The sequence below is a fragment of the Sorex fumeus genome, unplaced genomic scaffold, assembly GCF_029834395.1.
Source record: "Sorex fumeus unplaced genomic scaffold, SorFum_2.1 ptg000114l, whole genome shotgun sequence".
Classification (NCBI taxonomy): domain Eukaryota; kingdom Metazoa; phylum Chordata; class Mammalia; order Eulipotyphla; family Soricidae; genus Sorex; species Sorex fumeus.
Window position 1 is genome coordinate 3909056 of NW_026606171.1, and position 144179 is coordinate 4053234.

Here is a 144179-nt window from a genome sequence, read left to right on the forward strand (position 1 = left end):
TGTTGTGTGGACAGGAAAATGAAGAGCTGACCAGGCTTGAATCGATAGCCAAGTAAACAGCAGGGCTGCGAATATGAACAGGCCGCTGAAAACCAGCATTGGGTTACTTGGACATTCAACAGTGGTGTAATGAAAACCTGCGTGGAGTTGAGAGTCAGATGAATTCCAGATTCGCAGTGAATGAATGGAACATTCTGTAGTGGAGATAACAAAGATTTCTGAAGGCTGGTAGTGTGGTGGGACAATGAAGAGCTGAACAGGGTGGAGTGAATTGTCAATTAAACAGCACGGCTGCGAGTATGAACAGGCCTCTGAAAACCAGCATTGGCTTACTTGGACATTCACAAGTGGTGTAATGTTAACCAGGCGGGAGTGGAGAATCAGATAAACTCCAGACTCGCAGTGAATGAATGGAACATTCTGTAGTGGAGATTGCAATGATTTCTGAAATCTGGATTGTGGGGACACGAAAATGAAGAGCTGACCAGTGTTGAGTGGATAGCCTGTAAAAAGCCTCGGCTTCGAATGTGAACAGACCACTGAAAACCAGTATTGCATTACTTCGACTTTCAGCAGTGGTGTAACGAAAGCCTGCGTGGAGTGCAGATTCAGATGAATTCCAGATTCCTAGTGAATGAATGGAACATCCTGTAGTGGAGATTACAATGATTTCTGAAGGCTGGGTTGTGTGCACAGGAAAATGAGGAGCAAAACAGGTTGAGTGGATAGCCAATTGAACAGCACGACTGCGAACATGAACAGGCCTCTGAAAACCAGCATTGTTTTACTTGGACATTCACAAGTGGTGTAAGATAAATCTGCAGGTAGTGGAGATTCAGTTGAATTCCAGATTCGCAGTGAATGAATGGAACATTCTGTACTGGAGATTGCAATGATTTCTCAAGTCTGGATTGTTTGGACATGAAAATGAAGAGCTGACCACAGTTGTGTGGATACCCAGTAAAAAGCAGGGCTTAGAGTGTGAACAGACCGCTGAAAACCAGCATTGTGTTACTTGGACATTCATAAGTGGTGTAATGAAAGCCTACCTGGAGTGCAGATTCAGATGAATTCCAGATTGGCAGTGAATGAATGGAACATTCTGTACTGGCGATTCCAATGATTTCTGAAGTCTGATATTGTGGAAAAGAAAATGAAAGGCTGACCAGGTTTGAGTGGATAGACAATTGAACAGCACACTGCGAGTGTGAAAAGGCGGCTGAAAACCAGCATTGGATTACTTGGTCATTCACCAGTGCTGTAATGAAAACCTGCCTGGAGCGGAGAGTCAGATGAATTGCAGAATCGCAGTGAATGAATGGAACAGTCTGTAGTGGAGATCCCAATGATTTCTGAAGGCTGGTTTGTGTGGAGAGGAAAATGAAGAGCTGACCAATATTGAGTGGATAGCCCATTGAACAGCACTTCTGCGAGTTGAACATGCCTCTGAAAACCAGTATTGAGTTACTTGGACATTCACCAGTGGTGTAACGAAAACCTGCCGGGAGTGGAGGTTCAGATGAATTCCAGATTCGCAGTGAATGAATGGAACATTCTCTAGTGGTGATTCCAATGATTTCTGAAGGCTGGGTTTTGTGGACACGAAAATGTAGAGCTGAACAGGGTGGAGTGGATAGCCAAATGAACAGCACGTCTCTTAGTATGAACAGGCCACTGAAAACCAGCATTGGCTTACTTGGACATTCACAAGTGGTGTAACGATAACCCGCCGGGAGTTGAGAGTCAGATGAATTTAAGATTCGCAGTGAATGAACGGAACATTCTGTGGAGGAGATACCAATTATTTCTGAAGGTTGGGTTATGAGGACAGGAAAATGTAGAGCTGAATAGGGTTGGGTGGATAGCAAATTGAACAGCACGGCTGAGAGTATAAGCAGGCGGCTTAAAACCAGCATTGGCTTCCTTGGACATATACCAGTGGTGTCACGAAAACCTGCCGGGAGTGGAGACTCTGATGAATTCCAGATTCGCGTGATTGAATGGAACATTCTGTAGTGGAGATTGCCAAGATTTAGAAATCTGGATAGTCTGGACAGGATATTGAAGAGCTGACCAATGTTGAGTGGATAGCCAGTGAACAGCACGGTTTCGAGTGTGAACAGACCACTAAGAAGCAGCATTGCATTACTTGGACATTCATCAGTGGTGTAACGAAAGCCTTCCTGGAATGCAGATTCAGATTATTTCCAGATTCACAGTGAATGAATGGAAATTTCTGTAGTAGAGATTCCAATGATTTCTGAACGCTGGGTTGTGTGGACAGGAAAATGAAGAGCTGACTAGGTTTGACTGGATTGCCAATTGAACAGCAAGGCTGTGAGTGTGAACAGCCGCTGAAAACCAGCATTGGATTACCTGGTCATTCACCAGTGTTGTTAGGAAAATCTGCCTGGTGTGGAGAGTCAGAGGAATTCCAGATTCGCAGGGAACGAATGGAACATTCTGAAGTGGAGATAAGAATGATTTCTGAAGGCTCGGTGTGTGGAAGGAAAATCAAGAGCTAACCAGCGTTCACTGGATAGCCAATTGAACAGCACGGCTGCGAGTGTTAACACGCAGCTGAAACCAGCCTTGGGTTGCTTGGACATTCACCAGTGGTGAAACGAAAACCTGCTGGGAGTGGAGAACAAGATGAAGTCAAGATTCGCGTGAATGAATGAAACATTCTGTAGTGTAGATTGCAATGGTTTCTGGGGTTTGTATTGTCTGAACTGGAAAAAGAAGAACTCACCAGTGTTGAGTCGCTAGACCGTGAACAGCACGGGTTCGAGTGTGAATAGACCGCTGAAAACCATCATTGCGTTACTTGAACATTCAGCAGTGGTGCAATGAAAACCTGCCGGGAGTGGAGATTCAGATGAATTCCAGATTCGCAGTGAATGAATGGAACATTCTCTAGTGGTGATTCCAATGATTTCTGAAGGCTGGGTTTTGTGGACACGAAAATGTAGAGCTGAACAGGGTGGAATGGATAGCCAAATGAACAGCACGTCTCGTAGTAAGAACAGGCCACTGAAAACCAGCTTTGGCTTAATTGGACATTCACAAGTGGTGTAACGAAAACCTGACGGGAGTTGAGAATTAGATGAATTTCAGATTTGCAGTCAATGAATGGAACATTCTGTGGAGGAGATACCAATTGTTTCTGAAGTTTGGGTTATGTGGACAGGAAAATGGAGCTGAAGAGGGTTGAGTGGATAGCAAATTGAACAGCACGGCTGAGAGTATGAGCAGGCCACTTAAAACCAGCATTGGCTTACTTGGATATTTACCAGTGGTGTCACGAAAACCTGCCGGGAGTGGAGATTCAGATGAATTCCAGATTCGCTGTGAATGAATGGAACATTCTGTAGTGGAGATAACAATGATTTCTCCAGTCTCTGTGGTGTGGACAGGAAAATGTAGAGCTGGCCAGGGTTGAGTGGATAGCCAATTGAACAGCACCACTGCGCTTGTGAAGAAAACACTTAAAACATTGGGTTACTTGGACATTCAACAGTGGTGTAACGAAAACCTGCCGGGAGTGGAGGTTCAGAGGAATTTCAGATTCGCAGTGAATGAATGGAACATTCTCTAGTGGAGATTCCAATGATTTCTGAAGGCTGGGTCGTGTGGAAGGAAAATCAAGAACTAATCAGGATTTAGTGGAAAGCCAATTGTATAGCATGGCTGCGAGTGTGAACATGCAGCTGAAAACCAGCATTGGGTTACTTGGACATTCATCAGAGGTGTAAGGAAAACCTGCATGGAGTGGAGAGTCAGTTGAATTCCACATTCGCAGTGAATGAATGGAACATTCTGTAGAGGAGATTCCAATGATTTCTGAAGCCTGTGTTGTGTGGACAGGAAAATGAAGAGCTGACCAGGCTTGAATCGATAGCCAAGTAAACAGCAGGGCTGCGAATATGAACAGGCCGCTGAAAACCAGCATTGGGTTACTTGGACATTCAACAGTGGTGTAATGAAAACCTGCGTGGAGTTGAGAGTCAGATGAATTCCAGATTCGCAGTGAATGAATGGAACATTCTGTAGTGGAGATAACAAAGATTTCTGAAGGCTGGTAGTGTGGTGGGACAATGAAGAGCTGAACAGGGTGGAGTGAATTGTCAATTAAACAGCACGGCTGCGAGTATGAACAGGCCTCTGAAAACCAGCATTGGCTTACTTGGACATTCACAAGTGGTGTAATGTTAACCAGGCGGGAGTGGAGAATCAGATAAACTCCAGACTCGCAGTGAATGAATGGAACATTCTGTAGTGGAGATTGCAATGATTTCTGAAATCTGGATTGTGGGGACACGAAAATGAAGAGCTGACCAGTGTTGAGTGGATAGCCTGTAAAAAGCCTCGGCTTCGAATGTGAACAGACCACTGAAAACCAGTATTGCATTACTTCGACTTTCAGCAGTGGTGTAACGAAAGCCTGCGTGGAGTGCAGATTCAGATGAATTCCAGATTCCCAGTGAATGAATGGAACATCCTGTAGTGGAGATTACAATGATTTCTGAAGGCTGGGTTGTGTGCACAGGAAAATGAGGAGCAAAACAGGTTGAGTGGATAGCCAATTGAACAGCACGACTGCGAACATGAACAGGCCTCTGAAAACCAGCATTGTTTTACTTGGACATTCACAAGTGGTGTAAGATAAATCTGCAGGTAGTGGAGATTCAGTTGAATTCCAGATTCGCAGTGAATGAATGGAACATTCTGTACTGGAGATTGCAATGATTTCTCAAGTCTGGATTGTTTGGACATGAAAATGAAGAGCTGACCACAGTTGTGTGGATACCCAGTAAAAAGCAGGGCTTAGAGTGTGAACAGACCGCTGAAAACCAGCATTGTGTTACTTGGACATTCATAAGTGGTGTAATGAAAGCCTACCTGGAGTGCAGATTCAGATGAATTCCAGATTGGCAGTGAATGAATGGAAGATTCTGTACTGGCGATTCCAATGATTTCTGAAGTCTGATATTGTGGAAAAGAAAATGAAAGGCTGACCAGGTTTGAGTGGATAGACAATTGAACAGCACACTGCGAGTGTGAAAAGGCGGCTGAAAACCAGCATTGGATTACTTGGTCATTCACCAGTGCTGTAATGAAAACCTGCCTGGAGCGGAGAGTCAGATGAATTGCAGAATCGCAGTGAATGAATGGAACAGTCTGTAGTGGAGATCCCAATGATTTCTGAAGGCTGGTTTGTGTGGAGAGGAAAATGAAGAGCTGACCAATATTGAGTGGATAGCCCATTGAACAGCACTTCTGCGAGTTGAACATGCCTCTGAAAACCAGTATTGAGTTACTTGGACATTCACCAGTGGTGTAACGAAAACCTGCCGGGAGTGGAGGTTCAGATGAATTCCAGATTCGCAGTGAATGAATGGAACATTCTCTAGTGGTGATTCCAATGATTTCTGAAGGCTGGGTTTTGTGGACACGAAAATGTAGAGCTGAACAGGGTGGAGTGGATAGCCAAATGAACAGCACGTCTCTTAGTATGAACAGGCCACTGAAAACCAGCATTGGCTTACTTGGACATTCACAAGTGGTGTAACGATAACCCGCCGGGAGTTGAGAGTCAGATGAATTTAAGATTCGCAGTGAATGAACGGAACATTCTGTGGAGGAGATACCAATTATTTCTGAAGGTTGTGTTATGAGGACAGTAAATTGTAGAGCTGAATAGGGTTGGGTGGATAGCAAATTGAACAGCACGGCTGAGAGTATAAGCAGGCGGCTTAAAACCAGCATTGGCTTCCTTGGACATATACCAGTGGTGTCACGAAAACCTGCCGGGAGTGGAGACTCTGATGAATTCCAGATTCGCGTGATTGAATGGAACATTCTGTAGTGGAGATTGCCAAGATTTAGAAATCTGGATAGTCTGGACAGGATATTGAAGAGCTGACCAATGTTGAGTGGATAGCCAGTGAACAGCACGGTTTCGAGTGTGAACAGACCACTAAGAAGCAGCATTGCATTACTTGGACATTCATCAGTGGTGTAACGAAAGCCTTCCTGGAATGCAGATTCAGATTATTTCCAGATTCACAGTGAATGAATGGAAATTTCTGTAGTAGAGATTCCAATGATTTCTGAACGCTGGGTTGTGTGGACAGGAAAATGAAGAGCTGACTAGGTTTGACTGGATTGCCAATTGAACAGCAAGGCTGTGAGTGTGAACAGCCGCTGAAAACCAGCATTGGATTACCTGGTCATTCACCAGTGTTGTTAGGAAAATCTGCCTGGTGTGGAGAGTCAGAGGAATTCCAGATTCGCAGGGAACGAATGGAACATTCTGAAGTGGAGATAAGAATGATTTCTGAAGGCTCGGTGTGTGGAAGGAAAATCAAGAGCTAACCAGCGTTCACTGGATAGCCAATTGAACAGCACGGCTGCGAGTGTTAACACGCAGCTGAAACCAGCCTTGGGTTGCTTGGACATTCACCAGTGGTGAAACGAAAACCTGCTGGGAGTGGAGAACAAGATGAAGTCAAGATTCGCGTGAATGAATGAAACATTCTGTAGTGTAGATTGCAATGGTTTCTGGGGTTTGTATTGTCTGAACTGGAAAAAGAAGAACTCACCAGTGTTGAGTCGCTAGACCGTGAACAGCACGGGTTCGAGTGTGAATAGACCGCTGAAAACCATCATTGCGTTACTTGAACATTCAGCAGTGGTGCAATGAAAACCTGCCGGGAGTGGAGATTCAGATGAATTCCAGATTCGCAGTGAATGAATGGAACATTCTCTAGTGGTGATTCCAATGATTTCTGAAGGCTGGGTTTTGTGGACACGAAAATGTAGAGCTGAACAGGGTGGAATGGATAGCCAAATGAACAGCACGTCTCGTAGTAAGAACAGGCCACTGAAAACCAGCTTTGGCTTAATTGGACATTCACAAGTGGTGTAACGAAAACCTGACGGGAGTTGAGAATTAGATGAATTTCAGGTTTGCATTCAATGAATGGAACATTCTGTGGAGGAGATACCAATTGTTTCTGAAGTTTGGGTTATGTGGACAGGAAAATGGAGCTGAAGAGGGTTGAGTGGATAGCAAATTGAACAGCACGGCTGAGAGTATGAGCAGGCCACTTAAAACCAGCATTGGCTTACTTGGATATTTACCAGTGGTGTCACGAAAACCTGCCGGGAGTGGAGATTCAGATGAATTCCAGATTCGCTGTGAATGAATGGAACATTCTGTAGTGGAGATAACAATGATTTCTCCAGTCTCTGTGGTGTGGACAGGAATATGTAGAGCTGGCCAGGGTTGAGTGGATAGCCAATTGAACAGCACCACTGCGCTTGTGAAGAAAACACTTAAAACATTGGGTTACTTGGACATTCAACAGTGGTGTAACGAAAACCTGCCGGGAGTGGAGGTTCAGAGGAATTCCAGATTCGCAGTGAATGAATGGAACATTCTCTAGTGGAGATTCCAATGATTTCTGAAGGCTGGGTCGTGTGGAAGGAAAATCAAGAACTAATCAGGATTTAGTGGAAAGCCAATTGTATAGCATGGCTGCGAGTGTGAACATGCAGCTGAAAACCAGCATTGGGTTACTTGGACATTCATCAGTGGTGTAAGGAAAACCTGCATGGAGTGGAGAGTCAGTTGAATTCCACATTCGCAGTGAATGAATGGAACATTCTGTAGAGGAGATTCCAATGATTTCTGAAGCCTGTGTTGTGTGGACAGGAAAATGAAGAGCTGACCAGGCTTGAATCGATAGCCAAGTAAACAGCAGGGCTGCGAATATGAACAGGCCGCTGAAAACCAGCATTGGGTTACTTGGACATTCAACAGTGGTGTAATGAAAACCTGCGTGGAGTTGAGAGTCAGATGAATTCCAGATTCGCAGTGAATGAATGGAACATTCTGTAGTGGAGATAACAAAGATTTCTGAAGGCTGGTAGTGTGGTGGGACAATGAAGAGCTGAACAGGGTGGAGTGAATTGTCAATTAAACAGCACGGCTGCGAGTATGAACAGGCCTCTGAAAACCAGCATTGGCTTACTTGGACATTCACAAGTGGTGTAATGTTAACCAGGCGGGAGTGGAGAATCAGATAAACTCCAGACTCGCAGTGAATGAATGGAACATTCTGTAGTGGAGATTGCAATGATTTCTGAAATCTGGATTGTGGGGACACGAAAATGAAGAGCTGACCAGTGTTGAGTGGATAGCCTGTAAAAAGCCTCGGCTTCGAATGTGAACAGACCACTGAAAACCAGTATTGCATTACTTCGACTTTCAGCAGTGGTGTAACGAAAGCCTGCGTGGAGTGCAGATTCAGATGAATTCCAGATTCCCAGTGAATGAATGGAACATCCTGTAGTGGAGATTACAATGATTTCTGAAGGCTGGGTTGTGTGCACAGGAAAATGAGGAGCAAAACAGGTTGAGTGGATAGCCAATTGAACAGCACGACTGCGAATATGAACAGGCCTCTGAAAAAGAGCATTGTTTAACTTGGACATTCACAAGTGGTGTAAGATAAATCTGAAGGTAGTGGAGATTCAGTTGAATTCCAGATTCGCAGTGAATGAATGGAACATTCTGTACTGGAGATTGCAATGATTTCTCAAGTCTGGATTGTTTGGACATGAAAATGAAGAGCTGACCACAGTTGTGTGGATACCCAGTAAAAAGCAGGGCTTAGAGTGTGAACAGACCGCTGAAAACCAGCATTGTGTTACTTGGACATTCATAAGTGGTGTAATGAAAGCCTACCTGGAGTGCAGATTCAGATGAATTCCAGATTGGCAGTGAATGAATGGAACATTCTGTACTGGCGATTCCAATGATTTCTGAAGTCTGATATTGTGGAAAATAAAATGAAAGTCTGACCAGGTTTGAGTGGATAGAGAATTGAACAGCACACTGCGAGTGTGAAAAGGCGGCTGAAAACCAGCATTGGATTACTTGGTCATTCACCAGTGCTGTAATGAAAACCTGCCTGGAGCGGAGAGTCAGATGAATTGCAGAATCGCAGTGAATGAATGGAACAGTCTGTAGTGGAGATCCCAATGATTTCTGAAGGCTGGTTTGTGTGGAGAGGAAAATGAAGAGCTGACCAATATTGAGTGGATAGCCCATTGAACAGCATATCTGCGAGTTGAACACGCCTCTGAAAACCAGTATTGAGTTACTTGGACATTCACCAGTGGTGTAACGAAAACCTGCCGGGAGTGGAGGTTCAGATGAATTCCAGATTCGCAGTGAATGAATGGAACATTCTCTAGTGGTGATTCCAATGATTTCTGAAGGCTGGGTTTTGTGGACACAAAAATGTAGAGCTGAACAGGGTGGAGTGGATAGCCAAATGAACAGCACGTCTCTTAGTATGAACAGGCCACTGAAAACCAGCATTGGCTTACTTGGACATTCACAAGTGGTGTAACGATAACCCGCCGGGAGTTGAGAGTCAGATGAATTTAAGATTCGCAGTGAATGAACGGAACATTCTGTGGAGGAGATACCAATTATTTCTGAAGGTTGGGTTATGAGGACAGGAAAATGTAGAGCTGAATAGGGTTGGGTGGATAGCAAATTGAACAGCACGGCTGAGAGTATAAGCAGGCGGCTTAAAACCAGCATTGGCTTCCTTGGACATATACCAGTGGTGTCACGAAAACCTGCCGGGAGTGGAGACTCTGATGAATTCCAGATTCGCGTGATTGAATGGAACATTCTGTAGTGGAGATTGCCAAGATTTAGAAATCTGGATAGTCTGGACAGGATATTGAAGAGCTGACCAATGTTGAGTGGATAGCCAGTGAACAGCACGGTTTCGAGTGTGAACAGACCACTAAGAAGCAGCATTGCATTACTTGGACATTCATCAGTGGTGTAACGAAAGCCTTCCTGGAATGCAGATTCAGATTATTTCCAGATTCACAGTGAATGAATGGAAATTTCTGTAGTAGAGATTCCAATGATTTCTGAACGCTGGGTTGTGTGGACAGGAAAATGAAGAGCTGACTAGGTTTGACTGGATTGCCAATTGAACAGCAAGGCTGTGAGTGTGAACAGCCGCTGAAAACCAGCATTGGATTACCTGGTCATTCACCAGTGTTGTTAGGAAAATCTGCCTGGTGTGGAGAGTCAGAGGAATTCCAGATTCGCAGGGAACGAATGGAACATTCTGAAGTGGAGATAAGAATGATTTCTGAAGGCTCGGTGTGTGGAAGGAAAATCAAGAGCTAACCAGCGTTCACTGGATAGCCAATTGAACAGCACGGCTGCGAGTGTTAACACGCAGCTGAAACCAGCCTTGGGTTGCTTGGACATTCACCAGTGGTGAAACGAAAACCTGCTGGGAGTGGAGAACAAGATGAATTCAAGATTCGCGTGAATGAATGAAACATTCTGTAGTGTAGATTGCAATGGTTTCTGAGGTTTGTATTGTCTGAACTGGAAAAAGAAGAACTCACCAGTGTTGAGTCGCTAGACCGTGAACAGCACGGGTTCGAGTGTGAATAGACCGCTGAAAACCATCATTGCGTTACTTGAACATTCAGCAGTGGTGCAATGAAAACCTGCCGGGAGTGGAGATTCAGATGAATTCCAGATTCGCAGTGAATGAATGGAACATTCTCTAGTGGTGATTCCAATGATTTCTGAAGGCTGGGTTTTGTGGACACGAAAATGTAGAGCTGAACAGGGTGGAATGGATAGCCAAATGAACAGCACGTCTCGTAGTAAGAACAGGCCACTGAAAACCAGCTTTGGCTTAATTGGACATTCACAAGTGGTGTAACGAAAACCTGACGGGAGTTGAGAATTAGATGAATTTCAGATTTGCATTCAATGAATGGAACATTCTGTGGAGGAGATACCAATTGTTTCTGAAGTTTGGGTTATGTGGACAGGAAAATGGAGCTGAAGAGGGTTGAGTGGATAGCAAATTGAACAGCACGGCTGAGAGTATGAGCAGGCCACTTAAAACCAGCATTGGCTTACTTGGATATTTACCAGTGGTGTCACGAAAACCTGCCGGGAGTGGAGATTCAGATGAATTCCAGATTCGCTGTGAATGAATGGAACATTCTGTAGTGGAGATAACAATGATTTCTCCAGTCTCTGTGGTGTGGACAGGAAAATGTAGAGCTGGCCAGGGTTGAGTGGACAGCCAATTGAACAGCACCACTGCGCCTGAGAAGAAAACACTTAAAACATTGGGTTACTTGGACATTCAACAGTGGTGTAACGAAAACCTGCCGGGAGTGGAGGTTCAGAGGAATTCCAGATTCGCAGTGAATGAATGGAACATTCTCTAGTGGAGATTCCAATGATTTCTGAAGGCTGGGTCGTGTGGAAGGAAAATCAAGAACTAATCAGGATTTAGTGGAAAGCCAATTGTATAGCATGGCTGCGAGTGTGAACATGCAGCTGAAAACCAGCATTGGGTTACTTGGACATTCATCAGTGGTGTAAGGAAAACCTGCATGGAGTGGAGAGTCAGTTGAATTCCACATTCGCAGTGAATGAATGGAACATTCTGTAGAGGAGATTCCAATGATTTCTGAAGCCTGTGTTGTGTGGACAGGAAAATGAAGAGCTGACCAGGCTTGAATCGATAGCCAAGTAAACAGCAGGGCTGCGAATATGAACAGGCCGCTGAAAACCAGCATTGGGTTACTTGGACATTCAACAGTGGTGTAATGAAAACCTGCGTGGAGTTGAGAGTCAGATGAATTCCAGATTCGCAGTGAATGAATGGAACATTCTGTAGTGGAGATAACAAAGATTTCTGAAGGCTGGTAGTGTGGTGGGACAATGAAGAGCTGAACAGGGTGGAGTGAATTGTCAATTAAACAGCACGGCTGCGAGTATGAACAGGCCTCTGAAAACCAGCATTGGCTTACTTGGACATTCACAAGTGGTGTAATGTTAACCAGGCGGGAGTGGAGAATCAGATAAACTCCAGACTCGCAGTGAATGAATGGAACATTCTGTAGTGGAGATTGCAATGATTTCTGAAATCTGGATTGTGGGGACACGAAAATGAAGAGCTGACCAGTGTTGAGTGGATAGCCTGTAAAAAGCCTCGGCTTCGAATGTGAACAGACCACTGAAAACCAGTATTGCATTACTTCGACTTTCAGCAGTGGTGTAACGAAAGCCTGCGTGGAGTGCAGATTCAGATGAATTCCAGATTCACAGTGAATGAATGGAACATCCTGTAGTGGAGATTACAATGATTTCTGAAGGCTGGGTTGTGTGCACAGGAAAATGAGGAGCAAAACAGGTTGAGTGGATAGCCAATTGAACAGCACGACTGCGAACATGAACAGGCCTCTGAAAACCAGCATTGTTTTACTTGGACATTCACAAGTGGTGTAAGATAAATCTGCAGGTAGTGGAGATTCAGTTGAATTCCAGATTGGCAGTGAATGAATGGAACATTCTGTACTGGAGATTGCAATGATTTCTCAAGTCTGGATTGTTTGGACATGAAAATGAAGAGCTGACCACAGTTGTGTGGATACCCAGTAAAAAGCAGGGCTTAGAGTGTGAACAGACCGCTGAAAACCAGCATTGTGTTACTTGGACATTCATAAGTGGTGTAATGAAAGCCTACCTGGAGTGCAGATTCAGATGAATTCCAGATTGGCAGTGAATGAATGGAACATTCTGTACTGGCGATTCCAATGATTTCTGAAGTCTGATATTGTGGAAAAGAAAATGAAAGGCTGACCAGGTTTGAGTGGATAGACAATTGAACAGCACACTGCGAGTGTGAAAAGGCGGCTGAAAACCAGCATTGGATTACTTGGTCATTCACCAGTGCTGTAATGAAAACCTGCCTGGAGCGGAGAGTCAGATGAATTGCAGAATCGCAGTGAATGAATGGAACAGTCTGTAGTGGAGATCCCAATGATTTCTGAAGGCTGGTTTGTGTGGAGAGGAAAATGAAGAGCTGACCAATATTGAGTGGATAGCCCATTGAACAGCACTTCTGCGAGTTGAACATGCCTCTGAAAACCAGTATTGAGTTACTTGGACATTCACCAGTGGTGTAACGAAAACCTGCCGGGAGTGGAGGTTCAGATGAATTCCAGATTCGCAGAGAATGAATGGAACATTCTCTAGTGGTGATTCCAATGATTTCTGAAGGCTGGGTTTTGTGGACACGAAAATGTAGAGCTGAACAGGGTGGAGTGGATAGCCAAATGAACAGCACGTCTCTTAGTATGAACAGGCCACTGAAAACCAGCATTGGCTTACTTGGACATTCACAAGTGGTGTAACGATAACCCGCCGGGAGTTGAGAGTCAGATGAATTTAAGATTCGCAGTGAATGAACGGAACATTCTGTGGAGGAGATACCAATTATTTCTGAAGGTTGGGTTATGAGGACAGGAAAATGTAGAGCTGAATAGGGTTGGGTGGATAGCAACTTGAACAGCACGGCTGAGAGTATAAGCAGGCGGCTTAAAACCAGCATTGGCTTCCTTGGACATATACCAGTGGTGTCACGAAAACCTACCGGGAGTGGAGACTCTGATGAATTCCAGATTCGCGTGATTGAATGGAACATTCTGTAGTGGAGATTGCCAAGATTTAGAAATCTGGATAGTCTGGACAGGATATTGAAGAGCTGACCAATGTTGAGTGGATAGCCAGTGAACAGCACGGTTTCGAGTGTGAACAGACCACTAAGAAGCAGCATTGCATTACTTGGACATTCATCAGTGGTGTAACGAAAGCCTTCCTGGAATGCAGATTCAGATTATTTCCAGATTCACAGTGAATGAATGGAAATTTCTGTAGTAGAGATTCCAATGATTTCTGAACGCTGGGTTGTGTGGACAGGAAAATGAAGAGCTGACTAGGTTTGACTGGATTGCCAATTGAACAGCAAGGCTGTGAGTGTGAACAGCCGCTGAAAACCAGCATTGGATTACCTGGTCATTCACCAGTGTTGTTAGGAAAATCTGCCTGGTGTGGAGAGTCAGAGGAATTCCAGATTCGCAGGGAACGAATGGAACATTCTGAAGTGGAGATAAGAATGATTTCTGAAGGCTCGGTGTGTGGAAGGAAAATCAAGAGCTAACCAGCGTTCACTGGATAGCCAATTGAACAGCACGGCTGCGAGTGTTAACACGCAGCTGAAACCAGCCTTGGGTTGCTTGGACATTCACCAGTGGTGAAACGAAAACCTGCTGGGAGTGGAGAACAAGATGAATTCAAGATTCGCGTGAATGAATGAAACATTCTGTAGTGTAGATTGCAATGGTTTCTGAGGTTTGTATTGTCTGAACTGGAAAAAGAAGAACTCACCAGTGTTGAGTCGCTAGACCGTGAACAGCACGGGTTCGAGTGTGAATAGACCGCTGAAAACCATCATTGCGTTACTTGAACATTCAGCAGTGGTGCAATGAAAACCTGCCGGGAGTGGAGATTCAGATGAATTCCAGATTCGCAGTGAATGAATGGAACATTCTCTAGTGGTGATTCCAATGATTTCTGAAGGCTGGGTTTTGTGGACACGAAAATGTAGAGCTGAACAGGGTGGAATGGATAGCCAAATGAACAGCACGTCTCGTAGTAAGAACAGGCCACTGAAAACCAGCTTTGGCTTAATTGGACATTCACAAGTGGTGTAACGAAAACCTGACGGGAGTTGAGAATTAGATGAATTTCAGATTTGCAGTCAATGAATGGAACATTCTGTGGAGGAGATACCAATTGTTTCTGAAGTTTGGGTTATGTGGACAGGAAAATGGAGCTGAAGAGGGTTGAGTGGATAGCAAATTGAACAGCACGGCTGAGAGTATGAGCAGGCCACTTAAAACCAGCATTGGCTTACTTGGATATTTACCAGTGGTGTCACGAAAACCTGCCGGGAGTGGAGATTCAGATGAATTCCAGATTCGCTGTGAATGAATGGAACATTCTGTAGTGGAGATAACAATGATTTCTCCAGTCTCTGTGGTGTGGACAGGAAAATGTAGAGCTGGCCAGGGTTGAGTGGATAGCCAATTGAACAGCACCACTGCGCTTGTGAAGAAAACACTTAAAACATTGGGTTACTTGGACATTCAACAGTGGTGTAACGAAAACCTGCCGGGAGTGGAGGTTCAGAGGAATTCCAGATTCGCAGTGAATGAATGGAACATTCTCTAGTGGAGATTCCAATGATTTCTGAAGGCTGGGTCGTGTGGAAGGAAAATCAAGAACTAATCAGGATTTAGTGGAAAGCCAATTGTACAGCATGGCTGCGAGTGTGAACATGCAGCTGAAAACCAGCATTGGGTTACTTGGACATTCATCAGTGGTGTAAGGAAAACCTGCATGGAGTGGAGAGTCAGTTGAATTCCACATTCGCAGTGAATGAATGGAACATTCTGTAGAGGAGATTCCAATGATTTCTGAAGCCTGTGTTGTGTGGACAGGAAAATGAAGAGCTGACCAGGCTTGAATCGATAGCCAAGTAAACAGCAGGGCTGCGAATATGAACAGGCCGCTGAAAACCAGCATTGGGTTACTTGGACATTCAACAGTGGTGTAATGAAAACCTGCGTGGAGTTGAGAGTCAGATGAATTCCAGATTCGCAGTGAATGAATGGAACATTCTGTAGTGGAGATAACAAAGATTTCTGAAGGCTGGTAGTGTGGTGGGACAATGAAGAGCTGAACAGGGTGGAGTGAATTGTCAATTAAACAGCACGGCTGCGAGTATGAACAGGCCTCTGAAAACCAGCATTGGCTTACTTGGACATTCACAAGTGGTGTAATGTTAACCAGGCGGGAGTGGAGAATCAGATAAACTCCAGACTCGCAGTGAATGAATGGAACATTCTGTAGTGGAGATTGCAATGATTTCTGAAATCTGGATTGTGGGGACACGAAAATGAAGAGCTGACCAGTGTTGAGTGGATAGCCTGTAAAAAGCCTCGGCTTCGAATGTGAACAGACCACTGAAAACCAGTATTGCATTACTTCGACTTTCAGCAGTGGTGTAACGAAAGCCTGCGTGGAGTGCAGATTCAGATGAATTCCAGATTCCCAGTGAATGAATGGAACATCCTGTAGTGGAGATTACAATGATTTCTGAAGGCTGGGTTGTGTGCACAGGAAAATGAGGAGCAAAACAGGTTGAGTGGATAGCCAATTGAACAGCACGACTGCGAACATGAACAGGCCTCTGAAAACCAGCATTGTTTTACTTGGACATTCACAAGTGGTGTAAGATAAATCTGCAGGTAGTGGAGATTCAGTTGAATTCCAGATTGGCAGTGAATGAATGGAACATTCTGTACTGGAGATTGCAATGATTTCTCAAGTCTGGATTGTTTGGACATGAAAATGAAGAGCTGACCACAGTTGTGTGGATACCCAGTAAAAAGCAGGGCTTAGAGTGTGAACAGACCGCTGAAAACCAGCATTGTGTTACTTGGACATTCATAAGTGGTGTAATGAAAGCCTACCTGGAGTGCAGATTCAGATGAATTCCAGATTGGCAGTGAATGAATGGAACATTCTGTACTGGCGATTCCAATGATTTCTGAAGTCTGATATTGTGGAAAAGAAAATGAAAGGCTGACCAGGTTTGAGTGGATAGACAATTGAACAGCACACTGCGAGTGTGAAAAGGCGGCTGAAAACCAGCATTGGATTACTTGGTCATTCACCAGTGCTGTAATGAAAACCTGCCTGGAGCGGAGAGTCAGATGAATTGCAGAATCGCAGTGAATGAATGGAACAGTCTGTAGTGGAGATCCCAATGATTTCTGAAGGCTGGTTTGTGTGGAGAGGAAAATGAAGAGCTGACCAATATTGAGTGGATAGCCCATTGAACAGCACTTCTGCGAGTTGAACATGCCTCTGAAAACCAGTATTGAGTTACTTGGACATTCACCAGTGGTGTAACGAAAACCTGCCGGGAGTGGAGGTTCAGATGAATTCCAGATTCGCAGAGAATGAATGGAACATTCTCTAGTGGTGATTCCAATGATTTCTGAAGGCTGGGTTTTGTGGACACGAAAATGTAGAGCTGAACAGGGTGGAGTGGATAGCCAAATGAACAGCACGTCTCTTAGTATGAACAGGCCACTGAAAACCAGCATTGGCTTACTTGGACATTCACAAGTGGTGTAACGATAACCCGCCGGGAGTTGAGAGTCAGATGAATTTAAGATTCGCAGTGAATGAACGGAACATTCTGTGGAGGAGATACCAATTATTTCTGAAGGTTGGGTTATGAGGACAGGAAAATGTAGAGCTGAATAGGGTTGGGTGGATAGCAAATTGAACAGCACGGCTGAGAGTATAAGCAGGCGGCTTAAAACCAGCATTGGCTTCCTTGGACATATACCAGTGGTGTCACGAAAACCTGCCGGGAGTGGAGACTCTGATGAATTCCAGATTCGCGTGATTGAATGGAACATTCTGTAGTGGAGATTGCCAAGATTTAGAAATCTGGATAGTCTGGACAGGATATTGAAGAGCTGACCAATGTTGAGTGGATAGCCAGTGAACAGCACGGTTTCGAGTGTGAACAGACCACTAAGAAGCAGCATTGCATTACTTGGACATTCATCAGTGGTGTAACGAAAGCCTTCCTGGAATGCAGATTCAGATTATTTCCAGATTCACAGTGAATGAATGGAAATTTCTGTAGTAGAGATTCCAATGATTTCTGAACGCTGGGTTGTGTGGACAGGAAAATGAAGAGCTGACTAGGTTTGACTGGATTGCCAATTGAACAGCAAGGCTGTGAGTGTGAACAGCCGCTGAAAACCAGCATTGGATTACCTGGTCATTCACCAGTGTTGTTAGGAAAATCTGCCTGGTGTGGAGAGTCAGAGGAATTCCAGATTCGCAGGGAACGAATGGAACATTCTGAAGTGGAGATAAGAATGATTTCTGAAGGCTCGGTGTGTGGAAGGAAAATCAAGAGCTAACCAGCGTTCACTGGATAGCCAATTGAACAGCACGGCTGCGAGTGTTAACACGCAGCTGAAACCAGCCTTGGGTTGCTTGGACATTCACCAGTGGTGAAACGAAAACCTGCTGGGAGTGGAGAACAAGATGAATTCAAGATTCGCGTGAATGAATGAAACATTCTGTAGTGTAGATTGCAATGGTTTCTGAGGTTTGTATTGTCTGAACTGGAAAAAGAAGAACTCACCAGTGTTGAGTCGCTAGACCGTGAACAGCACGGGTTCGAGTGTGAATAGACCGCTGAAAACCATCATTGCGTTACTTGAACATTCAGCAGTGGTGCAATGAAAACCTGCCGGGAGTGGAGATTCAGATGAATTCCAGATTCGCAGTGAATGAATGGAACATTCTCTAGTGGTGATTCCAATGATTTCTGAAGGCTGGGTTTTGTGGACACGAAAATGTAGAGCTGAACAGGGTGGAATGGATAGCCAAATGAACAGCACGTCTCGTAGTAAGAACAGGCCACTGAAAACCAGCTTTGGCTTAATTGGACATTCACAAGTGGTGTAACGAAAACCTGACGGGAGTTGAGAATTAGATGAATTTCAGATTTGCAGTCAATGAATGGAACATTCTGTGGAGGAGATACCAATTGTTTCTGAAGTTTGGGTTATGTGGACAGGAAAATGGAGCTGAAGAGGGTTGAGTGGATAGCAAATTGAACAGCACGGCTGAGAGTATGAGCAGGCCACTTAAAACCAGCATTGGCTTACTTGGATATTTACCAGTGGTGTCACGAAAACCTGCCGGGAGTGGAGATTCAGATGAATTCCAGATTCGCTGTGAATGAATGGAACATTCTGTAGTGGAGATAACAATGATTTCTCCAGTCTCTGTGGTGTGGACAGGAAAATGTAGAGCTGGCCAGGGTTGAGTGGATAGCCAATTGAACAGCACCACTGCGCTTGTGAAGAAAACACTTAAAACATTGGGTTACTTGGACATTCAACAGTGGTGTAACGAAAACCTGCCGGGAGTGGAGGTTCAGAGGAATTCCAGATTCGCAGTGAATGAATGGAACATTCTCTAGTGGAGATTCCAATGATTTCTGAAGGCTGGGTCGTGTGGAAGGAAAATCAAGAACTAATCAGGATTTAGTGGAAAGCCAATTGTATAGCATGGCTGCGAGTGTGAACATGCAGCTGAAAACCAGCATTGGGTTACTTGGACATTCATCAGTGGTGTAAGGAAAACCTGCATGGAGTGGAGAGTCAGTTGAATTCCACATTCGCAGTGAATGAATGGAACATTCTGTAGAGGAGATTCCAATGATTTCTGAAGCCTGTGTTGTGTGGACAGGAAAATGAAGAGCTGACCAGGCTTGAATCGATAGCCAAGTAAACAGCAGGGCTGCGAATATGAACAGGCCGCTGAAAACCAGCATTGGGTTACTTGGACATTCAACAGTGGTGTAATGAAAACCTGCGTGGAGTTGAGAGTCAGATGAATTCCAGATTCGCAGTGAATGAATGGAACATTCTGTAGTGGAGATAACAAAGATTTCTGAAGGCTGGTAGTGTGGTGGGACAATGAAGAGCTGAACAGGGTGGAGTGAATTGTCAATTAAACAGCACGGCTGCGAGTATGAACAGGCCTCTGAAAACCAGCATTGGCTTACTTGGACATTCACAAGTGGTGTAATGTTAACCAGGCGGGAGTGGAGAATCAGATAAACTCCAGACTCGCAGTGAATGAATGGAACATTCTGTAGTGGAGATTGCAATGATTTCTGAAATCTGGATTGTGGGGACACGAAAATGAAGAGCTGACCAGTGTTGAGTGGATAGCCTGTAAAAAGCCTCGGCTTCGAATGTGAACAGACCACTGAAAACCAGTATTGCATTACTTCGACTTTCAGCAGTGGTGTAACGAAAGCCTGCGTGGAGTGCAGATTCAGATGAATTCCAGATTCCCAGTGAATGAATGGAACATCCTGTAGTGGAGATTACAATGATTTCTGAAGGCTGGGTTGTGTGCACAGGAAAATGAGGAGCAAAACAGGTTGAGTGGATAGCCAATTGAACAGCACGACTGCGAACATGAACAGGCCTCTGAAAACCAGCATTGTTTTACTTGGACATTCACAAGTGGTGTAAGATAAATCTGCAGGTAGTGGAGATTCAGTTGAATTCCAGATTCGCAGTGAATGAATGGAACATTCTGTACTGGAGATTGCAATGATTTCTCAAGTCTGGATTGTTTGGACATGAAAATGAAGAGCTGACCACAGTTGTGTGGATACCCAGTAAAAAGCAGGGCTTAGAGTGTGAACAGACCGCTGAAAACCAGCATTGTGTTACTTGGACATTCATAAGTGGTGTAATGAAAGCCTACCTGGAGTGCAGATTCAGATGAATTCCAGATTGGCAGTGAATGAATGGAAGATTCTGTACTGGCGATTCCAATGATTTCTGAAGTCTGATATTGTGGAAAAGAAAATGAAAGGCTGACCAGGTTTGAGTGGATAGACAATTGAACAGCACACTGCGAGTGTGAAAAGGCGGCTGAAAACCAGCATTGGATTACTTGGTCATTCACCAGTGCTGTAATGAAAACCTGCCTGGAGCGGAGAGTCAGATGAATTGCAGAATCGCAGTGAATGAATGGAACAGTCTGTAGTGGAGATCCCAATGATTTCTGAAGGCTGGTTTGTGTGGAGAGGAAAATGAAGAGCTGACCAATATTGAGTGGATAGCCCATTGAACAGCACTTCTGCGAGTTGAACATGCCTCTGAAAACCAGTATTGAGTTACTTGGACATTCACCAGTGGTGTAACGAAAACCTGCCGGGAGTGGAGGTTCAGATGAATTCCAGATTCGCAGTGAATGAATGGAACATTCTCTAGTGGTGATTCCAATGATTTCTGAAGGCTGGGTTTCGTGGACACGAAAATGTAGAGCTGAACAGGGTGGAGTGGATAGCCAAATGAACAGCACGTCTCTTAGTATGAACAGGCCACTGAAAACCAGCATTGGCTTACTTGGACATTCACAAGTGGTGTAACGATAACCCGCCGGGAGTTGAGAGTCAGATGAATTTAAGATTCGCAGTGAATGAACGGAACATTCTGTGGAGGAGATACCAATTATTTCTGAAGGTTGGGTTATGAGGACAGGAAAATGTAGAGCTGAATAGGGTGGGGTGGATAGCAAATTGAACAGCACGGCTGAGAGTATAAGCAGGCGGCTTAAAACCAGCATTGGCTTCCTTGGACATATACCAGTGGTGTCACGAAAACCTGCCGGGAGTGGAGACTCTGATGAATTCCAGATTCGCGTGATTGAATGGAACATTCTGTAGTGGAGATTGCCAAGATTTAGAAATCTGGATAGTCTGGACAGGATATTGAAGAGCTGACCAATGTTGAGTGGATAGCCAGTGAACAGCACGGTTTCGAGTGTGAACAGACCACTAAGAAGCAGCATTGCATTACTTGGACATTCATCAGTGGTGTAACGAAAGCCTTCCTGGAATGCAGATTCAGATTATTTCCAGATTCACAGTGAATGAATGGAAATTTCTGTAGTAGAGATTCCAATGATTTCTGAACGCTGGGTTGTGTGGACAGGAAAATGAAGAGCTGACTAGGTTTGACTGGATTGCCAATTGAACAGCAAGGCTGTGAGTGTGAACAGCCGCTGAAAACCAGCATTGGATTACCTGGTCATTCACCAGTGTTGTTAGGAAAATCTGCCTGGTGTGGAGAGTCAGAGGAATTCCAGATTCGCAGGGAACGAATGGAACATTCTGAAGTGGAGATAAGAATGATTTCTGAAGGCTCGGTGTGTGGAAGGAAAATCAAGAGCTAACCAGCGTTCACTGGATAGCCAATTGAACAGCACGGCTGCGAGTGTTAACACGCAGCTGAAACCAGCCTTGGGTTGCTTGGACATTCACCAGTGGTGAAACGAAAACCTGCTGGGAGTGGAGAACAAGATGAATTCAAGATTCGCGTGAATGAATGAAACATTCTGTAGTGTAGATTGCAATGGTTTCTGAGGTTTGTATTGTCTGAACTGGAAAAAGAAGAACTCACCAGTGTTGAGTCGCTAGACCGTGAACAGCACGGGTTCGAGTGTGAATAGACCGCTGAAAACCATCATTGCGTTACTTGAACATTCAGCAGTGGTGCAATGAAAACCTGCCGGGAGTGGAGATTCAGATGAATTCCAGATTCGCAGTGAATGAATGGAACATTCTCTAGTGGTGATTCCAATGATTTCTGAAGGCTGGGTTTTGTGGACACGAAAATGTAGAGCTGAACAGGGTGGAATGGATAGCCAAATGAACAGCACGTCTCGTAGTAAGAACAGGCCACTGAAAACCAGCTTTGGCTTAATTGGACATTCACAAGTGGTGTAACGAAAACCTGACGGGAGTTGAGAATTAGATGAATTTCAGATTTGCAGTCAATGAATGGAACATTCTGTGGAGGAGATACCAATTGTTTCTGAAGTTTGGGTTATGTGGACAGGAAAATGGAGCTGAAGAGGGTTGAGTGGATAGCAAATTGAACAGCACGGCTGAGAGTATGAGCAGGCCACTTAAAACCAGCATTGGCTTACTTGGATATTTACCAGTGGTGTCACGAAAACCTGCCGGGAGTGGAGATTCAGATGAATTCCAGATTCGCTGTGAATGAATGGAACATTCTGTAGTGGAGATAACAATGATTTCTCCAGTCTCTGTGGTGTGGACAGGAAAATGTAGAGCTGGCCAGGGTTGAGTGGATAGCCAATTGAACAGCACCACTGCGCTTGTGAAGAAAACACTTAAAACATTGGGTTACTTGGACATTCAACAGTGGTGTAACGAAAACCTGCCGGGAGTGGAGGTTCAGAGGAATTTCAGATTCGCAGTGAATGAATGGAACATTCTCTAGTGGAGATTCCAATGATTTCTGAAGGCTGGGTCGTGTGGAAGGAAAATCAAGAACTAATCAGGATTTAGTGGAAAGCCAATTGTATAGCATGGCTGCGAGTGTGAACATGCAGCTGAAAACCAGCATTGGGTTACTTGGACATTCATCAGTGGTGTAAGGAAAACCTGCATGGAGTGGAGAGTCAGTTGAATTCCACATTCGCAGTGAATGAATGGAACATTCTGTAGAGGAGATTCCAATGATTTCTGAAGCCTGTGTTGTGTGGACAGGAAAATGAAGAGCTGACCAGGCTTGAATCGATAGCCAAGTAAACAGCAGGGCTGCGAATATGAACAGGCCGCTGAAAACCAGCATTGGGTTACTTGGACATTCAACAGTGGTGTAATGAAAACCTGCGTGGAGTTGAGAGTCAGATGAATTCCAGATTCACAGTGAATGAATGGAACATTCTGTAGTGGAGATAACAAAGATTTCTGAAGGCTGGTAGTGTGGTGGGACAATGAAGAGCTGAACAGAGTGGAGTGAATTGTCAATTAAACAGCACGGCTGCGAGTATGAACAGGCCTCTGAAAACCAGCATTGGCTTACTTGGACATTCACAAGTGGTGTAATGTTAACCAGGCGGGAGTGGAGAATCAGATAAACTCCAGACTCGCAGTGAATGAATGGAACATTCTGTAGTGGAGATTGCAATGATTTCTGAAATCTGGATTGTGGGGACACGAAAATGAAGAGCTGACCAGTGTTGAGTGGATAGCCTGTAAAAAGCCTCGGCTTCGAATGTGAACAGACCACTGAAAACCAGTATTGCATTACTTCGACTTTCAGCAGTGGTGTAACGAAAGCCTGCGTGGAGTGCAGATTCAGATGAATTCCAGATTCCCAGTGAATGAATGGAACATCCTGTAGTGGAGATTACAATGATTTCTGAAGGCTGGGTTGTGTGCACAGGAAAATGAGGAGCAAAACAGGTTGAGTGGATAGCCAATTGAACAGCACGACGGCGAATATGAACAGGCCTCTGAAAACCAGCATTGTTTTACTTGGACATTCACAAGTGGTGTAAGATAAATCTGCAGGTAGTGGAGATTCAGTTGAATTCCAGATTCGCAGTGAATGAATGGAACATTCTGTACTGGAGATTGCAATGATTTCTCAAGTCTGGATTGTTTGGACATGAAAATGAAGCACTGACCACAGTTGTGTGGATACCCAGTAAAAAGCAGGGCTTAGAGTGTGAACAGACCGCTGAAAACCAGCATTGTGTTACTTGGACATTCATAAGTGGTGTAATGAAAGCCTACCTGGAGTGCAGATTCAGATGAATTCCAGATTGGCAGTGAATGAATGGAACATTCTGTACTGGCGATTCCAATGATTTCTGAAGTCTGATATTGTGGAAAAGAAAATGAAAGGCTGACCAGGTTTGAGTGGATAGACAATTGAACAGCACACTGCGAGTGTGAAAAGGCGGCTGAAAACCAGCATTGGATTACTTGGTCATTCACCAGTGCTGTAATGAAAACCTGCCTGGAGCGGAGAGTCAGATGAATTGCAGAATCGCAGTGAATGAATGGAACAGTCTGTAGTGGAGATCCCAATGATTTCTGAAGGCTGGTTTGTGTGGAGAGGAAAATGAAGAGCTGACCAATATTGAGTGGATAGCCCATTGAACAGCACTTCTGCGAGTTGAACATGCCTCTGAAAACCAGTATTGAGTTACTTGGACATTCACCAGTGGCGTAACGAAAACCTGCCGGGAGTGGAGGTTCAGATGAATTCCAGATTCGCAGTGAATGAATGGAACATTCTCTAGTGGTGATTCCAATGATTTCTGAAGGCTGGGTTTTGTGGACACGAAAATGTAGAGCTGAACAGGGTGGAGTGGATAGCCAAATGAACAGCACGTCTCTTAGTATGAACAGGCCACTGAAAACCAGCATTGGCTTACTTGGACATTCACAAGTGGTGTAACGATAACCCGCCGGGAGTTGAGAGTCAGATGAATTTAAGATTCGCAGTGAATGAACGGAACATTCTGTGGAGGAGATACCAATTATTTCTGAAGGTTGGGTTATGAGGACAGGAAAATGTAGAGCTGAATAGGGTTGGGTGGATAGCAAATTGAACAGCACGGCTGAGAGTATAAGCAGGCGGCTTAAAACCAGCATTGGCTTCCTTGGACATATACCAGTGGTGTCACGAAAACCTGCCGGGAGTGGAGACTCTGATGAATTCCAGATTCGCGTGATTGAATGGAACATTCTGTAGTGGAGATTGCTAAGATTTAGAAATCTGGATAGTCTGGACAGGATATTGAAGAGCTGACCAATGTTGAGTGGATAGCCAGTGAACAGCACGGTTTCGAGTGTGAACAGACCACTAAGAAGCAGCATTGCATTACTTGGACATTCATCAGTGGTGTAACGAAAGCCTTCCTGGAATGCAGATTCAGATTATTTCCAGATTCACAATGAATGAATGGAAATTTCTGTAGTAGAGATTCCAATGATTTCTGAACGCTGGGTTGTGTGGACAGGAAAATGAAGAGCTGACTAGGTTTGACTGGATTGCCAATTGAACAGCAAGGCTGTGAGTGTGAACAGCCGCTGAAAACCAGCATTGGATTACCTGGTCATTCACCAGTGTTGTTAGGAAAATCTGCCTGGTGTGGAGAGTCAGAGGTATTCCAGATTCGCAGGGAACGAATGGAACATTCTGAAGTGGAGATAAGAATGATTTCTGAAGGCTCGGTGTGTGGAAGGAAAATCAAGAGCTAACCAGCGTTCACTGGATAGCCAATTGAACAGCACGGCTTCGAGTGTTAACACGCAGCTGAAACCAGCCTTGGGTTGCTTGGACATTCACCAGTGGTGAAACGAAAACCTGCTGGGAGTGGAGAACAAGATGAATTCAAGATTCGCGTGAATGAATGAAACATTCTGTAGTGTAGATTGCAATGGTTTCTGGGGTTTGTATTGTCTGAACTGGAAAAAGAAGAACTCACCAGTGTTGAGTCGCTAGACCGTGAACAGCACGGGTTCGAGTGTGAATAGACCGCTGAAAACCATCATTGCGTTATTTGAACATTCAGCAGTGGTGCAATGAAAACCTGCCGGGAGTGGAGATTCAGATGAATTCCAGATTCGCAGTGAATGCATGGAACATTCTCTAGTGGTGATTCCAATGATTTCTGAAGGCTGGGTTTTGTGGACACGAAAATGTAGAGCTGAACAGGGTGGAATGGATAGCCAAATGAACAGCACGTCTCGTAGTAAGAACAGGCCACTGAAAACCAGCTTTGGCTTAATTGGACATTCACAAGTGGTGTAACGAAAACCTGACGGGAGTTGAGAATTAGATGAATTTCAGATTTGCAGTCAATGAATGGAACATTCTGTGGAGGAGATACCAATTGTTTCTGAAGTTTGGGTTATGTGGACAGGAAAATGGAGCTGAAGAGGGTTGAGTGGATAGCAAATTGAACAGCACGGCTGAGAGTATGAGCAGGCCACTTAAAACCAGCATTGGCTTACTTGGATATTTACCAGTGGTGTCACGAAAACCTGCCGGGAGTGGAGATTCAGATGAATTCCAGATTCGCTGTGAATGAATGGAACATTCTGTAGTGGAGATAACAATGATTTCTCCAGTCTCTGTGGTGTGGACAGGAAAATGTAGAGCTGGCCAGGGTTGAGTGGATAGCCAATTGAACAGCACCACTGCGCTTGTGAAGAAAACACTTAAAACATTGGGTTACTTGGACATTCAACAGTGGTGTAATGAAAACCTGCCGGGAGTGGAGGTTCAGAGGAATTCCAGATTCGCAGTGAATGAATGGAACATTCTCTAGTGGAGATTCCAATGATTTCTGAAGGCTGGGTCGTGTGGAAGGAAAATCAAGAACTAATCAGGATTTAGTGGAAAGCCAATTGTATAGCATGGCTGCGAGTGTGAACATGCAGCTGAAAACCAGCATTGGGTTACTTGGACATTCATCAGTGGTGTAAGGAAAACCTGCATGGAGTGGAGAGTCAGTTGAATTCCACATTCGCAGTGAATGAATGGAACATTCTGTAGAGGAGATTCCAATGATTTCTGAAGCCTGTGTTGTGTGGACAGGAAAATGAAGAGCTGACCAGGCTTGAATCGATAGCCAAGTAAACAGCAGGGCTGCGAATATGAACAGGCCGCTGAAAACCAGCATTGGGTTACTTGGACATTCAACAGTGGTGTAATGAAAACCTGCGTGGAGTTGAGAGTCAGATGAATTCCAGATTCGCAGTGAATGAATGGAACATTCTGTAGTGGAGATAACAAAGATTTCTGAAGGCTGGTAGTGTGGTGGGACAATGAAGAGCTGAACAGGGTGGAGTGAATTGTCAATTAAACAGCACGGCTGCGAGTATGAACAGGCCTCTGAAAACCAGCATTGGCTTACTTGGACATTCACAAGTGGTGTAATGTTAACCAGGCGGGAGTGGAGAATCAGATAAACTCCAGACTCGCAGTGAATGAATGGAACATTCTGTAGTGGAGATTGCAATGATTTCTGAAATCTGGATTGTGGGGACACGAAAATGAAGAGCTGACCAGTGTTGAGTGGATAGCCTGTAAAAAGCCTCGGCTTCGAATGTGAACAGACCACTGAAAACCAGTATTGCATTACTTCGACTTTCAGCAGTGGTGTAACGAAAGCCTGCGTGGAGTGCAGATTCAGATGAATTCCAGATTCCCAGTGAATGAATGGAACATCCTGTAGTGGAGATTACAATGATTTCTGAAGGCTGGGTTGTGTGCACAGGAAAATGAGGAGCAAAACAGGTTGAGTGGATAGCCAATTGAACAGCACGACTGCGAACATGAACAGGCCTCTGAAAACCAGCATTGTTTTACTTGGACATTCACAAGTGGTGTAAGATAAATCTGCAGGTAGTGGAGATTCAGTTGAATTCCAGATTCGCAGTGAATGAATGGAACATTCTGTACTGGAGATTGCAATGATTTCTCAAGTCTGGATTGTTTGGACATGAAAATGAAGAGCTGACCACAGTTGTGTGGATACCCAGTAAAAAGCAGGGCTTAGAGTGTGAACAGACCGCTGAAAACCAGCATTGTGTTACTTGGACATTCATAAGTGGTGTAATGAAAGCCTACCTGGAGTGCAGATTCAGATGAATTCCAGATTGGCAGTGAATGAATGGAACATTCTGTACTGGCGATTCCAATGATTTCTGAAGTCTGATATTGTGGAAAAGAAAATGAAAGGCTGACCAGGTTTGAGTGGATAGACAATTGAACAGCACACTGCGAGTGTGAAAAGGCGGCTGAAAACCAGCATTGGATTACTTGGTCATTCACCAGTGCTGTAATGAAAACCTGCCTGGAGCGGAGAGTCAGATGAATTGCAGAATCGCAGTGAATGAATGGAACAGTCTGTAGTGGAGATCCCAATGATTTCTGAAGGCTGGTTTTTGTGGAGAGGAAAATGAAGAGCTGACCAATATTGAGTGGATAGCCCATTGAACAGCACTTCTGCGAGTTGAACAGGCCTCTGAAAACCAGCATTGGCTTACTTGGACATTCACAAGTGGTGTAACGATAACCCGCCGGGAGTTGAGAGTCAGATGAATTTAAGATTCGCAGTGAATGAACGGAACATTCTGTGGAGGAGATACCAATTATTTCTGAAGGTTGGGTTATGAGGACAGGAAAATGTAGAGCTGAATGGGGTTGGGTGGATAGCAAATTGAACAGCACGGCTGAGTGTGTTAGCAGGCGGCTTAAAACCAGCATTGTCTTCCTTGGACATTTACCAGTGGTGTCACAAAAACCTTCCAGTAGTGGAGACTCTGATGAATTCCAGATTCGCGTGATTGAATGGAACATTCTGTAGTGGTGATTGCCAACATTTAGAAATCTGGATAGTCTGGACAGGATATTGACCGATATTGAGTGGATAGCCAATGAACAACACGGTTTCGAGTGTGAACAGACCACTAAGAAGCAGCATTGCATTACTTGGACATTCATCAGTGGTGTAACGAAAGCCTTCCTGGAATGCAGATTCAGATTATTTCCAGATTCACAGTGAATGAATGGAAATTTCTGTAGTAGAGATTCCAATGATTTCTGAACGCTGGGTTGTGTGGACAGGAAAATGAAGAGCTGACTAGGTTTGACTGGATTGCCAATTGAACAGCAAGGCTGTGAGTGTGAACAGCCGCTGAAAACCAGCATTGGATTACCTGGTCATTCACCAGTGTTGTTAGGAAAATCTGCCTGGTGTGGAGAGTCAGAGGAATTCCAGATTCGCAGGGAACGAATGGAACATTCTGAAGTGGAGATAAGAATGATTTCTGAAGGCTCGGTGTGTGGAAGGAAAATCAAGAGCTAACCAGCGTTCACTGGATAGCCAATTGAACAGCACGGCTGCGAGTGTTAACACGCAGCTGAAACCAGCCTTGGGTTGCTTGGACATTCACCAGTGGTGAAACGAAAACCTGCTGGGAGTGGAGAACAAGATGAATTCAAGATTCGCGTGAATGAATGAAACATTCTGTAGTGTAGATTGCAATGGTTTCTGAGGTTTGTATTGTCTGAACTGGAAAAAGAAGAACTCACCAGTGTTGAGTCGCTAGACCGTGAACAGCACGGGTTCGAGTGTGAATAGACCGCTGAAAACCATCATTGCGTTACTTGAACATTCAGCAGTGGTGCAATGAAAACCTGCCGGGAGTGGAGATTCAGATGAATTCCAGATTCGCAGTGAATGAATGGAACATTCTCTAGTGGTGATTCCAATGATTTCTGAAGGCTGGGTTTTGTGGACACGAAAATGTAGAGCTGAACAGGGTGGAATGGATAGCCAAATGAACAGCACGTCTCGTAGTAAGAACAGGCCACTGAAAACCAGCTTTGGCTTAATTGGACATTCACAAGTGGTGTAACGAAAACCTGACGGGAGTTGAGAATTAGATGAATTTCAGATTTGCAGTCAATGAATGGAACATTCTGTGGAGGAGATACCAATTGTTTCTGAAGTTTGGGTTATGTGGACAGGAAAATGGAGCTGAAGAGGGTTGAGTGGATAGCAAATTGAACAGCACGGCTGAGAGTATGAGCAGGCCACTTAAAACCAGCATTGGCTTACTTGGATATTTACCAGTGGTGTCACGAAAACCTGCCGGGAGTGGAGATTCAGATGAATTCCAGATTCGCTGTGAATGAATGGAACATTCTGTAGTGGAGATAACAATGATTTCTCCAGTCTCTGTGGTGTGGACAGGAAAATGTAGAGCTGGCCAGGGTTGAGTGGATAGCCAATTGAACAGCACCACTGCGCTTGTGAAGAAAACACTTAAAACATTGGGTTACTTGGACATTCAACAGTGGTGTAACGAAAACCTGCCGGGAGTGGAGGTTCAGAGGAATTTCAGATTCGCAGTGAATGAATGGAACATTCTCTAGTGGAGATTCCAATGATTTCTGAAGGCTGGGTCGTGTGGAAGGAAAATCAAGAACTAATCAGGATTTAGTGGAAAGCCAATTGTATAGCATGGCTGCGAGTGTGAACATGCAGCTGAAAACCAGCATTGGGTTACTTGGACATTCATCAGTGGTGTAAGGAAAACCTGCATGGAGTGGAGAGTCAGTTGAATTCCACATTCGCAGTGAATGAATGGAACATTCTGTAGAGGAGATTCCAATGATTTCTGAAGCCTGTGTTGTGTGGACAGGAAAATGAAGAGCTGACCAGGCTTGAATCGATAGCCAAGTAAACAGCAGGGCTGCGAATATGAACAGGCCGCTGAAAACCAGCATTGGGTTACTTGGACATTCAACAGTGGTGTAATGAAAACCTGCGTGGAGTTGAGAGTCAGATGAATTCCAGATTCACAGTGAATGAATGGAACATTCTGTAGTGGAGATAACAAAGATTTCTGAAGGCTGGTAGTGTGGTGGGACAATGAAGAGCTGAACAGAGTGGAGTGAATTGTCAATTAAACAGCACGGCTGCGAGTATGAACAGGCCTCTGAAAACCAGCATTGGCTTACTTGGACATTCACAAGTGGTGTAATGTTAACCAGGCGGGAGTGGAGAATCAGATAAACTCCAGACTCGCAGTGAATGAATGGAACATTCTGTAGTGGAGATTGCAATGATTTCTGAAATCTGGATTGTGGGGACACGAAAATGAAGAGCTGACCAGTGTTGAGTGGATAGCCTGTAAAAAGCCTCGGCTTCGAATGTGAACAGACCACTGAAAACCAGTATTGCATTACTTCGACTTTCAGCAGTGGTGTAACGAAAGCCTGCGTGGAGTGCAGATTCAGATGAATTCCAGATTCCCAGTGAATGAATGGAACATCCTGTAGTGGAGATTACAATGATTTCTGAAGGCTGGGTTGTGTGCACAGGAAAATGAGGAGCAAAACAGGTTGAGTGGATAGCCAATTGAACAGCACGACGGCGAATATGAACAGGCCTCTGAAAACCAGCATTGTTTTACTTGGACATTCACAAGTGGTGTAAGATAAATCTGCAGGTAGTGGAGATTCAGTTGAATTCCAGATTCGCAGTGAATGAATGGAACATTCTGTACTGGAGATTGCAATGATTTCTCAAGTCTGGATTGTTTGGACATGAAAATGAAGCACTGACCACAGTTGTGTGGATACCCAGTAAAAAGCAGGGCTTAGAGTGTGAACAGACCGCTGAAAACCAGCATTGTGTTACTTGGACATTCATAAGTGGTGTAATGAAAGCCTACCTGGAGTGCAGATTCAGATGAATTCCAGATTGGCAGTGAATGAATGGAACATTCTGTACTGGCGATTCCAATGATTTCTGAAGTCTGATATTGTGGAAAAGAAAATGAAAGGCTGACCAGGTTTGAGTGGCTAGACAATTGAACAGCACACTGCGAGTGTGAAAAGGCGGCTGAAAACCAGCATTGGATTACTTGGTCATTCACCAGTGCTGTAATGAAAACCTGCCTGGAGCGGAGAGTCAGATGAATTGCAGAATCGCAGTGAATGAATGGAACAGTCTGTAGTGGAGATCCCAATGATTTCTGAAGGCTGGTTTGTGTGGAGAGGAAAATGAAGAGCTGACCAATATTGAGTGGATAGCCCATTGAACAGCACTTCTGCGAGTTGAACATGCCTCTGAAAACCAGTATTGAGTTACTTGGACATTCACCAGTGGCGTAACGAAAACCTGCCGGGAGTGGAGGTTCAGATGAATTCCAGATTCGCAGTGAATGAATGGAACATTCTCTAGTGGTGATTCCAATGATTTCTGAAGGCTGGGTTTTGTGGACACGAAAATGTAGAGCTGAACAGGGTGGAGTGGATAGCCAAATGAACAGCACGTCTCTTAGTATGAACAGGCCACTGAAAACCAGCATTGGCTTACTTGGACATTCACAAGTGGTGTAACGATAACCCGCCGGGAGTTGAGAGTCAGATGAATTTAAGATTCGCAGTGAATGAACGGAACATTCTGTGGAGGAGATACCAATTATTTCTGAAGGTTGGGTTATGAGGACAGGAAAATGTAGAGCTGAATAGGGTTGGGTGGATAGCAAATTGAACAGCACGGCTGAGAGTATAAGCAGGCGGCTTAAAACCAGCATTGGCTTCCTTGGACATATACCAGTGGTGTCACGAAAACCTGCCGGGAGTGGAGACTCTGATGAATTCCAGATTCGCGTGATTGAATGGAACATTCTGTAGTGGAGATTGCTAAGATTTAGAAATCTGGATAGTCTGGACAGGATATTGAAGAGCTGACCAATGTTGAGTGGATAGCCAGTGAACAGCACGGTTTCGAGTGTGAACAGACCACTAAGAAGCAGCATTGCATTACTTGGACATTCATCAGTGGTGTAACGAAAGCCTTCCTGGAATGCAGATTCAGATTATTTCCAGATTCACAATGAATGAATGGAAATTTCTGTAGTAGAGATTCCAATGATTTCTGAACGCTGGGTTGTGTGGACAGGAAAATGAAGAGCTGACTAGGTTTGACTGGATTGCCAATTGAACAGCAAGGCTGTGAGTGTGAACAGCCGCTGAAAACCAGCATTGGATTACCTGGTCATTCACCAGTGTTGTTAGGAAAATCTGCCTGGTGTGGAGAGTCAGAGGAATTCCAGATTCGCAGGGAACGAATGGAACATTCTGAAGTGGAGATAAGAATGATTTCTGAAGGCTCGGTGTGTGGAAGGAAAATCAAGAGCTAACCAGCGTTCACTGGATAGCCAATTGAACAGCACGGCTTCGAGTGTTAACACGCAGCTGAAACCAGCCTTGGGTTGCTTGGACATTCACCAGTGGTGAAACGAAAACCTGCTGGGAGTGGAGAACAAGATGAATTCAAGATTCGCGTGAATGAATGAAACATTCTGTAGTGTAGATTGCAATGGTTTCTGGGGTTTGTATTGTCTGAACTGGAAAAAGAAGAACTCACCAGTGTTGAGTCGCTAGACCGTGAACAGCACGGGTTCGAGTGTGAATAGACCGCTGAAAACCATCATTGCGTTATTTGAACATTCAGCAGTGGTGCAATGAAAACCTGCCGGGAGTGGAGATTCAGATGAATTCCAGATTCGCAGTGAATGCATGGAACATTCTCTAGTGGTGATTCCAATGATTTCTGAAGGCTGGGTTTTGTGGACACGAAAATGTAGAGCTGAACAGGGTGGAATGGATAGCCAAATGAACAGCACGTCTCGTAGTAAGAACAGGCCACTGAAAACCAGCTTTGGCTTAATTGGACATTCACAAGTGGTGTAACGAAAACCTGACGGGAGTTGAGAATTAGATGAATTTCAGATTTGCAGTCAATGAATGGAACATTCTGTGGAGGAGATACCAATTGTTTCTGAAGTTTGGGTTATGTGGACAGGAAAATGGAGCTGAAGAGGGTTGAGTGGATAGCAAATTGAACAGCACGGCTGAGAGTATGAGCAGGCCACTTAAAACCAGCATTGGCTTACTTGGATATTTACCAGTGGTGTCACGAAAACCTGCCGGGAGTGGAGATTCAGATGAATTCCAGATTCGCTGTGAATGAATGGAACATTCTGTAGTGGAGATAACAATGATTTCTCCAGTCTCTGTGGTGTGGACAGGAAAATGTAGAGCTGGCCAGGGTTGAGTGGATAGCCAATTGAACAGCACCACTGCGCTTGTGAAGAAAACACTTAAAACATTGGGTTACTTGGACATTCAACAGTGGTGTAACGAAAACCTGCCGGGAGTGGAGGTTCAGAGGAATTCCAGATTCGCAGTGAATGAATGGAACATTCTCTAGTGGAGATTCCAATGATTTCTGAAGGCTGGGTCGTGTGGAAGGAAAATCAAGAACTAATCAGGATTTAGTGGAAAGCCAATTGTATAGCATGGCTGCGAGTGTGAACATGCAGCTGAAAACCAGCATTGGGTTACTTGGACATTCATCAGTGGTGTAAGGAAAACCTGCATGGAGTGGAGAGTCAGTTGAATTCCACATTCGCAGTGAATGAATGGAACATTCTGTAGAGGAGATTCCAATGATTTCTGAAGCCTGTGTTGTGTGGACAGGAAAATGAAGAGCTGACCAGGCTTGAATCGATAGCCAAGTAAACAGCAGGGCTGCGAATATGAACAGGCCGCTGAAAACCAGCATTGGGTTACTTGGACATTCAACAGTGGTGTAATGAAAACCTGCGTGGAGTTGAGAGTCAGATGAATTCCAGATTCGCAGTGAATGAATGGAACATTCTGTAGTGGAGATAACAAAGATTTCTGAAGGCTGGTAGTGTGGTGGGACAATGAAGAGCTGAACAGGGTGGAGTGAATTGTCAATTAAACAGCACGGCTGCGAGTATGAACAGGCCTCTGAAAACCAGCATTGGCTTACTTGGACATTCACAAGTGGTGTAATGTTAACCAGGCGGGAGTGGAGAATCAGATAAACTCCAGACTCGCAGTGAATGAATGGAACATTCTGTAGTGGAGATTGCAATGATTTCTGAAATCTGGATTGTGGGGACACGAAAATGAAGAGCTGACCAGTGTTGAGTGGATAGCCTGTAAAAAGCCTCGGCTTCGAATGTGAACAGACCACTGAAAACCAGTATTGCATTACTTCGACTTTCAGCAGTGGTGTAACGAAAGCCTGCGTGGAGTGCAGATTCAGATGAATTCCAGATTCCCAGTGAATGAATGGAACATCCTGTAGTGGAGATTACAATGATTTCTGAAGGCTGGGTTGTGTGCACAGGAAAATGAGGAGCAAAACAGGTTGAGTGGATAGCCAATTGAACAGCACGACTGCGAACATGAACAGGCCTCTGAAAACCAGCATTGTTTTACTTGGACATTCACAAGTGGTGTAAGATAAATCTGCAGGTAGTGGAGATTCAGTTGAATTCCAGATTCGCAGTGAATGAATGGAACATTCTGTACTGGAGATTGCAATGATTTCTCAAGTCTGGATTGTTTGGACATGAAAATGAAGAGCTGACCACAGTTGTGTGGATACCCAGTAAAAAGCAGGGCTTAGAGTGTGAACAGACCGCTGAAAACCAGCATTGTGTTACTTGGACATTCATAAGTGGTGTAATGAAAGCCTACCTGGAGTGCAGATTCAGATGAATTCCAGATTGGCAGTGAATGAATGGAAGATTCTGTACTGGCGATTCCAATGATTTCTGAAGTCTGATATTGTGGAAAAGAAAATGAAAGGCTGACCAGGTTTGAGTGGATAGACAATTGAACAGCACACTGCGAGTGTGAAAAGGCGGCTGAAAACCAGCATTGGATTACTTGGTCATTCACCAGTGCTGTAATGAAAACCTGCCTGGAGCGGAGAGTCAGATGAATTGCAGAATCGCAGTGAATGAATGGAACAGTCTGTAGTGGAGATCCCAATGATTTCTGAAGGCTGGTTTTTGTGGAGAGGAAAATGAAGAGCTGACCAATATTGAGTGGATAGCCCATTGAACAGCACTTCTGCGAGTTGAACAGGCCTCTGAAAACCAGCATTGGCTTACTTGGACATTCACAAGTGGTGTAACGATAACCCGCCGGGAGTTGAGAGTCAGATGAATTTAAGATTCGCAGTGAATGAACGGAACATTCTGTGGAGGAGATACCAATTATTTCTGAAGGTTGGGTTATGAGGACAGGAAAATGTAGAGCTGAATGGGGTTGGGTGGATAGCAAATTGAACAGCACGGCTGAGTGTGTTAGCAGGCGGCTTAAAACCAGCATTGTCTTCCTTGGACATTTACCAGTGGTGTCACAAAAACCTTCCAGTAGTGGAGACTCTGATGAATTCCAGATTCGCGTGATTGAATGGAACATTCTGTAGTGGTGATTGCCAACATTTAGAAATCTGGATAGTCTGGACAGGATATTGACCGATATTGAGTGGATAGCCAATGAACAACACGGTTTCGAGTGTGAACAGACCACTAAGAAGCAGCATTGCATTACTTGGACATTCATCAGTGGTGTAACGAAAGCCTTCCTGGAATGCAGATTCAGATTATTTCCAGATTCACAGTGAATGAATGGAAATTTCTGTAGTAGAGATTCCAATGATTTCTGAACGCTGGGTTGTGTGGACAGGAAAATGAAGAGCTGACTAGGTTTGACTGGATTGCCAATTGAACAGCAAGGCTGTGAGTGTGAACAGCCGCTGAAAACCAGCATTGGATTACCTGGTCATTCACCAGTGTTGTTAGGAAAATCTGCCTGGTGTGGAGAGTCAGAGGAATTCCAGATTCGCAGGGAACGAATGGAACATTCTGAAGTGGAGATAAGAATGATTTCTGAAGGCTCGGTGTGTGGAAGGAAAATCAAGAGCTAACCAGCGTTCACTGGATAGCCAATTGAACAGCACGGCTGCGAGTGTTAACACGCAGCTGAAACCAGCCTTGGGTTGCTTGGACATTCACCAGTGGTGAAACGAAAACCTGCTGGGAGTGGAGAACAAGATGAATTCAAGATTCGCGTGAATGAATGAAACATTCTGTAGTGTAGATTGCAATGGTTTCTGAGGTTTGTATTGTCTGAACTGGAAAAAGAAGAACTCACCAGTGTTGAGTCGCTAGACCGTGAACAGCACGGGTTCGAGTGTGAATAGACCGCTGAAAACCATCATTGCGTTACTTGAACATTCAGCAGTGGTGCAATGAAAACCTGCCGGGAGTGGAGATTCAGATGAATTCCAGATTCGCAGTGAATGAATGGAACATTCTCTAGTGGTGATTCCAATGATTTCTGAAGGCTGGGTTTTGTGGACACGAAAATGTAGAGCTGAACAGGGTGGAATGGATAGCCAAATGAACAGCACGTCTCGTAGTAAGAACAGGCCACTGAAAACCAGCTTCGGCTTAATTGGACATTCACAAGTGGTGTAACGAAAACCTGACGGGAGTTGAGAATTAGATGAATTTCAGATTTGCAGTCAATGAATGGAACATTCTGTGGAGGAGATACCAATTGTTTCTGAAGTTTGGGTTATGTGGACAGGAAAATGGAGCTGAAGAGGGTTGAGTGGATAGCAAATTGAACAGCACGGCTGAGAGTATGAGCAGGCCACTTAAAACCAGCATTGGCTTACTTGGATATTTACCAGTGGTGTCACGAAAATCTGCCGGGAGTGGAGATTCAGATGAATTCCAGATTCGCTGTGAATGAATGGAACATTCTGTAGTGGAGATAACAATGATTTCTCCAGTCTCTGTGGTGTGGACAGGAAAATGTAGAGCTGGCCAGGGTTGAGTGGATAGCCAATTGAACAGCACCACTGCGCTTGTGAAGAAAACACTTAAAACATTGGGTTACTTGGACATTCAACAGTGGTGTAACGAAAACCTGCCGGGAGTGGAGGTTCAGAGGAATTCCAGATTCGCAGTGAATGAATGGAACATTCTCTAGTGGAGATTCCAATGATTTCTGAAGGCTGGGTCGTGTGGAAGGAAAATCAAGAACTAATCAGGATTTAGTGGAAAGCCAATTGTATAGCATGGCTGCGAGTGTGAACATGCAGCTGAAAACCAGCATTGGGTTACTTGGACATTCATCAGTGGTGTAAGGAAAACCTGCATGGAGTGGAGAGTCAGTTGAATTCCACATTCGCAGTGAATGAATGGAACATTCTGTAGAGGAGATTCCAATGATTTCTGAAGCCTGTGTTGTGTGGACAGGAAAATGAAGAGCTGACCAGGCTTGAATCGATAGCCAAGTAAACAGCAGGGCTGCGAATATGAACAGGCCGCTGAAAACCAGCATTGGGTTACTTGGACATTCAACAGTGGTGTAATGAAAACCTGCGTGGAGTTGAGAGTCAGATGAATTCCAGATTCGCAGTGAATGAATGGAACATTCTGTAGTGGAGATAACAAAGATTTCTGAAGGCTGGTAGTGTGGTGGGACAATGAAGAGCTGAACAGGGTGGAGTGAATTGTCAATTAAACAGCACGGCTGCGAGTATGAACAGGCCTCTGAAAACCAGCATTGGCTTACTTGGACATTCACAAGTGGTGTAATGTTAACCAGGCGGGAGTGGAGAATCAGATAAACTCCAGACTCGCAGTGAATGAATGGAACATTCTGTAGTGGAGATTGCAATGATTTCTGAAATCTGGATTGTGGGGACACGAAAATGAAGAGCTGACCAGTGTTGAGTGGATAGCCTGTAAAAAGCCTCGGCTTCGAATGTGAACAGACCACTGAAAACCAGTATTGCATTACTTCGACTTTCAGCAGTGGTGTAACGAAAGCCTGCGTGGAGTGCAGAATCAGATGAATTCCAGATTCCCAGTGAATGAATGGAACATCCTGTAGTGGAGATTACAATGATTTCTGAAGGCTGGGTTGTGTGCACAGGAAAATGAGGAGCAAAACAGGTTGAGTGGATAGCCAATTGAACAGCACGACTGCGAACATGAACAGGCCTCTGAAAACCAGCATTGTTTTACTTGGACATTCACAAGTGGTGTAAGATAAATCTGCAGGTAGTGGAGATTCAGTTGAATTCCAGATTCGCAGTGAATGAATGGAACATTCTGTACTGGAGATTGCAATGATTTCTCAAGTCTGGATTGTTTGGACATGAAAATGAAGCACTGACCACAGTTGTGTGGATACCCAGTAAAAAGCAGGGCTTAGAGTGTGAACAGACCGCTGAAAACCAGCATTGTGTTACTTGGACATTCATAAGTGGTGTAATGAAAGCCTACCTGGAGTGCAGATTCAGATGAATTCCAGATTGGCAGTGAATGAATGGAACATTCTGTACTGGCGATTCCAATGATTTCTGAAGTCTGATATTGTGGAAAAGAAAATGAAAGGCTGACCAGGTTTGAGTGGATAGACAATTGAACAGCACACTGCGAGTGTGAAAAGGCGGCTGAAAACCAGCATTGGATTACTTGGTCATTCACCAGTGCTGTAATGAAAACCTGCCTGGAGCGGAGAGTCAGATGAATTGCAGAATCGCAGTGAATGAATGGAACAGTCTGTAGTGGAGATCCCAATGATTTCTGAAGGCTGGTTTGTGTGGAGAGGAAAATGAAGAGCTGACCAATATTGAGTGGATAGCCCATTGAACAGCACTTCTGCGAGTTGAACATGCCTCTGAAAACCAGTATTGAGTTACTTGGACATTCACCAGTGGCGTAACGAAAACCTGCCGGGAGTGGAGGTTCAGATGAATTCCAGATTCGCAGTGAATGAATGGAACATTCTCTAGTGGTGATTCCAATGATTTCTGAAGGCTGGGTTTTGTGGAAACGAAAATGTAGAGCTGAACAGGGTGGAGTGGATAGCCAAATGAACAGCACGTCTCTTAGTATGAACAGGCCACTGAAAACCAGCATTGGCTTACTTGGACATTCACAAGTGGTGTAACGATAACCCGCCGGGAGTTGAGAGTCAGATGAATTTAAGATTCGCAGTGAATGAACGGAACATTCTGTGGAGGAGATACCAATTATTTCTGAAGGTTGGGTTATGAGGACAGGAAAATGTAGAGCTGAATAGGGTTGGGTGGATAGCAAATTGAACAGCACGGCTGAGAGTATAAGCAGGCGGCTTAAAACCAGCATTGGCTTCCTTGGACATATACCAGTGGTGTCACGAAAACCTGCCGGGAGTGGAGACTCTGATGAATTCCAGATTCGCGTGATTGAATGGAACATTCTGTAGTGGAGATTGCTAAGATTTAGAAATCTGGATAGTCTGGACAGGATATTGAAGAGCTGACCAATGTTGAGTGGATAGCCAGTGAACAGCACGGTTTCGAGTGTGAACAGACCACTAAGAAGCAGCATTGCATTACTTGGACATTCATCAGTGGTGTAACGAAAGCCTTCCTGGAATGCAGATTCAGATTATTTCCAGATTCACAATGAATGAATGGAAATTTCTGTAGTAGAGATTCCAATGATTTCTGAACGCTGGGTTGTGTGGACAGGAAAATGAAGAGCTGACTAGGTTTGACTGGATTGCCAATTGAACAGCAAGGCTGTGAGTGTGAACAGCCGCTGAAAACCAGCATTGGATTACCTGGTCATTCACCAGTGTTGTTAGGAAAATCTGCCTGGTGTGGAGAGTCAGAGGAATTCCAGATTCGCAGGGAACGAATGGAACATTCTGAAGTGGAGATAAGAATGATTTCTGAAGGCTCGGTGTGTGGAAGGAAAATCAAGAGCTAACCAGCGTTCACTGGATAGCCAATTGAACAGCACGGCTGCGAGTGTTAACACGCAGCTGAAACCAGCCTTGGGTTGCTTGGACATTCACCAGTGGTGAAACGAAAACCTGCTGGGAGTGGAGAACAAGATGAATTCAAGATTCGCGTGAATGAATGAAACATTCTGTAGTGTAGATTGCAATGGTTTCTGGGGTTTGTATTGTCTGAACTGGAAAAAGAAGAACTCACCAGTGTTGAGTCGCTAGACCGTGAACAGCACGGGTTCGAGTGTGAATAGACCGCTGAAAACCATCATTGCGTTATTTGAACATTCAGCAGTGGTGCAATGAAAACCTGCCGGGAGTGGAGATTCAGATGAATTCCAGATTCGCAGTGAATGCATGGAACATTCTCTAGTGGTGATTCCAATGATTTCTGAAGGCTGGGTTTTGTGGACACGAAAATGTAGAGCTGAACAGGGTGGAATGGATAGCCAAATGAACAGCACGTCTCGTAGTAAGAACAGGCCACTGAAAACCAGCTTTGTCTTAATTGGACATTCACAAGTGGTGTAACGAAAACCTGACGGGAGTTGAGAATTAGATGAATTTCAGATTTGCAGTCAATGAATGGAACATTCTGTGGAGGAGATACCAATTGTTTCTGAAGTTTGGGTTATGTGGACAGGAAAATGGAGCTGAAGAGGGTTGAGTGGATAGCAAATTGAACAGCACGGCTGAGAGTATGAGCAGGCCACTTAAAACCAGCATTGGCTTACTTGGATATTTACCAGTGGTGTCACGAAAACCTGCCGGGAGTGGAGATTCAGATGAATTCCAGATTCGCTGTGAATGAATGGAACATTCTGTAGTGGAGATAACAATGATTTCTCCAGTCTCTGTGGTGTGGACAGGAAAATGTAGAGCTGGCCAGGGTTGAGTGGATAGCCAATTGAACAGCACCACTGCGCTTGTGAAGAAAACACTTAAAACATTGGGTTACTTGGACATTCAACAGTGGTGTAACGAAAACCTGCCGGGAGTGGAGGTTCAGAGGAATTCCAGATTCGCAGTGAATGAATGGAACATTCTCTAGTGGAGATTCCAATGATTTCTGAAGGCTGGGTCGTGTGGAAGGAAAATCAAGAACTAATCAGGATTTAGTGGAAAGCCAATTGTATAGCATGGCTGCGAGTGTGAACATGCAGCTGAAAACCAGCATTGGGTTACTTGGACATTCATCAGTGGTGTAAGGAAAACCTGCATGGAGTGGAGAGTCAGTTGAATTCCACATTCGCAGTGAATGAATGGAACATTCTGTAGAGGAGATTCCAATGATTTCTGAAGCCTGTGTTGTGTGGACAGGAAAATGAAGAGCTGACCAGGCTTGAATCGATAGCCAAGTAAACAGCAGGGCTGCGAATATGAACAGGCCGCTGAAAACCAGCATTGGGTTACTTGGACATTCAACAGTGGTGTAATGAAAACCTGCGTGGAGTTGAGAGTCAGATGAATTCCAGATTCGCAGTGAATGAATGGAACATTCTGTAGTGGAGATAACAAAGATTTCTGAAGGCTGGTAGTGTGGTGGGACAATGAAGAGCTGAACAGGGTGGAGTGAATTGTCAATTAAACAGCACGGCTGCGAGTATGAACAGGCCTCTGAAAACCAGCATTGGCTTACTTGGACATTCACAAGTGGTGTAATGTGAACCAGGCGGGAGTGGAGAATCAGATAAACTCCAGACTCGCAGTGAATGAATGGAACATTCTGTAGTGGAGATTGCAATGATTTCTGAAATCTGGATTGTGGGGACACGAAAATGAAGAGCTGACCAGTGTTGAGTGGATAGCCTGTAAAAAGCCTCGGCTTCGAATGTGAACAGACCACTGAAAACCAGTATTGCATTACTTCGACTTTCAGCAGTGGTGTAACGAAAGCCTGCGTGGAGTGCAGATTCAGATGAATTCCAGATTCCCAGTGAATGAATGGAACATCCTGTAGTGGAGATTACAATGATTTCTGAAGGCTGGGTTGTGTGCACAGGAAAATGAGGAGCAAAACAGGTTGAGTGGATAGCCAATTGAACAGCACGACTGCGAACATGAACAGGCCTCTGAAAACCAGCATTGTTTTACTTGGACATTCACAAGTGGTGTAAGATAAATCTGCAGGTAGTGGAGATTCAGTTGAATTCCAGATTCGCAGTGAATGAATGGAACATTCTGTACTGGAGATTGCAATGATTTCTCAAGTCTGGATTGTTTGGACATGAAAATGAAGAGCTGACCACAGTTGTGTGGATACCCAGTAAAAAGCAGGGCTTAGAGTGTGAACAGACCGCTGAAAACCAGCATTGTGTTACTTGGACATTCATAAGTGGTGTAATGAAAGCCTACCTGGAGTGCAGATTCAGATGAATTCCAGATTGGCAGTGAATGAATGGAAGATTCTGTACTGGCGATTCCAATGATTTCTGAAGTCTGATATTGTGGAAAAGAAAATGAAAGGCTGACCAGGTTTGAGTGGATAGACAATTGAACAGCACACTGCGAGTGTGAAAAGGCGGCTGAAAACCAGCATTGGATTACTTGGTCATTCACCAGTGCTGTAATGAAAACCTGCCTGGAGCGGAGAGTCAGATGAATTGCAGAATCGCAGTGAATGAATGGAACAGTCTGTAGTGGAGATCCCAATGATTTCTGAAGGCTGGTTTTTGTGGAGAGGAAAATGAAGAGCTGACCAATATTGAGTGGATAGCCCATTGAACAGCACTTCTGCGAGTTGAACAGGCCTCTGAAAACCAGCATTGGCTTACTTGGACATTCACAAGTGGTGTAACGATAACCCGCCGGGAGTTGAGAGTCAGATGAATTTAAGATTCGCAGTGAATGAACGGAACATTCTGTGGAGGAGATACCAATTATTTCTGAAGGTTGGGTTATGAGGACAGGAAAATGTAGAGCTGAATGGGGTTGGGTGGATAGCAAATTGAACAGCACGGCTGAGTGTGTTAGCAGGCGGCTTAAAACCAGCATTGTCTTCCTTGGACATTTACCAGTGGTGTCACGAAAACCTTCCAGTAGTGGAGACTCTGATGAATTCCAGATTCGCGTGATTGAATGGAACATTCTGTAGTGGTGATTGCCAACATTTAGAAATCTGGATAGTCTGGACAGGATATTGACCGATATTGAGTGGATAGCCAATGAACAACACGGTTTCGAGTGTGAACAGACCACTAAGAAGCAGCATTGCATTACTTGGACATTCATCAGTGGTGTAACGAAAGCCTTCCTGGAATGCAGATTCAGATTATTTCCAGATTCACAGTGAATGAATGGAAATTTCTGTAGTAGAGATTCCAATGATTTCTGAACGCTGGGTTGTGTGGACAGGAAAATGAAGAGCTGACTAGGTTTGACTGGATTGCCAATTGAACAGCAAGGCTGTGAGTGTGAACAGCCGCTGAAAACCAGCATTGGATTACCTGGTCATTCACCAGTGTTGTTAGGAAAATCTGCCTGGTGTGGAGAGTCAGAGGAATTCCAGATTCGCAGGGAACGAATGGAACATTCTGAAGTGGAGATAAGAATGATTTCTGAAGGCTCGGTGTGTGGAAGGAAAATCAAGAGCTAACCAGCGTTCACTGGATAGCCAATTGAACAGCACGGCTGCGAGTGTTAACACGCAGCTGAAACCAGCCTTGGGTTGCTTGGACATTCACCAGTGGTGAAACGAAAACCTGCTGGGAGTGGAGAACAAGATGAATTCAAGATTCGCGTGAATGAATGAAACATTCTGTAGTGTAGATTGCAATGGTTTCTGGGGTTTGTATTGTCTGAACTGGAAAAAGAAGAACTCACCAGTGTTGAGTCGCTAGACCGTGAACAGCACGGGTTCGAGTGTGAATAGACCGCTGAAAACCATCATTGCGTTATTTGAACATTCAGCAGTGGTGCAATGAAAACCTGCCGGGAGTGGAGATTCAGATGAATTCCAGATTCGCAGTGAATGCATGGAACATTCTCTAGTGGTGATTCCAATGATTTCTGAAGGCTGGGTTTTGTGGACACGAAAATGTAGAGCTGAACAGGGTGGAATGGATAGCCAAATGAACAGCACGTCTCGTAGTAAGAACAGGCCACTGAAAACCAGCTTTGTCTTAATTGGACATTCACAAGTGGTGTAACGAAAACCTGACGGAAGTTGAGAATTAGATGAATTTCAGATTTGCAGTCAATGAATGGAACATTCTGTGGAGGAGATACCAATTGTTTCTGAAGTTTGGGTTATGTGGACAGGAAAATGGAGCTGAAGAGGGTTGAGTGGATAGCAAATTGAACAGCACGGCTGAGAGTATGAGCAGGCCACTTAAAACCAGCATTGGCTTACTTGGATATTTACCAGTGGTGTCACGAAAACCTGCCGGGAGTGGAGATTCAGATGAATTCCAGATTCGCTGTGAATGAATGGAACATTCTGTAGTGGAGATAACAATGATTTCTCCAGTCTCTGTGGTGTGGACAGGAAAATGTAGAGCTGGCCAGGGTTGAGTGGATAGCCAATTGAACAGCACCACTGCGCTTGTGAAGAAAACACTTAAAACATTGGGTTACTTGGACATTCAACAGTGGTGTAACGAAAACCTGCCGGGAGTGGAGGTTCAGAGGAATTCCAGATTCGCAGTGAATGAATGGAACATTCTCTAGTGGAGATTCCAATGATTTCTGAAGGCTGGGTCGTGTGGAAGGAAAATCAAGAACTAATCAGGATTTAGTGGAAAGCCAATTGTATAGCATGGCTGCGAGTGTGAACATGCAGCTGAAAACCAGCATTGGGTTACTTGGACATTCATCAGTGGTGTAAGGAAAACCTGCATGGAGTGGAGAGTCAGTTGAATTCCACATTCGCAGTGAATGAATGGAACATTCTGTAGAGGAGATTCCAATGATTTCTGAAGCCTGTGTTGTGTGGACAGGAAAATGAAGAGCTGACCAGGCTTGAATCGATAGCCAAGTAAACAGCAGGGCTGCGAATATGAACAGGCCGCTGAAAACCAGCATTGGGTTACTTGGACATTCAACAGTGGTGTAATGAAAACCTGCGTGGAGTTGAGAGTCAGATGAATTCCAGATTCGCAGTGAATGAATGGAACATTCTGTAGTGGAGATAACAAAGATTTCTGAAGGCTGGTAGTGTGGTGGGACAATGAAGAGCTGAACAGGGTGGAGTGAATTGTCAATTAAACAGCACGGCTGCGAGTATGAACAGGCCTCTGAAAACCAGCATTGGCTTACTTGGACATTCACAAGTGGTGTAATGTTAACCAGGCGGGAGTGGAGAATCAGATAAACTCCAGACTCGCAGTGAATGAATGGAACATTCTGTAGTGGAGATTGCAATGATTTCTGAAATCTGGATTGTGGGGACACGAAAATGAAGAGCTGACCAGTGTTGAGTGGATAGCCTGTAAAAAGCCTCGGCTTCGAATGTGAACAGACCACTGAAAACCAGTATTGCATTACTTCGACTTTCAGCAGTGGTGTAACGAAAGCCTGCGTGGAGTGCAGATTCAGATGAATTCCAGATTCCCAGTGAATGAATGGAACATCCTGTAGTGGAGATTACAATGATTTCTGAAGGCTGGGTTGTGTGCACAGGAAAATGAGGAGCAAAACAGGTTGAGTGGATAGCCAATTGAACAGCACGACTGCGAACATGAACAGGCCTCTGAAAACCAGCATTGTTTTACTTGGACATTCACAAGTGGTGTAAGATAAATCTGCAGGTAGTGGAGATTCAGTTGAATTCCAGATTCGCAGTGAATGAATGGAACATTCTGTACTGGAGATTGCAATGATTTCTCAAGTCTGGATTGTTTGGACATGAAAATGAAGAGCTGACCACAGTTGTGTGGATACCCAGTAAAAAGCAGGGCTTAGAGTGTGAACAGACCGCTGAAAACCAGCATTGTGTTACTTGGACATTCATAAGTGGTGTAATGAAAGCCTACCTGGAGTGCAGATTCAGATGAATTCCAGATTGGCAGTGAATGAATGGAACATTCTGTACTGGCGATTCCAATGATTTCTGAAGTCTGATATTGTGGAAAAGAAAATGAAAGGCTGACCAGGTTTGAGTGGATAGACAATTGAACAGCACACTGCGAGTGTGAAAAGGCGGCTGAAAACCAGCATTGGATTACTTGGTCATTCACCAGTGCTGTAATGAAAACCTGCCTGGAGCGGAGAGTCAGATGAATTGCAGAATCGCAGTGAATGAATGGAACAGTCTGTAGTGGAGATCCCAATGATTTCTGAAGGCTGGTTTTTGTGGAGAGGAAAATGAAGAGCTGACCAATATTGAGTGGATAGCCCATTGAACAGCACTTCTGCGAGTTGAACAGGCCTCTGAAAACCAGCATTGGCTTACTTGGACATTCACAAGTGGTGTAACGATAACCCGCCGGGAGTTGAGAGTCAGATGAATTTAAGATTCGCAGTGAATGAACGGAACATTCTGTGGAGGAGATACCAATTATTTCTGAAGGTTGGGTTATGAGGACAGGAAAATGTAGAGCTGAATGGGGTTGGGTGGATAGCAAATTGAACAGCACGGCTGAGTGTGTTAGCAGGCGGCTTAAAACCAGCATTGTCTTCCTTGGACATTTACCAGTGGTGTCACGAAAACCTTCCAGTAGTGGAGACTCTGATGAATTCCAGATTCGCGTGATTGAATGGAACATTCTGTAGTGGTGATTGCCAACATTTAGAAATCTGGATAGTCTGGACAGGATATTGACCGATATTGAGTGGATAGCCAATGAACAACACGGTTTCGAGTGTGAACAGACCACTAAGAAGCAGCATTGCATTACTTGGACATTCATCAGTGGTGTAACGAAAGCCTTCCTGGAATGCAGATTCAGATTATTTCCAGATTCACAGTGAATGAATGGAAATTTCTGTAGTAGAGATTCCAATGATTTCTGAACGCTGGGTTGTGTGGACAGGAAAATGAAGAGCTGACTAGGTTTGACTGGATTGCCAATTGAACAGCAAGGCTGTGAGTGTGAACAGCCGCTGAAAACCAGCATTGGATTACCTGGTCATTCACCAGTGTTGTTAGGAAAATCTGCCTGGTGTGGAGAGTCAGAGGAATTCCAGATTCGCAGGGAACGAATGGAACATTCTGAAGTGGAGATAAGAATGATTTCTGAAGGCTCGGTGTGTGGAAGGAAAATCAAGAGCTAACCAGCGTTCACTGGATAGCCAATTGAACAGCACGGCTGCGAGTGTTAACACGCAGCTGAAACCAGCCTTGGGTTGCTTGGACATTCACCAGTGGTGAAACGAAAACCTGCTGGGAGTGGAGAACAAGATGAATTCAAGATTCGCGTGAATGAATGAAACATTCTGTAGTGTAGATTGCAATGGTTTCTGGGGTTTGTATTGTCTGAACTGGAAAAAGAAGAACTCACCAGTGTTGAGTCGCTAGACCGTGAACAGCACGGGTTCGAGTGTGAATAGACCGCTGAAAACCATCATTGCGTTACTTGAACATTCAGCAGTGGTGCAATGAAAACCTGCCGGGAGTGGAGATTCAGATGAATTCCAGATTCGCAGTGAATGAATGGAACATTCTCTAGTGGTGATTCCAATGATTTCTGAAGGCTGGGTTTTGTGGACACGAAAATGTAGAGCTGAACAGGGTGGAATGGATAGCCAAATGAACAGCACGTCTCGTAGTAAGAACAGGCCACTGAAAACCAGCTTCGGCTTAATTGGACATTCACAAGTGGTGTAACGAAAACCTGACGGGAGTTGAGAATTAGATGAATTTCAGATTTGCAGTCAATGAATGGAACATTCTGTGGAGGAGATACCAATTGTTTCTGAAGTTTGGGTTATGTGGACAGGAAAATGGAGCTGAAGAGGGTTGAGTGGATAGCAAATTGAACAGCACGGCTGAGAGTATGAGCAGGCCACTTAAAACCAGCATTGGCTTACTTGGATATTTACCAGTGGTGTCACGAAAACCTGCCGGGAGTGGAGATTCAGATGAATTCCAGATTCGCTGTGAATGAATGGAACATTCTGTAGTGGAGATAACAATGATTTCTCCAGTCTCTGTGGTGTGGACAGGAAAATGTAGAGCTGGCCAGGGTTGAGTGGATAGCCAATTGAACAGCACCACTGCGCTTGTGAAGAAAACACTTAAAACATTGGGTTACTTGGACATTCAACAGTGGTGTAACGAAAACCTGCCGGGAGTGGAGGTTCAGAGGAATTCCAGATTCGCAGTGAATGAATGGAACATTCTCTAGTGGAGATTCCAATGATTTCTGAAGGCTGGGTCGTGTGGAAGGAAAATCAAGAACTAATCAGGATTTAGTGGAAAGCCAATTGTATAGCATGGCTGCGAGTGTGAACATGCAGCTGAAAACCAGCATTGGGTTACTTGGACATTCATCAGTGGTGTAAGGAAAACCTGCATGGAGTGGAGAGTCAGTTGAATTCCACATTCGCAGTGAATGAATGGAACATTCTGTAGAGGAGATTCCAATGATTTCTGAAGCCTGTGTTGTGTGGACAGGAAAATGAAGAGCTGACCAGGCTTGAATCGATAGCCAAGTAAACAGCAGGGCTGCGAATATGAACAGGCCGCTGAAAACCAGCATTGGGTTACTTGGACATTCAACAGTGGTGTAATGAAAACCTGCGTGGAGTTGAGAGTCAGATGAATTCCAGATTCGCAGTGAATGAATGGAACATTCTGTAGTGGAGATAACAAAGATTTCTGAAGGCTGGTAGTGTGGTGGGACAATGAAGAGCTGAACAGGGTGGAGTGAATTGTCAATTAAACAGCACGGCTGCGAGTATGAACAGGCCTCTGAAAACCAGCATTGGCTTACTTGGACATTCACAAGTGGTGTAATGTTAACCAGGCGGGAGTGGAGAATCAGATAAACTCCAGACTCGCAGTGAATGAATGGAACATTCTGTAGTGGAGATTGCAATGATTTCTGAAATCTGGATTGTGGGGACACGAAAATGAAGAGCTGACCAGTGTTGAGTGGATAGCCTGTAAAAAGCCTCGGCTTCGAATGTGAACAGACCACTGAAAACCAGTATTGCATTACTTCGACTTTCAGCAGTGGTGTAACGAAAGCCTGCGTGGAGTGCAGATTCAGATGAATTCCAGATTCCCAGTGAATGAATGGAACATCCTGTAGTGGAGATTACAATGATTTCTGAAGGCTGGGTTGTGTGCACAGGAAAATGAGGAGCAAAACAGGTTGAGTGGATAGCCAATTGAACAGCACGACTGCGAATATGAACAGGCCTCTGAAAACCAGCATTGTTTTACTTGGACATTCACAAGTGGTGTAAGATAAATCTGCAGGTAGTGGAGATTCAGTTGAATTCCAGATTCGCAGTGAATGAATGGAACATTCTGTACTGGAGATTGCAATGATTTCTCAAGTCTGGATTGTTTGGACATGAAAATGAAGAGCTGACCACAGTTGTGTGGATACCCAGTAAAAAGCAGGGCTTAGAGTGTGAACAGACCGCTGAAAACCAGCATTGTGTTACTTGGACATTCATAAGTGGTGTAATGAAAGCCTACCTGGAGTGCAGATTCAGATGAATTCCAGATTGGCAGTGAATGAATGGAACATTCTGTACTGGCGATTCCAATGATTTCTGAAGTCTGATATTGTGGAAAAGAAAATGAAAGGCTGACCAGGTTTGAGTGGATAGACAATTGAACAGCACACTGCGAGTGTGAAAAGGCAGCTGAAAACCAGCATTGGATTACTTGGTCATTCACCAGTGCTGTAATGAAAACCTGCCTGGAGCGGAGAGTCAGATGAATTGCAGAATCGCAGTGAATGAATGGAACAGTCTGTAGTGGAGATCCCAATGATTTCTGAAGGCTGGTTTGTGTGGAGAGGAAAATGAAGAGCTGACCAATATTGAGTGGATAGCCCATTGAACAGCACTTCTGCGAGTTGAACATGCCTCTGAAAACCAGTATTGAGTTACTTGGACATTCACTAGTGGCGTAACGAAAACCTGCCAGGAGTGGAGGTTCAGATGAATTCCAGATTCGCAGTGAATGAATGGAACATTCTCTAGTGGTGATTCCAATGATTTCTGAAGGCTGGGTTTTGTGGACACGAAAATGTAGAGCTGAACAGGGTGGAGTGGATAGCCAAATGAACAGCACGTCTCTTAGTATGAACAGGCCACTGAAAACCAGCATTGGCTTACTTGGACATTCACAAGTGGTGTAACGATAACCCGCCGGGAGTTGAGAGTCAGATGAATTTAAGATTCGCAGTGAATGAACGGAACATTCTGTGGAGGAGATACCAATTATTTCTGAAGGTTGGGTTATGAGGACAGGAAAATGTAGAGCTGAATAGGGTTGGGTGGATAGCAAATTGAACAGCACGGCTGAGTGTGTTAGCAGGCGGCTTAAAACCAGCATTGTCTTCCTTGTACATTTACCAGTGGTGTCACGAAAACCTTCCAGGAGTGGAGACTCTGATGAATTCCAGATTCGCGTGACTGAATGGAACATTCTGTAGTGGTGATTGCCAACATTTAGAAATCTGGATAGTCTGGACAGGATATTGAAGAGCTGACCGATATTGAGTGGATAGCCAATGAACAGCACGGTTTCGAGTGTGAACAGACCACTAAGAAGCAGCATTGCATTACTTGGACATTCATCAGTGGTGTAACGAAAGCCTTCCTGGAATGCAGATTCAGATTATTTCCAGATTCACAGTGAATGAATGGAAATTTCTGTAGTAGAGATTCCAATGATTTCTGAACGCTGGGTTGTGTGGACAGGAAAATGAAGAGCTGACTAGGTTTGACTGGATTGCCAATTGAACAGCAAGGCTGTGAGTGTGAACAGCCGCTGAAAACCAGCATTGGATTACCTGGTCATTCACCAGTGTTGTTAGGAAAATCTGCCTGGTGTGGAGAGTCAGAGGAATTCCAGATTCGCAGGGAACGAATGGAACATTCTGAAGTGGAGATAAGAATGATTTCTGAAGGCTCGGTGTGTGGAAGGAAAATCAAGAGCTAACCAGCGTTCACTGGATAGCCAATTGAACAGCACGGCTGCGAGTGTTAACACGCAGCTGAAACCAGCCTTGGGTTGCTTGGACATTCACCAGTGGTGAAACGAAAACCTGCTGGGAGTGGAGAACAAGATGAATTCAAGATTCGCGTGAATGAATGAAACATTCTGTAGTGTAGATTGCAATGGTTTCTGAGGTTTGTATTGTCTGAACTGGAAAAAGAAGAACTCACCAGTGTTGAGTCGCTAGACCGTGAACAGCACGGGTTCGAGTGTGAATAGACCGCTGAAAACCATCATTGCGTTACTTGAACATTCAGCAGTGGTGCAATGAAAACCTGCCGGGAGTGGAGATTCAGATGAATTCCAGATTCGCAGTGAATGCATGGAACATTCTCTAGTGGTGATTCCAATGATTTCTGAAGGCTGGGTTTTGTGGACACGAAAATGTAGAGCTGAACAGGGTGGAATGGATAGCCAAATGAACAGCACGTCTCGTAGTAAGAACAGGCCACTGAAAACCAGCTTTGGCTTAATTGGACATTCACAAGTGGTGTAACGAAAACCTGACGGGAGTTGAGAATTAGATGAATTTCAGATTTGCAGTCAATGAATGGAACATTCTGTGGAGGAGATACCAATTGTTTCTGAAGTTTGGGTTATGTGGACAGGAAAATGGAGCTGAAGAGGGTTGAGTGGATAGCAAATTGAACAGCACGGCTGAGAGTATGAGCAGGCCACTTAAAACCAGCATTGGCTTACTTGGATATTTACCAGTGGTGTCACGAAAACCTGCCGGGAGTGGAGATTCAGATGAATTCCAGATTCGCTGTGAATGAATGGAACATTCTGTAGTGGAGATAACAATGATTTCTCCAGTCTCTGTGGTGTGGACAGGAAAATGTAGAGCTGGCCAGGGTTGAGTGGATAGCCAATTGAACAGCACCACTGCGCTTGTGAAGAAAACACTTAAAACATTGGGTTACTTGGACATTCAACAGTGGTGTAACGAAAACCTGCCGGGAGTGGAGGTTCAGAGGAATTCCAGATTCGCAGTGAATGAATGGAACATTCTCTAGTGGAGATTCCAATGATTTCTGAAGGCTGGGTCGTGTGGAAGGAAAATCAAGAACTAATCAGGATTTAGTGGAAAGCCAATTGTATAGCATGGCTGCGAGTGTGAACATGCAGCTGAAAACCAGCATTGGGTTACTTGGACATTCATCAGTGGTGTAAGGAAAACCTGCATGGAGTGGAGAGTCAGTTGAATTCCACATTCGCAGTGAATGAATGGAACATTCTGTAGAGGAGATTCCAATGATTTCTGAAGCCTGTGTTGTGTGGACAGGAAAATGAAGAGCTGACCAGGCTTGAATCGATAGCCAAGTAAACAGCAGGGCTGCGAATATGAACAGGCCGCTGAAAACCAGCATTGGGTTACTTGGACATTCAACAGTGGTGTAATGAAAACCTGCGTGGAGTTGAGAGTCAGATGAATTCCAGATTCGCAGTGAATGAATGGAACATTCTGTAGTGGAGATAACAAAGATTTCTGAAGGCTGGTAGTGTGGTGGGACAATGAAGAGCTGAACAGGGTGGAGTGAATTGTCAATTAAACAGCACGGCTGCGAGTATGAACAGGCCTCTGAAAACCAGCATTGGCTTACTTGGACATTCACAAGTGGTGTAATGTTAACCAGGCGGGAGTGGAGAATCAGATAAACTCCAGACTCGCAGTGAATGAATGGAACATTCTGTAGTGGAGATTGCAATGATTTCTGAAATCTGGATTGTGGGGACACGAAAATGAAGAGCTGACCAGTGTTGAGTGGATAGCCTGTAAAAAGCCTCGGCTTCGAATGTGAACAGACCACTGAAAACCAGTATTGCATTACTTCGACTTTCAGCAGTGGTGTAACGAAAGCCTGCGTGGAGTGCAGATTCAGATGAATTCCAGATTCCCAGTGAATGAATGGAACATCCTGTAGTGGAGATTACAATGATTTCTGAAGGCTGGGTTGTGTGCACAGGAAAATGAGGAGCAAAACAGGTTGAGTGGATAGCCAATTGAACAGCACGACTGCGAACATGAACAGGCCTCTGAAAACCAGCATTGTTTTACTTGGACATTCACAAGTGGTGTAAGATAAATCTGAAGGTAGTGGAGATTCAGTTGAATTCCAGATTCGCAGTGAATGAATGGAACATTCTGTACTGGAGATTGCAATGATTTCTCAAGTCTGGATTGTTTGGACATGAAAATGAAGAGCTGACCACAGTTGTGTGGATACCCAGTAAAAAGCAGGGCTTAGAGTGTGAACAGACCGCTGAAAACCAGCATTGTGTTACTTGGACATTCATAAGTGGTGTAATGAAAGCCTACCTGGAGTGCAGATTCAGATGAATTCCAGATTGGCAGTGAATGAATGGAAGATTCTGTACTGGCGATTCCAATGATTTCTGAAGTCTGATATTGTGGAAAAGAAAATGAAAGGCTGACCAGGTTTGAGTGGATAGACAATTGAACAGCACACTGCGAGTGTGAAAAGGCGGCTGAAAACCAGCATTGGATTACTTGGTCATTCACCAGTGCTGTAATGAAAACCTGCCTGGAGCGGAGAGTCAGATGAATTGCAGAATCGCAGTGAATGAATGGAACAGTCTGTAGTGGAGATCCCAATGATTTCTGAAGGCTGGTTTTTGTGGAGAGGAAAATGAAGAGCTGACCAATATTGAGTGGATAGCCCATTGAACAGCACTTCTGCGAGTTGAACAGGCCTCTGAAAACCAGCATTGGCTTACTTGGACATTCACAAGTGGTGTAACGATAACCCGCCGGGAGTTGAGAGTCAGATGAATTTAAGATTCGCAGTGAATGAACGGAACATTCTGTGGAGGAGATACCAATTATTTCTGAAGGTTGGGTTATGAGGACAGGAAAATGTAGAGCTGAATGGGGTTGGGTGGATAGCAAATTGAACAGCACGGCTGAGTGTGTTAGCAGGCGGCTTAAAACCAGCATTGTCTTCCTTGGACATTTACCAGTGGTGTCACGAAAACCTTCCAGTAGTGGAGACTCTGATGAATTCCAGATTCGCGTGATTGAATGGAACATTCTGTAGTGGTGATTGCCAACATTTAGAAATCTGGATAGTCTGGACAGGATATTGACCGATATTGAGTGGATAGCCAATGAACAACACGGTTTCGAGTGTGAACAGACCACTAAGAAGCAGCATTGCATTACTTGGACATTCATCAGTGGTGTAACGAAAGCCTTCCTGGAATGCAGATTCAGATTATTTCCAGATTCACAGTGAATGAATGGAAATTTCTGTAGTAGAGATTCCAATGATTTCTGAACGCTGGGTTGTGTGGACAGGAAAATGAAGAGCTGACTAGGTTTGACTGGATTGCCAATTGAACAGCAAGGCTGTGAGTGTGAACAGCCGCTGAAAACCAGCATTGGATTACCTGGTCATTCACCAGTGTTGTTAGGAAAATCTGCCTGGTGTGGAGAGTCAGAGGAATTCCAGATTCGCAGGGAACGAATGGAACATTCTGAAGTGGAGATAAGAATGATTTCTGAAGGCTCGGTGTGTGGAAGGAAAATCAAGAGCTAACCAGCGTTCACTGGATAGCCAATTGAACAGCACGGCTGCGAGTGTTAACACGCAGCTGAAACCAGCCTTGGGTTGCTTGGACATTCACCAGTGGTGAAACGAAAACCTGCTGGGAGTGGAGAACAAGATGAATTCAAGATTCGCGTGAATGAATGAAACATTCTGTAGTGTAGATTGCAATGATTTCTGGGGTTTGTATTGTCTGAACTGGAAAAAGAAGAACTCACCAGTGTTGAGTCGCTAGACCGTGAACAGCACGGGTTCGAGTGTGAATAGACCGCTGAAAACCATCATTGCGTTACTTGAACATTCAGCAGTGGTGCAATGAAAACCTGCCGGGAGTGGAGATTCAGATGAATTCCAGATTCGCAGTGAATGAATGGAACATTCTCTAGTGGTGATTCCAATGATTTCTGAAGGCTGGGTTTTGTGGACACGAAAATGTAGAGCTGAACAGGGTGGAATGGATAGCCAAATGAACAGCACGTCTCGTAGTAAGAACAGGCCACTGAAAACCAGCTTCGGCTTAATTGGACATTCACAAGTGGTGTAACGAAAACCTGACGGGAGTTGAGAATTAGATGAATTTCAGATTTGCAGTCAATGAATGGAACATTCTGTGGAGGAGATACCAATTGTTTCTGAAGTTTGGGTTATGTGGACAGGAAAATGGAGCTGAAGAGGGTTGAGTGGATAGCAAATTGAACAGCACGGCTGAGAGTATGAGCAGGCCACTTAAAACCAGCATTGGCTTACTTGGATATTTACCAGTGGTGTCACGAAAACCTGCCGGGAGTGGAGATTCAGATGAATTCCAGATTCGCTGTGAATGAATGGAACATTCTGTAGTGGAGATAACAATGATTTCTCCAGTCTCTGTGGTGTGGACAGGAAAATGTAGAGCTGGCCAGGGTTGAGTGGATAGCCAATTGAACAGCACCACTGCGCTTGTGAAGAAAACACTTAAAACATTGGGTTACTTGGACATTCAACAGTGGTGTAACGAAAACCTGCCGGGAGTGGAGGTTCAGAGGAATTCCAGATTCGCAGTGAATGAATGGAACATTCTCTAGTGGAGATTCCAATGATTTCTGAAGGCTGGGTCGTGTGGAAGGAAAATCAAGAACTAATCAGGATTTAGTGGAAAGCCAATTGTATAGCATGGCTGCGAGTGTGAACATGCAGCTGAAAACCAGCATTGGGTTACTTGGACATTCATCAGTGGTGTAAGGAAAACCTGCATGGAGTGGAGAGTCAGTTGAATTCCACATTCGCAGTGAATGAATGGAACATTCTGTAGAGGAGATTCCAATGATTTCTGAAGCCTGTGTTGTGTGGACAGGAAAATGAAGAGCTGACCAGGCTTGAATCGATAGCCAAGTAAACAGCAGGGCTGCGAATATGAACAGGCCGCTGAAAACCAGCATTGGGTTACTTGGACATTCAACAGTGGTGTAATGAAAACCTGCGTGGAGTTGAGAGTCAGATGAATTCCAGATTCGCAGTGAATGAATGGAACATTCTGTAGTGGAGATAACAAAGATTTCTGAAGGCTGGTAGTGTGGTGGGACAATGAAGAGCTGAACAGGGTGGAGTGAATTGTCAATTAAACAGCACGGCTGCGAGTATGAACAGGCCTCTGAAAACCAGCATTGGCTTACTTGGACATTCACAAGTGGTGTAATGTTAACCAGGCGGGAGTGGAGAATCAGATAAACTCCAGACTCGCAGTGAATGAATGGAACATTCTGTAGTGGAGATTGCAATGATTTCTGAAATCTGGATTGTGGGGACACGAAAATGAAGAGCTGACCAGTGTTGAGTGGATAGCCTGTAAAAAGCCTCGGCTTCGAATGTGAACAGACCACTGAAAACCAGTATTGCATGACTTCGACTTTCAGCAGTGGTGTAACGAAAGCCTGCGTGGAGTGCAGAATCAGATGAATTCCAGATTCCCAGTGAATGAATGGAACATCCTGTAGTGGAGATTACAATGATTTCTGAAGGCTGGGTTGTGTGCACAGGAAAATGAGGAGCAAAACAGGTTGAGTGGATAGCCAATTGAACAGCACGACTGCGAACATGAACAGGCCTCTGAAAACCAGCATTGTTTTACTTGGACATTCACAAGTGGTGTAAGATAAATCTGCAGGTAGTGGAGATTCAGTTGAATTCCAGATTCGCAGTGAATGAATGGAACATTCTGTACTGGAGATTGCAATGATTTCTCAAGTCTGGATTGTTTGGACATGAAAATGAAGAGCTGACCACAGTTGTGTGGATACCCAGTAAAAAGCAGGGCTTAGAGTGTGAACAGACCGCTGAAAACCAGCATTGTGTTACTTGGACATTCATAAGTGGTGTAATGAAAGCCTACCTGGAGTGCAGATTCAGATGAATTCCAGATTGGCAGTGAATGAATGGAACATTCTGTACTGGCGATTCCAATGATTTCTGAAGTCTGATATTGTGGAAAAGAAAATGAAAGGCTGACCAGGTTTGAGTGGATAGACAATTGAACAGCACACTGCGAGTGTGAAAAGGCAGCTGAAAACCAGCATTGGATTACTTGGTCATTCACCAGTGCTGTAATGAAAACCTGCCTGGAGCGGAGAGTCAGATGAATTGCAGAATCGCAGTGAATGAATGGAATAGTCTGTAGTGGAGATCCCAATGATTTCTGAAGGCTGGTTTGTGTGGAGAGGAAAATGAAGAGCTGACCAATATTGAGTGGATAGCCCATTGAACAGCACTTCTGCGAGTTGAACATGCCTCTGAAAACCAGTATTGAGTTACTTGGACATTCACCAGTGGCGTAACGAAAACCTGCCAGGAGTGGAGGTTCAGATGAATTCCAGATTCGCAGTGAATGAATGGAAAATTCTCTAGTGGTGATTCCAATGATTTCTGAAGGCTGGGTTTTGTGGACACGAAAATGTAGAGCTGAACAGGGTGGAGTGGATAGCCAAATGAACAGCACGTCTCTTAGTATGAACAGGCCACTGAAAACCAGCATTGGCTTACTTGGACATTCACAAGTGGTGTAACGATAACCCGCCGGGAGTTGAGAGTCAGATGAATTTAAGATTCGCAGTGAATGAACGGAACATTCTGTGGAGGAGATACCAATTATTTCTGAAGGTTGGGTTATGAGGACAGGAAAATGTAGAGCTGAATGGGGTTGGGTGGATAGCAAATTGAACAGCACGGCTGAGTGTGTTAGCAGGCGGCTTAAAACCAGCATTGTCTTCCTTGGACATTTACCAGTGGTGTCACGAAAACCTTCCAGGAGTGGAGACTCTGATGAATTCCAGATTCGCGTGATTGAATGGAACATTCTGTAGTGGTGATTGCCAACATTTAGAAATCTGGATAGTCTGGACAGGATATTGAAGAGCTGACCGATATTGAGTGGATAGCCAATGAACAGCACGGTTTCGAGTGTGAACAGACCACTAAGAAGCAGCATTGCATTACTTGGACATTCATCAGTGGTGTAACGAAAGCCTTCCTGGAATGCAGATTCAGATTATTTCCAGATTCACAGTGAATGAATGGAAATTTCTGTAGTAGAGATTCCAATGATTTCTGAACGCTGGGTTGTGTGGACAGGAAAATGAAAAGCTGACTAGGTTTGACTGGATTGCCAATTGAACAGCAAGGCTGTGAGTGTGAACAGCCGCTGAAAACCAGCATTGGATTACCTGGTCATTCACCAGTGTTGTTAGGAAAATCTGCCTGGTGTGGAGAGTCAGAGGAATTCCAGATTCGCAGGGAACGAATGGAACATTCTGAAGTGGAGATAAGAATGATTTCTGAAGGCTCGGTGTGTGGAAGGAAAATCAAGAGCTAACCAGCGTTCACTGGATAGCCAATTGAACAGCACGGCTGCGAGTGTTAACACGCAGCTGAAACCAGCCTTGGGTTGCTTGGACATTCACCAGTGGTGAAACGAAAACCTGCTGGGAGTGGAGAACAAGATGAATTCAAGATTCGCGTGAATGAATGAAACATTCTGTAGTGTAGATTGCAATGGTTTCTGAGGTTTGTATTGTCTGAACTGGAAAAAGAAGAACTCACCAGTGTTGAGTCGCTAGACCGTGAACAGCACGGGTTCGAGTGTGAATAGACCGCTGAAAACCATCATTGCGTTACTTGAACATTCAGCAGTGGTGCAATGAAAACCTGCCGGGAGTGGAGATTCAGATGAATTCCAGATTCGCAGTGAATGCATGGAACATTCTCTAGTGGTGATTCCAATGATTTCTGAAGGCTGGGTTTTGTGGACACGAAAATGTAGAGCTGAACAGGGTGGAATGGATAGCCAAATGAACAGCACGTCTCGTAGTAAGAACAGGCCACTGAAAACCAGCTTCGGCTTAATTGGACATTCACAAGTGGTGTAACGAAAACCTGACGGGAGTTGAGAATTAGATGAATTTCAGATTTGCAGTCAATGAATGGAACATTCTGTGGAGGAGATACCAATTGTTTCTGAAGTTTGGGTTATGTGGACAGGAAAATGGAGCTGAAGAGGGTTGAGTGGATAGCAAATTGAACAGCACGGCTGAGAGTATGAGCAGGCCACTTAAAACCAGCATTGGCTTACTTGGATATTTACCAGTGGTGTCACGAAAACCTGCCGGGAGTGGAGATTCAGATGAATTCCAGATTCGCTGTGAATGAATGGAACATTCTGTAGTGGAGATAACAATGATTTCTCCAGTCTCTGTGGTGTGGACAGGAAAATGTAGAGCTGGCCAGGGTTGAGTGGATAGCCAATTGAACAGCACCACTGCGCTTGTGAAGAAAACACTTAAAACATTGGGTTACTTGGACATTCAACAGTGGTGTAACGAAAACCTGCCGGGAGTGGAGGTTCAGAGGAATTCCAGATTCGCAGTGAATGAATGGAACATTCTCTAGTGGAGATTCCAATGATTTCTGAAGGCTGGGTCGTGTGGAAGGAAAATCAAGAACTAATCAGGATTTAGTGGAAAGCCAATTGTATAGCATGGCTGCGAGTGTGAACATGCAGCTGAAAACCAGCATTGGGTTACTTGGACATTCATCAGTGGTGTAAGGAAAACCTGCATGGAGTGGAGAGTCAGTTGAATTCCACATTCGCAGTGAATGAATGGAACATTCTGTAGAGGAGATTCCAATGATTTCTGAAGCCTGTGTTGTGTGGACAGGAAAATGAAGAGCTGACCAGGCTTGAATCGATAGCCAAGTAAACAGCAGGGCTGCGAATATGAACAGGCCGCTGAAAACCAGCATTGGGTTACTTGGACATTCAACAGTGGTGTAATGAAAACCTGCGTGGAGTTGAGAGTCAGATGAATTCCAGATTCGCAGTGAATGAATGGAACATTCTGTAGTGGAGATAACAAAGATTTCTGAAGGCTGGTAGTGTGGTGGGACAATGAAGAGCTGAACAGGGTGGAGTGAATTGTCAATTAAACAGCACGGCTGCGAGTATGAACAGGCCTCTGAAAACCAGCATTGGCTTACTTGGACATTCACAAGTGGTGTAATGTTAACCAGGCGGGAGTGGAGAATCAGATAAACTCCAGACTCGCAGTGAATGAATGGAACATTCTGTAGTGGAGATTGCAATGATTTCTGAAATCTGGATTGTGGGGACACGAAAATGAAGAGCTGACCAGTGTTGAGTGGATAGCCTGTAAAAAGCCTCGGCTTCGAATGTGAACAGACCACTGAAAACCAGTATTGCATTACTTCGACTTTCAGCAGTGGTGTAACGAAAGCCTGCGTGGAGTGCAGATTCAGATGAATTCCAGATTCCCAGTGAATGAATGGAACATCCTGTAGTGGAGATTGCAATGATTTCTGAAGGCTGGGTTGTGTGCACAGGAAAATGAGGAGCAAAACAGGTTGAGTGGATAGCCAATTGAACAGCACGACTGCGAACATGAACAGGCCTCTGAAAACCAGCATTGTTTTACTTGGACATTCACAAGTGGTGTAAGATAAATCTGCAGGTAGTGGAGATTCAGTTGAATTCCAGATTCGCAGTGAATGAATGGAACATTCTGTACTGGAGATTGCAATGATTTCTCAAGTCTGGATTGTTTGGACATGAAAATGAAGAGCTGACCACAGTTGTGTGGATACCCAGTAAAAAGCAGGGCTTAGAGTGTGAACAGACCGCTGAAAACCAGCATTGTGTTACTTGGACATTCATAAGTGGTGTAATGAAAGCCTACCTGGAGTGCAGATTCAGATGAATTCCAGATTGGCAGTGAATGAATGGAAGATTCTGTACTGGCGATTCCAATGATTTCTGAAGTCTGATATTGTGGAAAAGAAAATGAAAGGCTGACCAGGTTTGAGTGGATAGACAATTGAACAGCACACTGCGAGTGTGAAAAGGCGGCTGAAAACCAGCATTGGATTACTTGGTCATTCACCAGTGCTGTAATGAAAACCTGCCTGGAGCGGAGAGTCAGATGAATTGCAGAATCGCAGTGAATGAATGGAACAGTCTGTAGTGGAGATCCCAATGATTTCTGAAGGCTGGTTTGTGTGGAGAGGAAAATGAAGAGCTGACCAATATTGAGTGGATAGCCCATTGAACAGCACTTCTGCGAGTTGAACATGCCTCTGAAAACCAGTATTGAGTTACTTGGACATTCACCAGTGGTGTAACGAAAACCTGCCGGGAGTGGAGGTTCAGATGAATTCCAGATTCGCAGTGAATGAATGGAACATTCTCTAGTGGTGATTCCAATGATTTCTGAAGGCTGGGTTTTGTGGACACGAAAATGTAGAGCTGAACAGGGTGGAGTGGATAGCCAAATGAACAGCACGTCTCTTAGTATGAACAGGCCACTGAAAACCAGCATTGGCTTACTTGGACATTCACAAGTGGTGTAACGATAACCCGCCGGGAGTTGAGAGTCAGATGAATTTAAGATTCGCAGTAAATGAACGGAACATTCTGTGGAGGAGATACCAATTATTTCTGAAGGTTGGGTTATGAGGACAGGAAAATGTAGAGCTGAATAGGGTTGGGTGGATAGCAAATTGAACAGCACGGCTGAGAGTATAAGCAGGCGGCTTAAAACCAGCATTGGCTTCCTTGGACATATACCAGTGGTGTCACGAAAACCTGCCGGGAGTGGAGACTCTGATGAATTCCAGATTCGCGTGATTGAATGGAACATTCTGTAGTGGAGATTGCCAAGATTTAGAAATCTGGATAGTCTGGACAGGATATTGAAGAGCTGACCAATGTTGAGTGGATAGCCAGTGAACAGCACGGTTTCGAGTGTGAACAGACCACTAAGAAGCAGCATTGCATTACTTGGACATTCATCAGTGGTGTAACGAAAGCCTTCCTGGAATGCAGATTCAGATTATTTCCAGATTCACAGTGAATGAATGGAAATTTCTGTAGTAGAGATTCCAATGATTTCTGAACGCTGGGTTGTGTGGACAGGAAAATGAAGAGCTGACTAGGTTTGACTGGATTGCCAATTGAACAGCAAGGCTGTGAGTGTGAACAGCCGCTGAAAACCAGCATTGGATTACCTGGTCATTCACCAGTGTTGTTAGGAAAATCTGCCTGGTGTGGAGAGTCAGAGGAATTCCAGATTCGCAGGGAACGAATGGAACATTCTGAAGTGGAGATAAGAATGATTTCTGAAGGCTCGGTGTGTGGAAGGAAAATCAAGAGCTAACCAGCGTTCACTGGATAGCCAATTGAACAGCACGGCTGCGAGTGTTAACACGCAGCTGAAACCAGCCTTGGGTTGCTTGGACATTCACCAGTGGTGAAACGAAAACCTGCTGGGAGTGGAGAACAAGATGAATTCAAGATTCGCGTGAATGAATGAAACATTCTGTAGTGTAGATTGCAATGGTTTCTGGGGTTTGTATTGTCTGAACTGGAAAAAGAAGAACTCACCAGTGTTGAGTCGCTAGACCGTGAACAGCACGGGTTCGAGTGTGAATAGACCGCTGAAAACCATCATTGCGTTACTTGAACATTCAGCAGTGGTGCAATGAAAACCTGCCGGGAGTGGAGATTCAGATGAATTCCAGATTCGCAGTGAATGAATGGAACATTCTCTAGTGGTGATTCCAATGATTTCTGAAGGCTGGGTTTTGTGGACACGAAAATGTAGAGCTGAACAGGGTGGAATGGATAGCCAAATGAACAGCACGTCTCGTAGTAAGAACAGGCCACTGAAAACCAGCTTTGGCTTAATTGGACATTCACAAGTGGTGTAACGAAAACCTGACGGGAGTTGAGAATTAGATGAATTTCAGATTTGCAGTCAATGAATGGAACATTCTGTGGAGGAGATACCAATTGTTTCTGAAGTTTGGGTTATGTGGACAGGAAAATGGAGCTGAAGAGGGTTGAGTGGATAGCAAATTGAACAGCACGGCTGAGAGTATGAGCAGGCCACTTAAAACCAGCATTGGCTTACTTGGATATTTACCAGTGGTGTCACGAAAACCTGCCGGGAGTGGAGATTCAGATGAATTCCAGATTCGCTGTGAATGAATGGAACATTCTGTAGTGGAGATAACAATGATTTCTCCAGTCTCTGTGGTGTGGACAGGAAAATGTAGAGCTGGCCAGGGTTGAGTGGATAGCCAATTGAACAGCACCACTGCGCTTGTGAAGAAAACACTTAAAACATTGGGTTACTTGGACATTCAACAGTGGTGTAACGAAAACCTGCCGGGAGTGGAGGTTCAGAGGAATTCCAGATTCGCAGTGAATGAATGGAACATTCTCTAGTGGAGATTCCAATGATTTCTGAAGGCTGGGTCGTGTGGAAGGAAAATCAAGAACTAATCAGGATTTAGTGGAAAGCCAATTGTATAGCATGGCTGCGAGTGTGAACATGCAGCTGAAAACCAGCATTGGGTTACTTGGACATTCATCAGTGGTGTAAGGAAAACCTGCATGGAGTGGAGAGTCAGTTGAATTCCACATTCGCAGTGAATGAATGGAACATTCTGTAGAGGAGATTCCAATGATTTCTGAAGCCTGTGTTGTGTGGACAGGAAAATGAAGAGCTGACCAGGCTTGAATCGATAGCCAAGTAAACAGCAGGGCTGCGAATATGAACAGGCCGCTGAAAACCAGCATTGGGTTACTTGGACATTCAACAGTGGTGTAATGAAAACCTGCGTGGAGTTGAGAGTCAGATGAATTCCAGATTCGCAGTGAATGAATGGAACATTCTGTAGTGGAGATAACAAAGATTTCTGAAGGCTGGTAGTGTGGTGGGACAATGAAGAGCTGAACAGGGTGGAGTGAATTGTCAATTAAACAGCACGGCTGCGAGTATGAACAGGCCTCTGAAAACCAGCATTGGCTTACTTGGACATTCACAAGTGGTGTAATGTTAACCAGGCGGGAGTGGAGAATCAGATAAACTCCAGACTCGCAGTGAATGAATGGAACATTCTGTAGTGGAGATTGCAATGATTTCTGAAATCTGGATTGTGGGGACACGAAAATGAAGAGCTGACCAGTGTTGAGTGGATAGCCTGTAAAAAGCCTCGGCTTCGAATGTGAACAGACCACTGAAAACCAGTATTGCATTACTTCGACTTTCAGCAGTGGTGTAACGAAAGCCTGCGTGGAGTGCAGATTCAGATGAATTCCAGATTCCCAGTGAATGAATGGAACATCCTGTAGTGGAGATTGCAATGATTTCTGAAGGCTGGGTTGTGTGCACAGGAAAATGAGGAGCAAAACAGGTTGAGTGGATAGCCAATTGAACAGCACGACTGCGAACATGAACAGGCCTCTGAAAACCAGCATTGTTTTACTTGGACATTCACAAGTGGTGTAAGATAAATCTGCAGGTAGTGGAGATTCAGTTGAATTCCAGATTCGCAGTGAATGAATGGAACATTCTGTACTGGAGATTGCAATGATTTCTCAAGTCTGGATTGTTTGGACATGAAAATGAAGAGCTGACCACAGTTGTGTGGATACCCAGTAAAAAGCAGGGCTTAGAGTGTGAACAGACCGCTGAAAACCAGCATTGTGTTACTTGGACATTCATAAGTGGTGTAATGAAAGCCTACCTGGAGTGCAGATTCAGATGAATTCCAGATTGGCAGTGAATGAATGGAACATTCTGTACTGGCGATTCCAATGATTTCTGAAGTCTGATATTGTGGAAAAGAAAATGAAAGGCTGACCAGGTTTGAGTGGATAGACAATTGAACAGCACACTGCGAGTGTGAAAAGGCGGCTGAAAACCAGCATTGGATTACTTGGTCATTCACCAGTGCTGTAATGAAAACCTGCCTGGAGCGGAGAGTCAGATGAATTGCAGAATCGCAGTGAATGAATGGAACAGTCTGTAGTGGAGATCCCAATGATTTCTGAAGGCTGGTTTGTGTGGAGAGGAAAATGAAGAGCTGACCAATATTGAGTGGATAGCCCATTGAACAGCACTTCTGCGAGTTGAACATGCCTCTGAAAACCAGTATTGAGTTACTTGGACATTCACCAGTGGCGTAACGAAAACCTGCCGGGAGTGGAGGTTCAGATGAATTCCAGATTCGCAGTGAATGAATGGAACATTCTCTAGTGGTGATTCCAATGATTTCTGAAGGCTGGGTTTTGTGGACACGAAAATGTAGAGCTGAACAGGGTGGAGTGGATAGCCAAATGAACAGCACGTCTCTTAGTATGAACAGGCCACTGAAAACCAGCATTGGCTTACTTGGACATTCACAAGTGGTGTAACGATAACCCGCCGGGAGTTGAGAGTCAGATGAATTTAAGATTCGCAGTGAATGAACGGAACATTCTGTGGAGGAGATACCAATTATTTCTGAAGGTTGGGTTATGAGGACAGGAAAATGTAGAGCTGAATAGGGTTGGGTGGATAGCAAATTGAACAGCACGGCTGAGAGTATAAGCAGGCGGCTTAAAACCAGCATTGGCTTCCTTGGACATATACCAGTGGTGTCACGAAAACCTGCCGGGAGTGGAGACTCTGATGAATTCCAGATTCGCGTGATTGAATGGAACATTCTGTAGTGGAGATTGCCAAGATTTAGAAATCTGGATAGTCTGGACAGGATATTGAAGAGCTGACCAATGTTGAGTGGATAGCCAGTGAACAGCACGGTTTCGAGTGTGAACAGACCACTAAGAAGCAGCATTGCATTACTTGGACATTCATCAGTGGTGTAACGAAAGCCTTCCTGGAATGCAGATTCAGATTATTTCCAGATTCACAGTGAATGAATGGAAATTTCTGTAGTAGAGATTCCAATGATTTCTGAACGCTGGGTTGTGTGGACAGGAAAATGAAGAAGAGCTGACTAGGTTTGACTGGATTGCCAATTGAACAGCAAGGCTGTGAGTGTGAACAGCCGCTGAAAACCAGCATTGGATTACCTGGTCATTCACCAGTGTTGTTAGGAAAATCTGCCTGGTGTGGAGAGTCAGAGGAATTCCAGATTCGCAGGGAACGAATGGAACATTCTGAAGTGGAGATAAGAATGATTTCTGAAGGCTCGGTGTGTGGAAGGAAAATCAAGAGCTAACCAGCGTTCACTGGATAGCCAATTGAACAGCACGGCTGCGAGTGTTAACACGCAGCTGAAACCAGCCTTGGGTTGCTTGGACATTCACCAGTGGTGAAACGAAAACCTGCTGGGAGTGGAGAACAAGATGAATTCAAGATTCGCGTGAATGAATGAAACATTCTGTAGTGTAGATTGCAATGGTTTCTGAGGTTTGTATTGTCTGAACTGGAAAAAGAAGAACTCACCAGTGTTGAGTCGCTAGACCGTGAACAGCACGGGTTCGAGTGTGAATAGACCGCTGAAAACCATCATTGCGTTACTTGAACATTCAGCAGTGGTGCAATGAAAACCTGCAGGGAGTGGAGATTCAGATGAATTCCAGATTCGCAGTGAATGCATGGAACATTCTCTAGTGGTGATTCCAATGATTTCTGAAGGCTGGGTTTTGTGGACACGAAAATGTAGAGCTGAACAGGGTGGAATGGATAGCCAAATGAACAGCACGTCTCGTAGTAAGAACAGGCCACTGAAAACCAGCTTTGGCTTAATTGGACATTCACAAGTGTTGTAACGAAAACCTGACGGGAGTTGAGAATTAGATGAATTTCAGATTTGCAGTCAATGAATGGAACATTCTGTGGAGGAGATACCAATTGTTTCTGAAGTTTGGGTTATGTGGACAGGAAAATGGAGCTGAAGAGGGTTGAGTGGATAGCAAATTGAACAGCACGGCTGAGAGTATGAGCAGGCCACTTAAAACCAGCATTGGCTTACTTGGATATTTACCAGTGGTGTCACGAAAACCTGCCGGGAGTGGAGATTCAGATGAATTCCAGATTCGCTGTGAATGAATGGAACATTCTGTAGTGGAGATAACAATGATTTCTCCAGTCTCTGTGGTGTGGACAGGAAAATGTAGAGCTGGCCAGGGTTGAGTGGATAGCCAATTGAACAGCACCACTGCGCTTGTGAAGAAAACACTTAAAACATTGGGTTACTTGGACATTCAACAGTGGTGTAACGAAAACCTGCCGGGAGTGGAGGTTCAGAGGAATTCCAGATTCGCAGTGAATGAATGGAACATTCTCTAGTGGAGATTCCAATGATTTCTGAAGGCTGGGTCGTGTGGAAGGAAAATCAAGAACTAATCAGGATTTAGTGGAAAGCCAATTGTATAGCATGGCTGCGAGTGTGAACATGCAGCTGAAAACCAGCATTGGGTTACTTGGACATTCATCAGTGGTGTAAGGAAAACCTGCATGGAGTGGAGAGTCAGTTGAATTCCACATTCGCAGTGAATGAATGGAACATTCTGTAGAGGAGATTCCAATGATTTCTGAAGCCTGTGTTGTGTGGACAGGAAAATGAAGAGCTGACCAGGCTTGAATCGATAGCCAAGTAAACAGCAGGGCTGCGAATATGAACAGGCCGCTGAAAACCAGCATTGGGTTACTTGGACATTCAACAGTGGTGTAATGAAAACCTGCGTGGAGTTGAGAGTCAGATGAATTCCAGATTCGCAGTGAATGAATGGAACATTCTGTAGTGGAGATAACAAAGATTTCTGAAGGCTGGTAGTGTGGTGGGACAATGAAGAGCTGAACAGGGTGGAGTGAATTGTCAATTAAACAGCACGGCTGCGAGTATGAACAGGCCTCTGAAAACCAGCATTGGCTTACTTGGACATTCACAAGTGGTGTAATGTTAACCAGGCGGGAGTGGAGAATCAGATAAACTCCAGACTCGCAGTGAATGAATGGAACATACTGTAGTGGAGATTGCAATGATTTCTGAAATCTGGATTGTGGGGACACGAAAATGAAGAGCTGACCAGTGTTGAGTGGATAGCCTGTAAAAAGCCTCGGCTTCGAATGTGAACAGACCACTGAAAACCAGTATTGCATTACTTCGACTTTCAGCAGTGGTGTAACGAAAGCCTGCGTGGAGTGCAGATTCAGATGAATTCCAGATTCCCAGTGAATGAATGGAACATCCTGTAGTGGAGATTACAATGATTTCTGAAGGCTGGGTTGTGTGCACAGGAAAATGAGGAGCAAAACAGGTTGAGTGGATAGCCAATTGAACAGCACGACTGCGAACATGAACAGGCCTCTGAAAACCAGCATTGTTTTACTTGGACATTCACAAGTGGTGTAAGATAAATCTGCAGGTAGTGGAGATTCAGTTGAATTCCAGATTCGCAGTGAATGAATGGAACATTCTGTACTGGAGATTGCAATGATTTCTCAAGTCTGGATTGTTTGGACATGAAAATGAAGAGCTGACCACAGTTGTGTGGATACCCAGTAAAAAGCAGGGCTTAGAGTGTGAACAGACCGCTGAAAACCAGCATTGTGTTACTTGGACATTCATAAGTGGTGTAATGAAAGCCTACCTGGAGTGCAGATTCAGATGAATTCCAGATTGGCAGTGAATGAATGGAACATTCTGTACTGGCGATTCCAATGATTTCTGAAGTCTGATATTGTGGAAAAGAAAATGAAAGGCTGACCAGGTTTGAGTGGATAGATAATTGAACAGCACACTGCGAGTGTGAAAAGGCGGCTGAAAACCAGCATTGGATTACTTGGTCATTCACCAGTGCTGTAATGAAAACCTGCCTGGAGCGGAGAGTCAGATGAATTGCAGAATCGCAGTGAATGAATGGAACAGTCTGTAGTGGAGATCCCAATGATTTCTGAAGGCTGGTTTGTGTGGAGAGGAAAATGAAGAGCTGACCAATATTGAGTGGATAGCCCATTGAACAGCACTTCTGCGAGTTGAACATGCCTCTGAAAACCAGTATTGAGTTACTTGGACATTCACCAGTGGCGTAACGAAAACCTGCCGGGAGTGGAGGTTCAGATGAATTCCAGATTCGCAGTGAATGAATGGAACATTCTCTAGTGGTGATTCCAATGATTTCTGAAGGCTGGGTTTTGTGGACACGAAAATGTAGAGCTGAACAGGGTGGAGTGGATAGCCAAATGAACAGCACGTCTCTTAGTATGAACAGGCCACTGAAAACCAGCATTGGCTTACTTGGACATTCACAAGTGGTGTAACGATAACCCGCCGGGAGTTGAGAGTCAGATGAATTTAAGATTCGCAGTGAATGAACGGAACATTCTGTGGAGGAGATACCAATTATTTCTGAAGGTTGGGTTATGAGGACAGGAAAATGTAGAGCTGAATAGGGTTGGGTGGATAGCAAATTGAACAGCACGGCTGAGAGTATAAGCAGGCGGCTTAAAACCAGCATTGGCTTCCTTGGACATATACCAGTGGTGTCACGAAAACCTGCCGGGAGTGGAGACTCTGATGAATTCCAGATTCGCGTGATTGAATGGAACATTCTGTAGTGGAGATTGCCAAGATTTAGAAATCTGGATAGTCTGGACAGGATATTGAAGAGCTGACCAATGTTGAGTGGATAGCCAGTGAACAGCACGGTTTCGAGTGTGAACAGACCACTAAGAAGCAGCATTGCATTACTTGGACATTCATCAGTGGTGTAACGAAAGCCTTCCTGGAATGCAGATTCAGATTATTTCCAGATTCACAGTGAATGAATGGAAATTTCTGTAGTAGAGATTCCAATGATTTCTGAACGCTGGGTTGTGTGGACAGGAAAATGAAGAAGAGCTGACTAGGTTTGACTGGATTGCCAATTGAACAGCAAGGCTGTGAGTGTGAACAGCCGCTGAAAACCAGCATTGGATTACCTGGTCATTCACCAGTGTTGTTAGGAAAATCTGCCTGGTGTGGAGAGTCAGAGGAATTCCAGATTCGCAGGGAACGAATGGAACATTCTGAAGTGGAGATAAGAATGATTTCTGAAGGCTCGGTGTGTGGAAGGAAAATCAAGAGCTAACCAGCGTTCACTGGATAGCCAATTGAACAGCACGGCTGCGAGTGTTAACACGCAGCTGAAACCAGCCTTGGGTTGCTTGGACATTCACCAGTGGTGAAACGAAAACCTGCTGGGAGTGGAGAACAAGATGAATTCAAGATTCGCGTGAATGAATGAAACATTCTGTAGTGTAGATTGCAATGGTTTCTGAGGTTTGTATTGTCTGAACTGGAAAAAGAAGAACTCACCAGTGTTGAGTCGCTAGACCGTGAACAGCACGGGTTCGAGTGTGAATAGACCGCTGAAAACCATCATTGCGTTACTTGAACATTCAGCAGTGGTGCAATGAAAACCTGCCGGGAGTGGAGATTCAGATGAATTCCAGATTCGCAGTGAATGAATGGAACATTCTCTAGTGGTGATTCCAATGATTTCTGAAGGCTGGGTTTTGTGGACACGAAAATGTAGAGCTGAACAGGGTGGAATGGATAGCCAAATGAACAGCACGTCTCGTAGTAAGAACAGGCCACTGAAAACCAGCTTTGGCTTAATTGGACATTCACAAGTGGTGTAACGAAAACCTGACGGGAGTTGAGAATTAGATGAATTTCAGATTTGCAGTCAATGAATGGAACATTCTGTGGAGGAGATACCAATTGTTTCTGAAGTTTGGGTTATGTGGACAGGAAAATGGAGCTGAAGAGGGTTGAGTGGATAGCAAATTGAACAGCACGGCTGAGAGTATGAGCAGGCCACTTAAAACCAGCATTGGCTTACTTGGATATTTACCAGTGGTGTCACGAAAACCTGCCGGGAGTGGAGATTCAGATGAATTCCAGATTCGCTGTGAATGAATGGAACATTCTGTAGTGGAGATAACAATGATTTCTCCAGTCTCTGTGGTGTGGACAGGAAAATGTAGAGCTGGCCAGGGTTGAGTGGATAGCCAATTGAACAGCACCACTGCGCTTGTGAAGAAAACACTTAAAACATTGGGTTACTTGGACATTCAACAGTGGTGTAACGAAAACCTGCCGGGAGTGGAGGTTCAGAGGAATTCCAGATTCGCAGTGAATGAATGGAACATTCTCTAGTGGAGATTCCAATGATTTCTGAAGGCTGGGTCGTGTGGAAGGAAAATCAAGAACTAATCAGGATTTAGTGGAAAGCCAATTGTATAGCATGGCTGCGAGTGTGAACATGCAGCTGAAAACCAGCATTGGGTTACTTGGACATTCATCAGTGGTGTAAGGAAAACCTGCATGGAGTGGAGAGTCAGTTGAATTCCACATTCGCAGTGAATGAATGGAACATTCTGTAGAGGAGATTCCAATGATTTCTGAAGCCTGTGTTGTGTGGACAGGAAAATGAAGAGCTGACCAGGCTTGAATCGATAGCCAAGTAAACAGCAGGGCTGCGAATATGAACAGGCCGCTGAAAACCAGCATTGGGTTACTTGGACATTCAACAGTGGTGTAATGAAAACCTGCGTGGAGTTGAGAGTCAGATGAATTCCAGATTCGCAGTGAATGAATGGAACATTCTGTAGTGGAGATAACAAAGATTTCTGAAGGCTGGTAGTGTGGTGGGACAATGAAGAGCTGAACAGGGTGGAGTGAATTGTCAATTAAACAGCACGGCTGCGAGTATGAACAGGCCTCTGAAAACCAGCATTGGCTTACTTGGACATTCACAAGTGGTGTAATGTTAACCAGGCGGGAGTGGAGAATCAGATAAACTCCAGACTCGCAGTGAATGAATGGAACATTCTGTAGTGGAGATTGCAATGATTTCTGAAATCTGGATTGTGGGGACACGAAAATGAAGAGCTGACCAGTGTTGAGTGGATAGCCTGTAAAAAGCCTCGGCTTCGAATGTGAACAGACCACTGAAAACCAGTATTGCATTACTTCGACTTTCAGCAGTGGTGTAACGAAAGCCTGCGTGGAGTGCAGATTCAGATGAATTCCAGATTCCCAGTGAATGAATGGAACATCCTGTAGTGGAGATTGCAATGATTTCTGAAGGCTGGGTTGTGTGCACAGGAAAATGAGGAGCAAAACAGGTTGAGTGGATAGCCAATTGAACAGCACGACTGCGAACATGAACAGGCCTCTGAAAACCAGCATTGTTTTACTTGGACATTCACAAGTGGTGTAAGATAAATCTGCAGGTAGTGGAGATTCAGTTGAATTCCAGATTCGCAGTGAATGAATGGAACATTCTGTACTGGAGATTGCAATGATTTCTCAAGTCTGGATTGTTTGGACATGAAAATGAAGAGCTGACCACAGTTGTGTGGATACCCAGTAAAAAGCAGGGCTTAGAGTGTGAACAGACCGCTGAAAACCAGCATTGTGTTACTTGGACATTCATAAGTGGTGTAATGAAAGCCTACCTGGAGTGCAGATTCAGATGAATTCCAGATTGGCAGTGAATGAATGGAACATTCTGTACTGGCGATTCCAATGATTTCTGAAGTCTGATATTGTGGAAAAGAAAATGAAAGGCTGACCAGGTTTGAGTGGATAGACAATTGAACAGCACACTGCGAGTGTGAAAAGGCGGCTGAAAACCAGCATTGGATTACTTGGTCATTCACCAGTGCTGTAATGAAAACCTGCCTGGAGCGGAGAGTCAGATGAATTGCAGAATCGCAGTGAATGAATGGAACAGTCTGTAGTGGAGATCCCAATGATTTCTGAAGGCTGGTTTGTGTGGAGAGGAAAATGAAGAGCTGACCAATATTGAGTGGATAGCCCATTGAACAGCACTTCTGCGAGTTGAACATGCCTCTGAAAACCAGTATTGAGTTACTTGGACATTCACCAGTGGCGTAACGAAAACCTGCCAGGAGTGGAGGTTCAGATGAATTCCAGATTCGCAGTGAATGAATGGAACATTCTCTAGTGGTGATTCCAATGATTTCTGAAGGCTGGGTTTTGTGGACACGAAAATGTAGAGCTGAACAGGGTGGAGTGGATAGCCAAATGAACAGCACGTCTCTTAGTATGAACAGGCCACTGAAAACCAGCATTGTCTTACTTGGACATTCACAAGTGGTGTAACGATAACCCGCCGGGAGTTGAGAGTCAGATGAATTTAAGATTCGCAGTGAATGAACGGAACATTCTGTGGAGGAGATACCAATTATTTCTGAAGGTTGGGTTATGAGGACAGGAAAATGTAGAGCTGAATAGGGTTGGGTGGATAGCAAATTGAACAGCACGGCTGAGAGTATAAGCAGGCGGCTTAAAACCAGCATTGGCTTCCTTGGACATATACCAGTGGTGTCACGAAAACCTGCCGGGAGTGGAGACTCTGATGAATTCCAGATTCGCGTGATTGAATGGAACATTCTGTAGTGGAGATTGCCAAGATTTAGAAATCTGGATAGTCTGGACAGGATATTGAAGAGCTGACCAATGTTGAGTGGATAGCCAGTGAACAGCACGGTTTCGAGTGTGAACAGACCACTAAGAAGCAGCATTGCATTACTTGGACATTCATCAGTGGTGTAACGAAAGCCTTCCTGGAATGCAGATTCAGATTATTTCCAGATTCACAGTGAATGAATGGAAATTTCTGTAGTAGAGATTCCAATGATTTCTGAACGCTGGGTTGTGTGGACAGGAAAATGAAGAGCTGACTAGGTTTGACTGGATTGCCAATTGAACAGCAAGGCTGTGAGTGTGAACAGCCGCTGAAAACCAGCATTGGATTACCTGGTCATTCACCAGTGTTGTTAGGAAAATCTGCCTGGTGTGGAGAGTCAGAGGAATTCCAGATTCGCAGGGAACGAATGGAACATTCTGAAGTGGAGATAAGAATGATTTCTGAAGGCTCGGTGTGTGGAAGGAAAATCAAGAGCTAACCAGCGTTCACTGGATAGCCAATTGAACAGCACGGCTGCGAGTGTTAACACGCAGCTGAAACCAGCCTTGGGTTGCTTGGACATTCACCAGTGGTGAAACGAAAACCTGCTGGGAGTGGAGAACAAGATGAATTCAAGATTCGCGTGAATGAATGAAACATTCTGTAGTGTAGATTGCAATGGTTTCTGAGGTTTGTATTGTCTGAACTGGAAAAAGAAGAACTCACCAGTGTTGAGTCGCTAGACCGTGAACAGCACGGGTTCGAGTGTGAATAGACCGCTGAAAACCATCATTGCGTTACTTGAACATTCAGCAGTGGTGCAATGAAAACCTGCCGGGAGTGGAGATTCAGATGAATTCCAGATTCGCAGTGAATGAATGGAACATTCTCTAGTGGTGACTCCAATGATTTCTGAAGGCTGGGTTTTGTGGACACGAAAATGTAGAGCTGAACAGGGTGGAATGGATAGCCAAATGAACAGCACGTCTCGTAGTAAGAACAGGCCACTGAAAACCAGCTTTGGCTTAATTGGACATTCACAAGTGGTGTAACGAAAACCTGACGGGAGTTGAGAATTAGATGAATTTCAGATTTGCAGTCAATGAATGGAACATTCTGTGGAGGAGATACCAATTGTTTCTGAAGTTTGGGTTATGTGGACAGGAAAATGGAGCTGAAGAGGGTTGAGTGGATAGCAAATTGAACAGCACGGCTGAGAGTATGAGCAGGCCACTTAAAACCAGCATTGGCTTACTTGGATATTTACCAGTGGTGTCACGAAAACCTGCCGGGAGTGGAGATTCAGATGAATTCCAGATTCGCTGTGAATGAATGGAACATTCTGTAGTGGAGATAACAATGATTTCTCCAGTCTCTGTGGTGTGGACAGGAAAATGTAGAGCTGGCCAGGGTTGAGTGGATAGCCAATTGAACAGCACCACTGCGCTTGTGAAGAAAACACTTAAAACATTGGGTTACTTGGACATTCAACAGTGGTGTAACGAAAACCTGCCGGGAGTGGAGGTTCAGAGGAATTCCAGATTCGCAGTGAATGAATGGAACATTCTCTAGTGGAGATTCCAATGATTTCTGAAGGCTGGGTCGTGTGGAAGGAAAATCAAGAACTAATCAGGATTTAGTGGAAAGCCAATTGTATAGCATGGCTGCGAGTGTGAACATGCAGCTGAAAACCAGCATTGGGTTACTTGGACATTCATCAGTGGTGTAAGGAAAACCTGCATGGAGTGGAGAGTCAGTTGAATTCCACATTCGCAGTGAATGAATGGAACATTCTGTAGAGGAGATTCCAATGATTTCTGAAGCCTGTGTTGTGTGGACAGGAAAATGAAGAGCTGACCAGGCTTGAATCGATAGCCAAGTAAACAGCAGGGCTGCGAATATGAACAGGCCGCTGAAAACCAGCATTGGGTTACTTGGACATTCAACAGTGGTGTAATGAAAACCTGCGTGGAGTTGAGAGTCAGATGAATTCCAGATTCGCAGTGAATGAATGGAACATTCTGTAGTGGAGATAACAAAGATTTCTGAAGGCTGGTAGTGTGGTGGGACAATGAAGAGCTGAACAGGGTGGAGTGAATTGTCAATTAAACAGCACGGCTGCGAGTATGAACAGGCCTCTGAAAACCAGCATTGGCTTACTTGGACATTCACAAGTGGTGTAATGTTAACCAGGCGGGAGTGGAGAATCAGATAAACTCCAGACTCGCAGTGAATGAATGGAACATTCTGTAGTGGAGATTGCAATGATTTCTGAAATCTGGATTGTGGGGACACGAAAATGAAGAGCTGACCAGTGTTGAGTGGATAGCCTGTAAAAAGCCTCGGCTTCGAATGTGAACAGACCACTGAAAACCAGTATTGCATTACTTCGACTTTCAGCAGTGGTGTAACGAAAGCCTGCGTGGAGTGCAGATTCAGATGAATTCCAGATTCCCAGTGAATGAATGGAACATCCTGTAGTGGAGATTACAATGATTTCTGAAGGCTGGGTTGTGTGCACAGGAAAATGAGGAGCAAAACAGGTTGAGTGGATAGCCAATTGAACAGCACGACTGCGAACATGAACAGGCCTCTGAAAACCAGCATTGTTTTACTTGGACATTCACAAGTGGTGTAAGATAAATCTGCAGGTAGTGGAGATTCAGTTGAATTCCAGATTCGCAGTGAATGAATGGAACATTCTGTACTGGAGATTGCAATGATTTCTCAAGTCTGGATTGTTTGGACATGAAAATGAAGAGCTGACCACAGTTGTGTGGATACCCAGTAAAAAGCAGGGCTTAGAGTGTGAACAGACCGCTGAAAACCAGCATTGTGTTACTTGGACATTCATAAGTGGTGTAATGAAAGCCTACCTGGAGTGCAGATTCAGATGAATTCCAGATTGGCAGTGAATGAATGGAACATTCTGTACTGGCGATTCCAATGATTTCTGAAGTCTGATATTGTGGAAAAGAAAATGAAAGGCTGACCAGGTTTGAGTGGATAGACAATTGAACAGCACACTGCGAGTGTGAAAAGGCGGCTGAAAACCAGCATTGGATTACTTGGTCATTCACCAGTGCTGTAATGAAAACCTGCCTGGAGCGGAGAGTCAGATGAATTGCAGAATCGCAGTGAATGAATGGAACAGTCTGTAGTGGAGATCCCAATGATTTCTGAAGGCTGGTTTGTGTGGAGAGGAAAATGAAGAGCTGACCAATATTGAGTGGATAGCCCATTGAACAGCACTTCTGCGAGTTGAACATGCCTCTGAAAACCAGTATTGAGTTACTTGGACATTCACCAGTGGCGTAACGAAAACCTGCCGGGAGTGGAGGTTCAGATGAATTCCAGATTCGCAGTGAATGAATGGAACATTCTCTAGTGGTGATTCCAATGATTTCTGAAGGCTGGGTTTTGTGGACACGAAAATGTAGAGCTGAACAGGGTGGAGTGGATAGCCAAATGAACAGCACGTCTCTTAGTATGAACAGGCCACTGAAAACCAGCATTGGCTTACTTGGACATTCATCAGTGGTGTAACGAAAGCCTTCCTGGAATGCAGATTCAGATTATTTCTAGATTCACAGTGAATGAATGGAAATTTCTGTAGTAGAGATTCCAATGATTTCTGAACGCTGGGTTGTGTGGACAGGAAAATGAAGAGCTGATTAGGTTTGACTGGATTGCCAATTGAACAGCAAGGCTGTGAGTGTGAACAGCCGCTGAAAACCAGCATTGGATTACCTGGTCATTCACCATTGTTGTTAGGAAAATCTGCCTGGTGTGGAGAGTCAGAGGAATTCCAGATTCGCAGGGAACGAATGGAACATTCTGAAGTGGAGATAAGAATGATTTCTGAAGGCTCGGTGTGTGGAAGGAAAATCAAGAGCTAACCAGCGTTCACTGGATAGCCAATTGAACAGCACGGCTGCGAGTGTTAACACGCAGCTGAAACCAGCCTTGGGTTGCTTGGACATTCACCAGTGGTGAAACGAAAACCTGCTGGGAGTGGAGAACAAGATGAATTCAAGATTCGCGTGAATGAATGAAACATTCTGTAGTGTAGATTGCAATGGTTTCTGAGGTTTGTATTGTCTGAACTGGAAAAAGAAGAACTCACCAGTGTTGAGTCGCTAGACCGTGAACAGCACGGGTTCGAGTGTGAATAGATCGCTGAAAACCATCATTGCGTTACTTGAACATTCAGCAGTGGTGCAATGAAAACCTGCCGGGAGTGGAGATTCAGATGAATTCCAGATTCGCAGTGAATGCATGGAACATTCTCTAGTGGTGATTCCAATGATTTCTGAAGGCTGGGTTTTGTGGACACGAAAATGTAGAGCTGAACAGGGTGGAATGGATAGCCAAATGAACAGCACGTCTCGTAGTAAGAACAGGCCACTGAAAACCAGCTTTGGCTTAATTGGACATTCACAAGTGGTGTAACGAAAACCTGACGGGAGTTGAGAATTAGATGAATTTCAGATTTGCAGTCAATGAATGGAACATTCTGTGGAGGAGATACCAATTGTTTCTGAAGTTTGGGTTATGTGGACAGGAAAATGGAGCTGAAGAGGGTTGAGTGGATAGCAAATTGAACAGCACGGCTGAGAGTATGAGCAGGCCACTTAAAACCAGCATTGGCTTACTTGGATATTTACCAGTGGTGTCACGAAAACCTGCCGGGAGTGGAGATTCAGATGAATTCCAGATTCGCTGTGAATGAATGGAACATTCTGTAGTGGAGATAACAATGATTTCTCCAGTCTCTGTGGTGTGGACAGGAAAATGTAGAGCTGGCCAGGGTTGAGTGGATAGCCAATTGAACAGCACCACTGCGCTTGTGAAGAAAACACTTAAAACATTGGGTTACTTGGACATTCAACAGTGGTGTAACGAAAACCTGCCGGGAGTGGAGGTTCAGAGGAATTCCAGATTCGCAGTGAATGAATGGAACATTCTCTAGTGGAGATTCCAATGATTTCTGAAGGCTGGGTCGTGTGGAAGGAAAATCAAGAACTAATCAGGATTTAGTGGAAAGCCAATTGTATAGCATGGCTGCGAGTGTGAACATGCAGCTGAAAACCAGCATTGGGTTACTTGGACATTCATCAGTGGTGTAAGGAAAACCTGCATGGAGTGGAGAGTCAGTTGAATTCCACATTCGCAGTGAATGAATGGAACATTCTGTAGAGGAGATTCCAATGATTTCTGAAGCCTGTGTTGTGTGGACAGGAAAATGAAGAGCTGACCAGGCTTGAATCGATAGCCAAGTAAACAGCAGGGCTGCGAATATGAACAGGCCGCTGAAAACCAGCATTGGGTTACTTGGACATTCAACAGTGGTGTAATGAAAACCTGCGTGGAGTTGAGAGTCAGATGAATTCCAGATTCGCAGTGAGTGAATGAATGGAACATTCTGTAGTGGAGATAACAAAGATTTCTGAAGGCTGGTAGTGTGGTGGGACAATGAAGAGCTGAACAGGGTGGAGTGAATTGTCAATTAAACAGCACGGCTGCGAGTATGAACAGGCCTCTGAAAACCAGCATTGGCTTACTTGGACATTCACAAGTGGTGTAATGTTAACCAGGCGGGAGTGGAGAATCAGATAAACTCCAGACTCGCAGTGAATGAATGGAACATTCTGTAGTGGAGATTGCAATGATTTCTGAAATCTGGATTGTGGGGACACGAAAATGAAGAGCTGACCAGTGTTGAGTGGATAGCCTGTAAAAAGCCTCGGCTTCGAATGTGAACAGACCACTGAAAACCAGTATTGCATTACTTCGACTTTCAGCAGTGGTGTAACGAAAGCCTGCGTGGAGTGCAGATTCAGATGAATTCCAGATTCCCAGTGAATGAATGGAACATCCTGTAGTGGAGATTACAATGATTTCTGAAGGCTGGGTTGTGTGCACAGGAAAATGAGGAGCAAAACAGGTTGAGTGGATAGCCAATTGAACAGCACGACTGCGAACATGAACAGGCCTCTGAAAACCAGCATTGTTTTACTTGGACATTCACAAGTGGTGTAAGATAAATCTGCAGGTAGTGGAGATTCAGTTGAATTCCAGATTCGCAGTGAATGAATGGAACATTCTGTACTGGAGATTGCAATGATTTCTCAAGTCTGGATTGTTTGGACATGAAAATGAAGAGCTGACCACAGTTGTGTGGATACCCAGTAAAAAGCAGGGCTTAGAGTGTGAACAGACCGCTGAAAACCAGCATTGTGTTACTTGGACATTCATAAGTGGTGTAATGAAAGCCTACCTGGAGTGCAGATTCAGATGAATTCCAGATTGGCAGTGAATGAATGGAACATTCTGTACTGGCGATTCCAATGATTTCTGAAGTCTGATATTGTGGAAAAGAAAATGAAAGGCTGACCAGGTTTGAGTGGATAGACAATTGAACAGCACACTGCGAGTGTGAAAAGGCGGCTGAAAACCAGCATTGGATTACTTGGTCATTCACCAGTGCTGTAATGAAAACCTGCCTGGAGCGGAGAGTCAGATGAATTGCAGAATCGCAGTGAATGAATGGAACAGTCTGTAGTGGAGATCCCAATGATTTCTGAAGGCTGGTTTGTGTGGAGAGGAAAATGAAGAGCTGACCAATATTGAGTGGATAGCCCATTGAACAGCACTTCTGCGAGTTGAACATGCCTCTGAAAACCAGTATTGAGTTACTTGGACATTCACCAGTGGTGTAACGAAAACCTGCCGGGAGTGGAGGTTCAGATGAATTCCAGATTCGCAGTGAATGAATGGAACATTCTCTAGTGGTGATTCCAATGATTTCTGAAGGCTGGGTTTTGTGGACACGAAAATGTAGAGCTGAACAGGGTGGAGTGGATAGCCAAATGAACAGCACGTCTCTTAGTATGAACAGGCCACTGAAAACCAGCATTGGCTTACTTGGACATTCATCAGTGGTGTAACGAAAGCCTTCCTGGAATGCAGATTCAGATTATTTCCAGATTCACAGTGAATGAATGGAAATTTCTGTAGTAGAGATTCCAATGATTTCTGAACGCTGGGTTGTGTGGACAGGAAAATGAAGAGCTGACTAGGTTTGACTGGATTGCCAATTGAACAGCAAGGCTGTGAGTGTGAACAGCCGCTGAAAACCAGCATTGGATTACCTGGTCATTCACCAGTGTTGTTAGGAAAATCTGCCTGGTGTGGAGAGTCAGAGGAATTCCAGATTCGCAGGGAACGAATGGAACATTCTGAAGTGGAGATAAGAATGATTTCTGAAGGCTCGGTGTGTGGAAGGAAAATCAAGAGCTAACCAGCGTTCACTGGATAGCCAATTGAACAGCACGGCTGCGAGTGTTAACACGCAGCTGAAACCAGCCTTGGGTTGCTTGGACATTCACCAGTGGTGAAACGAAAACCTGCTGGGAGTGGAGAACAAGATGAATTCAAGATTCGCGTGAATGAATGAAACATTCTGTAGTGTAGATTGCAATGGTTTCTGAGGTTTGTATTGTCTGAACTGGAAAAAGAAGAACTCACCAGTGTTGAGTCGCTAGACCGTGAACAGCACGGGTTCGAGTGTGAATAGACCGCTGAAAACCATCATTGCGTTACTTGAACATTCAGCAGTGGTGCAATGAAAACCTGCCGGGAGTGGAGATTCAGATGAATTCCAGATTCGCAGTGAATGCATGGAACATTCTCTAGTGGTGATTCCAATGATTTCTGAAGGCTGGGTTTTGTGGACACGAAAATGTAGAGCTGAACAGGGTGGAATGGATAGCCAAATGAACAGCACGTCTCGTAGTAAGAACAGGCCACTGAAAACCAGCTTTGGCTTAATTGGACATTCACAAGTGGTGTAACGAAAACCTGACGGGAGTTGAGAATTAGATGAATTTCAGATTTGCAGTCAATGAATGGAACATTCTGTGGAGGAGATACCAATTGTTTCTGAAGTTTGGGTTATGTGGACAGGAAAATGGAGCTGAAGAGGGTTGAGTGGATAGCAAATTGAACAGCACGGCTGAGAGTATGAGCAGGCCACTTAAAACCAGCATTGGCTTACTTGGATATTTACCAGTGGTGTCACGAAAACCTGCCGGGAGTGGAGATTCAGATGAATTCCAGATTCGCTGTGAATGAATGGAACATTCTGTAGTGGAGATAACAATGATTTCTCCAGTCTCTGTGGTGTGGACAGGAAAATGTAGAGCTGGCCAGGGTTGAGTGGATAGCCAATTGAACAGCACCACTGCGCTTGTGAAGAAAACACTTAAAACATTGGGTTACTTGGACATTCAACAGTGGTGTAACGAAAACCTGCCGGGAGTGGAGGTTCAGAGGAATTCCAGATTCGCAGTGAATGAATGGAACATTCTCTAGTGGAGATTCCAATGATTTCTGAAGGCTGGGTCGTGTGGAAGGAAAATCAAGAACTAATCAGGATTTAGTGGAAAGCCAATTGTATAGCATGGCTGCGAGTGTGAACATGCAGCTGAAAACCAGCATTGGGTTACTTGGACATTCATCAGTGGTGTAAGGAAAACCTGCATGGAGTGGAGAGTCAGTTGAATTCCACATTCGCAGTGAATGAATGGAACATTCTGTAGAGGAGATTCCAATGATTTCTGAAGCCTGTGTTGTGTGGACAGGAAAATGAAGAGCTGACCAGGCTTGAATCGATAGCCAAGTAAACAGCAGGGCTGCGAATATGAACAGGCCGCTGAAAACCAGCATTGGGTTACTTGGACATTCAACAGTGGTGTAATGAAAACCTGCGTGGAGTTGAGAGTCAGATGAATTCCAGATTCGCAGTGAATGAATGGAACATTCTGTAGTGGAGATAACAAAGATTTCTGAAGGCTGGTAGTGTGGTGGGACAATGAAGAGCTGAACAGGGTGGAGTGAATTGTCAATTAAACAGCACGGCTGCGAGTATGAACAGGCCTCTGAAAACCAGCATTGGCTTACTTGGACATTCACAAGTGGTGTAATGTTAACCAGGCGGGAGTGGAGAATCAGATAAACTCCAGACTCGCAGTGAATGAATGGAACATTCTGTAGTGGAGATTGCAATGATTTCTGAAATCTGGATTGTGGGGACACGAAAATGAAGAGCTGACCAGTGTTGAGTGGATAGCCTGTAAAAAGCCTCGGCTTCGAATGTGAACAGACCACTGAAAACCAGTATTGCATTACTTCGACTTTCAGCAGTGGTGTAACGAAAGCCTGCGTGGAGTGCAGATTCAGATGAATTCCAGATTCCCAGTGAATGAATGGAACATCCTGTAGTGGAGATTACAATGATTTCTGAAGGCTGGGTTGTGTGCACAGGAAAATGAGGAGCAAAACAGGTTGAGTGGATAGCCAATTGAACAGCACGACTGCGAACATGAACAGGCCTCTGAAAACCAGCATTGTTTTACTTGGACATTCACAAGTGGTGTAAGATAAATCTGCAGGTAGTGGAGATTCAGTTGAATTCCAGATTCGCAGTGAATGAATGGAACATTCTGTACTGGAGATTGCAATGATTTCTCAAGTCTGGATTGTTTGGACATGAAAATGAAGAGCTGACCACAGTTGTGTGGATACCCAGTAAAAAGCAGGGCTTAGAGTGTGAACAGACCGCTGAAAACCAGCATTGTGTTACTTGGACATTCATAAGTGGTGTAATGAAAGCCTACCTGGAGTGCAGATTCAGATGAATTCCAGATTGGCAGTGAATGAATGGAACATTCTGTACTGGCGATTCCAATGATTTCTGAAGTCTGATATTGTGGAAAAGAAAATGAAAGGCTGACCAGGTTTGAGTGGATAGACAATTGAACAGCACACTGCGAGTGTGAAAAGGCGGCTGAAAACCAGCATTGGATTACTTGGTCATTCACCAGTGCTGTAATGAAAACCTGCCTGGAGCGGAGAGTCAGATGAATTGCAGAATCGCAGTGAATGAATGGAACAGTCTGTAGTGGAGATCCCAATGATTTCTGAAGGCTGGTTTGTGTGGAGAGGAAAATGAAGAGCTGACCAATATTGAGTGGATAGCCCATTGAACAGCACTTCTGCGAGTTGAACATGCCTCTGAAAACCAGTATTGAGTTACTTGGACATTCACCAGTGGTGTAACGAAAACCTGCCGGGAGTGGAGGTTCAGATGAATTCCAGATTCGCAGTGAATGAATGGAACATTCTCTAGTGGTGATTCCAATGATTTCTGAAGGCTGGGTTTTGTGGACACGAAAATGTAGAGCAGAACAGGGTGGAGTGGATAGCCAAATGAACAGCACGTCTCTTAGTATGAACAGGCCACTGAAAACCAGCATTGGCTTACTTGGACATTCACAAGTGGTGTAACGATAACCCGCCGGGAGTTGAGAATCAGATGAATTTAAGATTCGCAGTGAATGAACGGAACATTCTGTGGAGGAGATACCAATTATTTCTGAAGGTTGGGTTATGAGGACAGGAAAATGTAGAGCTGAATAGGGTTGGGTGGATAGCAAATTGAACAGCACGGCTGAGAGTATAAGCAGGCGGCTTAAAACCAGCATTGGCTTCCTTGGACATATACCAGTGGTGTCACGAAAACCTGCCGGGAGTGGAGACTCTGATGAATTCCAGATTCGCGTGATTGAATGGAACATTCTGTAGTGGAGATTGCCAAGATTTAGAAATCTGGATAGTCTGGACAGGATATTGAAGAGCTGACCAATGTTGAGTGGATAGCCAGTGAACAGCACGGTTTCGAGTGTGAACAGACCACTAAGAAGCAGCATTGCATTACTTGGACATTCATCAGTGGTGTAACGAAAGCCTTCCTGGAATGCAGATTCAGATTATTTCCAGATTCACAGTGAATGAATGGAAATTTCTGTAGTAGAGATTCCAATGATTTCTGAACGCTGGGTTGTGTGGACAGGAAAATGAAGAGCTGACTAGGTTTGACTGGATTGCCAATTGAACAGCAAGGCTGTGAGTGTGAACAGCCGCTGAAAACCAGCATTGGATTACCTGGTCATTCACCAGTGTTGTTAGGAAAATCTGCCTGGTGTGGAGAGTCAGAGGAATTCCAGATTCGCAGGGAACGAATGGAACATTCTGAAGTGGAGATAAGAATGATTTCTGAAGGCTCGGTGTGTGGAAGGAAAATCAAGAGCTAACCAGCGTTCACTGGATAGCCAATTGAACAGCACGGCTTCGAGTGTTAACACGCAGCTGAAACCAGCCTTGGGTTGCTTGGACATTCACCAGTGGTGAAACGAAAACCTGCTGGGAGTGGAGAACAAGATGAATTCAAGATTCGCGTGAATGAATGAAACATTCTGTAGTGTAGATTGCAATGGTTTCTGAGGTTTGTATTGTCTGAACTGGAAAAAGAAGAACTCACCAGTGTTGAGTCGCTAGACCGTGAACAGCACGGGTTCGAGTGTGAATAGACCGCTGAAAACCATCATTGCGTTACTTGAACATTCAGCAGTGGTGCAATGAAAACCTGCCGGGAGTGGAGATTCAGATGAATTCCAGATTCGCAGTGAATGCATGGAACATTCTCTAGTGGTGATTCCAATGATTTCTGAAGGCTGGGTTTTGTGGACAAGAAAATGTAGAGCTGAACAGGGTGGAATGGATCGCCAAATGAACAGCACGTCCCGTAGTAAGAACAGGCCACTGAAAACCAGCTTTGGCTTAATTGGACATTCACAAGTGGTGTAACGAAAACCTGACGGGAGTTGAGAATTAGATGAATTTCAGATTTGCAGTCAATGAATGGAACATTCTGTGGAGGAGATACCAATTGTTTCTGAAGTTTGGGTTATGTGGACAGGAAAATGGAGCTGAAGAGGGTTGAGTGGATAGCAAATTGAACAGCACGGCTGAGAGTATGAGCAGGCCACTTAAAACCAGCATTGGCTTACTTGGATATTTACCAGTGGTGTCACGAAAACCTGCCGGGAGTGGAGATTCAGATGAATTCCAGATTCGCTGTGAATGAATGGAACATTCTGTAGTGGAGATAACAATGATTTCTCCAGTCTCTGTGGTGTGGACAGGAAAATGTAGAGCTGGCCAGGGTTGAGTGGATAGCCAATTGAACAGCACCACTGCGCTTGTGAAGAAAACACTTAAAACATTGGGTTACTTGGACATTCAACAGTGGTGTAACGAAAACCTGCCGGGAGTGGAGGTTCAGAGGAATTCCAGATTCGCAGTGAATGAATGGAACATTCTCTAGTGGAGATTCCAATGATTTCTGAAGGCTGGGTCGTGTGGAAGGAAAATCAAGAACTAATCAGGATTTAGTGGAAAGCCAATTGTATAGCATGGCTGCGAGTGTGAACATGCAGCTGAAAACCAGCATTGGGTTACTTGGACATTCATCAGTGGTGTAAGGAAAACCTGCATGGAGTGGAGAGTCAGTTGAATTCCACATTCGCAGTGAATGAATGGAACATTCTGTAGAGGAGATTCCAATGATTTCTGAAGCCTGTGTTGTGTGGACAGGAAAATGAAGAGCTGACCAGGCTTGAATCGATAGCCAAGTAAACAGCAGGGCTGCGAATATGAACAGGCCGCTGAAAACCAGCATTGGGTTACTTGGACATTCAACAGTGGTGTAGTGAAAACCTGCGTGGAGTTGAGAGTCAGATGAATTCCAGATTCGCAGTGAATGAATGGAACATTCTGTAGTGGAGATAACAAAGATTTCTGAAGGCTGGTAGTGTGGTGGGACAATGAAGAGCTGAACAGGGTGGAGTGAATTGTCAATTAAACAGCACGGCTGCGAGTATGAACAGGCCTCTGAAAACCAGCATTGGCTTACTTGGACATTCACAAGTGGTGTAATGTTAACCAGGCGGGAGTGGAGAATCAGATAAACTCCAGACTCGCAGTGAATGAATGGAACATTCTGTAGTGGAGATTGCAATGATTTCTGAAATCTGGATTGTGGGGACACGAAAATGAAGAGCTGACCAGTGTTGAGTGGATAGCCTGTAAAAAGCCTCGGCTTCGAATGTGAACAGACCACTGAAAACCAGTATTGCATTACTTCGACTTTCAGCAGTGGTGTAACGAAAGCCTGCGTGGAGTGCAGATTCAGATGAATTCCAGATTCCCAGTGAATGAATGGAACATCCTGTAGTGGAGATTACAATGATTTCTGAAGGCTGGGTTGTGTGCACAGGAAAATGAGGAGCAAAACAGGTTGAGTGGATAGCCAATTGAACAGCACGACTGCGAACATGAACAGGCCTCTGAAAACCAGCATTGTTTTACTTGGACATTCACAAGTGGTGTAAGATAAATCTGCAGGTAGTGGAGATTCAGTTGAATTCCAGATTCGCAGTGAATGAATGGAACATTCTGTACTGGAGATTGCAATGATTTCTCAAGTCTGGATTGTTTGGACATGAAAATGAAGAGCTGACCACAGTTGTGTGGATACCCAGTAAAAAGCAGGGCTTAGAGTGTGAACAGACCGCTGAAAACCAGCATTGTGTTACTTGGACATTCATAAGTGGTGTAATGAAAGCCTACCTGGAGTGCAGATTCAGATGAATTCCAGATTGGCAGTGAATGAATGGAACATTCTGTACTGGCGATTCCAATGATTTCTGAAGTCTGATATTGTGGAAAAGAAAATGAAAGGCTGACCAGGTTTGAGTGGATAGACAATTGAACAGCACACTGCGAGTGTGAAAAGGCGGCTGAAAACCAGCATTGGATTACTTGGTCATTCACCAGTGCTGTAATGAAAACCTGCCTGGAGCGGAGAGTCAGATGAATTGCAGAATCGCAGTGAATGAATGGAACAGTCTGTAGTGGAGATCCCAATGATTTCTGAAGGCTGGTTTGTGTGGAGAGGAAAATGAAGAGCTGACCAATATTGAGTGGATAGCCCATTGAACAGCACTTCTGCGAGTTGAACATGCCTCTGAAAACCAGTATTGAGTTACTTGGACATTCACCAGTGGCGTAACGAAAACCTGCCGGGAGTGGAGGTTCAGATGAATTCCAGATTCGCAGTGAATGAATGGAACATTCTCTAGTGGTGATTCCAATGATTTCTGAAGGCTGGGTTTTGTGGACACGAAAATGTAGAGCTGAACAGGGTGGAGTGGATAGCCAAATGAACAGCACGTCTCTTAGTATGAACAGGCCACTGAAAACCAGCATTGGCTTACTTGGACATTCACAAGTGGTGTAACGATAACCCGCCGGGAGTTGAGAGTCAGATGAATTTAAGATTCGCAGTGAATGAACGGAACATTCTGTGGAGGAGATACCAATTATTTCTGAAGGTTGGGTTATGAGGACAGGAAAATGTAGAGCTGAATAGGGTTGGGTGGATAGCAAATTGAACAGCACGGCTGAGAGTATAAGCAGGCGGCTTAAAACCAGCATTGGCTTCCTTGGACATATACCAGTGGTGTCACGAAAACCTGCCGGGAGTGGAGACTCTGATGAATTCCAGATTCGCGTGATTGAATGGAACATTCTGTAGTGGAGATTGCCAAGATTTAGAAATCTGGATAGTCTGGACAGGATATTGAAGAGCTGACCAATGTTGAGTGGATAGCCAGTGAACAGCACGGTTTCGAGTGTGAACAGACCACTAAGAAGCAGCATTGCATTACTTGGACATTCATCAGTGGTGTAACGAAAGCCTTCCTGGAATGCAGATTCAGATTATTTCCAGATTCACAGTGAATGAATGGAAATTTCTGTAGTAGAGATTCCAATGATTTCTGAACGCTGGGTTGTGTGGACAGGAAAATGAAGAGCTGACTAGGTTTGACTGGATTGCCAATTGAACAGCAAGGCTGTGAGTGTGAACAGCCGCTGAAAACCAGCATTGGATTACCTGGTCATTCACCAGTGTTGTTAGGAAAATCTGCCTGGTGTGGAGAGTCAGAGGAATTCCAGATTCGCAGGGAACGAATGGAACATTCTGAAGTGGAGATAAGAATGATTTCTGAAGGCTCGGTGTGTGGAAGGAAAATCAAGAGCTAACCAGCGTTCACTGGATAGCCAATTGAACAGCACGGCTGCGAGTGTTAACACGCAGCTGAAACCAGCCTTGGGTTGCTTGGACATTCACCAGTGGTGAAACGAAAACCTGCTGGGAGTGGAGAACAAGATGAATTCAAGATTCGCGTGAATGAATGAAACATTCTGTAGTGTAGATTGCAATGGTTTCTGAGGTTTGTATTGTCTGAACTGGAAAAAGAAGAACTCACCAGTGTTGAGTCGCTAGACCGTGAACAGCACGGGTTCGAGTGTGAATAGACCGCTGAAAACCATCATTGCGTTACTTGAACATTCAGCAGTGGTGCAATGAAAACCTGCCGGGAGTGGAGATTCAGATGAATTCCAGATTCGCAGTGAATGAATGGAACATTCTCTAGTGGTGATTCCAATGATTTCTGAAGGCTGGGTTTTGTGGACACGAAAATGTAGAGCTGAACAGGGTGGAATGGATCGCCAAATGAACAGCACGTCCCGTAGTAAGAACAGGCCACTGAAAACCAGCTTTGGCTTAATTGGACATTCACAAGTGGTGTAACGAAAACCTGACGGGAGTTGAGAATTAGATGAATTTCAGATTTGCAGTCAATGAATGGAACATTCTGTGGAGGAGATACCAATTGTTTCTGAAGTTTGGGTTATGTGGACAGGAAAATGGAGCTGAAGAGGGTTGAGTGGATAGCAAATTGAACAGCACGGCTGAGAGTATGAGCAGGCCACTTAAAACCAGCATTGGCTTACTTGGATATTTACCAGTGGTGTCACGAAAACCTGCCGGGAGTGGAGATTCAGATGAATTCCAGATTCGCTGTGAATGAATGGAACATTCTGTAGTGGAGATAACAATGATTTCTCCAGTCTCTGTGGTGTGGACAGGAAAATGTAGAGCTGGCCAGGGTTGAGTGGATAGCCAATTGAACAGCACCACTGCGCTTGTGAAGAAAACACTTAAAACATTGGGTTACTTGGACATTCAACAGTGGTGTAACGAAAACCTGCCGGGAGTGGAGGTTCAGAGGAATTCCAGATTCGCAGTGAATGAATGGAACATTCTCTAGTGGAGATTCCAATGATTTCTGAAGGCTGGGTCGTGTGGAAGGAAAATCAAGAACTAATCAGGATTTAGTGGAAAGCCAATTGTATAGCATGGCTGCGAGTGTGAACATGCAGCTGAAAACCAGCATTGGGTTACTTGGACATTCATCAGTGGTGTAAGGAAAACCTGCATGGAGTGGAGAGTCAGTTGAATTCCACATTCGCAGTGAATGAATGGAACATTCTGTAGAGGAGATTCCAATGATTTCTGAAGCCTGTGTTGTGTGGACAGGAAAATGAAGAGCTGACCAGGCTTGAATCGATAGCCAAGTAAACAGCAGGGCTGCGAATATGAACAGGCCGCTGAAAACCAGCATTGGGTTACTTGGACATTCAACAGTGGTGTAGTGAAAACCTGCGTGGAGTTGAGAGTCAGATGAATTCCAGATTCGCAGTGAATGAATGGAACATTCTGTAGTGGAGATAACAAAGATTTCTGAAGGCTGGTAGTGTGGTGGGACAATGAAGAGCTGAACAGGGTGGAGTGAATTGTCAATTAAACAGCACGGCTGCGAGTATGAACAGGCCTCTGAAAACCAGCATTGGCTTACTTGGACATTCACAAGTGGTGTAATGTTAACCAGGCGGGAGTGGAGAATCAGATAAACTCCAGACTCGCAGTGAATGAATGGAACATTCTGTAGTGGAGATTGCAATGATTTCTGAAATCTGGATTGTGGGGACACGAAAATGAAGAGCTGACCAGTGTTGAGTGGATAGCCTGTAAAAAGCCTCGGCTTCGAATGTGAACAGACCACTGAAAACCAGTATTGCATTACTTCGACTTTCAGCAGTGGTGTAACGAAAGCCTGCGTGGAGTGCAGATTCAGATGAATTCCAGATTCCCAGTGAATGAATGGAACATCCTGTAGTGGAGATTACAATGATTTCTGAAGGCTGGGTTGTGTGCACAGGAAAATGAGGAGCAAAACAGGTTGAGTGGATAGCCAATTGAACAGCACGACTGCGAACATGAACAGGCCTCTGAAAACCAGCATTGTTTTACTTGGACATTCACAAGTGGTGTAAGATAAATCTGCAGGTAGTGGAGATTCAGTTGAATTCCAGATTCGCAGTGAATGAATGGAACATTCTGTACTGGAGATTGCAATGATTTCTCAAGTCTGGATTGTTTGGACATGAAAATGAAGAGCTGACCACAGTTGTGTGGATACCCAGTAAAAAGCAGGGCTTAGAGTGTGAACAGACCGCTGAAAACCAGCATTGTGTTACTTGGACATTCATAAGTGGTGTAATGAAAGCCTACCTGGAGTGCAGATTCAGATGAATTCCAGATTGGCAGTGAATGAATGGAACATTCTGTACTGGCGATTCCAATGATTTCTGAAGTCTGATATTGTGGAAAAGAAAATGAAAGGCTGACCAGGTTTGAGTGGATAGACAATTGAACAGCACACTGCGAGTGTGAAAAGGCGGCTGAAAACCAGCAATGGATTACTTGGTCATTCACCAGTGCTGTAATGAAAACCTGCCTGGAGCGGAGAGTCAGATGAATTGCAGAATCGCAGTGAATGAATGGAACAGTCTGTAGTGGAGATCCCAATGATTTCTGAAGGCTGGTTTGTGTGGAGAGGAAAATGAAGAGCTGACCAATATTGAGTGGATAGCCCATTGAACAGCACTTCTGCGAGTTGAACATGCCTCTGAAAACCAGTATTGAGTTACTTGGACATTCACCAGTGGCGTAACGAAAACCTGCCGGGAGTGGAGGTTCAGATGAATTCCAGATTCGCAGTGAATGAATGGAACATTCTCTAGTGGTGATTCCAATGATTTCTGAAGGCTGGGTTTTGTGGACACGAAAATGTAGAGCTGAACAGGGTGGAGTGGATAGCCAAATGAACAGCACGTCTCTTAGTATGAACAGGCCACTGAAAACCAGCATTGGCTTACTTGGACATTCACAAGTGGTGTAACGATAACCCGCCGGGAGTTGAGAGTCAGATGAATTTAAGATTCGCAGTGAATGAACGGAACATTCTGTGGAGGAGATACCAATTATTTCTGAAGGTTGGGTTATGAGGACAGGAAAATGTAGAGCTGAATAGGGTTGGGTGGATAGCAAATTGAACAGCACGGCTGAGAGTATAAGCAGGCGGCTTAAAACCAGCATTGGCTTCCTTGGACATATACCAGTGGTGTCACGAAAACCTGCCGGGAGTGGAGACTCTGATGAATTCCAGATTCGCGTGATTGAATGGAACATTCTGTAGTGGAGATTGCCAAGATTTAGAAATCTGGATAGTCTGGACAGGATATTGAAGAGCTGACCAATGTTGAGTGGATAGCCAGTGAACAGCACGGTTTCGAGTGTGAACAGACCACTAAGAAGCAGCATTGCATTACTTGGACATTCATCAGTGGTGTAACGAAAGCCTTCCTGGAATGCAGATTCAGATTATTTCCAGATTCACAGTGAATGAATGGAAATTTCTGTAGTAGAGATTCCAATGATTTCTGAACGCTGGGTTGTGTGGACAGGAAAATGAAGAGCTGACTAGGTTTGACTGGATTGCCAATTGAACAGCAAGGCTGTGAGTGTGAACAGCCGCTGAAAACCAGCATTGGATTACCTGGTCATTCACCAGTGTTGTTAGGAAAATCTGCCTGGTGTGGAGAGTCAGAGGAATTCCAGATTCGCAGGGAACGAATGGAACATTCTGAAGTGGAGATAAGAATGATTTCTGAAGGCTCGGTGTGTGGAAGGAAAATCAAGAGCTAACCAGCGTTCACTGGATAGCCAATTGAACAGCACGGCTGCGAGTGTTAACACGCAGCTGAAACCAGCCTTGGGTTGCTTGGACATTCACCAGTGGTGAAACGAAAACCTGCTGGGAGTGGAGAACAAGATGAATTCAAGATTCGCGTGAATGAATGAAACATTCTGTAGTGTAGATTGCAATGGTTTCTGGGGTTTGTATTGTCTGAACTGGAAAAAGAAGAACTCACCAGTGTTGAGTCGCTAGACCGTGAACAGCACGGGTTCGAGTGTGAATAGACCGCTGAAAACCATCATTGCGTTACTTGAACATTCAGCAGTGGTGCAATGAAAACCTGCCGGGAGTGGAGATTCAGATGAATTCCAGATTCGCAGTGAATGAATGGAACATTCTCTAGTGGTGATTCCAATGATTTCTGAAGGCTGGGTTTTGTGGACACGAAAATGTAGAGCTGAACAGGGTGGAATGGATAGCCAAATGAACAGCACGTCTCGTAGTAAGAACAGGCCACTGAAAACCAGCTTTGGCTTAATTGGACATTCACAAGTGGTGTAACGAAAACCTGACGGGAGTTGAGAATTAGATGAATTTCAGATTTGCAGTCAATGAATGGAACATTCTGTGGAGGAGATACCAATTGTTTCTGAAGTTTGGGTTATGTGGACAGGAAAATGGAGCTGAAGAGGGTTGAGTGGATAGCAAATTGAACAGCACGGCTGAGAGTATGAGCAGGCCACTTAAAACCAGCATTGGCTTACTTGGATATTTACCAGTGGTGTCACGAAAACCTGCCGGGAGTGGAGATTCAGATGAATTCCAGATTCGCTGTGAATGAATGGAACATTCTGTAGTGGAGATAACAATGATTTCTCCAGTCTCTGTGGTGTGGACAGGAAAATGTAGAGCTGGCCAGGGTTGAGTGGATAGCCAATTGAACAGCACCACTGCGCTTGTGAAGAAAACACTTAAAACATTGGGTTACTTGGACATTCAACAGTGGTGTAACGAAAACCTGCCGGGAGTGGAGGTTCAGAGGAATTCCAGATTCGCAGTGAATGAATGGAACATTCTCTAGTGGAGATTCCAATGATTTCTGAAGGCTGGGTCGTGTGGAAGGAAAATCAAGAACTAATCAGGATTTAGTGGAAAGCCAATTGTATAGCATGGCTGCGAGTGTGAACATGCAGCTGAAAACCAGCATTGGGTTACTTGGACATTCATCAGTGGTGTAAGGAAAACCTGCATGGAGTGGAGAGTCAGTTGAATTCCACATTCGCAGTGAATGAATGGAACATTCTGTAGAGGAGATTCCAATGATTTCTGAAGCCTGTGTTGTGTGGACAGGAAAATGAAGAGCTGACCAGGCTTGAATCGATAGCCAAGTAAACAGCAGGGCTGCGAATATGAACAGGCCGCTGAAAACCAGCATTGGGTTACTTGGACATTCAACAGTGGTGTAATGAAAACCTGCGTGGAGTTGAGAGTCAGATGAATTCCAGATTCGCAGTGAATGAATGGAACATTCTGTAGTGGAGATAACAAAGATTTCTGAAGGCTGGTAGTGTGGTGGGACAATGAAGAGCTGAACAGGGTGGAGTGAATTGTCAATTAAACAGCACGGCTGCGAGTATGAACAGGCCTCTGAAAACCAGCATTGGCTTACTTGGACATTCACAAGTGGTGTAATGTTAACCAGGCGGGAGTGGAGAATCAGATAAACTCCAGACTCGCAGTGAATGAATGGAACATTCTGTAGTGGAGATTGCAATGATTTCTGAAATCTGGATTGTGGGGACACGAAAATGAAGAGCTGACCAGTGTTGAGTGGATAGCCTGTAAAAAGCCTCGGCTTCGAATGTGAACAGACCACTGAAAACCAGTATTGCATTACTTCGACTTTCAGCAGTGGTGTAACGAAAGCCTGCGTGGAGTGCAGATTCAGATGAATTCCAGATTCCCAGTGAATGAATGGAACATCCTGTAGTGGAGATTACAATGATTTCTGAAGGCTGGGTTGTGTGCACAGGAAAATGAGGAGCAAAACAGGTTGAGTGGATAGCCAATTGAACAGCACGACTGCGAACATGAACAGGCCTCTGAAAACCAGCATTGTTTTACTTGGACATTCACAAGTGGTGTAAGATAAATCTGCAGGTAGTGGAGATTCAGTTGAATTCCAGATTCGCAGTGAATGAATGGAACATTCTGTACTGGAGATTGCAATGATTTCTCAAGTCTGGATTGTTTGGACATGAAAATGAAGAGCTGACCACAGTTGTGTGGATACCCAGTAAAAAGCAGGGCTTAGAGTGTGAACAGACCGCTGAAAACCAGCATTGTGTTACTTGGACATTCATAAGTGGTGTAATGAAAGCCTACCTGGAGTGCAGATTCAGATGAATTCCAGATTGGCAGTGAATGAATGGAACATTCTGTACTGGCGATTCCAATGATTTCTGAAGTCTGATATTGTGGAAAAGAAAATGAAAGGCTGACCAGGTTTGAGTGGATAGACAATTGAACAGCACACTGCGAGTGTGAAAAGGCGGCTGAAAACCAGCATTGGATTACTTGGTCATTCACCAGTGCTGTAATGAAAACCTGCCTGGAGCGGAGAGTCAGATGAATTGCAGAATCGCAGTGAATGAATGGAACAGTCTGTAGTGGAGATCCCAATGATTTCTGAAGGCTGGTTTGTGTGGAGAGGAAAATGAAGAGCTGACCAATATTGAGTGGATAGCCCATTGAACAGCACTTCTGCGAGTTGAACATGCCTCTGAAAACCAGTATTGAGTTACTTGGACATTCACCAGTGGCGTAACGAAAACCTGCCGGGAGTGGAGGTTCAGATGAATTCCAGATTCGCAGTGAATGAATGGAACATTCTCTAGTGGTGATTCCAATGATTTCTGACGGCTGGGTTTTGTGGACACGAAAATGTAGAGCTGAACAGGGTGGAGTGGATAGCCAAATGAACAGCACGTCTCTTAGTATGAACAGGCCACTGAAAACCAGCATTGGCTTACTTGGACATTCACAAGTGGTGTAACGATAACCCGCCGGGAGTTGAGAGTCAGATGAATTTAAGATTCGCAGTGAATGAACGGAACATTCTGTGGAGGAGATACCAATTATTTCTGAAGGTTGGGTTATGAGGACAGGAAAATGTAGAGCTGAATAGGGTTGGGTGGATAGCAAATTGAACAGCACGGCTGAGAGTATAAGCAGGCGGCTTAAAACCAGCATTGGCTTCCTTGGACATATACCAGTGGTGTCACGAAAACCTGCCGGGAGTGGAGACTCTGATGAATTCCAGATTCGCGTGATTGAATGGAACATTCTGTAGTGGAGATTGCCAAGATTTAGAAATCTGGATAGTCTGGACAGGATATTGAAGAGCTGACCAATGTTGAGTGGATAGCCAGTGAACAGCACGGTTTCGAGTGTGAACAGACCACTAAGAAGCAGCATTGCATTACTTGGACATTCATCAGTGGTGTAACGAAAGCCTTCCTGGAATGCAGATTCAGATTATTTCCAGATTCACAGTGAATGAATGGAAATTTCTGTAGTAGAGATTCCAATGATTTCTGAACGCTGGGTTGTGTGGACAGGAAAATGAAGAGCTGACTAGGTTTGACTGGATTGCCAATTGAACAGCAAGGCTGTGAGTGTGAACAGCCGCTGAAAACCAGCATTGGATTACCTGGTCATTCACCAGTGTTGTTAGGAAAATCTGCCTGGTGTGGAGAGTCAGAGGAATTCCAGATTCGCAGGGAACGAATGGAACATTCTGAAGTGGAGATAAGAATGATTTCTGAAGGCTCGGTGTGTGGAAGGAAAATCAAGAGCTAACCAGCGTTCACTGGATAGCCAATTGAACAGCACGGCTGCGAGTGTTAACACGCAGCTGAAACCAGCCTTGGGTTGCTTGGACATTCACCAGTGGTGAAACGAAAACCTGCTGGGAGTGGAGAACAAGATGAATTCAAGATTCGCGTGAATGAATGAAACATTCTGTAGTGTAGATTGCAATGGTTTCTGAGGTTTGTATTGTCTGAACTGGAAAAAGAAGAACTCACCAGTGTTGAGTCGCTAGACCGTGAACAGCACGGGTTCGAGTGTGAATAGACCGCTGAAAACCATCATTGCGTTACTTGAACATTCAGCAGTGGTGCAATGAAAACCTGCCGGGAGTGGAGATTCAGATGAATTCCAGATTCGCAGTGAATGAATGGAACATTCTCTAGTGGTGATTCCAATGATTTCTGAAGGCTGGGTTTTGTGGACACGAAAATGTAGAGCTGAACAGGGTGGAATGGATAGCCAAATGAACAGCACGTCTCGTAGTAAGAACAGGCCACTGAAAACCAGCTTTGGCTTAATTGGACATTCACAAGTGGTGTAACGAAAACCTGACGGGAGTTGAGAATTAGATGAATTTCAGATTTGCAGTCAATGAATGGAACATTCTGTGGAGGAGATACCAATTGTTTCTGAAGTTTGGGTTATGTGGACAGGAAAATGGAGCTGAAGAGGGTTGAGTGGATAGCAAATTGAACAGCACGGCTGAGAGTATGAGCAGGCCACTTAAAACCAGCATTGGCTTACTTGGATATTTACCAGTGGTGTCACGAAAACCTGCCGGGAGTGGAGATTCAGATGAATTCCAGATTCGCTGTGAATGAATGGAACATTCTGTAGTGGAGATAACAATGATTTCTCCAGTCTCTGTGGTGTGGACAGGAAAATGTAGAGCTGGCCAGGGTTGAGTGGATAGCCAATTGAACAGCACCACTGCGCTTGTGAAGAAAACACTTAAAACATTGGGTTACTTGGACATTCAACAGTGGTGTAACGAAAACCTGCCGGGAGTGGAGGTTCAGAGGAATTCCAGATTCGCAGTGAATGAATGGAACATTCTCTAGTGGAGATTCCAATGATTTCTGAAGGCTGGGTCGTGTGGAAGGAAAATCAAGAACTAATCAGGATTTAGTGGAAAGCCAATTGTATAGCATGGCTGCGAGTGTGAACATGCAGCTGAAAACCAGCATTGGGTTACTTGGACATTCATCAGTGGTGTAAGGAAAACCTGCATGGAGTGGAGAGTCAGTTGAATTCCACATTCGCAGTGAATGAATGGAACATTCTGTAGAGGAGATTCCAATGATTTCTGAAGCCTGTGTTGTGTGGACAGGAAAATGAAGAGCTGACCAGGCTTGAATCGATAGCCAAGTAAACAGCAGGGCTGCGAATATGAACAGGCCGCTGAAAACCAGCATTGGGTTACTTGGACATTCAACAGTGGTGTAATGAAAACCTGCGTGGAGTTGAGAGTCAGATGAATTCCAGATTCGCAGTGAATGAATGGAACATTCTGTAGTGGAGATAACAAAGATTTCTGAAGGCTGGTAGTGTGGTGGGACAATGAAGAGCTGAACAGGGTGGAGTGAATTGTCAATTAAACAGCACGGCTGCGAGTATGAACAGGCCTCTGAAAACCAGCATTGGCTTACTTGGACATTCACAAGTGGTGTAATGTTAACCAGGCGGGAGTGGAGAATCAGATAAACTCCAGACTCGCAGTGAATGAATGGAACATTCTGTAGTGGAGATTGCAATGATTTCTGAAATCTGGATTGTGGGGACACGAAAATGAAGAGCTGACCAGTGTTGAGTGGATAGCCTGTAAAAAGCCTCGGCTTCGAATGTGAACAGACCACTGAAAACCAGTATTGCATTACTTCGACTTTCAGCAGTGGTGTAACGAAAGCCTGCGTGGAGTGCAGATTCAGATGAATTCCAGATTCCCAGTGAATGAATGGAACATCCTGTAGTGGAGATTACAATGATTTCTGAAGGCTGGGTTGTGTGCACAGGAAAATGAGGAGCAAAACAGGTTGAGTGGATAGCCAATTGAACAGCACGACTGCGAACATGAACAGGCCTCTGAAAACCAGCATTGTTTTACTTGGACATTCACAAGTGGTGTAAGATAAATCTGCAGGTAGTGGAGATTCAGTTGAATTCCAGATTCGCAGTGAATGAATGGAACATTCTGTACTGGAGATTGCAATGATTTCTCAAGTCTGGATTGTTTGGACATGAAAATGAAGAGCTGACCACAGTTGTGTGGATACCCAGTAAAAAGCAGGGCTTAGAGTGTGAACAGACCGCTGAAAACCAGCATTGTGTTACTTGGACATTCATAAGTGGTGTAATGAAAGCCTACCTGGAGTGCAGATTCAGATGAATTCCAGATTGGCAGTGAATGAATGGAACATTCTGTACTGGCGATTCCAATGATTTCTGAAGTCTGATATTGTGGAAAAGAAAATGAAAGGCTGACCAGGTTTGAGTGGATAGACAATTGAACAGCACACTGCGAGTGTGAAAAGGCGGCTGAAAACCAGCATTGGATTACTTGGTCATTCACCAGTGCTGTAATGAAAACCTGCCTGGAGCGGAGAGTCAGATGAATTGCAGAATCGCAGTGAATGAATGGAACAGTCTGTAGTGGAGATCCCAATGATTTCTGAAGGCTGGTTTGTGTGGAGAGGAAAATGAAGAGCTGACCAATATTGAGTGGATAGCCCATTGAACAGCACTTCTGCGAGTTGAACATGCCTCTGAAAACCAGTATTGAGTTACTTGGACATTCAACAGTGGCGTAACGAAAACCTGCCGGGAGTGGAGGTTCAGATGAATTCCAGATTCGCAGTGAATGAATGGAACATTCTCTAGTGGTGATTCCAATGATTTCTGAAGGCTGGGTTTTGTGGACACGAAAATGTAGAGCTGAACAGGGTGGAGTGGATAGCCAAATGAACAGCACGTCTCTTAGTATGAACAGGCCACTGAAAACCAGCATTGGCTTACTTGGACATTCACAAGTGGTGTAACGATAACCCGCCGGGAGTTGAGAGTCAGATGAATTTAAGATTCGCAGTGAATGAACGGAACATTCTGTGGAGGAGATACCAATTATTTCTGAAGGTTGGGTTATGAGGACAGGAAAATGTAGAGCTGAATAGGGTTGGGTGGATAGCAAATTGAACAGCACGGCTGAGAGTATAAGCAGGCGGCTTAAAACCAGCATTGGCTTCCTTGGACATATACCAGTGGTGTCACGAAAACCTGCCGGGAGTGGAGACTCTGATGAATTCCAGATTCGCGTGATTGAATGGAACATTCTGTAGTGGAGATTGCCAAGATTTAGAAATCTGGATAGTCTGGACAGGATATTGAAGAGCTGACCAATGTTGAGTGGATAGCCAGTGAACAGCACGGTTTCGAGTGTGAACAGACCACTAAGAAGCAGCATTGCATTACTTGGACATTCATCAGTGGTGTAACGAAAGCCTTCCTGGAATGCAGATTCAGATTATTTCCAGATTCACAGTGAATGAATGGAAATTTCTGTAGTAGAGATTCCAATGATTTCTGAACGCTGGGTTGTGTGGACAGGAAAATGAAGAGCTGACTAGGTTTGACTGGATTGCCAATTGAACAGCAAGGCTGTGAGTGTGAACAGCCGCTGAAAACCAGCATTGGATTACCTGGTCATTCACCAGTGTTGTTAGGAAAATCTGCCTGGTGTGGAGAGTCAGAGGAATTCCAGATTCGCAGGGAACGAATGGAACATTCTGAAGTGGAGATAAGAATGATTTCTGAAGGCTCGGTGTGTGGAAGGAAAATCAAGAGCTAACCAGCGTTCACTGGATAGCCAATTGAACAGCACGGCTGCGAGTGTTAACACGCAGCTGAAACCAGCCTTGGGTTGCTTGGACATTCACCAGTGGTGAAACGAAAACCTGCTGGGAGTGGAGAACAAGATGAATTCAAGATTCGCGTGAATGAATGAAACATTCTGTAGTGTAGATTGCAATGGTTTCTGGGGTTTGTATTGTCTGAACTGGAAAAAGAAGAACTCACCAGTGTTGAGTCGCTAGACCGTGAACAGCACGGGTTCGAGTGTGAATAGACCGCTGAAAACCATCATTGCGTTACTTGAACATTCAGCAGTGGTGCAATGAAAACCTGCCGGGAGTGGAGATTCAGATGAATTCCAGATTCGCAGTGAATGAATGGAACATTCTCTAGTGGTGATTCCAATGATTTCTGAAGGCTGGGTTTTGTGGACACGAAAATGTAGAGCTGAACAGGGTGGAATGGATAGCCAAATGAACAGCACGTCTCGTAGTAAGAACAGGCCACTGAAAACCAGCTTTGGCTTAATTGGACATTCACAAGTGGTGTAACGAAAACCTGACGGGAGTTGAGAATTAGATGAATTTCAGATTTGCAGTCAATGAATGGAACATTCTGTGGAGGAGATACCAATTGTTTCTGAAGTTTGGGTTATGTGGACAGGAAAATGGAGCTGAAGAGGGTTGAGTGGATAGCAAATTGAACAGCACGGCTGAGAGTATGAGCAGGCCACTTAAAACCAGCATTGGCTTACTTGGATATTTACCAGTGGTGTCACGAAAACCTGCCGGGAGTGGAGATTCAGATGAATTCCAGATTCGCTGTGAATGAATGGAACATTCTGTAGTGGAGATAACAATGATTTCTCCAGTCTCTGTGGTGTGGACAGGAAAATGTAGAGCTGGCCAGGGTTGAGTGGATAGCCAATTGAACAGCACCACTGCGCTTGTGAAGAAAACACTTAAAACATTGGGTTACTTGGACATTCAACAGTGGTGTAACGAAAACCTGCCGGGAGTGGAGGTTCAGAGGAATTCCAGATTCGCAGTGAATGAATGGAACATTCTCTAGTGGAGATTCCAATGATTTCTGAAGGCTGGGTCGTGTGGAAGGAAAATCAAGAACTAATCAGGATTTAGTGGAAAGCCAATTGTATAGCATGGCTGCGAGTGTGAACATGCAGCTGAAAACCAGCATTGGGTTACTTGGACATTCATCAGTGGTGTAAGGAAAACCTGCATGGAGTGGAGAGTCAGTTGAATTCCACATTCGCAGTGAATGAATGGAACATTCTGTAGAGGAGATTCCAATGATTTCTGAAGCCTGTGTTGTGTGGACAGGAAAATGAAGAGCTGACCAGGCTTGAATCGATAGCCAAGTAAACAGCAGGGCTGCGAATATGAACAGGCCGCTGAAAACCAGCATTGGGTTACTTGGACATTCAACAGTGGTGTAATGAAAACCTGCGTGGAGTTGAGAGTCAGATGAATTCCAGATTCGCAGTGAATGAATGGAACATTCTGTAGTGGAGATAACAAAGATTTCTGAAGGCTGGTAGTGTGGTGGGACAATGAAGAGCTGAACAGGGTGGAGTGAATTGTCAATTAAACAGCACGGCTGCGAGTATGAACAGGCCTCTGAAAACCAGCATTGGCTTACTTGGACATTCACAAGTGGTGTAATGTTAACCAGGCGGGAGTGGAGAATCAGATAAACTCCAGACTCGCAGTGAATGAATGGAACATTCTGTAGTGGAGATTGCAATGATTTCTGAAATCTGGATTGTGGGGACACGAAAATGAAGAGCTGACCAGTGTTGAGTGGATAGCCTGTAAAAAGCCTCGGCTTCGAATGTGAACAGACCACTGAAAACCAGTATTGCATTACTTCGACTTTCAGCAGTGGTGTAACGAAAGCCTGCGTGGAGTGCAGATTCAGATGAATTCCAGATTCCCAGTGAATGAATGGAACATCCTGTAGTGGAGATTACAATGATTTCTGAAGGCTGGGTTGTGTGCACAGGAAAATGAGGAGCAAAACAGGTTGAGTGGATAGCCAATTGAACAGCACGACTGCGAACATGAACAGGCCTCTGAAAACCAGCATTGTTTTACTTGGACATTCACAAGTGGTGTAAGATAAATCTGCAGGTAGTGGAGATTCAGTTGAATTCCAGATTCGCAGTGAATGAATGGAACATTCTGTACTGGAGATTGCAATGATTTCTCAAGTCTGGATTGTTTGGACATGAAAATGAAGAGCTGACCACAGTTGTGTGGATACCCAGTAAAAAGCAGGGCTTAGAGTGTGAACAGACCGCTGAAAACCAGCATTGTGTTACTTGGACATTCATAAGTGGTGTAATGAAAGCCTACCTGGAGTGCAGATTCAGATGAATTCCAGATTGGCAGTGAATGAATGGAACATTCTGTACTGGCGATTCCAATGATTTCTGAAGTCTGATATTGTGGAAAAGAAAATGAAAGGCTGACCAGGTTTGAGTGGATAGACAATTGAACAGCACACTGCGAGTGTGAAAAGGCGGCTGAAAACCAGCATTGGATTACTTGGTCATTCACCAGTGCTGTAATGAAAACCTGCCTGGAGCGGAGAGTCAGATGAATTGCAGAATCGCAGTGAATGAATGGAACAGTCTGTAGTGGAGATCCCAATGATTTCTGAAGGCTGGTTTGTGTGGAGAGGAAAATGAAGAGCTGACCAATATTGAGTGGATAGCCCATTGAACAGCACTTCTGCGAGTTGAACATGCCTCTGAAAACCAGTATTGAGTTACTTGGACATTCAACAGTGGCGTAACGAAAACCTGCCGGGAGTGGAGGTTCAGATGAATTCCAGATTCGCAGTGAATGAATGGAACATTCTCTAGTGGTGATTCCAATGATTTCTGAAGGCTGGGTTTTGTGGACACGAAAATGTAGAGCTGAACAGGGTGGAGTGGATAGCCAAATGAACAGCACGTCTCTTAGTATGAACAGGCCACTGAAAACCAGCATTGGCTTACTTGGACATTCACAAGTGGTGTAACGATAACCCGCCGGGAGTTGAGAGTCAGATGAATTTAAGATTCGCAGTGAATGAACGGAACATTCTGTGGAGGAGATACCAATTATTTCTGAAGGTTGGGTTATGAGGACAGGAAAATGTAGAGCTGAATAGGGTTGGGTGGATAGCAAATTGAACAGCACGGCTGAGAGTATAAGCAGGCGGCTTAAAACCAGCATTGGCTTCCTTGGACATATACCAGTGGTGTCACGAAAACCTGCCGGGAGTGGAGACTCTGATGAATTCCAGATTCGCGTGATTGAATGGAACATTCTGTAGTGGAGATTGCCAAGATTTAGAAATCTGGATAGTCTGGACAGGATATTGAAGAGCTGACCAATGTTGAGTGGATAGCCAGTGAACAGCACGGTTTCGAGTGTGAACAGACCACTAAGAAGCAGCATTGCATTACTTGGACATTCATCAGTGGTGTAACGAAAGCCTTCCTGGAATGCAGATTCAGATTATTTCCAGATTCACAGTGAATGAATGGAAATTTCTGTAGTAGAGATTCCAATGATTTCTGAACGCTGGGTTGTGTGGACAGGAAAATGAAGAGCTGACTAGGTTTGACTGGATTGCCAATTGAACAGCAAGGCTGTGAGTGTGAACAGCCGCTGAAAACCAGCATTGGATTACCTGGTCATTCACCAGTGTTGTTAGGAAAATCTGCCTGGTGTGGAGAGTCAGAGGAATTCCAGATTCGCAGGGAACGAATGGAACATTCTGAAGTGGAGATAAGAATGATTTCTGAAGGCTCGGTGTGTGGAAGGAAAATCAAGAGCTAACCAGCGTTCACTGGATAGCCAATTGAACAGCACGGCTGCGAGTGTTAACACGCAGCTGAAACCAGCCTTGGGTTGCTTGGACATTCACCAGTGGTGAAACGGAAACCTGCTGGGAGTGGAGAACAAGATGAATTCAAGATTCGCGTGAATGAATGAAACATTCTGTAGTGTAGATTGCAATGGTTTCTGGGGTTTGTATTGTCTGAACTGGAAAAAGAAGAACTCACCAGTGTTGAGTCGCTAGACCGTGAACAGCACGGGTTCGAGTGTGAATAGACCGCTGAAAACCATCATTGCGTTACTTGAACATTCAGCAGTGGTGCAATGAAAACCTGCCGGGAGTGGAGATTCAGATGAATTCCAGATTCGCAGTGAATGAATGGAACATTCTCTAGTGGTGATTCCAATGATTTCTGAAGGCTGGGTTTTGTGGACACGAAAATGTAGAGCTGAACAGGGTGGAATGGATAGCCAAATGAACAGCACGTCTCGTAGTAAGAACAGGCCACTGAAAACCAGCTTTGGCTTAATTGGACATTCACAAGTGGTGTAACGAAAACCTGACGGGAGTTGAGAATTAGATGAATTTCAGATTTGCAGTCAATGAATGGAACATTCTGTGGAGGAGATACCAATTGTTTCTGAAGTTTGGGTTATGTGGACAGGAAAATGGAGCTGAAGAGGGTTGAGTGGATAGCAAATTGAACAGCACGGCTGAGAGTATGAGCAGGCCACTTAAAACCAGCATTGGCTTACTTGGATATTTACCAGTGGTGTCACGAAAACCTGCCGGGAGTGGAGATTCAGATGAATTCCAGATTCGCTGTGAATGAATGGAACATTCTGTAGTGGAGATAACAATGATTTCTCCAGTCTCTGTGGTGTGGACAGGAAAATGTAGAGCTGGCCAGGGTTGAGTGGATAGCCAATTGAACAGCACCACTGCGCTTGTGAAGAAAACACTTAAAACATTGGGTTACTTGGACATTCAACAGTGGTGTAACGAAAACCTGCCGGGAGTGGAGGTTCAGAGGAATTCCAGATTCGCAGTGAATGAATGGAACATTCTCTAGTGGAGATTCCAATGATTTCTGAAGGCTGGGTCGTGTGGAAGGAAAATCAAGAACTAATCAGGATTTAGTGGAAAGCCAATTGTATAGCATGGCTGCGAGTGTGAACATGCAGCTGAAAACCAGCATTGGGTTACTTGGACATTCATCAGTGGTGTAAGGAAAACCTGCATGGAGTGGAGAGTCAGTTGAATTCCACATTCGCAGTGAATGAATGGAACATTCTGTAGAGGAGATTCCAATGATTTCTGAAGCCTGTGTTGTGTGGACAGGAAAATGAAGAGCTGACCAGGCTTGAATCGATAGCCAAGTAAACAGCAGGGCTGCGAATATGAACAGGCCGCTGAAAACCAGCATTGGGTTACTTGGACATTCAACAGTGGTGTAATGAAAACCTGCGTGGAGTTGAGAGTCAGATGAATTCCAGATTCGCAGTGAATGAATGGAACATTCTGTAGTGGAGATAACAAAGATTTCTGAAGGCTGGTAGTGTGGTGGGACAATGAAGAGCTGAACAGGGTGGAGTGAATTGTCAATTAAACAGCACGGCTGCGAGTATGAACAGGCCTCTGAAAACCAGCATTGGCTTACTTGGACATTCACAAGTGGTGTAATGTTAACCAGGCGGGAGTGGAGAATCAGATAAACTCCAGACTCGCAGTGAATGAATGGAACATTCTGTAGTGGAGATTGCAATGATTTCTGAAATCTGGATTGTGGGGACACGAAAATGAAGAGCTGACCAGTGTTGAGTGGATAGCCTGTAAAAAGCCTCGGCTTCGAATGTGAACAGACCACTGAAAACCAGTATTGCATTACTTCGACTTTCAGCAGTGGTGTAACGAAAGCCTGCGTGGAGTGCAGATTCAGATGAATTCCAGATTCCCAGTGAATGAATGGAACATCCTGTAGTGGAGATTACAATGATTTCTGAAGGCTGGTTTATGTGCACAGGAAAATGAGGAGCAAAACAGGTTGAGTGGATAGCCAATTGAACAGCACGACTGCGAACATGAACAGGCCTCTGAAAACCAGCATTGTTTTACTTGGACATTCACAAGTGGTGTAAGATAAATCTGCAGGTAGTGGAGATTCAGTTGAATTCCAGATTCGCAGTGAATGAATGGAACATTCTGTACTGGAGATTGCAATGATTTCTCAAGTCTGGATTGTTTGGACATGAAAATGAAGAGCTGACCACAGTTGTGTGGATACCCAGTAAAAAGCAGGGCTTAGAGTGTGAACAGACCGCTGAAAACCAGCATTGTGTTACTTGGACATTCATAAGTGGTGTAATGAAAGCCTACCTGGAGTGCAGATTCAGATGAATTCCAGATTGGCAGTGAATGAATGGAACATTCTGTACTGGCGATTCCAATGATTTCTGAAGTCTGATATTGTGGAAAAGAAAATGAAAGGCTGACCAGGTTTGAGTGGATAGACAATTGAACAGCACACTGCGAGTGTGAAAAGGCGGCTGAAAACCAGCATTGGATTACTTGGTCATTCACCAGTGCTGTAATGAAAACCTGCCTGGAGCGGAGAGTCAGATGAATTGCAGAATCGCAGTGAATGAATGGAACAGTCTGTAGTGGAGATCCCAATGATTTCTGAAGGCTGGTTTGTGTGGAGAGGAAAATGAAGAGCTGACCAATATTGAGTGGATAGCCCATTGAACAGCACTTCTGCGAGTTGAACATGCCTCTGAAAACCAGTATTGAGTTACTTGGACATTCACCAGTGGTGTAACGAAAACCTGCCGGGAGTGGAGGTTCAGATGAATTCCAGATTCGCAGTGAATGAATGGAACATTCTCTAGTGGTGATTCCAATGATTTCTGAAGGCTGGGTTTTGTGGACACGAAAATGTAGAGCTGAACAGGGTGGAGTGGATAGCCAAATGAACAGCACGTCTCTTAGTATGAACAGGCCACTGAAAACCAGCATTGGCTTACTTGGACATTCACAAGTGGTGTAACGATAACCCGCCGGGAGTTGAGAGTCAGATGAATTTAAGATTCGCAGTGAATGAACGGAACATTCTGTGGAGGAGATACCAATTATTTCTGAAGGTTGGGTTATGAGGACAGGAAAATGTAGAGCTGAATAGGGTTGGGTGGATAGCAAATTGAACAGCACGGCTGAGAGTATAAGCAGGCGGCTTAAAACCAGCATTGGCTTCCTTGGACATATACCAGTGGTGTCACGAAAACCTGCCGGGAGTGGAGACTCTGATGAATTCCAGATTCGCGTGATTGAATGGAACATTCTGTAGTGGAGATTGCCAAGATTTAGAAATCTGGATAGTCTGGACAGGATATTGAAGAGCTGACCAATGTTGAGTGGATAGCCAGTGAACAGCACGGTTTCGAGTGTGAACAGACCACTAAGAAGCAGCATTGCATTACTTGGACATTCATCAGTGGTGTAACGAAAGCCTTCCTGGAATGCAGATTCAGATTATTTCCAGATTCACAGTGAATGAATGGAAATTTCTGTAGTAGAGATTCCAATGATTTCTGAACGCTGGGTTGTGTGGACAGGAAAATGAAGAGCTGACTAGGTTTGACTGGATTGCCAATTGAACAGCAAGGCTGTGAGTGTGAACAGCCGCTGAAAACCAGCATTGGATTACCTGGTCATTCACCAGTGTTGTTAGGAAAATCTGCCTGGTGTGGAGAGTCAGAGGAATTCCAGATTCGCAGGGAACGAATGGAACATTCTGAAGTGGAGATAAGAATGATTTCTGAAGGCTCGGTGTGTGGAAGGAAAATCAAGAGCTAACCAGCGTTCACTGGATAGCCAATTGAACAGCACGGCTGCGAGTGTTAACACGCAGCTGAAACCAGCCTTGGGTTGCTTGGACATTCACCAGTGGTGAAACGAAAACCTGCTGGGAGTGGAGAACAAGATGAATTCAAGATTCGCGTGAATGAATGAAACATTCTGTAGTGTAGATTGCAATGGTTTCTGGGGTTTGTATTGTCTGAACTGGAAAAAGAAGAACTCACCAGTGTTGAGTCGCTAGACCGTGAACAGCACGGGTTCGAGTGTGAATAGACCGCTGAAAACCATCATTGCGTTACTTGAACATTCAGCAGTGGTGCAATGAAAACCTGCCGGGAGTGGAGATTCAGATGAATTCCAGATTCGCAGTGAATGAATGGAACATTCTCTAGTGGTGATTCCAATGATTTCTGAAGGCTGGGTTTTGTGGACACGAAAATGTAGAGCTGAACAGGGTGGAATGGATAGCCAAATGAACAGCACGTCTCGTAGTAAGAACAGGCCACTGAAAACCAGCTTTGGCTTAATTGGACATTCACAAGTGGTGTAACGAAAACCTGACGGGAGTTGAGAATTAGATGAATTTCAGATTTGCAGTCAATGAATGGAACATTCTGTGGAGGAGATACCAATTGTTTCTGAAGTTTGGGTTATGTGGACAGGAAAATGGAGCTGAAGAGGGTTGAGTGGATAGCAAATTGAACAGCACGGCTGAGAGTATGAGCAGGCCACTTAAAACCAGCATTGGCTTACTTGGATATTTACCAGTGGTGTCACGAAAACCTGCCGGGAGTGGAGATTCAGATGAATTCCAGATTCGCTGTGAATGAATGGAACATTCTGTAGTGGAGATAACAATGATTTCTCCAGTCTCTGTGGTGTGGACAGGAAAATGTAGAGCTGGCCAGGGTTGAGTGGATAGCCAATTGAACAGCACCACTGCGCTTGTGAAGAAAACACTTAAAACATTGGGTTACTTGGACATTCAACAGTGGTGTAACGAAAACCTGCCGGGAGTGGAGGTTCAGAGGAATTCCAGATTCGCAGTGAATGAATGGAACATTCTCTAGTGGAGATTCCAATGATTTCTGAAGGCTGGGTCGTGTGGAAGGAAAATCAAGAACTAATCAGGATTTAGTGGAAAGCCAATTGTATAGCATGGCTGCGAGTGTGAACATGCAGCTGAAAACCAGCATTGGGTTACTTGGACATTCATCAGTGGTGTAAGGAAAACCTGCATGGAGTGGAGAGTCAGTTGAATTCCACATTCGCAGTGAATGAATGGAACATTCTGTAGAGGAGATTCCAATGATTTCTGAAGCCTGTGTTGTGTGGACAGGAAAATGAAGAGCTGACCAGGCTTGAATCGATAGCCAAGTAAACAGCAGGGCTGCGAATATGAACAGGCCGCTGAAAACCAGCATTGGGTTACTTGGACATTCAACAGTGGTGTAATGAAAACCTGCGTGGAGTTGAGAGTCAGATGAATTCCAGATTCGCAGTGAATGAATGGAACATTCTGTAGTGGAGATAACAAAGATTTCTGAAGGCTGGTAGTGTGGTGGGACAATGAAGAGCTGAACAGGGTGGAGTGAATTGTCAATTAAACAGCACGGCTGCGAGTATGAACAGGCCTCTGAAAACCAGCATTGGCTTACTTGGACATTCACAAGTGGTGTAATGTTAACCAGGCGGGAGTGGAGAATCAGATAAACTCCAGACTCGCAGTGAATGAATGGAACATTCTGTAGTGGAGATTGCAATGATTTCTGAAATCTGGATTGTGGGGACACGAAAATGAAGAGCTGACCAGTGTTGAGTGGATAGCCTGTAAAAAGCCTCGGCTTCGAATGTGAACAGACCACTGAAAACCAGTATTGCATTACTTCGACTTTCAGCAGTGGTGTAACGAAAGCCTGCGTGGAGTGCAGATTCAGATGAATTCCAGATTCCCAGTGAATGAATGGAACATCCTGTAGTGGAGATTACAATGATTTCTGAAGGCTGGGTTGTGTGCACAGGAAAATGAGGAGCAAAACAGGTTGAGTGGATAGCCAATTGAACAGCACGACTGCGAACATGAACAGGCCTCTGAAAACCAGCATTGTTTTACTTGGACATTCACAAGTGGTGTAAGATAAATCTGCAGGTAGTGGAGATTCAGTTGAATTCCAGATTCGCAGTGAATGAATGGAACATTCTGTACTGGAGATTGCAATGATTTCTCAAGTCTGGATTGTTTGGACATGAAAATGAAGAGCTGACCACAGTTGTGTGGATACCCAGTAAAAAGCAGGGCTTAGAGTGTGAACAGACCGCTGAAAACCAGCATTGTGTTACTTGGACATTCATAAGTGGTGTAATGAAAGCCTACCTGGAGTGCAGATTCAGATGAATTCCAGATTGGCAGTGAATGAATGGAACATTCTGTACTGGCGATTCCAATGATTTCTGAAGTCTGATATTGTGGAAAAGAAAATGAAAGGCTGACCAGGTTTGAGTGGATAGACAATTGAACAGCACACTGCGAGTGTGAAAAGGCGGCTGAAAACCAGCATTGGATTACTTGGTCATTCACCAGTGCTGTAATGAAAACCTGCCTGGAGCGGAGAGTCAGATGAATTGCAGAATCGCAGTGAATGAATGGAACAGTCTGTAGTGGAGATCCCAATGATTTCTGAAGGCTGGTTTGTGTGGAGAGGAAAATGAAGAGCTGACCAATATTGAGTGGATAGCCCATTGAACAGCACTTCTGCGAGTTGAACATGCCTCTGAAAACCAGTATTGAGTTACTTGGACATTCACCAGTGGTGTAACGAAAACCTGCCGGGAGTGGAGGTTCAGATGAATTCCAGATTCGCAGTGAATGAATGGAACATTCTCTAGTGGTGATTCCAATGATTTCTGAAGGCTGGGTTTTGTGGACACGAAAATGTAGAGCTGAACAGGGTGGAGTGGATAGCCAAATGAACAGCACGTCTCTTAGTATGAACAGGCCACTTAAAACCAGCATTGGCTTACTTGGATATTTACCAGTGGTGTCACGAAAACCTTCCGGGAGTGGAGATTCAGATGAATTCCAGATTCGCTGTGAATGAATGGAACATTCTGTAGTGGAGATAACAATGATTTCTCCAGTCTCTGTGGTGTGGACAGGAAAATGTAGAGCTGGCCAGGGTTGAGTGGATAGCCAATTGAACAGCACCACTGCGCTTGTGAAGAAAACACTTAAAACATTGGGTTACTTGGACATTCAACAGTGGTGTAACGAAAACCTGCCGGGAGTGGAGGTTCAGAGGAATTCCAGATTCGCAGTGAATGAATGGAACATTCTCTAGTGGAGATTCCAATGATTTCTGAAGGCTGGGTCGTGTGGAAGGAAAATCAAGAACTAATCAGGATTTAGTGGAAAGCCAATTGTATAGCATGGCTGCGAGTGTGAACATGCAGCTGAAAACCAGCATTGGGTTACTTGGACATTCATCAGTGGTGTAAGGAAAACCTGCATGGAGTGGAGAGTCAGTTGAATTCCACATTCGCAGTGAATGAATGGAACATTCTGTAGAGGAGATTCCAATGATTTCTGAAGCCTGTGTTGTGTGGACAGGAAAATGAAGAGCTGACCAGGCTTGAATCGATAGCCAAGTAAACAGCAGGGCTGCGAATATGAACAGGCCGCTGAAAACCAGCATTGGGTTACTTGGACATTCAACAGTGGTGTAATGAAAACCTGCGTGGAGTTGAGAGTCAGATGAATTCCAGATTCGCAGTGAATGAATGGAACATTCTGTAGTGGAGATAACAAAGATTTCTGAAGGCTGGTAGTGTGGTGGGACAATGAAGAGCTGAACAGGGTGGAGTGAATTGTCAATTAAACAGCACGGCTGCGAGTATGAACAGGCCTCTGAAAACCAGCATTGGCTTACTTGGACATTCACAAGTGGTGTAATGTTAACCAGGCGGGAGTGGAGAATCAGATAAACTCCAGACTCGCAGTGAATGAATGGAACATTCTGTAGTGGAGATTGCAATGATTTCTGAAATCTGGATTGTGGGGACACGAAAATGAAGAGCTGACCAGTGTTGAGTGGATAGCCTGTAAAAAGCCTCGGCTTCGAATGTGAACAGACCACTGAAAACCAGTATTGCATTACTTCGACTTTCAGCAGTGGTGTAACGAAAGCCTGCGTGGAGTGCAGATTCAGATGAATTCCAGATTCCCAGTGAATGAATGGAACATCCTGTAGTGGAGATTACAATGATTTCTGAAGGCTGGGTTGTGTGCACAGGAAAATGAGGAGCAAAACAGGTTGAGTGGATAGCCAATTGAACAGCACGACTGCGAACATGAACAGGCCTCTGAAAACCAGCATTGTTTTACTTGGACATTCACAAGTGGTGTAAGATAAATCTGCAGGTAGTGGAGATTCAGTTGAATTCCAGATTCGCAGTGAATGAATGGAACATTCTGTACTGGAGATTGCAATGATTTCTCAAGTCTGGATTGTTTGGACATGAAAATGAAGAGCTGACCACAGTTGTGTGGATACCCAGTAAAAAGCAGGGCTTAGAGTGTGAACAGACCGCTGAAAACCAGCATTGTGTTACTTGGACATTCATAAGTGGTGTAATGAAAGCCTACCTGGAGTGCAGATTCAGATGAATTCCAGATTGGCAGTGAATGAATGGAACATTCTGTACTGGCGATTCCAATGATTTCTGAAGTCTGATATTGTGGAAAAGAAAATGAAAGGCTGACCAGGTTTGAGTGGATAGACAATTGAACAGCACACTGCGAGTGTGAAAAGGCGGCTGAAAACCAGCATTGGATTACTTGGTCATTCACCAGTGCTGTAATGAAAACCTGCCTGGAGCGGAGAGTCAGATGAATTGCAGAATCGCAGTGAATGAATGGAACAGTCTGTAGTGGAGATCCCAATGATTTCTGAAGGCTGGTTTGTGTGGAGAGGAAAATGAAGAGCTGACCAATATTGAGTGGATAGCCCATTGAACAGCACTTCTGCGAGTTGAACATGCCTCTGAAAACCAGTATTGAGTTACTTGGACATTCAACAGTGGCGTAACGAAAACCTGCCGGGAGTGGAGGTTCAGATGAATTCCAGATTCGCAGTGAATGAATGGAACATTCTCTAGTGGTGATTCCAATGATTTCTGAAGGCTGGGTTTTGTGGACACGAAAATGTAGAGCTGAACAGGGTGGAGTGGATAGCCAAATGAACAGCACGTCTCTTAGTATGAACAGGCCACTGAAAACCAGCATTGGCTTACTTGGACATTCACAAGTGGTGTAACGATAACCCGCCGGGAGTTGAGAGTCAGATGAATTTAAGATTCGCAGTGAATGAACGGAACATTCTGTGGAGGAGATACCAATTATTTCTGAAGGTTGGGTTATGAGGACAGGAAAATGTAGAGCTGAATAGGGTTGGGTGGATAGCAAATTGAACAGCACGGCTGAGAGTATAAGCAGGCGGCTTAAAACCAGCATTGGCTTCCTTGGACATATACCAGTGGTGTCACGAAAACCTGCCGGGAGTGGAGACTCTGATGAATTCCAGATTCGCGTGATTGAATGGAACATTCTGTAGTGGAGATTGCCAAGATTTAGAAATCTGGATAGTCTGGACAGGATATTGAAGAGCTGACCAATGTTGAGTGGATAGCCAGTGAACAGCACGGTTTCGAGTGTGAACAGACCACTAAGAAGCAGCATTGCATTACTTGGACATTCATCAGTGGTGTAACGAAAGCCTTCCTGGAATGCAGATTCAGATTATTTCCAGATTCACAGTGAATGAATGGAAATTTCTGTAGTAGAGATTCCAATGATTTCTGAACGCTGGGTTGTGTGGACAGGAAAATGAAGAGCTGACTAGGTTTGACTGGATTGCCAATTGAACAGCAAGGCTGTGAGTGTGAACAGCCGCTGAAAACCAGCATTGGATTACCTGGTCATTCACCAGTGTTGTTAGGAAAATCTGCCTGGTGTGGAGAGTCAGAGGAATTCCAGATTCGCAGGGAACGAATGGAACATTCTGAAGTGGAGATAAGAATGATTTCTGAAGGCTCGGTGTGTGGAAGGAAAATCAAGAGCTAACCAGCGTTCACTGGATAGCCAATTGAACAGCACGGCTGCGAGTGTTAACACGCAGCTGAAACCAGCCTTGGGTTGCTTGGACATTCACCAGTGGTGAAACGAAAACCTGCTGGGAGTGGAGAACAAGATGAATTCAAGATTCGCGTGAATGAATGAAACATTCTGTAGTGTAGATTGCAATGGTTTCTGGGGTTTGTATTGTCTGAACTGGAAAAAGAAGAACTCACCAGTGTTGAGTCGCTAGACCGTGAACAGCACGGGTTCGAGTGTGAATAGACCGCTGAAAACCATCATTGCGTTACTTGAACATTCAGCAGTGGTGCAATGAAAACCTGCCGGGAGTGGAGATTCAGATGAATTCCAGATTCGCAGTGAATGAATGGAACATTCTCTAGTGGTGATTCCAATGATTTCTGAAGGCTGGGTTTTGTGGACACGAAAATGTAGAGCTGAACAGGGTGGAATGGATAGCCAAATGAACAGCACGTCTCGTAGTAAGAACAGGCCACTGAAAACCAGCTTTGGCTTAATTGGACATTCACAAGTGGTGTAACGAAAACCTGACGGGAGTTGAGAATTAGATGAATTTCAGATTTGCAGTCAATGAATGGAACATTCTGTGGAGGAGATACCAATTGTTTCTGAAGTTTGGGTTATGTGGACAGGAAAATGGAGCTGAAGAGGGTTGAGTGGATAGCAAATTGAACAGCACGGCTGAGAGTATGAGCAGGCCACTTAAAACCAGCATTGGCTTACTTGGATATTTACCAGTGGTGTCACGAAAACCTGCCGGGAGTGGAGATTCAGATGAATTCCAGATTCGCTGTGAATGAATGGAACATTCTGTAGTGGAGATAACAATGATTTCTCCAGTCTCTGTGGTGTGGACAGGAAAATGTAGAGCTGGCCAGGGTTGAGTGGATAGCCAATTGAACAGCACCACTGCGCTTGTGAAGAAAACACTTAAAACATTGGGTTACTTGGACATTCAACAGTGGTGTAACGAAAACCTGCCGGGAGTGGAGGTTCAGAGGAATTCCAGATTCGCAGTGAATGAATGGAACATTCTCTAGTGGAGATTCCAATGATTTCTGAAGGCTGGGTCGTGTGGAAGGAAAATCAAGAACTAATCAGGATTTAGTGGAAAGCCAATTGTATAGCATGGCTGCGAGTGTGAACATGCAGCTGAAAACCAGCATTGGGTTACTTGGACATTCATCAGTGGTGTAAGGAAAACCTGCATGGAGTGGAGAGTCAGTTGAATTCCACATTCGCAGTGAATGAATGGAACATTCTGTAGAGGAGATTCCAATGATTTCTGAAGCCTGTGTTGTGTGGACAGGAAAATGAAGAGCTGACCAGGCTTGAATCGATAGCCAAGTAAACAGCAGGGCTGCGAATATGAACAGGCCGCTGAAAACCAGCATTGGGTTACTTGGACATTCAACAGTGGTGTAATGAAAACCTGCGTGGAGTTGAGAGTCAGATGAATTCCAGATTCGCAGTGAATGAATGGAACATTCTGTAGTGGAGATAACAAAGATTTCTGAAGGCTGGTAGTGTGGTGGGACAATGAAGAGCTGAACAGGGTGGAGTGAATTGTCAATTAAACAGCACGGCTGCGAGTATGAACAGGCCTCTGAAAACCAGCATTGGCTTACTTGGACATTCACAAGTGGTGTAATGTGAACCAGGCGGGAGTGGAGAATCAGATAAACTCCAGACTCGCAGTGAATGAATGGAACATTCTGTAGTGGAGATTGCAATGATTTCTGAAATCTGGATTGTGGGGACACGAAAATGAAGAGCTGACCAGTGTTGAGTGGATAGCCTGTAAAAAGCCTCGGCTTCGAATGTGAACAGACCACTGAAAACCAGTATTGCATTACTTCGACTTTCAGCAGTGGTGTAACGAAAGCCTGCGTGGAGTGCAGATTCAGATGAATTCCAGATTCCCAGTGAATGAATGGAACATCCTGTAGTGGAGATTACAATGATTTCTGAAGGCTGGGTTGTGTGCACAGGAAAATGAGGAGCAAAACAGGTTGAGTGGATAGCCAATTGAACAGCACGACTGCGAACATGAACAGGCCTCTGAAAACCAGCATTGTTTTACTTGGACATTCACAAGTGGTGTAAGATAAATCTGCAGGTAGTGGAGATTCAGTTGAATTCCAGATTCGCAGTGAATGAATGGAACATTCTGTACTGGAGATTGCAATGATTTCTCAAGTCTGGATTGTTTGGACATGAAAATGAAGAGCTGACCACAGTTGTGTGGATACCCAGTAAAAAGCAGGGCTTAGAGTGTGAACAGACCGCTGAAAACCAGCATTGTGTTACTTGGACATTCATAAGTGGTGTAATGAAAGCCTACCTGGAGTGCAGATTCAGATGAATTCCAGATTGGCAGTGAATGAATGGAACATTCTGTACTGGCGATTCCAATGATTTCTGAAGTCTGATATTGTGGAAAAGAAAATGAAAGGCTGACCAGGTTTGAGTGGATAGACAATTGAACAGCACACTGCGAGTGTGAAAAGGCGGCTGAAAACCAGCATTGGATTACTTGGTCATTCACCAGTGCTGTAATGAAAACCTGCCTGGAGCGGAGAGTCAGATGAATTGCAGAATCGCAGTGAATGAATGGAACAGTCTGTAGTGGAGATCCCAATGATTTCTGAAGGCTGGTTTGTGTGGAGAGGAAAATGAAGAGCTGACCAATATTGAGTGGATAGCCCATTGAACAGCACTTCTGCGAGTTGAACATGCCTCTGAAAACCAGTATTGAGTTACTTGGACATTCACCAGTGGTGTAACGAAAACCTGCCGGGAGTGGAGGTTCAGATGAATTCCAGATTCGCAGTGAATGAATGGAACATTCTCTAGTGGTGATTCCAATGATTTCTGAAGGCTGGGTTTTGTGGACACGAAAATGTAGAGCTGAACAGGGTGGAGTGGATAGCCAAATGAACAGCACGTCTCTTAGTATGAACAGGCCACTTAAAACCAGCATTGGCTTACTTGGATATTTACCAGTGGTGTCACGAAAACCTGCCGGGAGTGGAGATTCAGATGAATTCCAGATTCGCTGTGAATGAATGGAACATTCTGTAGTGGAGATAACAATGATTTCTCCAGTCTCTGTGGTGTGGACAGGAAAATGTAGAGCTGGCCAGGGTTGAGTGGATAGCCAATTGAACAGCACCACTGCGCTTGTGAAGAAAACACTTAAAACATTGGGTTACTTGGACATTCAACAGTGGTGTAACGAAAACCTGCCGGGAGTGGAGGTTCAGAGGAATTCCAGATTCGCAGTGAATGAATGGAACATTCTCTAGTGGAGATTCCAATGATTTCTGAAGGCTGGGTCGTGTGGAAGGAAAATCAAGAACTAATCAGGATTTAGTGGAAAGCCAATTGTATAGCATGGCTGCGAGTGTGAACATGCAGCTGAAAACCAGCATTGGGTTACTTGGACATTCATCAGTGGTGTAAGGAAAACCTGCATGGAGTGGAGAGTCAGTTGAATTCCACATTCGCAGTGAATGAATGGAACATTCTGTAGAGGAGATTCCAATGATTTCTGAAGCCTGTGTTGTGTGGACAGGAAAATGAAGAGCTGACCAGGCTTGAATCGATAGCCAAGTAAACAGCAGGGCTGCGAATATGAACAGGCCGCTGAAAACCAGCATTGGGTTACTTGGACATTCAACAGTGGTGTAATGAAAACCTGCGTGGAGTTGAGAGTCAGATGAATTCCAGATTCGCAGTGAATGAATGGAACATTCTGTAGTGGAGATAACAAAGATTTCTGAAGGCTGGTAGTGTGGTGGGACAATGAAGAGCTGAACAGGGTGGAGTGAATTGTCAATTAAACAGCACGGCTGCGAGTATGAACAGGCCTCTGAAAACCAGCATTGGCTTACTTGGACATTCACAAGTGGTGTAATGTGAACCAGGCGGGAGTGGAGAATCAGATAAACTCCAGACTCGCAGTGAATGAATGGAACATTCTGTAGTGGAGATTGCAATGATTTCTGAAATCTGGATTGTGGGGACACGAAAATGAAGAGCTGACCAGTGTTGAGTGGATAGCCTGTAAAAAGCCTCGGCTTCGAATGTGAACAGACCACTGAAAACCAGTATTGCATTACTTCGACTTTCAGCAGTGGTGTAACGAAAGCCTGCGTGGAGTGCAGATTCAGATGAATTCCAGATTCCCAGTGAATGAATGGAACATCCTGTAGTGGAGATTACAATGATTTCTGAAGGCTGGGTTGTGTGCACAGGAAAATGAGGAGCAAAACAGGTTGAGTGGATAGCCAATTGAACAGCACGACTGCGAACATGAACAGGCCTCTGAAAACCAGCATTGTTTTACTTGGACATTCACAAGTGGTGTAAGATAAATCTGCAGGTAGTGGAGATTCAGTTGAATTCCAGATTCGCAGTGAATGAATGGAACATTCTGTACTGGAGATTGCAATGATTTCTCAAGTCTGGATTGTTTGGACATGAAAATGAAGAGCTGACCACAGTTGTGTGGATACCCAGTAAAAAGCAGGGCTTAGAGTGTGAACAGACCGCTGAAAACCAGCATTGTGTTACTTGGACATTCATAAGTGGTGTAATGAAAGCCTACCTGGAGTGCAGATTCAGATGAATTCCAGATTGGCAGTGAATGAATGGAACATTCTGTACTGGCGATTCCAATGATTTCTGAAGTCTGATATTGTGGAAAAGAAAATGAAAGGCTGACCAGGTTTGAGTGGATAGACAATTGAACAGCACACTGCGAGTGTGAAAAGGCGGCTGAAAACCAGCATTGGATTACTTGGTCATTCACCAGTGCTGTAATGAAAACCTGCCTGGAGCGGAGAGTCAGATGAATTGCAGAATCGCAGTGAATGAATGGAACAGTCTGTAGTGGAGATCCCAATGATTTCTGAAGGCTGGTTTGTGTGGAGAGGAAAATGAAGAGCTGACCAATATTGAGTGGATAGCCCATTGAACAGCACTTCTGCGAGTTGAACATGCCTCTGAAAACCAGTATTGAGTTACTTGGACATTCACCAGTGGTGTAACGAAAACCTGCCGGGAGTGGAGGTTCAGATGAATTCCAGATTCGCAGTGAATGAATGGAACATTCTCTAGTGGTGATTCCAATGATTTCTGAAGGCTGGGTTTTGTGGACACGAAAATGTAGAGCTGAACAGGGTGGAGTGGATAGCCAAATGAACAGCACGTCTCTTAGTATGAACAGGCCACTTAAAACCAGCATTGGCTTACTTGGATATTTACCAGTGGTGTCACGAAAACCTGCCGGGAGTGGAGATTCAGATGAATTCCAGATTCGCTGTGAATGAATGGAACATTCTGTAGTGGAGATAACAATGATTTCTCCAGTCTCTGTGGTGTGGACAGGAAAATGTAGAGCTGGCCAGGGTTGAGTGGATAGCCAATTGAACAGCACCACTGCGCTTGTGAAGAAAACACTTAAAACATTGGGTTACTTGGACATTCAACAGTGGTGTAACGAAAACCTGCCGGGAGTGGAGGTTCAGAGGAATTCCAGATTCGCAGTGAATGAATGGAACATTCTCTAGTGGAGATTCCAATGATTTCTGAAGGCTGGGTCGTGTGGAAGGAAAATCAAGAACTAATCAGGATTTAGTGGAAAGCCAATTGTATAGCATGGCTGCGAGTGTGAACATGCAGCTGAAAACCAGCATTGGGTTACTTGGACATTCATCAGTGGTGTAAGGAAAACCTGCATGGAGTGGAGAGTCAGTTGAATTCCACATTCGCAGTGAATGAATGGAACATTCTGTAGAGGAGATTCCAATGATTTCTGAAGCCTGTGTTGTGTGGACAGGAAAATGAAGAGCTGACCAGGCTTGAATCGATAGCCAAGTAAACAGCAGGGCTGCGAATATGAACAGGCCGCTGAAAACCAGCATTGGGTTACTTGGACATTCAACAGTGGTGTAATGAAAACCTGCGTGGAGTTGAGAGTCAGATGAATTCCAGATTCGCAGTGAATGAATGGAACATTCTGTAGTGGAGATAACAAAGATTTCTGAAGGCTGGTAGTGTGGTGGGACAATGAAGAGCTGAACAGGGTGGAGTGAATTGTCAATTAAACAGCACGGCTGCGAGTATGAACAGGCCTCTGAAAACCAGCATTGGCTTACTTGGACATTCACAAGTGGTGTAATGTTAACCAGGCGGGAGTGGAGAATCAGATAAACTCCAGACTCGCAGTGAATGAATGGAACATTCTGTAGTGGAGATTGCAATGATTTCTGAAATCTGGATTGTGGGGACACGAAAATGAAGAGCTGACCAGTGTTGAGTGGATAGCCTGTAAAAAGCCTCGGCTTCGAATGTGAACAGACCACTGAAAACCAGTATTGCATTACTTCGACTTTCAGCAGTGGTGTAACGAAAGCCTGCGTGGAGTGCAGATTCAGATGAATTCCAGATTCCCAGTGAATGAATGGAACATCCTGTAGTGGAGATTACAATGATTTCTGAAGGCTGGGTTGTGTGCACAGGAAAATGAGGAGCAAAACAGGTTGAGTGGATAGCCAATTGAACAGCACGACTGCGAACATGAACAGGCCTCTGAAAACCAGCATTGTTTTACTTGGACATTCACAAGTGGTGTAAGATAAATCTGCAGGTAGTGGAGATTCAGTTGAATTCCAGATTCGCAGTGAATGAATGGAACATTCTGTACTGGAGATTGCAATGATTTCTCAAGTCTGGATTGTTTGGACATGAAAATGAAGAGCTGACCACAGTTGTGTGGATACCCAGTAAAAAGCAGGGCTTAGAGTGTGAACAGACCGCTGAAAACCAGCATTGTGTTACTTGGACATTCATAAGTGGTGTAATGAAAGCCTACCTGGAGTGCAGATTCAGATGAATTCCAGATTGGCAGTGAATGAATGGAACATTCTGTACTGGCGATTCCAATGATTTCTGAAGTCTGATATTGTGGAAAAGAAAATGAAAGGCTGACCAGGTTTGAGTGGATAGACAATTGAACAGCACACTGCGAGTGTGAAAAGGCAGCTGAAAACCAGCATTGGATTACTTGGTCATTCACCAGTGCTGTAATGAAAACCTGCCTGGAGCGGAGAGTCAGATGAATTGCAGAATCGCTGTGAATGAATGGAACAGTCTGTAGTGGAGATCCCAATGATTTCTGAAGGCTGGTTTCTGTGGAGAGGAAAATGAAGAGCTGACCAATATTGAGTGGATAGCCCATTGAACAGCACTTCTGCGAGTTGAACATGCCTCTGAAAACCAGTATTGAGTTACTTGGACATTCACCAGTGGCGTAACGAAAACCTGCCAGGAGTGGAGGTTCAGATGAATTCCAGATTCGCAGTGAATGAATGGAACATTCTCTAGTGGTGATTCCAATGATTTCTGAAGGCTGGGTTTTGTGGACACGAAAATGTAGAGCTGAACAGGGTGGAGTGGATAGCCAAATGAACAGCACGTCTCTTAGTATGAACAGGCCACTGAAAACCAGCATTGGCTTACTTGGACATTCACAAGTGGTGTAACGATAACCCGCCGGGAGTTGAGAGTCAGATGAATTTAAGATTCACAGTGAATGAACGGAACATTCTGTGGAGGAGATACCAATTATTTCTGAAGGTTGGGTTATGAGGACAGGAAAATATAGAGCTGAATAGGGTTGGGTGGATAGCAAATTGAACAGCACGGCTGAGTGTGTTAGCAGGCGGCTTAAAACCAGCATTGTCTTCCTTGGACATTTACCAGTGGTGTCACGAAAACCTTCCAGGAGTGGAGACTCTGATGAATTCCAGATTCGCCTGATTGTATGGAACATTCTGTAGTGGTGATTGCCAACATTTAGAAATCTGGATAGTCTGGACAGGATATTGAAGAGCTGACCGATATTGAGTGGATAGCCAATGAACAGCACGGTTTCGAGTGTGAACAGACCACTAAGAAGCAGCATTGCATTACTTGGACATTCATCAGTGGTGTAACGAAAGCCTTCCTGGAATGCAGATTCAGATTATTTCCAGATTCACAGTGAATGAATGGAAATTTCTGTAGTAGAGATTCCAATGATTTCTGAACGCTGGGTTGTGTGGACAGGAAAATGAAGAGCTGACTAGGTTTGACTGGATTGCCAATTGAACAGCAAGGCTGTGAGTGTGAACAGCCGCTGAAAACCAGCATTGGATTACCTGGTCATTCACCAGTGTTGTTAGGAAAATCTGCCTGGTGTGGAGAGTCAGAGGAATTCCAGATTCGCAGGGAACGAATGGAACATTCTGAAGTGGAGATAAGAATGATTTCTGAAGGCTCGGTGTGTGGAAGGAAAATCAAGAGCTAACCAGCGTTCACTGGATAGCCAATTGAACAGCACGGCTGCGAGTGTTAACACGCAGCTGAAACCAGCCTTGGGTTGCTTGGACATTCACCAGTGGTGAAACGAAAACCTGCTGGGAGTGGAGAACAAGATGAATTCAAGATTCGCGTGAATGAATGAAACATTCTGTAGTGTAGATTGCAATGGTTTCTGGGGTTTGTATTGTCTGAACTGGAAAAAGAAGAACTCACCAGTGTTGAGTCGCTAGACCGTGAACAGCACGGGTTCGAGTGTGAATAGACCGCTGAAAACCATCATTGCGTTACTTGAACATTCAGCAGTGGTGCAATGAAAACCTGCCGGGAGTGGAGATTCAGATGAATTCCAGATTCGCAGTGAATGAATGGAACATTCTCTAGTGGTGATTCCAATGATTTCTGAAGGCTGGGTTTTGTGGACACGAAAATGTAGAGCTGAACAGGGTGGAATGGATAGCCAAATGAACAGCACGTCTCGTAGTAAGAACAGGCCACTGAAAACCAGCTTTGGCTTAATTGGACATTCACAAGTGGTGTAACGAAAACCTGACGGGAGTTGAGAATTAGATGAATTTCAGATTTGCAGTCAATGAATGGAACATTCTGTGGAGGAGATACCAATTGTTTCTGAAGTTTGGGTTATGTGGACAGGAAAATGGAGCTGAAGAGGGTTGAGTGGATAGCAAATTGAACAGCACGGCTGAGAGTATGAGCAGGCCACTTAAAACCAGCATTGGCTTACTTGGATATTTACCAGTGGTGTCACGAAAACCTGCCGGGAGTGGAGATTCAGATGAATTCCAGATTCGCTGTGAATGAATGGAACATTCTGTAGTGGAGATAACAATGATTTCTCCAGTCTCTGTGGTGTGGACAGGAAAATGTAGAGCTGGCCAGGGTTGAGTGGATAGCCAATTGAACAGCACCACTGCGCTTGTGAAGAATACACTTAAAACATTGGGTTACTTGGACATTCAACAGTGGTGTAACGAAAACCTGCCGGGAGTGGAGGTTCAGAGGAATTCCAGATTCGCAGTGAATGAATGGAACATTCTCTAGTGGAGATTCCAATGATTTCTGAAGGCTGGGTCGTGTGGAAGGAAAATCAAGAACTAATCAGGATTTAGTGGAAAGCCAATTGTATAGCATGGCTGCGAGTGTGAACATGCAGCTGAAAACCAGCATTGGGTTACTTGGACATTCATCAGTGGTGTAAGGAAAACCTGCATGGAGTGGAGAGTCAGTTGAATTCCACATTCGCAGTGAATGAATGGAACATTCTGTAGAGGAGATTCCAATGATTTCTGAAGCCTGTGTTGTGTGGACAGGAAAATGAAGAGCTGACCAGGCTTGAATCGATAGCCAAGTAAACAGCAGGGCTGCGAATATGAACAGGCCGCTGAAAACCAGCATTGGGTTACTTGGACATTCAACAGTGGTGTAATGAAAACCTGCGTGGAGTTGAGAGTCAGATGAATTCCAGATTCGCAGTGAATGAATGGAACATTCTGTAGTGGAGATAACAAAGATTTCTGAAGGCTGGTAGTGTGGTGGGACAATGAAGAGCTGAACAGGGTGGAGTGAATTGTCAATTAAACAGCACGGCTGCGAGTATGAACAGGCCTCTGAAAACCAGCATTGGCTTACTTGGACATTCACAAGTGGTGTAATGTTAACCAGGCGGGAGTGGAGAATCAGATAAACTCCAGACTCGCAGTGAATGAATGGAACATTCTGTAGTGGAGATTGCAATGATTTCTGAAATCTGGATTGTGGGGACACGAAAATGAAGAGCTGACCAGTGTTGAGTGGATAGCCTGTAAAAAGCCTCGGCTTCGAATGTGAACAGACCACTGAAAACCAGTATTGCATTACTTCGACTTTCAGCAGTGGTGTAACGAAAGCCTGCGTGGAGTGCAGATTCAGATGAATTCCAGATTCCCAGTGAATGAATGGAACATCCTGTAGTGGAGATTACAATGATTTCTGAAGGCTGGGTTGTGTGCACAGGAAAATGAGGAGCAAAACAGGTTGAGTGGATAGCCAATTGAACAGCACGACTGCGAACATGAACAGGCCTCTGAAAACCAGCATTGTTTTACTTGGACATTCACAAGTGGTGTAAGATAAATCTGCAGGTAGTGGAGATTCAGTTGAATTCCAGATTCGCAGTGAATGAATGGAACATTCTGTACTGGAGATTGCAATGATTTCTCAAGTCTGGATTGTTTGGACATGAAAATGAAGAGCTGACCACAGTTGTGTGGATACCCAGTAAAAAGCAGGGCTTAGAGTGTGAACAGACCGCTGAAAACCAGCATTGTGTTACTTGGACATTCATAAGTGGTGTAATGAAAGCCTACCTGGAGTGCAGATTCAGATGAATTCCAGATTGGCAGTGAATGAATGGAACATTCTGTACTGGCGATTCCAATGATTTCTGAAGTCTGATATTGTGGAAAAGAAAATGAAAGGCTGACCAGGTTTGAGTGGATAGACAATTGAACAGCACACTGCGAGTGTGAAAAGGCGGCTGAAAACCAGCATTGGATTACTTGGTCATTCACCAGTGCTGTAATGAAAACCTGCCTGGAGCGGAGAGTCAGATGAATTGCAGAATCGCAGTGAATGAATGGAACAGTCTGTAGTGGAGATCCCAATGATTTCTGAAGGCTGGTTTGTGTGGAGAGGAAAATGAAGAGCTGACCAATATTGAGTGGATAGCCCATTGAACAGCACTTCTGCGAGTTGAACATGCCTCTGAAAACCAGTATTGAGTTACTTGGACATTCACCAGTGGCGTAACGAAAACCTGCCGGGAGTGGAGGTTCAGATGAATTCCAGATTCGCAGTGAATGAATGGAACATTCTCTAGTGGTGATTCCAATGATTTCTGAAGGCTGGGTTTTGTGGACACGAAAATGTAGAGCTGAACAGGGTGGAGTGGATAGCCAAATGAACAGCACGTCTCTTAGTATGAACAGGCCACTGAAAACCAGCATTGGCTTACTTGGACATTCACAAGTGGTGTAACGATAACCCGCCGGGAGTTGAGAGTCAGATGAATTTAAGATTCGCAGTGAATGAACGGAACATTCTGTGGAGGAGATACCAATTATTTCTGAAGGTTGGGTTATGAGGACAGGAAAATGTAGAGCTGAATAGGGTTGGGTGGATAGCAAATTGAACAGCACGGCTGAGTGTGTTAGCAGGCGGCTTAAAACCAGCATTGTCTTCCTTGGACATTTACCAATGGTGTCACGAAAACCTTCCGGGAGCGGAGACTCTGATGAATTCCAGATTCGCGTGATTGTATGGAACATTCTGTAGTGGTGATTGCCAACATTTAGATATCTGGATAGTCTGGACAGGATATTGAAGAGCTGACCGATATTGAGTGGATAACCAGTGAACAGCACGGTTTCGAGTGTGAACAGACCACTAAGAAGCAGCATTGCATTACTTGGACATTCATCAGTGGTGTAACGAAAGCCTTCCTGGAATGCAGATTCAGATTATTTCCAGATTCACAGTGAATGAATGGAAATTTCTGTAGTAGAGATTCCAATGATTTCTGAACGCTGGGTTGTGTGGACAGGAAAATGAAGAGCTGACTAGGTTTGACTGGATTGCCAATTGAACAGCAAGGCTGTGAGTGTGAACAGCCGCTGAAAACCAGCATTGGATTACCTGGTCATTCACCAGTGTTGTTAGGAAAATCTGCCTGGTGTGGAGAGTCAGAGGAATTCCAGATTCGCAGGGAACGAATGGAACATTCTGAAGTGGAGATAAGAATGATTTCTGAAGGCTCGGTGTGTGGAAGGAAAATCAAGAGCTAACCAGCGTTCACTGGATAGCCAATTGAACAGCACGGCTGCGAGTGTTAACACGCAGCTGAAACCAGCCTTGGGTTGCTTGGACATTCACCAGTGGTGAAACGAACACCTGCTGGGAGTGGAGAACAAGATGAATTCAAGATTCGCGTGAATGAATGAAACATTCTGTAGTGTAGATTGCAATGGTTTCTGGGGTTTTTATTGTCTGAACTGGAAAAAGAAGAACTCACCAGTGTTGAGTCGCTAGACCGTGAACAGCACGGGTTCGAGTGTGAATAGACCGCTGAAAACCATCATTGCGTTACTTGAACATTCAGCAGTGGTGCAATGAAAACCTGCCGGGAGTGGAGATTCAGATGAATTCCAGATTCGCAGTGAATGAATGGAACATTCTCTAGTGGTGATTCCAATGATTTCTGAAGGCTGGGTTTTGTGGACACGAAAATGTAGAGCTGAACAGGGTGGAATGGATAGCCAAATGAACAGCACGTCTCGTAGTAAGAACAGGCCACTGAAAACCAGCTTTGGCTTAATTGGACATTCACAAGTGGTGTAACGAAAACCTGACGGGAGTTGAGAATTAGATGAATTTCAGATTTGCAGTCAATGAATGGAACATTCTGTGGAGGAGATACCAATTGTTTCTGAAGTTTGGGTTATGTGGACAGGAAAATGGAGCTGAAGAGGGTTGAGTAGATAGCAAATTGAACAGCACGGCTGAGAGTATGAGCAGGCCACTTAAAACCAGCATTGGCTTACTTGGATATTTACCAGTGGTGTCACGAAAACCTGCCGGGAGTGGAGATTCAGATGAATTCCAGATTCGCTGTGAATGAATGGAACATTCTGTAGTGGAGATAACAATGATTTCTCCAGTCTCTGTGGTGTGGACAGGAAAATGTAGAGCTGGCCAGGGTTGAGTGGATAGCCAATTGAACAGCACCACTGCGCTTGTGAAGAAAACACTTAAAACATTGGGTTACTTGGACATTCAACAGTGGTGTAACGAAAACCTGCCGGGAGTGGAGGTTCAGAGGAATTCCAGATTCGCAGTGAATGAATGGAACATTCTCTAGTGGAGATTCCAATGATTTCTGAAGGCTGGGTCGTGTGGAAGGAAAATCAAGAACTAATCAGGATTTAGTGGAAAGCCAATTGTATAGCATGGCTGCGAGTGTGAACATGCAGCTGAAAACCAGCATTGGGTTACTTGGACATTCATCAGTGGTGTAAGGAAAACCTGCATGGAGTGGAGAGTCAGTTGAATTCCACATTCGCAGTGAATGAATGGAACATTCTGTAGAGGAGATTCCAATGATTTCTGAAGCCTGTGTTGTGTGGACAGGAAAATGAAGAGCTGACCAGGCTTGAATCGATAGCCAAGTAAACAGCAGGGCTGCGAATATGAACAGGCCGCTGAAAACCAGCATTGGGTTACTTGGACATTCAACAGTGGTGTAATGAAAACCTGCGTGGAGTTGAGAGTCAGATGAATTCCAGATTCGCAGTGAATGAATGGAACATTCTGTAGTGGAGATAACAAAGATTTCTGAAGGCTGGTAGTGTGGTGGGACAATGAAGAGCTGAACAGGGTGGAGTGAATTGTCAATTAAACAGCACGGCTGCGAGTATGAACAGGCCTCTGAAAACCAGCATTGGCTTACTTGGACATTCACAAGTGGTGTAATGTTAACCAGGCGGGAGTGGAGAATCAGATAAACTCCAGACTCGCAGTGAATGAATGGAACATTCTGTAGTGGAGATTGCAATGATTTCTGAAATCTGGATTGTGGGGACACGAAAATGAAGAGCTGACCAGTGTTGAGTGGATAGCCTGTAAAAAGCCTCGGCTTCGAATGTGAACAGACCACTGAAAACCAGTATTGCATTACTTCGACTTTCAGCAGTGGTGTAACGAAAGCCTGCGTGGAGTGCAGATTCAGATGAATTCCAGATTCCCAGTGAATGAATGGAACATCCTGTAGTGGAGATTACAATGATTTCTGAAGGCTGGGTTGTGTGCACAGGAAAATGAGGAGCAAAACAGGTTGAGTGGATAGCCAATTGAACAGCACGACTGCGAACATGAACAGGCCTCTGAAAACCAGCATTGTTTTACTTGGACATTCACAAGTGGTGTAAGATAAATCTGCAGGTAGTGGAGATTCAGTTGAATTCCAGATTCGCAGTGAATGAATGGAACATTCTGTACTGGAGATTGCAATGATTTCTCAAGTCTGGATTGTTTGGACATGAAAATGAAGAGCTGACCACAGTTGTGTGGATACCCAGTAAAAAGCAGGGCTTAGAGTGTGAACAGACCGCTGAAAACCAGCATTGTGTTACTTGGACATTCATAAGTGGTGTAATGAAAGCCTACCTGGAGTGCAGATTCAGATGAATTCCAGATTGGCAGTGAATGAATGGAACATTCTGTACTGGCGATTCCAATGATTTCTGAAGTCTGATATTGTGGAAAAGAAAATGAAAGGCTGACCAGGTTTGAGTGGATAGACAATTGAACAGCACACTGCGAGTGTGAAAAGGCGGCTGAAAACCAGCATTGGATTACTTGGTCATTCACCAGTGCTGTAATGAAAACCTGCCTGGAGCGGAGAGTCAGATGAATTGCAGAATCGCAGTGAATGAATGGAACAGTCTGTAGTGGAGATCCCAATGATTTCTGAAGGCTGGTTTGTGTGGAGAGGAAAATGAAGAGCTGACCAATATTGAGTGGATAGCCCATTGAACAGCACTTCTGCGAGTTGAACATGCCTCTGAAAACCAGTATTGAGTTACTTGGACATTCAACAGTGGCGTAACGAAAACCTGCCGGGAGTGGAGGTTCAGATGAATTCCAGATTCGCAGTGAATGAATGGAACATTCTCTAGTGGTGATTCCAATGATTTCTGAAGGCTGGGTTTTGTGGACACGAAAATGTAGAGCTGAACAGGGTGGAGTGGATAGCCAAATGAACAGCACGTCTCTTAGTATGAACAGGCCACTGAAAACCAGCATTGGCTTACTTGGACATTCATCAGTGGTGTAACGAAAGCCTTCCTGGAATGCAGATTCAGATTATTTCCAGATTCACAGTGAATGAACGGAAATTTCTGTAGTAGAGATTCCAATGATTTCTGAACGCTGGGTTGTGTGGACAGGAAAATGAAGAGCTGACTAGGTTTGACTGGATTGCCAATTGAACAGCAAGGCTGTGAGTGTGAACAGCCGCTGAAAACCAGCATTGGATTACCTGGTCATTCACCAGTGTTGTTAGGAAAATCTGCCTGGTGTGGAGAGTCAGAGGAATTCCAGATTCGCAGGGAACGAATGGAACATTCTGAAGTGGAGATAAGAATGATTTCTGAAGGCTCGGTGTGTGGAAGGAAAATCAAGAGCTAACCAGCGTTCACTGGATAGCCAATTGAACAGCACGGCTGCGAGTGTTAACACGCAGCTGAAACCAGTCTTGGGTTGCTTGGACATTCACCAGTGGTGAAACGAAAACCTGCTGGGAGTGGAGAACAAGATGAATTCAAGATTCGCGTGAATGAATGAAACATTCTGTAGTGTAGATTGCAATGGTTTCTGAGGTTTGTATTGTCTGAACTGGAAAAAGAAGAACTCACCAGTGTTGAGTCGCTAGACCGTGAACAGCACGGGTTCGAGTGTGAATAGACCGCTGAAAACCATCATTGCGTTACTTGAACATTCAGCAGTGGTGCAATGAAAACCTGCCGGGAGTGGAGATTCAGATGAATTCCAGATTCGCAGTGAATGAATGGAACATTCTCTAGTGGTGATTCCAATGATTTCTGAAGGCTGGGTTTTGTGGACACGAAAATGTAGAGCTGAACAGGGTGGAATGGATAGCCAAATGAACAGCACGTCTCGTAGTAAGAACAGGCCACTGAAAACCAGCTTTGGCTTAATTGGACATTCACAAGTGGTGTAACGAAAACCTGACGGGAGTTGAGAATTAGATGAATTTCAGATTTGCAGTCAATGAATGGAACATTCTGTGGAGGAGATACCAATTGTTTCTGAAGTTTGGGTTATGTGGACAGGAAAATGGAGCTGAAGAGGGTTGAGTGGATAGCAAATTGAACAGCACGGCTGAGAGTATGAGCAGGCCACTTAAAACCAGCATTGGCTTACTTGGATATTTACCAGTGGTGTCACGAAAACCTGCCGGGAGTGGAGATTCAGATGAATTCCAGATTCGCTGTGAATGAATGGAACATTCTGTAGTGGAGATAACAATGATTTCTCCAGTCTCTGTGGTGTGGACAGGAAAATGTAGAGCTGGCCAGGGTTGAGTGGATAGCCAATTGAACAGCACCACTGCGCTTGTGAAGAAAACACTTAAAACATTGGGTTACTTGGACATTCAACAGTGGTGTAACGAAAACCTGCCGGGAGTGGAGGTTCAGAGGAATTCCAGATTCGCAGTGAATGAATGGAACATTCTCTAGTGGAGATTCCAATGATTTCTGAAGGCTGGGTCGTGTGGAAGGAAAATCAAGAACTAATCAGGATTTAGTGGAAAGCCAATTGTATAGCATGGCTGCGAGTGTGAACATGCAGCTGAAAACCAGCATTGGGTTACTTGGACATTCATCAGTGGTGTAAGGAAAACCTGCATGGAGTGGAGAGTCAGTTGAATTCCACATTCGCAGTGAATGAATGGAACATTCTGTAGAGGAGATTCCAATGATTTCTGAAGCCTGTGTTGTGTGGACAGGAAAATGAAGAGCTGACCAGGCTTGAATCGATAGCCAAGTAAACAGCAGGGCTGCGAATATGAACAGGCCGCTGAAAACCAGCATTGGGTTACTTGGACATTCAACAGTGGTGTAATGAAAACCTGCGTGGAGTTGAGAGTCAGATGAATTCCAGATTCGCAGTGAATGAATGGAACATTCTGTAGTGGAGATAACAAAGATTTCTGAAGGCTGGTAGTGTGGTGGGACAATGAAGAGCTGAACAGGGTGGAGTGAATTGTCAATTAAACAGCACGGCTGCGAGTATGAACAGGCCTCTGAAAACCAGCATTGGCTTACTTGGACATTCACAAGTGGTGTAATGTTAACCAGGCGGGAGTGGAGAATCAGATAAACTCCAGACTCGCAGTGAATGAATGGAACATTCTGTAGTGGAGATTGCAATGATTTCTGAAATCTGGATTGTGGGGACACGAAAATGAAGAGCTGACCAGTGTTGAGTGGATAGCCTGTAAAAAGCCTCGGCTTCGAATGTGAACAGACCACTGAAAACCAGTATTGCATTACTTCGACTTTCAGCAGTGGTGTAACGAAAGCCTGCGTGGAGTGCAGATTCAGATGAATTCCAGATTCCCAGTGAATGAATGGAACATCCTGTAGTGGAGATTACAATGATTTCTGAAGGCTGGGTTGTGTGCACAGGAAAATGAGGAGCAAAACAGGTTGAGTGGATAGCCAATTGAACAGCACGACTGCGAACATGAACAGGCCTCTGAAAACCAGCATTGTTTTACTTGGACATTCACAAGTGGTGTAAGATAAATCTGCAGGTAGTGGAGATTCAGTTGAATTCCAGATTCGCAGTGAATGAATGGAACATTCTGTACTGGAGATTGCAATGATTTCTCAAGTCTGGATTGTTTGGACATGAAAATGAAGAGCTGACCACAGTTGTGTGGATACCCAGTAAAAAGCAGGGCTTAGAGTGTGAACAGACCGCTGAAAACCAGCATTGTGTTACTTGGACATTCATAAGTGGTGTAATGAAAGCCTACCTGGAGTGCAGATTCAGATGAATTCCAGATTGGCAGTGAATGAATGGAACATTCTGTACTGGCGATTCCAATGATTTCTGAAGTCTGATATTGTGGAAAAGAAAATGAAAGGCTGACCAGGTTTGAGTGGATAGACAATTGAACAGCACACTGCGAGTGTGAAAAGGCGGCTGAAAACCAGCATTGGATTACTTGGTCATTCACCAGTGCTGTAATGAAAACCTGCCTGGAGTGGAGAGTCAGATGAATTGCAGAATCGCAGTGAATGAATGGAACAGTCTGTAGTGGAGATCCCAATGATTTCTGAAGGCTGGTTTGTGTGGAGAGGAAAATGAAGAGCTGACCAATATAGAGTGGATAGCCCATTGAACAGCACTTCTGCGAGTTGAACAGGCCACTGAAAACCAGCATTGGCTTACTTGGACATTCACCAGTGGCTTAACGAAAACCTGCCGGGAGTGGAGGTTCAGATGAATTCCAGATTCGCAGTGAATGAATGGAACATTCTCTAGTGGTGATTCCAATGATTTCTGAAGGCTGGGTTTTGTGGACAGGAAAATGTAGAGCTGAATAGGGTTGGGTGGATAGCCAAATGAACAGCACGGCTGAATGTGTTAGCAGGCGGCTTAAAACCAGCATTGTCTTCCTTGGACATTTACCAGTGGTGTCACGAAAACCTTCCAGGAGTGGAGACTCTGATGAATTCCAGATTCGCGTGATTGAATGGAACATTCTGTAGTGGTGATTGCCAACATTTAGAAATCTGGATAGTCTGGACAGGATATTGAAGAGCTGACCGATATTGAGTGGATAGCCAATGAACAGCACGGTTTCGAGTGTGAACAGACCACTAAGAAGCAGCATTGCATTACTTGGACATTCATCAGTGGTGTAACGAAAGCCTTCCTGGAATGCAGATTCAGATTATTTCCAGATTCACAGTGAATGAATGGAAATTTCTGTAGTAGAGATTCCAATGATTTCTGAACGCTGGGTTGTGTGGACAGGAAAATGAAGAGCTGACTAGTTTTGACTGGATTGCCAATTGAACAGCAAGGCTGTGAGTGTGAACAGCCGCTGAAAACCAGCATTGGATTACCTGGTCATTCACCAGTGTTGTTAGGAAAATCTGCCTGGTGTGGAGAGTCAGAGGAATTCCAGATTCGCAAGGAACGAATGGAACATTCTGAAGTGGAGATAAGAATGATTTCTGAAGGCTCGGTGTGTGGAAGGAAAATCAAGAGCTAACCAGCGTTCACTGGATAGCCAATTGAACAGCACGGCTGCGAGTGTTAACACGCAGCTGAAACCAGCCTTGGGTTGCTTGGACATTCACAGTGGTGAAACGAAAACCTGCTGGGAGTGGAGAACAAGATGAATTCAAGATTCGCGTGAATGAATGAAACATTCTGTAGTGTAGATTGCAATGGTTTCTGAGGTTTGTATTGTCTGAACTGGAAAAAGAAGAACTCACCAGTGTTGAGTCGCTAGACCGTGAACAGCACGGGTTCGAGTGTGAATAGACCACTGAAAACCATCATTGCGTTACTTGAACATTCAGCAGTGGTGCAATGAAAACCTGCCGGGAGTGGAGATTCAGATGAATTCCAGATTCGCAGTGAATGCATGGAACATTCTCTAGTGGTGATTCCAATGATTTCTGAAGGCTGGGTTTTGTGGACACGAAAATGTAGAGCTGAACAGGGTGGAATGGATAGCCAAGTGAACAGCACGTCTCGTAGTAAGAACAGGCCACTGAAAACCAGCTTTGGCTTAATTGGACATTCACAAGTGGTGTAACGAAAACCTGACGGGAGTTGAGAATTAGATGAATTTCAGATTTGCAGTCAATGAATGGAACATTCTGTGGAGGAGATACCAATTGTTTCTGAAGTTTGGGTTATGTGGACAGGAAAATGGAGCTGAAGAGGGTTGAGTGGATAGCAAATTGAACAGCACGGCTGAGAGTATGAGCAGGCCACTTAAAACCAGCATTGGCTTACTTGGATATTTACCAGTGGTGTCACGAAAACCTGCCGGGAGTGGAGATTCAGATGAATTCCAGATTCGCTGTGAATGAATGGAACATTCTGTAGTGGAGATAACAATGATTTCTCCAGTCTCTGTGGTGTGGACAGGAAAATGTAGAGCTGGCCAGGGTTGAGTGGATAGCCAATTGAACAGCACCACTGCGCTTGTGAAGAAAACACTTAAAACATTGGGTTACTTGGACATTCAACAGTGGTGTAACGAAAACCTGCCGGGAGTGGAGGTTCAGAGGAATTCCAGATTCGCAGTGAATGAATGGAACATTCTCTAGTGGAGATTCCAATGATTTCTGAAGGCTGGGTCGTGTGGAAGGAAAATCAAGAACTAATCAGGATTTAGTGGAAAGCCAATTGTATAGCATGGCTGCGAGTGTGAACATGCAGCTGAAAACCAGCATTGGGTTACTTGGACATTCATCAGTGGTGTAAGGAAAACCTGCATGGAGTGGAGAGTCAGTTGAATTCCACATTCGCAGTGAATGAATGGAACATTCTGTAGAGGAGATTCCAATGATTTCTGAAGCCTGTGTTGTGTGGACAGGAAAATGAAGAGCTGACCAGGCTTGAATCGATAGCCAAGTAAACAGCAGGGCTGCGAATATGAACAGGCCGCTGAAAGCCAGCATTTGGTTACTTGGACATTCAAGAGTGGTGTAATGAAAACCTGCGTGGAGTTGAGAGTCAGATGAATTCCAGATTCGCAGTGAATGAATGGAACATTCTGTATTGGAGATAACAAAGATTTCTGAAGGCTGGTAGTGTGGTGGGACAATGAAGAGCTGAACAGGGTGGAGTGAATTGTCAATTAAACAGCACGGCTGCGAGTATGAACAGGCCTCTGAAAACCAGCATTGGCTTACTTGGACATTCACAAGTGGTGTAATGTTAACCAGGCGGGAGTGGAGAATCAGATAAACTCCAGACTCGCAGTGAATGAATGGAACATTCTGTAGTGGAGATTGCAATGATTTCTGAAATCTGGATTGTGGGGACACGAAAATGAAGAGCTGACCAGTGTTGAGTGGATAGCCTGTAAAAAGCCTCGGCTTCGAATGTGAACAGACCACTGAAAACCAGTATTGCATTACTTCGACTTTCAGCAGTGGTGTAACGAAAGCCTGCGTGGAGTGCAGATTCAGATGAATTCCAGATTCCCAGTGAATGAATGGAACATCCTGTAGTGGAGATTACAATGATTTCTGAAGGCTGGGTTGTGTGCACAGGAAAATGAGGAGCAAAACAGGTTGAGTGGATAGCCAATTGAACAGCACGACTGCGAACATGAACAGGCCTCTGAAAACCAGCATTGTTTTACTTGGACATTCACAAGTGGTGTAAGATAAATCTGCAGGTAGTGGAGATTCAGTTGAATTCCAGATTCGCAGTGAATGAATGGAACATTCTGTACTGGAGATTGCAATGATTTCTCAAGTCTGGATTGTTTGGACATGAAAATGAAGAGCTGACCACAGTTGTGTGGATACCCAGTAAAAAGCAGGGCTTAGAGTGTGAACAGACCGCTGAAAACCAGCATTGTGTTACTTGGACATTCATAAGTGGTGTAATGAAAGCCTACCTGGAGTGCAGATTCAGATGAATTCCAGATTGGCAGTGAATGAATGGAACATTCTGTACTGGCGATTCCAATGATTTCTGAAGTCTGATATTGTGGAAAAGAAAATGAAAGGCTGACCAGGTTTGAGTGGATAGACAATTGAACAGCACACTGCGAGTGTGAAAAGGCGGCTGAAAACCAGCATTGGATTACTTGGTCATTCACCAGTGCTGTAATGAAAACCTGCCTGGAGCGGAGAGTCAGATGAATTGCAGAATCGCAGTGAATGAATGGAACAGTCTGTAGTGGAGATCCCAATGATTTCTGAAGGCTGGTTTGTGTGGAGAGGAAAATGAAGAGCTGACCAATATTGAGTGGATAGCCCATTGAACAGCACTTCTGCGAGTTGAACAGGCCACTGAAAACCAGCATTGGCTTACTTGGACATTCACCAGTGGCTTAACGAAAACCTGCCGGGAGTGGAGGTTCAGATGAATTCCAGATTCGCAGTGAATGAATGGAACATTCTCTAGTGGTGATTCCAATGATTTCTGAAGGCTGGGTTTTGTGGACAGGAAAATGTAGAGCTGAATAGGGTTGGGTGGATAGCCAAATGAACAGCACGGCTGAGTGTGTTAGCAGGCGGCTTAAAACCAGCATTGTCTTCCTTGGACATTTACCAGTGGTGTCACGAAAACCTTCCAGGAGTGGAGACTCTGATGAATTCCAGATTCGCGTGATTGAATGGAACATTCTGTAGTGGTGATTGCCAACATTTAGAAATCTGGATAGTCTGGACAGGATATTGAAGAGCTGACCGATATTGAGTGGATAGCCAATGAACAGCACGGTTTCGAGTGTGAACAGACCACTAAGAAGCAGCATTGCATTACTTGGACATTCATCAGTGGTGTAACGAAAGCCTTCCTGGAATGCAGATTCAGATCATTTCCAGATTCACAGTGAATGAATGGAAATTTCTGTAGTAGAGATTCCAATGATTTCTGAACGCTGGGTTGTGTGTACAGGAAAATGAAGAGCTGACTAATTTTGACTGGATTGCCAATTGAACAGCAAGGCTGTGAGTGTGAACAGCCGCTGAAAACCAGCATTGGATTACCTGGTCATTCACCAGTGTTGTTAGGAAAATCTGCCTGGTGTGGAGAGTCAGAGGAATTCCAGATTCGCAGGGAACGAATGGAACATTCTGAAGTGGAGATAAGAATGATTTCTGAAGGCTCGGTGTGTGGAAGGAAAATCAAGAGCTAACCAGCGTTCACTGGATAGCCAATTGAACAGCACGGCTGCGAGTGTTAACACGCAGCTGAAACCAGCCTTGGGTTGCTTGGACATTCACCAGTGGTGAAACGAAAACCTGCTGGGAGTGGAGAACAAGATGAATTCAAGATTCGCGTGAATGAATGAAACATTCTGTAGTGTAGATTGCAATGGTTTCTGAGGTTTGTATTGTCTGAACTGGAAAAAGAAGAACTCACCAGTGTTGAGTCGCTAGACCGTGAACAGCACGGGTTCGAGTGTGAATAGACCACTGAAAACCATCATTGCGTTACTTGAACATTCAGCAGTGGTGCAATGAAAACCTGCCGGGAGTGGAGATTCAGATGAATTCCAGATTCGCAGTGAATGCATGGAACATTCTCTAGTGGTGATTCCAATGATTTCTGAAGGCTGGGTTTTGTGGACACGAAAATGTAGAGCTGAACAGGGTGGAATGGATAGCCAAGTGAACAGCACGTCTCGTAGTAAGAACAGGCCACTGAAAACCAGCTTTGGCTTAATTGGACATTCACAAGTGGTGTAACGAAAACCTGACGGGAGTTGAGAATTAGATGAATTTCAGATTTGCAGTCAATGAATGGAACATTCTGTGGAGGAGATACCAATTGTTTCTGAAGTTTGGGTTATGTGGACAGGAAAATGGAGCTGAAGAGGGTTGAGTGGATAGCAAATTGAACAGCACGGCTGAGAGTATGAGCAGGCCACTTAAAACCAGCATTGGCTTACTTGGATATTTACCAGTGGTGTCACGAAAACCTGCCGGGAGTGGAGATTCAGATGAATTCCAGATTCGCTGTGAATGAATGGAACATTCTTTAGTGGAGATAACAATGATTTCTCCAGTCTCTGTGGTGTGGACAGGAAAATGTAGAGCTGGCCAGGGTTGAGTGGATAGCCAATTGAACAGCACCACTGCGCTTGTGAAGAAAACACTTAAAACATTGGGTTACTTGGACATTCAACAGTGGTGTAACGAAAACCTGCCGGGAGTGGAGGTTCAGAGGAATTCCAGATTCGCAGTGAATGAATGGAACATTCTCTAGTGGAGATTCCAATGATTTCTGAAGGCTGGGTCGTGTGGAAGGAAAATCAAGAACTAATCAGGATTTAGTGGAAAGCCAATTGTATAGCATGGCTGCGAGTGTGAACATGCAGCTGAAAACCAGCATTGGGTTACTTGGACATTCATCAGTGGTGTAAGGAAAACCTGCATGGAGTGGAGAGTCAGTTGAATTCCACATTCGCAGTGAATGAATGGAACATTCTGTAGAGGAGATTCCAATGATTTCTGAAGCCTGTGTTGTGTGGACAGGAAAATGAAGAGCTGACCAGGCTTGAATCGATAGCCAAGTAAACAGCAGGGCTGCGAATATGAACAGGCCGCTGAAAACCAGCATTGGGTTACTTGGACATTCAACAGTGGTGTAATGAAAACCTGCGTGGAGTTGAGAGTCAGATGAATTCCAGATTCGCAGTGAATGAATGGAACATTCTGTAGTGGAGATAACAAAGATTTCTGAAGGCTGGTAGTGTGGTGGGACAATGAAGAGCTGAACAGGGTGGAGTGAATTGTCAATTAAACAGCACGGCTGCGAGTATGAACAGGCCTCTGAAAACCAGCATTGGCTTACTTGGACATTCACAAGTGGTGTAATGTTAACCAGGCGGGAGTGGAGAATCAGATAAACTCCAGACTCGCAGTGAATGAATGGAACATTCTGTAGTGGAGATTGCAATGATTTCTGAAATCTGGATTGTGGGGACACGAAAATGAAGAGCTGACCAGTGTTGAGTGGATAGCCTGTAAAAAGCCTCGGCTTCGAATGTGAACAGACCACTGAAAACCAGTATTGCATTACTTCGACTTTCAGCAGTGGTGTAACGAAAGCCTGCGTGGAGTGCAGATTCAGATGAATTCCAGATTCCCAGTGAATGAATGGAACATCCTGTAGTGGAGATTACAATGATTTCTGAAGGCTGGGTTGTGTGCACAGGAAAATGAGGAGCAAAACAGGTTGAGTGGATAGCCAATTGAACAGCACGACTGCGAACATGAACAGGCCTCTGAAAACCAGCATTGTTTTACTTGGACATTCACAAGTGGTGTAAGATAAATCTGCAGGTAGTGGAGATTCAGTTGAATTCCAGATTCGCAGTGAATGAATGGAACATTCTGTACTGGAGATTGCAATGATTTCTCAAGTCTGGATTGTTTGGACATGAAAATGAAGAGCTGACCACAGTTGTGTGGATACCCAGTAAAAAGCAGGGCTTAGAGTGTGAACAGACCGCTGAAAACCAGCATTGTGTTACTTGGACATTCATAAGTGGTGTAATGAAAGCCTACCTGGAGTGCAGATTCAGATGAATTCCAGATTGGCAGTGAATGAATGGAAGATTCTGTACTGGCGATTCCAATGATTTCTGAAGTCTGATATTGTGGAAAAGAAAATGAAAGGCTGACCAGGTTTGAGTGGATAGACAATTGAACAGCACACTGCGAGTGTGAAAAGGCGGCTGAAAACCAGCATTGGATTACTTGGTCATTCACCAGTGCTGTAATGAAAACCTGCCTGGAGCGGAGAGTCAGATGAATTGCAGAATCGCAGTGAATGAATGGAACAGTCTGTAGTGGAGATCCCAATGATTTCTGAAGGCTGGTTTGTGTGGAGAGGAAAATGAAGAGCTGACCAATATTGAGTGGATAGCCCATTGAACAGCACTTCTGCGAGTTGAACAGGCCACTGAAAACCAGCATTGGCTTACTTGGACATTCACCAGTGGCTTAACGAAAACCTGCCGGGAGTGGAGGTTCAGATGAATTCCAGATTCGCAGTGAATGAATGGAACATTCTCTAGTGGTGATTCCAATGATTTCTGAAGGCTGGGTTTTGTGGACAGGAAAATGTAGAGCTGAATAGGGTTGGGTGGATAGCCAAATGAACAGCACGGCTGAGTGTGTTAGCAGGCGGCTTAAAACCAGCATTGTCTTCCTTGGACATTTACCAGTGGTGTCACGAAAACCTTCCAGGAGTGGAGACTCTGATGAATTCCAGATTCGCGTGATTGAATGGAACATTCTGTAGTGGTGATTGCCAACATTTAGAAATCTGGATAGTCTGGACAGGATATTGAAGAGCTGACCGATATTGAGTGGATAGCCAATGAACAGCACGGTTTCGAGTGTGAACAGACCACTAAGAAGCAGCATTGCATTACTTGGACATTCATCAGTGGTGTAACGAAAGCCTTCCTGGAATGCAGATTCAGATTATTTCCAGATTCACAGTGAATGAATGGAAATTTCTGTAGTAGAGATTCCAATGATTTCTGAACGCTGGGTTGTGTGTACAGGAAAATGAAGAGCTGACTAATTTTGACTGGATTGCCAATTGAACAGCAAGGCTGTGAGTGTGAACAGCCGCTGAAAACCAGCATTGGATTACCTGGTCATTCACCAGTGTTGTTAGGAAAATCTGCCTGGTGTGGAGAGTCAGAGGAATTCCAGATTCGCAGGGAACGAATGGAACATTCTGAAGTGGAGATAAGAATGATTTCTGAAGGCTCGGTGTGTGGAAGGAAAATCAAGAGCTAACCAGCGTTCACTGGATAGCCAATTGAACAGCACGGCTGCGAGTGTTAACACGCAGCTGAAACCAGCCTTGGGTTGCTTGGACATTCACCAGTGGTGAAACGAAAACCTGCTGGGAGTGGAGAACAAGATGAATTCAAGATTCGCGTGAATGAATGAAACATTCTGTAGTGTAGATTGCAATGGTTTCTGAGGTTTGTATTGTCTGAACTGGAAAAAGAAGAACTCACCAGTGTTGAGTCGCTAGACCGTGAACAGCACGGGTTCGAGTGTGAATAGACCACTGAAAACCATCATTGCGTTACTTGAACATTCAGCAGTGGTGCAATGAAAACCTGCCGGGAGTGGAGATTCAGATGAATTCCAGATTCGCAGTGAATGCATGGAACATTCTCTAGTGGTGATTCCAATGATTTCTGAAGGCTGGGTTTTGTGGACACGAAAATGTAGAGCTGAACAGGGTGGAATGGATAGCCAAGTGAACAGCACGTCTCGTAGTAAGAACAGGCCACTGAAAACCAGCTTTGGCTTAATTGGACATTCACAAGTGGTGTAACGAAAACCTGACGGGAGTTGAGAATTAGATGAATTTCAGATTTGCAGTCAATGAATGGAACATTCTGTGGAGGAGATACCAATTGTTTCTGAAGTTTGGGTTATGTGGACAGGAAAATGGAGCTGAAGAGGGTTGAGTGGATAGCAAATTGAACAGCACGGCTGAGAGTATGAGCAGGCCACTTAAAACCAGCATTGGCTTACTTGGATATTTACCAGTGGTGTCACGAAAACCTGCCGGGAGTGGAGATTCAGATGAATTCCAGATTCGCTGTGAATGAATGGAACATTCTTTAGTGGAGATAACAATGATTTCTCCAGTCTCTGTGGTGTGGACAGGAAAATGTAGAGCTGGCCAGGGTTGAGTGGATAGCCAATTGAACAGCACCACTGCGCTTGTGAAGAATACACTTAAAACATTGGGTTACTTGGACATTCAACAGTGGTGTAACGAAAACCTGCCGGGAGTGGAGGTTCAGAGGAATTCCAGATTCGCAGTGAATGAATGGAACATTCTCTAGTGGAGATTCCAATGATTTCTGAAGGCTGGGTCGTGTGGAAGGAAAATCAAGAACTAATCAGGATTTAGTGGAAAGCCAATTGTATAGCATGGCTGCGAGTGTGAACATGCAGCTGAAAACCAGCATTGGGTTACTTGGACATTCATCAGTGGTGTAAGGAAAACCTGCATGGAGTGGAGAGTCAGTTGAATTCCACATTCGCAGTGAATGAATGGAACATTCTGTAGAGGAGATTCCAATGATTTCTGAAGCCTGTGTTGTGTGGACAGGAAAATGAAGAGCTGACCAGGCTTGAATCGATAGCCAAGTAAACAGCAGGGCTGCGAATATGAACAGGCCGCTGAAAACCAGCATTGGGTTACTTGGACATTCAACAGTGGTGTAATGAAAACCTGCGTGGAGTTGAGAGTCAGATGAATTCCAGATTCGCAGTGAATGAATGGAACATTCTGTAGTGGAGATAACAAAGATTTCTGAAGGCTGGTAGTGTGGTGGGACAATGAAGAGCTGAACAGGGTGGAGTGAATTGTCAATTAAACAGCACGGCTGCGAGTATGAACAGGCCTCTGAAAACCAGCATTGGCTTACTTGGACATTCACAAGTGGTGTAATGTTAACCAGGCGGGAGTGGAGAATCAGATAAACTCCAGACTCGCAGTGAATGAATGGAACATTCTGTAGTGGAGATTGCAATGATTTCTGAAATCTGGATTGTGGGGACACGAAAATGAAGAGCTGACCAGTGTTGAGTGGATAGCCTGTAAAAAGCCTCGGCTTCGAATGTGAACAGACCACTGAAAACCAGTATTGCATTACTTCGACTTTCAGCAGTGGTGTAACGAAAGCCTGCGTGGAGTGCAGATTCAGATGAATTCCAGATTCCCAGTGAATGAATGGAACATCCTGTAGTGGAGATTACAATGATTTCTGAAGGCTGGGTTGTGTGCACAGGAAAATGAGGAGCAAAACAGGTTGAGTGGATAGCCAATTGAACAGCACGACTGCGAACATGAACAGGCCTCTGAAAACCAGCATTGTTTTACTTGGACATTCACAAGTGGTGTAAGATAAATCTGCAGGTAGTGGAGATTCAGTTGAATTCCAGATTCGCAGTGAATGAATGGAACATTCTGTACTGGAGATTGCAATGATTTCTCAAGTCTGGATTGTTTGGACATGAAAATGAAGAGCTGACCACAGTTGTGTGGATACCCAGTAAAAAGCAGGGCTTAGAGTGTGAACAGACCGCTGAAAACCAGCATTGTGTTACTTGGACATTCATAAGTGGTGTAATGAAAGCCTACCTGGAGTGCAGATTCAGATGAATTCCAGATTGGCAGTGAATGAATGGAACATTCTGTACTGGCGATTCCAATGATTTCTGAAGTCTGATATTGTGGAAAAGAAAATGAAAGGCTGACCAGGTTTGAGTGGATAGACAATTGAACAGCACACTGCGAGTGTGAAAAGGCGGCTGAAAACCAGCATTGGATTACTTGGTCATTCACCAGTGCTGTAATGAAAACCTGCCTGGAGTGGAGAGTCAGATGAATTGCAGAATCGCAGTGAATGAATGGAACAGTCTGTAGTGGAGATCCCAATGATTTCTGAAGGCTGGTTTGTGTGGAGAGGAAAATGAAGAGCTGACCAATATTGAGTGGATAGCCCATTGAACAGCACTTCTGCGAGTTGAACAGGCCACTGAAAACCAGCATTGGCTTACTTGGACATTCACCAGTGGCTTAACGAAAACCTGCCGGGAGTGGAGGTTCAGATGAATTCCAGATTCGCAGTGAATTAATGGAACATTCTCTAGTGGTGATTCCAATGATTTCTGAAGGCTGGGTTTTGTGGACAGGAAAATGTAGAGCTGAATAGGGTTGGGTGGATAGCCAAATGAACAGCACGGCTGAGTGTGTTAGCAGGCGGCTTAAAACCAGCATTGTCTTCCTTGGACATTTACCAGTGGTGTCACGAAAACCTTCCAGGAGTGGAGACTCTGATGAATTCCAGATTCGCGTGATTGAATGGAACATTCTGTAGTGGTGATTGCCAACATTTAGAAATCTGGATAGTCTGGACAGGATATTGAAGAGCTGACCGATATTGAGTGGATAGCCAATGAACAGCACGGTT